This window comes from Vanellus vanellus (genome assembly GCF_965231255.1).
Source record: "Vanellus vanellus genome assembly, chromosome: 2".
Classification (NCBI taxonomy): domain Eukaryota; kingdom Metazoa; phylum Chordata; class Aves; order Charadriiformes; family Charadriidae; genus Vanellus; species Vanellus vanellus.
The window spans coordinates 131,167,775-131,311,953 of NC_138906.1; the positions used below are offsets into that span (position 1 = coordinate 131,167,775).

Consider the following 144,179-nt stretch of genomic DNA (forward strand, 5'->3'; position numbering starts at 1 on the left):
TACATACATTTTGCAATTCATTCGCACTTCCATTGCTAAGGGAAAGACGCATATTTTAGGCCAGCAGGAGTTATTATAGTCCTCCGCTATAATGCCTCATACTACCCAGGCCATAGTGTTCCACTTTGCAATACCCACTGCACCGCAATCAGTACTGCAGTCGGAGAGAAAACCTGCTAGTCCCTTCTTCCCCGCCTTCAAGGAACTGTCTGGTTTCTATTTCTAGTGCCATTAACTTTTCTGAAAAACAAGTACTTTCATCTTTTCTGTTGCCAAGCAGTTTCAGCTCCCTGTTCAAATCAACAAGGATGGGGACAGTTGGTCCTGTGTGATGCTGAGCACAGGCTTGTGCCCAGGAGGGGAGTACTGAAGAGCTGAGCGAGGCTCAGGGGCTCTGTGAGACTGTCCTCTTCCCTGACACGTGCTCATTTCCCCCTGGGAATGCATCCCAGGGATGGTAAAGGCATGGTAAGCAACAGGAACGCACCATGATGGCTACCTGCGGATGGAGTCTGCGGAGGACATGCTTTTCTCCACCTGGGCCGGTTGTTATTTCTTATGTTTACAAGTTTATTTTCCTCTCCTTTTCCCAAAAGAACTGCCATGGTCTCCAAAACTTCATAAAACTTTCAGAATGCACATTTTTTTTCTGGCGGTTTCTAAACTTTGTTCTGTGTTTTGCAGCTTTTTAATGCTCCTGTTTCCAGAAAGAAATACTATCCAGCAAAAGTTTATTTAGAGACTGGGCAGATTATGTTTTTCTTTCATCAACTATCTTAGAGGATTAATTAGAAATAGAGTGGCAAAATCAGAATTGAAGAAAAATAGGAAATGTGCTTATTAACAATGCTTTTGTTTGCTTTTCTAATTGCTTCCTTCAAATACTTTGTCTCCACTATTACAACCAGCAAGAGCCCTGGTGTAGCCCTGACTCCAGTGCATGGTGTGTTTAGCGCGGGGGGACACCCGGGAGCGTGGCATGTGGGGGGGTTCTGCAGGGAGGGGTGACACTGAGCTCTGCAAACATGCCGCATCAGCATAACGCCAGGCCTGCGCGTCTTGTACTGCAACGCCGACCCTTTCTCCTCCCTCCATCCCTCACTTCCATCTGATCACATTTTAACATCTAGAGAGGTGATGAATGATGAATTAAATATCCATCCCAGGACAATCCTGAACGCAGACACGTATGCCATTCACAATTTTTGGTTATTCAGGGTCAAGCTCCAAATACTAGGAAGAAAAATTTGCAGCGCAATATTAGTAGGGTGAAAAAAAAAAAAAAAAAAAAAAAACACAACAAAAAAACCCAGCCTGTCTCGTCTGCTGACGATCAGAAGATTGGCTGGCTAAATTCTCCAAAAGCAGCCTTCAATTTTTTATCTAGCTATTTATAGAAAACTGCAGAAATCAGCTGAGCTGAGTGAAGTGATGTCACTTTTGCTGGGAGGACGGCTCGCTTGGCGGCGTGCGCCGGGGCGGCGGAGCCCGCTGGAGGCTGGGGCCGCAGCCCCACGGTGCGAGGAGCTGTAAACACGGGCATTTTTCAGCTCCGCTGATCAATACGGCATTGATGGCTCTCGGCTGACCTTCAACCCCTCCGGAATAGCAATGGGCCAACTCTGCATCTTGCAGTCTGCCAGGGCCGCCGCGTGTTAGCTACCAATTTTACAATCGATCAAAAGTCATCTTTGTCAATAAAGCTCGAGATTTCAAGCAACGGCAAGCAATTTTGGAAAGGTCGGGGCTGGTTTTTTATTTGCGCGACCTCTGCTTTGAAGCAGCAGCGCCGTCCCTTATACCCATTAACAGTAGTAAGAAAATTTAAGAATTTTTTTTTCTCTCCCCCCCCCCCCCATGTATTTTTAGTAAGCCTTTGGGCATTTTCCCTGTCCCTAAAAGAATACGGTTGCGTGGCAACGTCCCCGGTTGCCATGGAGACTCGGTGTGTAAGCAGCTGCCGCAATCAGCATTAACTCCGGGCTCGCAGGTTTGTCATTCCAATGCATAGGGAGGGGGAGACAAATAGGACAGCAGCGCATTGCCGTAAAAGGGAAGTCACCTAGATAATGTCACTCACAAACATATGTTCCACAATTATTCTTTCCACTGTTTTATTGCCGCAATTATAGCTAAACTAAGATTACAAAATTATATGGTTTTAATTTGCCTCCGTCGACTATGTTTCACTTCCATTAAAATTGAGTCGAAACCCATTTAAGTAGCAAACTGTTGGCTTTGCAGGGGATGGGGGAATTTGGTTTACCGGTGAGTATTTCGAGGACTAGGTAAAAATAATACCTCCAGGAATCTTAATGTCTAGCCAAAACGAGGTGCGGTCCCGGGCACTGGAGTTTTATCCGCCTTTCTCTTTTGTGCTGCATTGAAGCCCACGGCACGGCCGCAGCCAGAGATGCTGACCAGGACCCTCCTCCTCCTCCTCCTCTTCCTCTCCCTGGCACCTCTCCCCTCCAAAAAAAAATTTGGGAATTGTACATTTGGCCATCTGAAAGTTTGGGGCTGGACTCAGCCCACCGGGTGCTGCAGCAGCCTCCGATGCATCGTTGTGCGGTGGCCCCGTTCGAAGACCCCTGCAAAAAACAGGCGTGATGGGGTTGACTTCAAAATGAAGTATCGCGGCATTAACCCTGAATTTCCTTACATCAGCAGTCTGCAGCCAATCCTTTCATGTTACTCGAACATATTTTCTTATCTTTGTTTTAGAAGTTGTTTCATTTTGCTCTGTTGCTGCCTGGCTGCTCCGGATGGTGTTAAAAACAAAAAGTAAAACACGTTAGGAAGTGTATGGCAGGTGATGAAATGCACCTCTACAGCTATTCTGCAAAACCCTACAGTTAGTGGTAGTAAGGGACTTTGGTTGGGATTTTTTAATGTATAGGTGGAAGTATTTAATCAGTGTTAAATACACACATTTGCACAGCTGTGCTGATTCAGTTGTGTAAGCGAGAATCTATTCACAATTTAAAATATTAGGCCACAGAGTGATGCTGACTCCCTGAGAAACAATTCCACGTTATGGGGAAAAGCGGTGTAAACGGGTATATAAAGATAAACTCGACGTTCGGATCCATATGATTTATTTACCAACCTTTTCAAACAACCAGTTTGTGACCCTGTTAAATCCTTCCTTTATATAAGGGTATTTATTAATGTGGATTCGCATAGTTAAAATATACATGCCCAGTCACCAGTGTTTATAACCTATGCTTACTCAGATTCTTATTAAGACTTGCATGAGAAATCCAGCTCCTTTAGATATCATTTTAATTAAAAGATAAACATAGCACGGTATCTTTTCCTTATGGAATCTACTATCGATACCAAACTGCAGCTGAAAATGTTTTCATTTTTCTCTCCTGCAGAAATGGCTGAACATGTATCTGTTGAGATTTGCAGGGTAAAAAACATGCTCCTTAGAAGAGACCTTGCATGCCACCATTTAGATAGAAGCTTCCTCCTATGGTCAAGTTACAGTCTATAAACCCCTGAAAATAGGGGTTTATAATGAAAATATGGCTAGACCCTTCGCTACAAAAATGCTAGCAGGTGCTGTTATAATATACAAATCCAGATAGCATACAGTGACCTATTTTCAAAACCAGGCCAGGCAAAATGACATCGAGAAATTGAATTCCTTGCCCTTACTTTAATAGTGTCTTGTCATGCAATCTTCAAATCAGGACGGGTGATCATTGCAAAACAATCCCTAACCCGAGGGACAACAGGAATGTTCTCAGCGCTAATACCTCGGGCCCATCACACTGCTTACCATAATTGGCTGATTGCAGAGGGCAGGTATAGACCCATTCAAATCAAAAATATCCTTGGACGAGGGGGGATTTTGCCCTTTTTAAAGTTAGAGGCCAAAATAAACCCTAAAACTATATTCTGCCCTATTTTGTTGTGTCATCAAAAATAGCTGGCGACTGGAACAACAAACTGCGCTGCTAAAAATACGCTGGTGGTTATGCAGGGATATTTAAAATAGATTAGCATATGGATTAACTCAAATCCAAAACTGGCTTTAACCCTTCCATGACCACAGTCCTCTCTTCAAATAGCGCAGTTCCGCAGCAGTAAAGACAAACTTAGCTCCGGAGTGTCAAAAAAGGTCTGTCTGGGAAAGCGAGCGTGGCCGCTGCTCTTTCCATATAGAGTGGGGACCCACTGGTATCTGAAGGCAGATCGAGTAGTTTATAAATTCTCTTGCCATGTTGTCGAGGTGGGGGGGTGGGGAGGGTTTGTAACAAGGCCCGTTTGAGAAGGTGAGAAATTTAATTTAGTGCTGAAGGTATATTCAGAATCTATAGAATAAGGCCCTGGAAATGACAGATGACTGCAAGGAAAATATGTCAGGCTTCAACTCTGTATGGCTGTACTAAATGTAGCAGTTAGATGCGAGCAAAATATTTGCGATGCAACGTAGAAAGACTCAAAATTGCAGGAATGACACTAGGTAACAGAAAATAAGTTTTGCTAAAGTAAATACATTTTTGAGCAACAAACAACAACTATTTACCTGCTGTAAATGCTTTATTTTTGTCAAAATAATCTAATTCTCTGAAATAAATTACCTTTGCAGCAGGCATTCAGAATTCATATTTTATTGCGTGTCACCTGCAAAATCTGGTATTTTGTTGAATTTGCTGAGAATTCAGTATTTAAACAAGGTCAGAAATCATGTGAAAAGAATAGCATATCTCCCAAGAAAGAAGTTCCGTACTAAAAATATCAGTTTTGCAAAATTCTTCTTCCAATTTCATTTTTTGCCAATTACAAGATAGCTATTTCTGATTTAAATAACTGTAATGCTTAAAATAAAGCATTTTTCAAAGTTTTCTGTTCCAGTAGCATACAACCATTTCCACTACATTGATCAACGCATTTTCCCCACAGTGGCCTTATTTTTAATCACCACGGACTGAAGCCAAAGTTTTCGTGTTTGTTTTTGTTTGTTTGTATTTACATATGGATTTCCCTAATTTATTGACTTAATTCTTTGAAAGTGCTGGGGTTTTATATCTCCTTTTTTGGGGGAAGTCTGTTGTTTACTGACTTGTAGAGTTTTAGGTGTTTGAAAGCTTTGACCAAAACGCTCATATTAAAACTTCTGCTGTAGTAATAAGGCTTTTAGGGTTTGTTTTAAAGCAAAATACCCTTTTATATATAGAACACAATCACTTCTTCTCATCTCTTCAAATAAAATATTTTGAAATAAAAAATTAATAAGTACCAATGCTAAGAATATTTGGGGGAAAAAAAGAGCATTTTCTAACATGAGAACCACAAGAAACGTCGCTTGGAAAATGTGCTGTGCACAGTGGCAAATAGCTCGGAATGAATATACCATGGGAAAAGCCTTCCTGAATGCTGTAAAGGTCCTACACAGGAACCTGGATTCCCTTCTGGGAGGTGGAAAGGGGAACGTGCCAGAGCCAAAGGAAGAAAGCTTGAAGGACAGTCCCCAGCAGGCATCTTCTTTCTGCTAACGTCTGCCTTACAAAACCAGAAAGAGTCCAATCCGAGACAAAATGCTCCAACAAAAAGCAACCACTAGGCAAGGAGAGGACTACGTACAACTCTCTACCAACAGCTCCTGCTGACATGTCAAGAAGGGGGAAAAGTTACTGCCAGAGCTAGTGGGCAACTGCCTTTACAAACACAGGGATGAAAACCCTCCTTGTTTCTACAGGAACATAGCTAACACCACTCATTTTTTTGTTCCTGCATAGAAACATGCCCAGCCAAACCCCTTCTGGAACAAGTGTTTTCCTGAGGTGAAATGCACATCAAAAGCACCAGGAAGAGCAGCGTTTCAAAAGCCTAATGCGGATGGCAGAACCTGGGTACTACTGCCCTGTACAAAGACACAAGAAGAAAAGATATCTTAAAAGTATGGCAATCACTAGCCCTGAACCTGGTTCTTAGGATGCTCTGTGAACTGAGGTTACCTCTCAAACTACTTAAAACGGGAGAGTGAATTGCCTGAAATCTTAGCGTGTAGATGCTGCCTGCACCAAGATGCTAACATAGGGAGGGAAGGAAAGTAAAATTAAAGAATATCTTTCTGGCAAAGAGATTTAATAGTTATAGTTTGTTCCCTAGGCTTCAATTTAAATGTATTTTATATTCTAGTATGTATCCTTTAAAAAAAAAGGTTTCTGTTCTCTAATGAAGCTTTTGGTCCATTTGGAAGGGAGAAAGCTCATAGATGTTATGGATTTCATTCTAAGTCAGTTAATAAAATCTCCTTTCTCCAATATCATTTTGGCATAATCAGACGACCTTGTGTTTCTATTATCAGATGAACCTGCTCCAATACAAGGTTTTTATTACCTGTACATAAGGTTTCAGGGAAAATATTTTGAGAGAGACAATGATTGTTTAAATAAATGTGAAACATAAAGCATCTGAATGTTGCTTCATGTAAAAGTCACTGGTATAAAAAATTATAATTAAAAAAATATATCTTCCACTTACATAGCAAAAGAGCTGTAACATTCTGACATTCTGAAGGCAGAATTCATATTTTCTGCTTTTAAAAGTCAAATGAAAACCACAGGAGTTTGTTCTCCAGTTATAAACCTGTGAAGCTCTTTGCCTTGTGCACGTGCATATCTATATATATGTATAGGCAGACATGCACACATGCATGCGCACACACAGGCTGGAAAGATGCTTTTGTCTCGAGGGCCATTTCTGCTCTTCAGAGATCATAAGATGCTTAGTTAATAAGAGGAATATACAGAATTGTTATAAAACTTAAAACTTCGATTTTCCATTTAAATATGTTTCATGGCCATTACAAAAAAAAAAAAAAAAGTGGGTTTTTTTGTAATTCAACTAATAACTTGAGTAAAACACATCACATATTTGGTTAATTCTTTCTCTGCAGAAAAAAAAAGAGTGTGCAGCTGGTGCTGAAATATCCACCAAATCCTATGCTGTGCTTAACCTGGCTGTTTGGAGATTAAATCATAAATAGACACACAAAATGATTAAAAACTAACATTTAGTATCTTTTCTTCTTTTTCCTTTCTATGCAGTCTGCCTCTTTTTCACTTGTTTATTATTTTCCTAGTTTTTGAAAGCAGTTGTCATAATATTCTCTTTTATGCTTTTATTGTATTTTTAGAATCTACTCTCCATTATCAAAGATGCTACCGAGGGAAGACACTTTAGGAGATTATTAGATTTCCAGAGTAGTCCAACATTGTTCAGAGCTAATAAAACAACAGGACAACTGCAACAGCAACAATACTTGGGCTTCACGTGAAAACGTTTTTTTGTTTGCGCCCTAAGCAACACCAGTCATTCATTCATTTAGTAATAAAGATTACATTTCAACATTGCCGCGCACTAAAGAAGAAAATTATTAAGAAAGGTTACAAACCTCTTGTGAGGGCAGAAACAAATCGCAGTTCCAGTTCAAGCTTATTTTTCAGCGCTACCCTGTTAAAATGCTTACATGTGTTATCGCAGCACCTTTGTAAATTGCTGCACAAATATCTCACACAGATACCTATCTGCTGGAGACAAATATTATACCCATTTCTATAAATGGGCAAGTGAGAGATGCTGATGCTGATGTCGAAAGAAGTCAACACCAGAGAATTTTTTCAGGAGCTGAACCTCCCTCACAAAACCCATTAGAAACAATTATTCTGTACCCATTTTACAGGTAGGTAGAGTAAGGTGGGGCATGGCTTGCCTTAATCGAGGGTAAATCAACAAGCAAGCTCAGGAAGTGCACCCATGGAGTAGCGTTTCACCGCTGGGAGGGAGAGATGTTGTCCCTCTGCACGGGAGGGAACACTCAGAGATAGACATCACCAGCAATGAGGACCTCAGGGGACAACTGTTCCCCCCATCAAGCAACAGCTCACTCCAGGTAAGGCTGGAAAACTGGTACCTGCCAGCAGTGAGCCCCAATTTCCAACAATTTGGTTTGGGGTTATAGTGATTGTTGCCCCTTGGAATTTCATAAATGAAATTTTGGGTAGCCCCTAATGACCGCAGGAGCCTCCCGTGTTCATGTACGGTGTCCTTAGTAAGCAACCCAGGCAAATTAAGGCAGCTGAATAGAGGGGTGATGCTGACCCAAATGTATCCCTATTTTTGTACTTTTTTACGGGAGAAGCTTAATCAGATTGAAAGCTGCTTTTGTAGGCTTTCATAGGAAATGCCTTTTAACAAAAAGGGGAGGGGGATATTCACAGAGTGATGGCAAGAACAGAAACTGGAGGTTTGAAAGACCCACCAGGAGAGGGAATTCAGCCCACTTATATTAAATCAGCTGTTATTTTTCCTCTCCTCCCCCTCCCCCCAAGTATTGGGTACCCAAAAAGAAAATGATGTGAATCCATTTTCAGTACTGATTCCTTTTAATCCCACAGATCAAAACCATCCTACAGTTTCCAAATGCTTTTTCATTCTAAAGGTAAAACATTTCACGGGAAGATGTGAGGGGTAAGTCTTTCCAATCACAGATTTTAAACTCAGTTGCTTGCAAAATATAATGAACTTAAAAAAAATCATAAAGGGCCTAAATCCTGAAGACAATGGGGGTTTTGCCATTAATACCTAAAGCAGCGGGATGGTGCACAGAGTAATCAATTGCCCAACAAGGCCCTAGGAACACAATCAAGGAAGGAGGCTACAGGAACATGCAATATTTCACATTTAATAAACGGTCTTTTGAGATTACAGCCGCACAGAGTAGCAATAGAGAGAAAGACTATAACGCTAAAGTAGGGATTATATACGTCTGTCTGTCTGTCTGTCTTTCTGTGGGGTGGAACCTTAAGCAATCATTTTCATATAACCTGTCAATAATAAGCATGCTTTGGCAGCTTCACGGTTTGCTTCAATTTAAATCCTTATTCCTTAAAAGCATAGTAAAGATTATTCTATCTTCAAGGGGGCGGAGGGTGGGGGAGAAGGAGGCAGCAATGTCTCTTTGATAGACTAATCAGACTGGCTCCTAACAATACCTGTCTTGTGAAAGCTAAAGAATTACGATAAAATATTTTACGTACATCTTTGCTGTCAAATACCGTATTCTTTCAGTATTTATTTTGCTAACAGTGTTATTTACAGCAATTTTAGTAAAATAAAATTAGACCGGTTTCATTGCTGCATGCTAATCAAGTTTTAGCCTTAAAATAATGCTGAAATATGTTGTTCCTTAATAAGCAGAAAAACTGCCAATTGGTGAGATAGCTACATCATACTCCCTTTCTCTTCCAAATTCAGGATACAACTATAATCTTTTTATAGTTACGATAGTCAAAGGATTGTGGGCTCAGGCAAATCATACTGGGAGTGATGACTGAAGGAAAAAGAGCTGATTTTGGTTGGGTTCTTCCCACCACCTCCACCGATTTTTTCTGTCAGATTCTGTCTTATCCTTCTCTCTTTCCCCTTCCTTCCTCCCTAAAAATCCACAAACCCTCTACTTCTCTCCCGTCACTCATTCCATCTTTAACTCAAAAACAGTTTCGGATCGCTCCCTCAACCTGGCCTCTGGGTGGATCTGCACAAGACGCCGGGCACAATATGTTCGTGTAAAAATTAGGGAGACTGTTCCTACTTTTTATACCACTTTTAGCACAATGTCTTAGGCTCTCCATCACAACCTGTATCCCCTTTTCATTTTTAACCCAGCAGCCCACTCATATTTCTGTTCTGTTCAAGAAATAAAATGATTGTTTCACCGTTCTCGATCCCAACAAATTATAATCATTAATGCTCAGCTTTGATTTTATTCTCATAAAGTACCTTATCAGTGAACTGCAGCTGCTTTCCTGAATTCAGAGAAAATACCAGTTATTAATTACAGTATCATATATCACCCATATATATGATCATATGTGTGTATATCAGTCTGCCTAGATTACAGTAACGTGCTGGTTCTCTGAGCCTATGGGGAGGGGGGAAATGTGCATGGGAAGGGGGAAAAGTATGCATCTAATTTGATTACAGTTCTGATTAGCATAGAAACTATGTTAAGCTCCTTCTACTACCTTTATAAAATCAAGATCTTCTGTTGTGGTTGCCTTTTCTACTTTCGCCTTTTCCTGCCAAATAACAAGTAACTTGAACGAGGACTGATTTTCAAATAACTTTTTTCAAGACAGAAAGGTTGCGGTTCTGCTTTCCAGTATCCCACACATACGCATTAGGTAGCTTTCTCCCCTGGAGTGCCAGAAAAAAAACATGCATTCCTTCTTGCTACAAATCTGTAAATCTGAAAAGAAGAGGCCACATGAATAGGAAAGCTCTTTATAGAATAAAAAGCATGGGGTGTTATTAAGTAGGACTGTAAGCCCTGTTCTATTCATAGTAATTAAAGGATCAGATCAGGTTAATGTGAGGACCTAGGTCAATAAAGTACTGTAGGTTCACCCTTTTTAATCCTTCTCAATCCTATAGGCTGGGTTTCTGACTGCTCCCTTTGACTCACAGAACTGGTATAGGTGGCAAAGATGCGCAGAGAATCGTTAAGAAAAGTTGAGATTTACATCGAACCCATACCTCATTTTTGAGCACAAGTCTCAGGAGGGGCTTGGGGTGAGGCAGATGGCAAACTTTAGGACTGGCTGCTTCAGTGCTGTACCTTTCTCACTCTGCCAGCTGGTACAGTAACTCTGTGAAAAAGTTCAGAGAATATTTTGGGTCTGAAGAATAAATCCATACTACACTAGATATTTAAAAAATAACTTGCTATCAATTTTTTTCATTGTTTTATATGTGCATTTCTACACTTCAGAAACCCCTCCCCATTTGCCACCCCCATGAGTGAGCAGGTAGAGCAGGGCACGCCTGTGCCCAAGCTCTGGGGCCACCAAGAGCCCGTGTTTCAGAGCAGAGGTGTGCAACCCAGGACAAGCTGTGCTCCTGCCTCCACATCGCTCAGCACAGCAAAGGAACCCACACGATTTCACTGCGCAAAGGAAGCAAATTTGGGGGGAGAGCATCGGACCAAGCTGCAACAAATTTGAGCCGGAGACATGAGGACAGCTCTGCCCTCCCTAAGTGTAGCTCTTGAAGAAAGCAGCTGGCCTACGGCAGCCAGCAGGCAAAAATATCTGTTTTGAAGCAATCTGGAGGATTCCCAGCCCTGCACGAGCGTGTGTCAATCACGCAGGTCAGCTGCTCTGGCCAGAGAAGGATTTGTCCCATAAAGCACCGGGTGGACTTTGCAACGTACAAGAGATTAAGCTGATGGCTCTATCTGTAGGTCCAACCCTGCATAACGAGCACGCCCCAAACTCCTCTCTGCAAAATCCCAGTACCTTTCAGGTTCACAGTAAAATCCCTACTGGCATCTGTCAAGGCAGGGCTTTGCCGTCTCTTGCTGTTTTTCTGACCAACATTTTGATCCAAATTTCTCCTGTTAATCAACGGGTAGTGCTGTCCATAAGGCATAAATCTCATCACTTTTTTCCCTCTCCTCTGACCCTCCAAACCCCTCATTATCTAAGGTATGAAATCAGTGAGGAATTGTGCTTTGCAAGTCACTTGGCCTAACAAAGAGGTGGTTCCTGACATTACTCTTAGAGTTATGGCTGGTTACCAACTGAAAAGAAAGACTCCTCTCACAAACATGGATGTTATTTTGCCAAAAGACTACTCTGCTTATATTTACCTCCTAGTACATACTCAGCTTTTTTTTCCTTCTACAAAACAATCAAAGTATTGTATTTTAAAGCAAAATTTAAAATGCATTTGAGAAGAACTTACTTTCTTTTATATTCCAACAGGCCTTGCATATGTGTAGAAAGGAATAAAACTATATATACTGCCACTTTCATAGAAAGGTACTACAGTAAAGTTTTACTGAAATGTCCCCACAACCCACAGAACTTAACAAGAAAACCCATGTTCATTAGGTCTTTTAAATCTTCCCCTAAAAAATACCTATTCTGAATTATAAGATGCATATGTGCACATTTGCACATCTTTATTATGTATTGTTTACTATAAATATCTATCAGACAGCTTAAAACAAATTGAAAGATTATTTTGTTCTATTACTTTCCATCAGTTTCTGTAGTAATTTCTGTGTAACTATTGATATCCTCCCCGTTAACTTTTAATGGAACATCTCCAGGAAAGTTAGAACATTAAGAATTTAAATTACTTGCTCTGTGATCCCAAAAATAATAGGTAAATTGAAACTGCAGAATTTTAAGAATTCATTTTAATACAAGATGTTGTATTTTCTATTCACGTGATAAATTAGTGCAAGAGAAAGCTAAACCTCTGGAGGAAAAAACATACCATAATGCATGTTTGCCTTCTGCATTTGTTTCTTTCCCTATCTCTGTGACCAGTCTATTAAAGCTTTTTAAAGACAAAAACAAAACAAAAAACAAACAAACAAACAAAAAACCAACCAAGCAAGCCTTTGGTAGGGAAAAGAGTGATTCCTTTAAAGACTGAGGCAGAAAAGAGAGAAGGGAGAACACATTATGAAAGCAGAGGTCATCCCAAGAAACCAACAAAAATAATAAAATAAATAAAAAGAGAAAGCACCAAAAATGTTAGTATTTGAATGATGTGAACTCTGGTAAACGCCAGCATGCAATATGGCAAAAACGAATCAATCAGTTCAGCTTAGTTCAGCCTCTGCAACTGGCCATCTGGCGCGAAATCAACCAAATGTAGCCCTGCATATTCATCTTCATTTTCACAAATACTCAGGAGAATGTCATTCTAGGGCAAAATAAAATTAAATCACCATAATTTTTAAGACATCTTTTCCTCTCGTGCTCTCTGGAGATTAGCGTGTTTATGTGAGACTACTCACTGCTATAGGGTTAGCAGGTAATTTCTAAGGGGGTCCTCCCTCTCATATTTAAAATCACATTTCACACGTTTGGGACACTTAAGCAGAGATTTTGTGGTAAACATTCCTAAGCAAAGATTGCTCGGGACGTTAGTGCGGCTACACGGGCAGATTTTTCCCCAGGGGTCACTAGAGAGGCATTCTGCATTTACCTTCCACAGTCGTCCCCACCACACACCTGTGTGACCTACTGACGTGGTGGGACTCTGCTGGGTAGATCTAAGGGGGAGTCTGGGCACTTAATCCTTAAAGCAGCTAACAAAAAGGGACAGAAGATGCCTGAAGAACGAGGCCAGAACCAAGTCTCAGCTGTGATTAAGACTGTTACTGATTTGGTACGCTTTTTGTCTATAGAAATCTCAGTGATGAGTGCAGGGTAGAATAGAATTCAATGTGAGATAGAACAGGAGAGAGAAAACGAGAACGGGTGATGGATGGAGCATGCATGCATCGCCATCGTGTTAAAGTTAGAAGCTACACAACACACAATTTGTTATTCAAGGTAATCCAAACCATTGCCGGTCAGGATAGATTATTTCGGGCTTTATCTTTTAAGAGCTTGAATTAAACTCTAATCATACTCCATCTAGAAGCCTCATCCTCAAGTTTATTTATTTACTTGACTGGGTTAGATGCTCCCAGAGTGGAGTTAGTTGGTTTGCTTCGGGTTGGGGGTGGGAGGGAGGAGTCTGATTTGGGTTTAAGGTTGTTTGTTGCATTTTTGATTTCTTGTAGCCTTTAAAGCTTATTACCTTTTAAGACAGCAAGTGGAAGTTACCCAAAGTTTGGCTAAGAAATGATTTCACGAGCATGTCTTCTGGTGCTATTTTCTTTGTTAAGTATCATCTTATATAAGAAAGAAAAAAAAAAAAAGGAGTCTTCAGGTACTTCTGCTGATACTGTCTATTTGCTCCTGTCCTAGAGCTGTCCCACCTCATTTGGCAAGGCATAAACAAATGCCCAGCCTCATTTGAATAAATATGTTAAGCAAATGTTAAACAAGATGCATCAAAAACCAGTAAATACATTACAACTTCAGGCTGCTAGGACACTCTAGCTCAGCATGGAAACATGTTTCCACTCAGACAGGGAACATAAAATAACTAAGGCCAGTTAATCTACTTCTATCTATCTGTCTTAAGGATTTAAACTAAAGCCCATCACCATAGTATCTGACAGAAATCCTTCCTCATCTATTTACTTATGGTATATACAAAACTATTAACCCTAAAAATGCCTCCTGTAAAATCTAAATACAGTACACACAAAGAAATATAGTTTTACTGACTGAATTTATTTTCTGACTGTTTTCAAAAAATTTGCTTTCATTTTGTTCTGTGGTTTTCAATTTTTTTTTTTTTCTTAACTAGAAAAAGCCAGAGTTACATTTGTTCTTTTTTCTTTTGAAAGCTTGATTATATTTAATCAATTAAAACAGGTTTCAGGCACCATGCAACAACATTTTTATTTTATTTTCACATCTGTCTGAACTTTTATAACCACAAAATGATCATGGTACACAAAACAGAGTACACAGCACACAAAAATAAAAAATAAAAAAAAAAAAAACACACAAAAATAAACAACCAAACCCCACACACACCCCTAAAAGACAAATTCTTGGCAAACATTAGACTTAAGAATCTCTTCCAGTCCTCATTTCTATTCAGATATCACTGTGCTCACAAAAATTGTTCTACTTATGATTGTTTATTTTAGTATGTCACCAAAAAAAAGAAGTATTTACAAGAAATAAAGTAAGCTGTTACAAAATGTTTTATATTCATTCTTCTATTTTTGCACATCATCATTTTGCTGTTTACATATTGGTATATTAGCAAGATGACAACTATGTTTTTAGACTAAAAACAGCCATTTATAAAGCATGCCACGTAGGATTCGGAATGCCTAATTCTGAAACTGCCTTTGCCAACTACGTGACACCAAATCTATGTTTTATCTTCAGGCATGGAGAGGTTTGGAATAAATATTTTGTGCTGTTTAGGGGGAAAGCTGATGCATCACTTCCTAACTTCACGGACAGCCCTTACGCAAACGGTCCTAACTTATCTAACTGGCTACAGCAATGCCTTCAGCAGCTATAAACTGCACTACCGATCTCATCTTAAGTATCTCAGATTTGACCTTCTACGAGCGAGACAGCTTTCTGCTAAGGATAACTTCCCCTACTAGCTTTTACTTGCTTAATGCTTCACGAAAATAAGAAAACCAGCTTGTGATTGCTGAAATAAAGCTTTATGTTACATGTTAAATGTGTGCGTCTTCTGCTGGCATGCAGCAAGTTTTGGCTTCTTCACGTTTTTTTTCTAGAAAGAAGGTTATAAGATATAGAAGAGTGTGTTCTTCCTTCAGGTTCATTTCAGCACAGTGAAAGCATCTATTTGCAGTTATATTTTTCTTGCTTTTTTCTACTGCCTGTAAGCCAGTAAGATCATGTGTAATATACAGCATACGATATTCTACAAGGTTGAATGCTAATGCTCTAAGAATACCAGAAATTCACTTAGTCATATATTATGAAGTATGACCAAAAAAAGCTGTAGAATAATTTTTACTGTAATAGTGCCAACATTTCAATATTTAGTAGCCTTTTCTCCTTTACTAAACATGCATTTTAATTTTCCCAACTTGGGAGAAATAGTAAAATTGTTATTCACTCAACAGGGTGATAGTAGCTTTCTTTCTTCATAAATATAGCAATTTCAGCTTTATAATTTGTCATCAATATAATATTGGTTAGGATTTCTAATTACTTACCTCATACACTTTTCAAGAAACTCTTTGAACAGGCTTAACTAAAGGAGCTCATTAAGAGGAAGAGTTTGCAAACCTAACAGAGGAAATTGTAATCCACGTTTTATTAATATTTGGCCTTCAAGTACAACCCTTACCTGTAAGATTCGGCCTTTTAAAATCTGAACATCGAACATGATGAATCAAACACGAAGCTGGATCATGTACTTTTTAACTCACGGTGGACCCTCATCAACTTTACCGAGAGTGCAGGACGAGAAAGGCCCTCGCCAGGCGCTATAATGCAGCAAGTGATGAACAGACACGGAGCGGTACCCAGAGGAACTGGGCCTGGTGTCTTTCATGTATTTTTGAGATTGGGATACCAGATAAGCCTATTGAATTTTTTGGCATTTACGTCAAAGACGGCATCACTGACAGACATTACTACCTAGGTGCTTTCCTAAAAGACCTTTTCTAAAAGTCTTTCCTAAAAAAACCTTCGTACAAGGGTCTATTTTTAGTGGTTACAGTAGGTAAGATAACCCCCGCCCGACCAAGTACCAGCACTCTTATAAAGTGTTCAAACCAAGGATATAGGCAGTACAGTGAGTTTACTCTTAGGTCTTTGCTACAGCAGCCTGTTAATACTATCACAGATTAGCAAGAGCCATGGAAAAACAAAGATAAATTTAAAATAAATCATAAATTACTTCAGTTCTACCGTTTCTGAAATTTAAAATGTTACCTTTTTCTTATGAGCCATGCCATTTAAAAAATAAATGTTAGTTAAAATAAATATAAAATCTTCACTGATTACACCAAAAGGTGACAAATATTCTGGGGTTCCACAGAGTCTTTATTTACCCAGAAGCAGGTGCAAGAAGAAAAAAGACATATAAAGGAATCAAATACTCTGAAGTTGGACAAATCAGACAAATTGGTTTGATCACAATACTACAGAAACATTTGAGACATTTTCCCTAAGAGCAACAAAATTTGAAAATTAGACAGAACAATTCCGCTTCATGCTGCCCACCACAAAAGCCTTAAGGATTCATTCCCGTATCACTTACACCGGTGTTATTGTGAAGTAACTCTGCTCAGATGAACAGAAACAATTCAGATTTACATTAGTGTGTTAATGAAGTAAGACTCTGGCCCTGAGATTTAGCTCTTTCATTAGTAATTTATACTCTCATTAGGGATTTATAGAAATGGGAATCTAGGCTCAAATGCTAATTGAGAATTGTCAGTTGTAAATAAGTGCTAACAAGATAAATCTGCTCCTGGTCACATTGAACAGAGACATGCCTTTTACAAAACGAAGCACTTCCTTTAATAGAAAAGAAAATCTCAGGTTAGGGTGCAAGTTGCTGCTCTGACACGTGGCCCCTCGTGAGCAGACCCATGGCTCCTCTCCACCCCTGCCAGCTCTCACAGCCAGGCCAGCATCCTCCAACCTCCACCCTCTGTCCTTCGTCCTCTGCAAGGGGTGGACCTGGTCAGGACTGCATGTGTGAGAAGTGAGCACTCTCTTTAGTCCCAGCGAAGCCCCTTTGTGCTCGTGCACTGGGAGCAAGCAGAGACAGAGACAGTCCTGGAAGAGCCCCCTGTGAGCATGTGGGACGTCGCGTGTGATCACATGGATGCTGTGCATGGTCATGTGGGATGTTGTGCATGGTCATGCAGGAGGAGGGCTCACAGCTTGGCCAGCCCGCTGATCACACCAGCCTGAACCCACAGAGAGGTCTTCTCCCTGAGGCAAGCGTAACCCACGCCAGCACTTCACACACCGAACCCCACCAGAAAGAAGCCCGAAGAGCGTCAGAGAGGAACCAGAACATACCTAGACAGGTTTCTCATTTGTATGGCCAGGAGACCAGACACAAGTCACCTCAAAACATGCAGCCACTGATCAGTCCAGGCTTAGGTTACGCCACATTACTGAGGAAGATTTCAGTCTCTCTATACCCAGTGGATGTGAGTTTCCAAGAGTAACTTGAAATCCACTCACTTGGTTTAGTTAAGCTTGGGCAGTATGGCTTACGTCACATTTCCAGCTGAATCCTATTTTCATTTTAACCCAAGGCAATATATAAAATACAAGAAAGACGTGTTAACTCCCGGATGAGGCATCTGACTTGTGTAAACCTGCCACAGTAAAACTGAAAATTGGCCTCAGCATCAGAAAGTAAAACTCAGTTTTACTCTCACTCTACCTTCCCTTGCCCTTCCAAAGAAAAATAAATCCTTCCTCACTTTGGGTATCTTTCACACTGAGATACGATCCCTCATGCAGCCAGAACAAAGTGAATTCCACACAAGAGTCTAGTCATCACTGGGAACCGTAACCAACACACAAATTTACAATGGTTGCATATTATTTTCTTTGAAAAGGAATTCAACTTAATCTAGTGAATTGCTGTAGGCAGCGATTAAGAGGGAAAAAAAGAAAACACAAAAAAACCCAAACAAAACAAAACAAACAAAGCTTTTTATGTATTTAAGGAAAAAAAAAAAAAAAAAAACAACCAAGGAATTGTCAGTTTTGCTTGTTTGTTTGTTTTTAAAGGAAACATCATTCAGTGTTTTCAAAACCCACTAACCAAAAGATAACAAGAGACAGAACATTCTCCAAAAAAAGTCTCCAGAAATCTCCTTTCAAAAAAGGCACTCCCTACCAGCTTTTCAGAGAAAAAAGAAAAAAAAAAAAAAAAAAAAAAAGAAGTTTTTCAAAGGGACATGACGAAGTTTGGTAGCAAGAGTCCGTAGTGATGGATGGGCTGTCCACTCAACATTACGTACCTGTCATCTGAGCTTTCAGATAATCTTCCCCAGTAGCCCCTGCCTTGGTGCAAGGACCCTCAGGCTCTCTTAGCATGCCCCGCCATGAGCCAAGGACAATTTCTGGTTTACATTTTACTGGGAGATCACTTGCCTGGTGACAAACTGGAACACCTCATGGTATAAACTTTCATAAAATAAACCTTTTGGTTTTTTCCAGGATGACAGTCTCTTACCATCCTTTTTTATGCCTTTGCAATATCTTAATGCATCTTTTTTTCAATTAACATCCTTTCCCTCAAAATAGTTTTCTATTATACTAGTGTGCTCCAAGGTCATAGCCTCAAGTATAAAGGAAAAGAAGGAGAAAAGAAGCAGAAAGCTGCACTATGCCCCTTCATTGAACACACTCCTCCAGGAGAAGTGCTCTTCTACCTTGGCACAGACACAGTGACACCAAGGCTTTTCTCAACCTGCCTCGACCAGACAGTAAAATGTTAATCTTGGGACATCTTATTTCAACCAAAGCCTAAAAGAAAGGGGTAAGAAAGAAAAAAAGAGAGTGAGACACCAACATTCCCTAGCTTAAGTCTGATAACTATTTATATAACCCTTCTGGGTCAACTAGGTACGCTGCTTGCCAGCTTCTCCTTGCTTCCTGAACTAGGGAGCCCTTAGGCTAACAGCTTTTAGACTTTACTATGTCCCAGAGAGGAAAACGTCTTAGAGACAAAAGCAATAGCCAGAGACACTGAACTTCAATCTCACCTCCCCACTGCACTTCTTGCGTGACCTTGACCAAGTTAGATGGGTTGAGGATCTCAAAGGAAGTCAGACAACCCAAACTTCACTGATTTCAAGGGGAATCAGATACATACTCTAATGAAGGCACTTTCATGAGTTTCCTAGGATTAACAGAATACTATTCCCATTTTACTCTCCAAGAACAGAGGATTGAAGCACAGGGACAAAAATTTGGGTGGGTTTTTTTGTTTCATTGGGGATGTATTAAAAAAAAAGACTAATTAAGCACTGAGCCTCTGTGGAAATCAAATCAATAAGAATGAGGCACGGTGAACATGTCTGGGTCTTTGCAAAGCTGATGAACCCATGCCTGCTGCTTGTAACCACCTTGGTACCAAAGTGTACACACCACCTCACTTAGTTCAGCCTTCTTTAAATGCTGCTTTTTCATAATCTTTAAAATGGGGGGGTGGGGGGAGTATTTTTACATGTCTAAATATTTATCTTATTTCATTCACTTTCCTAGTCGTCTTAATCTTCTTTTCTTTCCACTTACCCCCCAGTAGGGCACACCCTCCCTTTTCTCATGGTGGCTAGCCTCTACAGTCCCCTCTCCAGCTCTCCTGCCTCTCAGCCCCACACTTTGTATATCTACAATTCTCTCCTTTCTCACCTTATCTCTGCCAACTGAAAAATAATAGTCCTGGAAAACAGAAGGGCAATATTTTTAAATCAATTATTTTAAAACAGGCTTGTCTCATTTCTTTGTGCAATTCCACATATACCTGTGTTTATACATCACCTAAATTTTAAAAAAACACCACTAAGAAAAAAAAAGTCACTGCTACTGTGTGCGGTTCTGGGCCCAACATAAGAAGGGTGTGAAAGTCCTTGAATGCATCCAGAGGAGGGGAACAAAGGTGGTGAAAGGGCTGGAAGGAATGTCCTGTGAGGAGCAGCTGAGGACTTTGGGCTTGTCTAGTTTGGACAACAAGAGGCTGAGGGGTGACATCATGGCTCTCTACAGCTTCCTGAGGAGGGGAAGTGGAGAGGGAGGTGCTGAGCTCTTCTCCCTGGGATTCAGTGATAGGATGCATGGGAATGGTTCAAAGCTGCTCCAGGGGAGGTTTAGACTGGACATTAGGAAGCATATCTTTACCGAGAGAGTGATCAAACACTGGAACAGGCTTCCTAGAGAGGTGATCAATTCCCCAAGCCTGTCAGTGTTTGCAAGGCATTTGGACAATGCCCTTTATAACAAGCTTGAACTTTTGGCCAACCTTGAATTGAATTGGTCAGGCAGTTGGACTAGATGATTGTTGTAGGTCCCTTCCAACTGAAATAGGGTATTCTATGCCCTTAAAATCATTTAAGTACATTTCCAAGGGAAAGTCACATTCTAGAAGAGAAAAGTGAACAATGGTCAGGAATAAAATGACCATTTTATTACAATGCTAGTAATTTATTTCATTTTATTTTATTTTGAGCACCAGAAAAGAGGTTTCTACAAGCTTTTGACACAGTTTCCCCCAGCATTCTCCTGGAGAAACCAGCTGCTCATGGCTTGTATGGGTGCGTGCTTCACTGGGTGAAAAAATGGCTAGATGGCCAGAACTCAAGAGTGGTGATGAACAGAGTTAAATGCAGTTGGCGGCTGGTCACAAGTGGTGTTCCCCAGGGCTCAGTATTTGGGTCAGTTCTGTTTAATATCTTTATCAATGATCTGGAAGAGGAGATTGAGTGCACCCTCAGTAAGTTTGCAGCTGACACCAAATTGCGTGGGAGTGCTGATCTGCTTGAGGGCAGGATGGCTCTACAGAGGGATCTGGACAGGTTGGATCGATGGGCCGAGGCCAATGGTATGAGGTTCAACAAGGCCTAGTGCCGGGTCCTGCACTTGGGTCACAACAACGCCATGCAGTACGACAGGCTTGGGGAAGAGTGGCTGGAAAGCTGCCTGGTGGAAAAGGACCTGGGGGTGTTGGTGGACAGCCGGCTAAATATGAGCCAGCAGTGTGCCCAGGTGGCCAAGAAGGCCAACGGCATCCTGGCCTGTATTAGAAACAGTGTGGCCAACAGGACTAGGGAAGTGATTACACTCAGCACTGGTGAGGTCGCACCTCGAGTATGTGTTCAGTTTGGGGCCCTCACTGCAAGAAAGACATTGAGGTGCTGGAATGTGTCCAGAGAAGGGCAATGAAGCTGATTGAAGGGTCTAGAGCACAAGTCTTATGAGGAGCAGCTAAGGGAACTGGGGTTGCTTAGTCTGGAGAAAAGGAGGCTAAGGGGAGATCTTATTGCTCTCTACAACTACCTGAAAGGAGACTGTAGTGAGGTGAATATCAGTCTCTTCTCCCAAGTGACAGGCAATTGGAGAAGAGGAAATGGCCTTAAGTTGTGCTAGGGGAGGTTTAGATTGAATATTAGGATAAATTTCTTCACTGAAAGGGCTATCAAACATTGGAACAGGCTTCCCAGGGAAGTGGTTGAGTCACCTTCTCTGGAGGTATTTAAAAGACGTGTAGGTGTAGTGCTGAGAGACATGGTTTAGTGATAACTTGGCAGTGCTAGATTAACAGTTGGACTTGATGATCTTAAAGGTCTCTTCCAACCAAAATGATTTTATGATTCTAAGATAACCAGTTTTTATTACCATCCTCAGGTCAAATCGGGCAATCACAAAGATGTACCTGATATTACTGTTATATCATATACATTTTTAATAATGTAAACATAATCCTCTGTTCAGGATGGCTATTATTGACTTCAGTCTAAAAAGAGAGTGGTAAAGTTTTTGCAGACTCAGTCCAGATGTCAGGTGTGAAAGAAAACAACATCTCATCCTCTAAGTATAACAAAGTGTTAGAGGATGCATTGTTTGGAAATGGCATAAAGAAGCTATGGATGGTTTAGTTTTGTGCAATTGAAATGATGCAAAACCAGAGGAGATGAAAAGAACTTAGGGGTGGACCACTCTGAGAAGTCTTTCTGCCTTCAAGACAGCTTGTTTTTCATGGAAGAACATACTTTGATGATAATGCAAATTCTTTCTGCAGGTTTTCCATCAATTTGCTTTACAGGGAATGGAAGAGAAAGAAATGTTCACTTACTTCCATTTTTATATCCATGATCTATGTATATAACATATCCAGAACATCTAGATCTCAAAGATGTATTGGGTATAAGGGAGACCACGGATCTCTCAGAAATGAAAACATTTGCCAAATTCCACTGTGAAAAGAGATCAGTCTAACAGCTGAAAGACCAAGAGCTTCAGCCTCTGAGCAATCTCTTTATCATACCATCCCTTTCCCATTCTTTCCAACAATAGCAGCTTATGCTGTAATGTTACTCTGCTGTTGTGATTAGTCCTCCATGGAGCAGGATATGCCAATTTTTCATGTGCGAAGCTGGGGCAATTTTCTTCTGTGCACAATCCATATGCCAAAAGAGTTGTTTCATCTATGCTGGATTTGGTAAAACTCCCCAAATTATTTTAGTTAGGGGACAAATTTGAGGAAGTGAGAAAATGCAGGAAGAGAGCTACAAGAATGATAATCTCTTTTTAATTCCAATACAAACTCTAGTGGTACAGGCACCCTCCTGTGAGACTTGCATACAGACTTCCCTCTCCTACCTACCAGCACAGTGCCCTAACCATGATGCTATCAAAATTTGGCAAGGAATCAGAGAAAGACCTATTCTTCAGTGATGTTGTTCGACTTGGTATAAATAACTAAGCATTCAGTGCAGCAGAGGCTCACTTCTGAGGTGAGCATCCTCAGCTCCAGACTAGAACTATCCTCATCTGCTGGTCACAAATTCTCAATTGGGATTTCAATATTAGATGAAAAACAGAGCCAAGCTCAAGGCTTTTTTTCAAAGCCCTGTCACAACTCAGCAGAGAGTGCGTTGGAGCCTGTCACTTGTGTTTTCAGGAACCACTCAATCTTATGCTTTTGCACTGAAGCTGGACGCAAATTCTACATGTTGTCCCCTGAATTTGCTGCATTTGTTGGAAGGTCTGCGATACATTTAAATGAATATACACATGGAGAACTTGTGCAGTCAGGAAGTCATGACCCACAGTTTGGGAGTCTGGGATAAGTACAGTAGCTGGATAACAGCTTAAAAATAATAATAAAAAAATAAATAACCAATAGAAAAACTATGTTGGCAACTGAATTATCATCTTTAGGACTGTGTTAAATTCCTCTTAAAAAGGGAAAAAATTACATCTCTTAGAACTATTGCTTTAGAGGATTCTCAGAAAAGGCGATAAAGTTGCACCACTTTCTCTCAAGTCATGTTTTAAAAATCTCCCTACTGCCATAAGAGGACCTCCTGGTGCAGCTCAATTTGAGCTCTCAGTGTGACACAGTGACTGAAGGGATCCCTGGGTCTATAAGGAGGGGGAACGGCAGCAGAAGTAGACAAAGCATTAGTACGAGGCTTCTGGTGTACACTGTTAACCGAATCGTTACTGGTGTGCGAAAGGACATACTAGAGCAAACCTACTGCACAAAAGGAGGCTCGCACCATTGAGATTATCCGGTGACATGACAGAGGTAATTTAACCTACAAAGTCTATATATGGACTTATACAGCTGCTCAACTCCACATATGTCCACATACGGATACTCAATACTTGAAACTACCACTGTCTAAAAAATGGGCTCCATTCTGTAGGATGGATACAGGGATTTCAGGGTGAGAATCTGCACTGTGCCATTTGAGGTTCCAAAGCACGACCGTAGTGATGCCTTCTGCATGAAAGAGTATGATTTTTAATGCAACTCTGTGAAGCACCCAACCACAGGTTCAGGAATATAGGTAGCTCTCATGTTGTGTCAACCTGCATAGCAGGTGAATGCTGTTTGGTCCCTGGCACCTCCCGTCCTGCAGAAGCCATTTGCAAGCACACTGAGCTCAGTTCATGTTTTCTGGCCTTGGGAAGAAGCAGGAGATGCTGCTTCCTAAGAGATTTTCATCCCTGCGCTGCTTGGCAGATTTTAGGCTTGTACAACTCCCTTGGGCCCATACTAAAACCTGCAATCTCATAGTGTAGCTATTTCCAGAAGCGCCTTTCATTCAGTATCTAGTTTCCCTCCATCTTCAAACACTTCTCACCTTCCCATGATATTTCCCAGGATATGACAGAAGATGGTAAATTCCTTTCCTCAACCGTAGACCCTGCATTTAACCGTCCCTACAAGACCCCATTTCTACCAGTAGCTACACCTGCCAATCACCACCATTTCCATAGCAATACTCACTGGGGATGTATCAGTTGACCACAGTGAATACAGTCCCTTTGTTCAGAAGCTGGGATTAACCTCAATTAGTCAACAACACTGTATTTATCAATTCAGTGTTTGTCACTTTAAACCTCAACTTTTACCCACAGTTAACACCGGGCAGTCCTTGAGGTGAGAGTTGCCCCGGCTTGGTGTCATTCTGTTACCTACCACTGGACACTGTGGAGCCTTGACACTTTTTACATTGTCATATTAACTATCTTAAACCATACCAAGTTACCATAGCTGGATTATGAACGTCCTCTTTTTGATGTAGTATGATTACAATGAAGTTAAAAATATTATTACTGCAGAATGCAGTCATTAGCACTTACCTAGACCGTGCAACAAAATAGTACTTGGTATCTAGATCTTAACAGTGTAACGAAAATTATAACTAGAGATCACCTTAAAATAAGCTAGGTGTTTGAAAATACTGCAGGGACTATTCACTCTATTGGCTCCCATTTAAAGTCAGTATGACTTCTTGTATGAAATACAGCAAGTCCATTTGCCCAAGGTATCGTACAGGGATACATAACTGCGGGATGTTCAAAAATCAACCTTGTTAGTATCAATGTGGAGCCTTCATTTCTTTTTCTGATGCTGTCTCTTTTAGTTTCTCCTTTTGAGAAACCATTTCCCATTTAAATCAATAAAATTATTAATACAATTTATTCCACCATGAAGTATAATATGTACCTCAGGGAAAAGATAATTAGAGAAGAAACCTACCTCACAGAGTTTGTGGTCTACAATGGTTTCCTCTCATAAAAATATTAACGTCTTGTACACATCTACAGCCTGCTTCTGAGAGGTGTTGAATGGACATGTTAATGCAATGGCAAAGGGTTTTTAACTAAGGCAGAATCAGGGTAAAGCATCTTCCACCCTAGTTAGGCCAGACCTATCTCTTTGTCTGATATGGTCATCTTCAGGAAATGTATGAGCTTACATAAATAAACATTGTCTTCTTCTGCCTGTATTCAAACATCATCTGTCTATGTAATGGTCTATCTATAGATGATTACTTATGATTAGTCCTAACAGCACAACTGCACAAGCAAGACTATCAGGAAGGCACCTTCTTCACTGGCCTGTAATTTGTCCACTTCTTTCACGCAGAAGAGAGAGAATTTATCCAACTGATTTCAACTTTAACAAGTTTATCACAGTATCACAGTATCACAGTATGCTAGGGATTGGAAGGGACCTCAAAAGATCATCTAGTCCAATCCCCCTGTCGGAGCAGGAACACCTAGATGAGGTTGCACAGGAAGGCGTCCAGGCGAGTTTTGAATGTCTCCAGAGAAGGAGACTCCACAACCTCCCTGGGCAGCCTGTTCCAGTGCTCTGTCACCCTCACTGAGAAGAAGTTTCTTCTCAAATTTAAGTGGAACCTCTTATGTTCCAGCTTGAATCCATTACCCCTTGTCCTATCATTGGTTGCTAAATAACATGTCCAAATAACAAAAAAAAAAAAAAAAAGAAAAATTACAAGTTAGAGGTTTAGGAAAAAAGGAGTGTATTTTTGATCACAGGCCATTTACACACCACATGATGTATATTTTATACTAAGTGACTAGGTAAATATTATCACTTGAAGTAAGGTTTTCAGGCCCGTTTCTAATGTTATTTATTGAACTTGTTAAATAATATATCATCCCAGAAGAGAAGCAAAGAGCAAAGCCTTATTCTGGCAAATCTACATTTTAAGGCATATATAACACCTCAGCTAGATACAGCTCTTATACGTGAGGGTTGTAGCCTCTTCACTTTGTGCCTCATCGGACCAAACACCAGGCTGACCAATGCTAATTCCAGCTAAATGTCTCCTAGTAGGGCCAGTGGAGTGCAGACAGTCATGCTGAGATGAGGGCTGGCTCTCCAGCTTTCAACAGTCAGCACACAACCGCCGTGCAAGTCATTTTAGCAAGAACCCCCTAACTTTCAAAACAGCGTGAGAGATGGTTGCCCTGCTCACCATTGCTGGTGGGATACTTGTGCAGACCTCAGGCACGCGACACCAGAAACAGGGTCTTCTGTCATGCTGTAACTGGGCTTGGGCTTCCCTTTATCGAGCCCCTCTCAACCCTCCTGATGGTGTCTGTCGGCTCTCAGAACTGGGGGAAAGCTACAGCTCATACTACAGTTGAGGTCAAAGATTAAACCCTTCAGATAGCCACGCTCCCCTGTGATAGCTCACACAAACGATCCTGCTCCTGCCCTGTGACCTGACCTTCCCTGGCATCCCATGGTACCCCAGATGCGAAAGTCTGGGGAAATAGTGGCTTGTAGCATGCTCTATTTCTTCAAACTATAGAGAGTAGACCATGCAGCCCCTCTTTCTACCAAGCTTTCCCCTTGTCAGACTACCCACGTGGGTCAAGGATTTAAAAAAAAAAAGAACCTCAGAACCAAACATCCGAACCAAATTCTTCTCCTACCAGGCAGGTCTTCCAACCTCCCTCCCTTGGCTAAAAAAGGGACAATACTCACTTATCCATGTCAACTCAGCATCTGACTATTAGCTAATAAACCTTTGTATTTGTAAGATTCTAGAAAATTATAGAAGAGAATGCGTGGGAGGACAGAGGATAATTTGAAAGAAATAATTTATATAGGTAAAATAAATGTGACAGAGAATGATATTCAATGCAGTAAGGCAAGAACAGAGAAGAAAAAGTGGAATCAGATACAGGATATAGTCAAGGATGTTATCCCAGAGAGGGGTACTGAAGAATGGAAACCCTATTTTTCAGTAGGAGTAAATATCAGGAATTTATAGCAAGAACACAGGAAAAGCCCACATCATTATATAATAAAAGTTTATTAGGGATTTTCATAGTGATATCTTTTAAATGTAACAGTGGTAGTTTGGACCTTTGACAAAGAACTGGTTTGGAGCCTGACTAATCTGAAAGCAAAATTTAAGACTCATTCCAACCATTCACAGAAATGTTAAAAAAAGCCTCCCACTGTGGTCCTCTTGTCCGAAGTCAGGTTATCAACCCAAGGGATGAAAGAAGCACAACAGAGATATGAACTCTGAAACCAGTATTTTTAGAGGTGACTAAGTCTCTGGGGTTGATAAAATAAAGCTGGATGTCTTTGCAAAGACAAGGGAACTGATATTGTTATACTTACAAACTATTTCAAATCACAGCAGAGTATTAATTTTCTAACCTTGCATCTTCTGCTGTTTTCAGCTCGGCTGCTTCTCTGAATTGGCCTCTGGGAATTAAGACTACCGTCCTAAGCAGTGGTCCCAGGCCTCCTTACAGAAACTTGCTCTGCTGTAAAGTATGCACGTAGAGTTTTTTACCCAGAGATCAAAAATCTTTTGAGTAACTATCATTTGGCACAAAGTCCTGACTGGCTGCCTTTAAAAGGGAAGACAGGGGGAGGAAAGGTCCATAAAATTCAGAGGGTGTTGACTAGGCTGGCTATTACTAAAAAGCAGTTCCTTTCAAATTTCAGTCAACTTCATTAAATTAGATGTTTTGCAATAGCATTGCGTATCTTCTTTCATATATGCCATCATCACTCTTACCTAGTGTTTCCCCAAAAAGTATCTCAAGGCACCCAGTAAAGCCATTAATGGACATGCAATAGATCACATTGTCTCTCTCAATAGAAACACAAAAAATGATTCTTAGTGCATATAATAAATACTGATCCCCAATAAGCATAAAACCAATACAAAGTTCATCATACAAAGCACTAATTCCTAAAAGATACTTTATTCGCTCCTGTGAGTGATGGGATTCATCAATTCACAGAATTGTGTCCCACTAAAAAACATTAAATCTTGATTCAAATAAACTGAAGTCATTAAAATCAGCTTGTCCCTCAAAAAGTTCATGTTTTGACATAAAAATCATTTACTTTTCAAAAATATTTAAATAAAAAAAAAATACCAGTAAAAATTACAGATTATGAGAGAAGCACCAGACTGAAATTCTACACTGGAAACCTCAGCTCATATACTCCTACTAAATTCCACTAGTAAAAGGGCAAGTGAGTAATAAAAAATTAAAGTCTTGTTATTTAACCTTTCATCTAATATGGATACTTACATGCTTTATTTTAAATGGGGGGAACGTATACAACAGAGCAGAATTCAGCATCTTCCATTTCCATCCCATCATAGTGTACTGATACCTTACTTTGCTGGTAGACATCGAATACTCAGTTGTCAAGAAAATAAAATAGATGTGACCATTTAAATGTACTGAAATACAATATAAATTAATTGAGTTGTGTGTGTGCTTCATCTTCAAACTGTAATCTCATCTAAGAATCGCCACCACACACATAAAAGCAAGAAATCAAGAAGGAATGGCATGATGAAAAGGTTTTATTTGGTTTGGTTTAAATGGTGGTACTCTCACAAGAAACGGGCAACTTATGCAGGCTGCTGCACAAGAGCTTTAATTAAGACAGAACACTGTAGAAAGACAAGCAAGACATAGGATATACAAACCTAATAGGGAAAAAAAAGCCATCACAAGATATTTTATTTTATATTTGGAAGGCCTGTTTTTATGTCCTTCCACATATATAGTTGTGCAAATAACAAGCAGAACTGACAAACGGAAACCATGAGTTATAAATGCTAGCAAAACTTTCCAAAATATCTCTGCTAATCGACAAATCTGTTCTAACTGCAGAAGGAGAAAAATCTGCCTGTCTTGCTGTGCCGGAAGCGTAGGACTCCAGTGCATGCGGAATCCCGCTTCCACTACTGCAAAACAGTGGGTTAGAACCTACAACGATCTAGATTTTTGTATTTTCTAGCTTGGACCTCCATGAGCAGCAGTTTGTGTCAGATCTAGAAAGCCTATGAGCAGCACAGCGTATTCCTGAGCTTTGTCTGCTGGTCCTTTCTCTTGCAATCATTTGCATGGGCACAGTTGTGTCATGTCCTTGTTACAGAAATCACATCTCTGCCAATTTTGATGTACTTTCATGGTATTTCAGTAAACCACGGTAAACGGGTAAGCGCGGAAAACGAAGACAGTGTTTCTCAAGTTTTTTTAAGTCTGCATCTTCAAAGGTGTTTGGTCACTGTAAATGCTTGAACAAAGCTGGTTGGTAGGGGGCTTAAGCACTGACTCCCAGTTTTGGGTTTTTAAACGTATATCAGACTACTAACAAACTTCAGTTTTTCTTGTAGGTCATCTGAGACCCGTATCAGACTCTGTTTGATAACACTATATAATTTCTTTCTGTGGAGCAGGTGGGGAACACCTCCAACCTCAACACCATTCTTGGAGATCTACTGAGCAGGAGGCAGAGCATCACTAATGTGGTCAAAGATACTTATCACAATATTTTCATGCACACACTACAACAACTGCGATCATCTATAATTAAAAACAGTTTCAGCATCTTTTTATGTTAGAGTAAGAGATAGTGGCAGCAAATTCACATGATACTACTTTTACCTTTGCAGGTGGGCGGTGTCAACTGGCAGCTACCAAAAATCCACCATCATAAATGAAAATAATTCTTGATGATACTTTATATACATAAAAAAAAAAAAAAAAAAAAAACAACAGACAACTATTTTAAAGTGAACATTTCCAGTTCTGCAGGAAGATTACACAAGACTAAGCAGATCAACGTGCAATAATACTAACACGAACTAAAATTAGGAATGCCAAAGAGACACTAATCCCTGAACCCGTAACTTTCCAAAGCATTGACGTTTTCACATGAGGTATTCAATGCTTGATCGTTCCTGAGGGTGTTTTTTATTTGTAAATTTGAATAAGATGCAAAGAAACAAGCGCCCCTCTTTCTCTATGTTTTCCTCCGCAAGACAGAGTGAAAGTCTAACCACGTATTTTGGGCAGCATTACAAAAGAGGAGACTGTAGCATGAAGGCCGGGGAGGAAATGACCCTTGCTGAATTGTGCATGCTTTGACTGGGTTAAGAAAAAAGAAGCGACAGCAACTGAAAAGCTGTTTGTGAAAACAGATGAAGACTAGATTAAATTAATCTCACCCTTTTTTTCTTCCCTTACATGCACATCCTCCGTGCTCACCAAGGACCTCCTCATTAAACTCACTGTCTTCATACCCAAAGCCAGTTGCAATAATGACAAGAACTTGCATTTACCCAATAAAAACCATGAACAGTGCTGAATATTTTTGCACGCCATCTACCGGTAATTTTTCTTCCCCAAGCCATGACACCTTTCATTAAAAAAACACTTTTGTCATGAAAAACGTAGTTGAGCAATTTCAACCTAGCATGGAGTTCAAGTTTTTGCAGCCAAGCTGGAGCAGTTCTTGCCTGCAGCAGGCTGAATTTGGCTGTATAGATTGTCGATTTTGATGTCTTTAAGCATCCAGGTATAAGGTGCATGAGCAGCAGCTTCCCTCCCAAACCCCTGCTCCTGCCACTTGCAAGGAGTTACTGCCTCCATCCCTCCATTCCTCTGTGACGCTCAGCTGTCGATACACAACCTCGGTGCCAACACGTCAGCCACAAACTTTATTCTCACCGGCATCCTCTCCTCGGATTTCCACAGTCCTTTAGTGAGGATCTGTGAACAAACTCACGCCCCTACACAAACAACCCCCACACGCACAGAGAATTACGGAGGCTTTTTAAAGCCTTTTGAATAGTCATTTGATCTTTCCGAGCTAGAAGACTTCATAATAATTCCGGGCCCTTTCCTTAGCTCCTTAATGCTGCCAGCTCTCCCACTTCCATGAGCCACTGTTTCATAAAGCCCCAGCTGCTGCAATCAAGATATCTGCAAGGAAAGCTCAAATCTTGTTTTTAAAGTGAATTTCCAGCCTTTGCAAATGAAAAGTCTGAAAGCACTAGGCCCCCAGGCTCAAAAACAGGCAAACAAGCCCTAAACCTATTATGAAAAGAATAATCAAAGCCTTGGAAAGAATGACTCATTAGTTTCGAATTCTTTGGATACATAATATTAATCTTTGGTGAGCATTTCGCCATTCAAATTCCACCTTAAAAAAAAAAAAAAAAAAGTTATAAAAACATCTTTCAAACTGACCAAGAGATTTAGCCCTTTATTCCCTGCCTCTCCTCCTAGCAGGCCTTCAGCTCGCCAGCTGCTGAAGATTGCAGGTCCCAAACTCCTGGTCTACAAGGAGCTGAGACCTTCCAGCAGGCAGGCTGGCTTCAGCCTGCTCTTAAATGGAACCACATGGCGCAGGCCTTTGAGGTAAATGCCTTTATTAAAACATGGGACAAAATCTCCACGAAGGTCCAGTGTTGCTGTGCAGAACGGGGGGGGGAACTCACGGTGTGAGTAAGAGTGAAGGTGCGTTGAGCCTGTGTGCGTCAGGTTTTTTTGCATCCCACACGGCTCTGCATATTCTGCGCTCTCACCTAATTGAAAGTGCATTTACACCCGACAAAGCATGATATACCTCTGCCACGGTTTTAGCTGATTATTCTGTACCTGTCTTTGCCAAAAACACCTTCAGTCATGGTAAGACTACAATTTGTGGGGTGGACAAATAAATAAGTCCCTTAGGAGGTAAACTCACATGTTCTTTTTCTCTATATTCAAATATAGCACACTTCCTCCTCAATGAATATAACCTTTGTATTTAGGATCAAGGACCAGACTTACTAAACTAAACACACAGATGTTTATACGCATCCAAGTTGCAGACCCAAACCCCAACATATCTGTATGCAAGATCTTTTTTTCATCAGTCTATAGTGATACATATGTGCAAACAAATGTAAAAGGTGCGTATGTCAGACAGATTTTTACATGTGTACTAGGCTAAAATTTGGCTTTTCCCTGCCAGATTTTCATGAACTCGTTTCATAAAACCTCGATCTATATATTTCAAACTGTAATCAAGCCTTCCCTGAAGTAAGTTGGCTGGAAAACCTTTAGCAAGTGGAGTGCATACAATTCACGTATGAGTAAAGCAGTCTTCACTGGATCAGGGATAATTTCTGAGAAGAGCATCCAAATTCCCGTAGATAGCTAGAACAATTACTGTAAAATAAGCCATTTTTAACCTAGGATGTACTGTACAGACAAGGCAACATTTTATAAAACTTTCTGCCTTAAAATATCAACGTAAATAAATATGAAACTATTTTAAAACCACAAATGTTGTGTAAACACACAGGAAGAACATCATCTGTTTTCTGAGTACTTTAGAGTAGCTACCTCAAACTTCTATTACCTCTTAAACCCAACTCCAGCTCTATACTGGCCCTTCAGCCTGGCACATCTATTCCATGGACAGAGCGCTGGTGTCCTCTCCCTTCTGGTCTTCACCACCTTAACCCGTGCTCCCGCCTGCAATCGATACTTTCCGCTTCCCACCTTCGCCAGCCTCCCATGCCTTACTTATCCCCAGTGGCTTGTGTTTGCCTCTCTTGGCTGAAGCTACAAACTCACATGTGCAGAAACGACAGTGTTTTTAAAGCACGGTGTAAAGATGGTGCATTATACTAAAGATGGATTTGAGTATCCTTCCTCACTCTGAGTGCTATCTCATTCTTCCGATAGCCCCATTCAATTCTGTGGGCCAAATTTTGTTGCTCCCTTTGTCATGTAGAGTAGCATCTCAGCCTTTGAATAGTCCCACTGATTTAAATGGGACTTATTCACACAATCAGCCATTAGGAAGAATGGAAAAGAAAGCTGACATTACATAGTAACATTTCTAATATATGTCTTCTGATGGCACAGAACAACCTACTAATGATGAAACCTTTGCAAAAATGTAACTGCCACTGCTATTGCTTTTTTGACAAACTAGAAAAATCCTCATTCCTGTGAATGACATTAGTTTTAAAGGATATCATCCAACGTATATTATAGTGATGCAGCGAAAGCTCAGAATAGAAGAAACCTATGCATCTGTTTTTACATTACACTGTAGCAGAAATGGTGCATTATCTAAAAGAAGAAATGAATTATCTATAACTGTTTAACACCAACAATCCACCCATTCACAAAACAAAGCTATGATGAAGAAGAACACAAACAAATAAATATGCACGTAGCTCACCAAATCCACAAACAGGTGGAAGTAAAATTTAGCTGGCTGAAAATGCATTTCTGTACATTTTGTCCAACGTTCTAAGGTAATTATACGTTAGCATGATTAATTTTCAGGACACAGAAGCGTGAAGCCACTGAGCATCCTGAAGAGCAAGAAGTGAAGGGTAAGGCCTTGAAACATAAAGGAACTTAACATGTGAAATGGTCAGATTTGTTGAATTAATGCATGCTCTGTGTTGCAGACCAAAGCAAAGTCCTAAAATAAAAGAGCTCCTTTAAGCAAGCTCCGGTGAAAGGAATAAATCTGTTAAAAATAACATTGCAGGTGCCACAATATTATTGTGTATACGTTGCTGCTGTATTTTTAATAGTCACTCATTCCTTTGGAGAGCAACTTGTAAAAGAATTATTCATTCTCTCTGTGCATACATTTTGAGAATAATTCACTGTACTTTTCCAAATTATTTTCAAAGTGTACACACACAGGAAAGGATACAAAACTTTTCCCAGGCTACATTTGAAAGCTTGTCAGCACTCAGAGCTAAGGCCTTTAATCCCAGGCTTTAAATAATTTAGGTAACACTTGATTACTCCATTGCTGGAACGTCAAGCTCTGCAAAATCTGAGTAACACAATATTTGAGGGGAAAAGAGAGAATGCTCTCCTGCAAGCACTCAAATAAAATACATTTTCCTGCGAAACAAAACGTGAACTGCAGCCTGGTGTTTGCAATGCAAACCGTGGTAAAGCACCACCGAGGCTACTCCCCAAATAACACTTTATTCTGGTTTCCGCTAACAGAACCCTTTAGTGAGGAGTTCTGTGGTGTACTAGTCGCAGTTTACATGCTACGAAGTACGACATTCAGAGGGCTTAAGGAACAACTTTTCCTGAGGTTCATACTGTTTCGTGATATACCCTAGCTAAAATGCGCACAGCAACTTCAGACAAACAAAAAGGCCCCCCACCCCCCTGCCCCAACAGGCACGCACGCACGCACACGATTTAGTCAGCAAAAAAAAAAAAAATTAAAATAAGTTTTTACCTTTCTTGTGGACTAATTTTTTTTCTTGAGAGAACAATTTCATTTTCTCAGGTAATCCACAGGGGATTCAGTATTTGCTGCCTCTATGCATTTGTTAAATAAAAAAAAAAAAAAAAATAGTACAAACTGCTTTGTTCTCTGAGGTACATCTGTACCTGTACTGTTAACAAAGTCTGAACTACCTCGATTTTTTAGTCATGTTCTCCACTCAAAAAATAGTTCTAGCCAACAAACTAAACTTCTCTGTACAAAGTTATTTAGATAATTTTCAGGGGGTAAGAGGCATGAACATCATAATGTGGGCTGTGTGACAATCTATGCATATTTCATTACACAGGAGCACCAACTTAAGAATAATTAAACATCCTAAAAAATTATCAGAAAGCAACAGAAAAGAAAAAAAAAAAGCCTCCCCCTGCGAATTAAATTATCACTTATTAGTTCCTTTAAGATCCCTTTTCACCGCTGCCTTTGAATCCTTTTTTTGCACAGAGGAATACAAAGTTTTTTCTTAAATCTCTCAGTTCCTTTTCACTCCAAAACTCACCGTTTAGCCCTTTGCAATATACAGTGCTAGAAAATCAGGACTAACGACAACAAGCCCACGATTGCCCTCAGCAGAGTCAATAAATGGCACATTTGACTCCCTCTCATACCATTTTGAACCAAGTCCTCACACAACTCCTGCCCTGACACCTCATCCATCAGCTCTTAAAGCACAAGAGCAGCGCCCCACAAGCAAACCTCTTCTCTCCTACGCCATCTCCAGAGTTGAGGCCCAGATGAGAAACAGCCTTATCTTCCAATATAGCAAGGATACACACACCTCTAAGATCAAACCTTGGCAATTTGACCTAAAGCCATCCTTACTTGCAAAACAAAGTCCCCATCATCTTCAGAGCAAGAAGGAAAGAGAGTGAGAGGGAAAACAGGGGTGGGGGTAGGGGGGGGAAAGTCCAGTCCTCTCTGACCTGATTGGAAACTTTGTTGTGGCAAAAAGAAAAAAAAAAAAATCTCTTTGGCCAGTTGAGAAAGTGCCTATGGTTGCTCTTGTATTGGGAGGGTCTGTTCAGGGTTTCTCAATCTTCTTTTCTCTCTCTCTCCCCTCTCTTTCTCCCCTTCTCTTGTTTCAAAAGGGGCCTCTGGTCAGCGCTGATTAATAAGTGTTTTTTGTTGTGAAGTGTTGAATAATAGAAGATGGCCGGTGACCCAGGAAAGACTAAACCTTGTGCTACTTTATTGTGGCAAGCTGAGAAAGGGGCTTTAGGACAGAGACCCCAAGCACTGACCCGCACACATCCTGCGGATTCCCTATTCATTCTCACAGCCTTCCAGTCGCCCAGAGCTCCCATTGTTTGCCAAGCAACAATGGAGATTTTGCACAGAAAGTAAAGCTCTTTTCAGATTCCTCCCTGATGTTTTGCATTTGGGGAAACAACCATCCTTAACATTTTTTTTTCGCCTTAAACTGCATTTCATGAAAACTCCTAGGATTTGGGCTTTTTTTCTCATCGCTCAAGACTTTCTATATAAACCTAAGAAAACCAACATTTTCTCTTAATAAATACTTTTTTTTTTAATTACACAATACTTTTTTTCCTGGGGAACTGTTTCCCTAGCGATTTAAGAGGGAAAAAAATGAGGTTTCTTTTCTTTTATTTCTTAGCATATCACTGTGCTTTAATGCACACTACATATCACTGCAGTTCCTAAAAATAACAGTATTCAAGCATCCTCTTTTTTTGAGTGGGAGCCAACTGGAGAGTGCTGCTCCTTTCCAAAAAAAAAAAAAAAAAAGCAGAAGATTGAAATCTCTTGGTTTATTTCTGCCCTGATTAGGCAAGCCTGGCTTTTATCTCCTCGCAGGCTGGCCCCTTCCCCAAGCTCCGAACAAAGAGTTCATCTGCAGCCACCAAGGAGGGCAAATGCCACTCCATAGACTTGCTCTGATTTACCTGTAGGGCCCAAGCCACATTTCTCATTCTAACCTAGGCATTTATTTGCGCTCTAACTATGTGGATAAATAACTCTTGCAGCTGTCGAGCCTTTGGGTAGGAACACAGCTAGATGGATCAGAGGCCTCAGGATCGCAGTTTTGTTTAATTGTTTTCTCCGGCCTGTTATACACGGATTGCCATTCCTCTATGGCATCCACTTACACATGTCACCAAGCAGCCAGGAGGTTTGGGTGTTTGGTTGTGTCTTGTGTTTGCGGGTTTTGTGTCTTGTTGTGAATTTACTAGGCTTAAAAAAAAAAAAAAATTAAAAAAAAAAAAAAGAAAGAAAAAGAGCAGGAGGAGGTTGCAATCAATAGGACAAATTCCTGTTAAATTGCTAAGAATGGGATTTCTTCCCCCTCAGTTATTTGAATTTATAACTGACTGAACATTTTTATCAGGACCATTGCTTTCTCTCGGTGTTTACACCTGCACAGGGAGGTCTGGAAATCCACCCTTTGGAGGTGAGGGAGAAAAAGACCAGTCTGTCAGAGAAACCTTTAACAACTGAAGGGGGAACAACAGTCTTTATTAAGGATATTGGGTAGCAGAATTACCTTGGCGGGGGCGGGAGGCGTTGTAAAACATCCATTTGCAAAGGCTTTCAGGCTGAAACCCTTTCATCGGGTGGCGAGGGGAGGGGGAGGCAGGGCGGGGGCTCGCAAAACCCCCAGCTATCTCCATTTGTCAGCGCCACAGAGGAGGGGTCGTAAAGCCAGCGGTGCGGAGGGGTGGGCTGCCCGGTGGTCCGCCAGTCCCGCACGCCCACGGGCTCGGTTCCAAAGCGGGACGCGGCTACAAGTGCAATGAGCGCGGGCGGGCTCAGCCCCGGGCCGGGGCGGTGCAGCGCTGGGGTCCCCAGCCTTTCACTTTCATGCCCACCACATCCACTTAAAACGTTAGGAAGGGGGAAAAAAAAAAGGACTGGGGGGGGGGGGGGGGGGGGGGAGGCAAGCGCCCTGATGTATTGTTCCCCTGCCGAATTGATATGCTAATTCCCCTTGTGAGGCCATCACAAAGAACACCTTGCACTTCTGAAAGACTTTTGTGTCCTGGCCGGAGAAGTTTATTATCAACTAATTAGCAACAACTTCTAGCAATGAGTTGGGTTACATTTTCATAAGCTTTGAACAAACATCCTGAGCTGCGTTGTGTCAGGATGATGGGCTCGCTAAGGAAAATAGAGTCCTAAATCAGGGAATGAGCTTTAATAATTAGCGCCTGCTATATATGGAGCCTCTGTCGACGTAGGTCTTCTTCCGAGGCGTTTGATTCACGGTGCTTCCAGGCTTGCAAAGGACCATGACAAGCGTTCTACAAAACAAAATCTTGCTCAGGGATGACTAGCCATTTTTTCCCCTCATATTAAGGCTCTTCTCTTGCAACCGAAGAGCATTTTAGACTACCCCGATAATGCACCAAGGATAATCAGTATATGAAGCACCTCAGTACAATTAAGCACTTTCATATTAAAGATTATTTAGAGAGACTTGTTGTAGGCAGTCTAGCATTTCAAATGTAAGAGTCGTCTGGGAAAATGGAAAGTTATATTTGAAATGACAAAAAGAAAACACCTTCAAGTGTCACAGGGTTTGGGGTTTTGTTGGTTTATTTTTAATCCCGGGTTACTCGTGTTGCAGTCTTTCCAAAGAAGGGGGAACTGGTCTCAGGACCAGGTTAGCTCAGTCCTCTTTCTGTAGACTGCTTGTATCTTTGGAAGCAAAAGGGTATGCTCTTTCCTTGGTTTAAAGTGAAGCTAGGAAAAAACAAGAGGACTTTATTTTTATCACTGTAGTAAGCGTTAGTTATTTTCTTCTTGGCTTTATGCAGTCAGAATAGAGCATAAACAATCCTCTGAATCTAAGGGCGTTCTAAGATTTACTGATAATTCGTATTGACTGGAAACAGCATACTTACAGCTTCACATTATATTGTGGGCTTTTGGCTTTTGAGGTATGGGATGTGGCGGGGGGGGGGGGGGGGGGGGGGGAGGTGTCACATTGCAGCTCAAATTAGGACTGGATTGATTTTGCAGTTTATACGTGGATATTCAGCGTGGCCTTCCCGAACCTGCCCTGGTCCTGAGGAGAGCTCTGAGGAAGCTGCGAGCCTTGGGCCCGTTCAAATACAGTGGTTATTGGGATGCAGAAGAAAGCGGCTCAGCCGTGGCCGCTTTTGCAATTCACCTTATCCTTTGCTATTCAATTCATTTAATGGGTAAACACACTCTCCATCACTCGGTCTCTTTCTGTCCCTTTCTCCAAGCTATTTCATTTGTTTAAAATCCTAAAAGGTGGTATAAGGTCTTATTGAAACCCAGTAACGTAAGGGGTGGGAGTGGATTAGATTCCTTCATTTCCTTTCGGTAATCCTAAATGCAGCTATCTCTGGTTCCTTAATCTCCTCTAGAGTCGGATTACCACCCATTTGAGCGAGTGCAGCTGGAATTAGGAGATGACAAGGATGCAAAGAAAGTGCCAAGAACTCCTGAGGTGACTGAGATGTCGGGGTGGCCACGGCCCCCCGCAGCCCCCCTGGGGTCCCCCAAGGGCCCCCGTCCTCCCGGGCGGCGGAGCGGGGCGACGGGGGGCGGCCCTGGGCCGGGCGGTGCCCACCGGGCCCGGGCGGGGACGTGCCTTTCTACTCGCTGGAGCTCCACATCGGCGAGGGCCACCGCTGGGTCGCTTTGGCGCTTCATTTGCCTCATGACAGGCTGCTGCTAGCCCTGCGGATTGCAGCCTTTGACATGGCCAGGCTAGACACACTTTGTCATACACGAATACATGTATGTATATATATATAGATAGGTATATAAATAAATTTTGTATATACATATGTATACGTGTGTGCGTATATACACTCACATGGATGTTCCTGTAGCGGCTAGAAGAAAGAATCGACATAAAATAGCCGCTGAAACGTGGAGCGAGTACAACCGTGCTGACGCCTTTCTCTGTCCGCCTGGGAAAAGTAACCCCGCACGAAAACACATGTATGTGTGTGCGGTTACTTTTTAAAACAATCCCTCATATTTGATTGAAATGGAATATGCCACCGTGTATATTTAAGATTAAAGCTTTATTTTGAAAGGTCTGTAATCCTTTCAAGGAGATTTTGTTGATATAAGACTTCATTGGAAAGTAATTGTGGATTGTACAGCTCTGACCTTTGCAGGAAGCAGGCTGCGGGTCTGCACAGCTCGGAAATACTGTGCATCAATTTCTTGTGAAGCCCCTGCAGACCAGCTAAGTGTGCGTACAAGTTCAGGAATTTATTTAAAAGGTTACAATTAGTGGTTCGGTTGTCGACGTTGGGGACGTGGTATTTTTATATTGAGCGAAATACATGATTTAATTATACTTAAAAAAAGAAACAACCACAAAAAAACCCAAAAACAAAAAGCAAAAACAAAAATTAAGGACAGGCCTTCTACACAAATTGGAGGCAGCTAAATGGTCTTTTGTGCCTGCAGCTCTAAGGAGGCTGTGATGCATGCGAAGGAAAGTGACTGACTTAACTCATTGGGATTCAGGGAACGACCTGCCCTCTTTTGAAAAAAAAAAAAAAAAAAAAAAAAAAAAAGAAGAAAAGTAAGTGTGTATGTGTGTGTGTGCGTGTTCGTGTTCGTGTGTGTGTGTGTCTGTGTGTGTGTGTGAGAGAGAGAGAGAGGAGGGGGAGACTCACACAGAGTCCTGCTTTCCTGAGCTGAGAGCTGCTAGTTCCCAAGCAGAAAGTATTAGGAGAAACACAGCATCTTGTCTCTTTGCTGCTTTTACACAATGAAATCACTTCTATTTTTATTGCTGCCAACCGGCCGTTTTTGCTTGCATCCACTCCGAGCCATGGACGATGGGAACAAACAAGTACTTAAAAATAAACAGACAAAAAAAAAATAGAAAAGAAAGAAAAAAAAACAACAAACCCAACCACGCTGGGATGAGGATTACTCACTTTAGCGCTGGCTGTAAGTACGAAATCTCTTGCTGCATTTCAGAGGGATAGTGAGAGGCTGTTGTGGCTTAGGTTGGGGTTGTTCGGGTTTGGTTTGGTTCGGTTCTTTGTTGTTCCCTCTCTCTCTCTCTTTTTTTTTTTTTTTTCTTTAATATCATCCCCTGCTTATCAATCTTCTGCCGAGTTACTCAGATAAGAAAATAAAGCTACCGGGGGAGGGAGAGCGGCGGGCGGCGGAGCGGAGCGTGGCGCGGCGCGGAGATAGGGCAGCAGCCGGGGCTGCGGGACTCCCGCGGGCGCGGAGGAATGCCCGGTGCCGGCCGTGAGGGGGGCAGGGGGGTTATTTTCAATTCGTGGGCTTAGCTGGGCTGAAAATGCATTTTTCTGGCACGGGGGTGTGCTCGTCTGTGTGTGGACGTACACATCCTCAGGCAGCGTGGTCCTGCTCTTCGGTGCAACCTGAGTCCGCCCAGCTTGAAGGAATGCGGTGGTCAAACCAGCTTTCCAGCTGGTTTGGTTTTTTTGGGATTCCCCCCCCCCCCCCCCCCCTCCCCCCAGTGTACATGTGATAGTGGTACTTTTCCCTGGCAGGATTTAATTTAAATAAACTAAGATCAAAACTGTTTCTCTCTCGCCTAGGCTAGTCGCGCTTCTCCCCCTCCCCTTCCTCCTTCCTTTCTTTATTTCTGTGTGAGCGCTCCTGGGAAAGCGGATCGGTTAGAGGGGAAGGCTTTTGAAATCGTGGAGGGAAAGTGTAAGAGAATTCAGAGGGTCCGGGCTTTCTTTGTGTGGTGCTGAAGCCGCGGAGCTGCTTTGTGCTTTGGAAGGAGAAAATGGCGAGTCCTATTGTGTTTAGGCCATTTTCTTCCGGTACAAGGGTTTTCCCCCAAATCCTAAATACTTCAGGGCTCTTTTGAAAGAAGTCTTCCAGCCCACGAAGTGTGAATGGCTGCAGCTCTGCCTTTTCCCCAGCCGGTAGTACCTCACATTTGAGAAAGCCCACACATTTCTCCTCTCAGGGCTAGTGCACAATTTCTAAAGCTGCTGTCTTCAGAGCCTCTTGCTTCGGAGCCGCAATCTCAGCTAGTCTTAGCCCTCGTTATTCAACTCAGGGGATCAGGTTATGGGAAGAGAGGGGACCGAAGAAATAAAAATCCGAGAGCTGTCCTTGCTTTAAAATGCTAAGAAAGAGCAATGTTAGCCAGTTGGGGGGGCGGTTCGGGGGGGGGGGGGGGACCGGCGAGGGAGAAAACATCTGAGAAAAGACTCGCGAACCGTTGAGCGACAGTCTGACTTTTCCACTAAATTATTTAAACTTTATGTATATAAACGTGCGTGAATGCATGTATGTCAGTATGTATGTAGCCACATAGAAAGAAAGAACTTCAGGCTCGGAAAGAGGTTGTATACAGGTAACGTAAGATTTTAGAGCATATTTAACCATTGTGTGCAAGTTATTCCCGCTGTAACATGCAATGGAAAAAAAAAATAGTTTGCAGCACTGTCAGTTCTTTTCAGGTCAGCCGGTAGGTAGGTACCACTTACCGAAAACCGCGTCTGAATGTCCACGTTAATCCGTTTGAGGAAATAAATGAGAGTCCGAGGTTTAAAGACCGTTGTCCGATATTAACCGCTTTTCATTATAACGTGGGCTTGCCCAGGCGCCAGTGTTTAAAATCACTTTGAAACAGGCGAGCTATCAATTAAAACCCAAGAAAGGTAAATTCCCCCTCCTCCCCCGCACCTCCTTCCAAGTCCTGAATTAAATATATATATATTACTATTAATAATAATAATAATAATAAAGCACAGGCGTGTTTAGAAGCGGCCCGGGACACCCCGGCGGCTCCCCGGCCCCTCGGGGCGGCGGGGCGCGCAGTGCCGCCCGCACGGCCGCGGGGAGCAGCGCCGCGCTGCCGTCAGCACCATGGACAGGGACCGGGTGGGCGGCCGGGGCCGGGCCGGGTCGGGTCGGGCCGGGCCGTTGGTGGTCACCCCGGGAAAGAAAGGGGTGAATCGGGCTGCCTGCCCCCCCCCCCCCCCAAAACGGTGGGGAACCGAGCTGGTCTGCCTTTCTTGGTTTGCCTTCCGTGTGCCTGCTCAAGTTTCCACACAAAAGACTCGAGAAATGACATTTATAATACTCCTGCATGAGGGCGAGCCCGATTAAAATGCCATGCTTCGTGTTTTCTCTTCTTACTGCCCGCAAAAGAAGCAAAAGGATCTCTCCATTCTGCATACGATTGCTTTTTTTTTTTCCCCTTCAACTCCGGGCCAAAAATAAATCTCCTGCTCGGATCGGCTGAATGACAGTGGTGTAAATTAAATTGATTTTATCAGTGACCAAGTTCCACAATTGGAAAAATTAAATGCCACTTTGACAGACAAGGATAATATGGAACAGATCTATAAAACAGCTCCTTTGAACAACAACAACGTCAACCCAACAGGAGCTAGGTACTGGCGATTCCTTCTTCATCCGGCTCCGTTATGTCACATCATTTAGTTTGCCTTTCTGCGGTAGCGAAATGATTGAAACCATTGTTTGATGCAAAGGGACTAGTGATGATGAGTCATGGACTTTATGCCACAGCAAAGGCAACAGACATGGCTTTCAAGCAAATTTCTTTTTTTATTTTGATCACGCTTCTAATTAGACTCCCCTTTCAGATGCACTTTGCGGCACTTCCAACCCACCCCACAGCTCCAGAACAGCTATCAGCAAACTCAGGGCTGAGCTCCGAGAATGACAAGCCGCTCTGTCTCCACCTAAGAATTCCACAAACGCAACCTCGAAGTCCTTTAGCCAAGAAAAAAAAAAAAAAAAAAACCAACACCTACTTCTGTGCCTCCCGCCGGCCTCCCAAGGCGAGAGGAGGCCTTGAGCGACCTCCGCGCTCTCTGCCGGCCCGAGGCCCCGGCACGGTTCGACCCGGCTCGGCTTGCTGCCCGCCCGGAGGGGCCTGCCTGCCGCAGAGGCACGGCGGAGCCCCGGGGCCGCGGGAGGGGGCTGTCCCCGCACGGCCGGCGAGCCGCTTCTGCCCGCTGGACCCCCGAGACGGGCACAGCGGGAACAAAGCCCGGGAGGGGGCATCGGCCCGGCCCGGCCCGGCTCCGCTGCTCTCCCGGCCCGGTGCAGGGCTCCGGGGTGGGACCGGCCGGGGGCTGGGGCGACGCGGGGCCGGGGGGCGCGGCGGTGCCGCAGTGAGGGGGGGTCGGCTGCCGTGCGGGGAGGGTGGCCTCTGGGTGAGCCGCGGGCCAGGCTCCTCTTCCTCGCTATGACTGTACAGATTCATGTGACATTGGGGTTGGGGAGGTGGGAGGAAGGCGGGAGGGGGGATGGGGGTGAGAGGACCCGGAGGGAAGGGGGAGGGTTGAACTTTCTGCCGGGATCGGCTTTTCACACCTTTCTCTCCCCACGATGCAAGAGGGCGTTTTGGGAGAAAGAGGCTCGGCGGGGTCCCCTCCGAGCAGGTCCCCCTCGACCTTGCAGGGACCCGGCCGGGAGGCGCGGGGCTGGGATTGTGCCGGGTTTCAAGGACACGGGAGATGATCAGGACTTTGGGAGCCAACATCTGCCTGGCTGGTGACGTCAGCAGCCCCGTGTAATCCTCTTGTACTGAAGGCAGATGCCTTATTTGTTTGGCTGGAGAGGCATTAATCCCTAATTCTGGAGCAGCAAGCGAGGGGGAGAGACCGGACCGCTTCCTACCCCCCGAAAGCAGCTAGCGGGGCTCTCCTCTCCGCGCTTTGCAGCTCCGGCTGGGCGGAGGAGCCGCCAGCCCTCGGCAGGTTTGACTATTTCCTCTTTTATTACATTTTTTTTAATATTTGGAGTGGGATCATAATTCTTATTTTTATTTGGATGCTTGGATTTCTCTCCATGGATTTCACTCTCTGCTGTCGTACGCTCCTCAAGCCGAGAAAGAAGGGGGAACTGCTGTTTCCTCCCCCCTTCCATTTTATTATTTTTATTTTTATTTTTTAAAGCTTTTCCCTGTATTTACTGGCCGGGGATTTTTGCAGCGGTGGGCGAGGAGGTTGCTCTCTAGAGTTGCCCGCGGCTGGCCGGTTCCCATCGCGCTGCGGAGACCCAGGTGCCCGCTCGCCCCGGCGCTGCGGTGATGGGCGTTCCGCCTTATCCCTTCCTCGGCCGCGGAGCAAGCAGCCCCAGAGGCTCGGGTCTGGCTCCGTGTGGCCCCCCTTCCCTTCCTTTCCCTTCCCTTCGCTTCCTTTCCTCCCCTTCCCCTTCCCTCCCCGCCCTTCCCCTGCTCTGACTCCCCCCTCTCTCCCTTTTGTCATTGGCAACAGCGCGGCGTGCGGGCTCCCGGCCCCCTTCCCTCCCCGCCTGCCTTTCCTTCCCTCCCCGCCTGCCTTTCTAACGCTTTCGCTTTGTCTGTTTTCCAGGCGACCGCACGCAGGAGCTGCGGTGCCGAGGGGGGTCGGAGCCGCCTGCCCAGCTCGTCCCCCGAATGCCCCGGCAAGCTACGGGAAAGTCTCCGGGAAGCCCAGCTCGCCACCGGACCCCGGCCGCCGGCAGCCGCAGCGCAGCCCGCTTCGCCTCCTCTCTCTCTCCCGGGCCCTGGCGCCGAGGCAGCAGTCGAGGTCAGCCCGCCCGGTTCCCGGGGTCCGGCCGGGGGTCGAGCCCTCAGGGTGATGCACGGTGCCCGGCCGCCCCGCTCCTCCCCGCCGTGCCATCGGCACCGAAAAGGAATGGTCCCCGTCCCGAGCGGTGAAAGATGGCAATATGCGTAACAATATTATTAATAATAATTTTAAAAAGCTTAGGCCGTTTTTAAATTTTTTTTTGTTGTTACCGTAATGACTTCACCCCTCATTTCCTCACTCGCCCAGCGCAGTGTAGGCAGGCCAGATGGGCTGCCCGGACCCTCTCGGGAAAGGGGCAGGTGCGAGTGAGTTAATTTTTTTTTTTCCGCTTTACAAAGAAAGATGACACGTCCTGCCCTTTCATTTTTTCACCGCCGAAAGACCCCCTCTCCTCCCCCCGCCCCCGGCCGAGAGGAAGGGGGATGCTCTGGGGGTGCGGGCTCCCCTCGCCCGCGCCCAGCGGAGCCGCAGGACCAGGCGGATCGAGGCAGCTGGAGACACATGGTCCCTCCCAGCCAGGGATGCCAAATCACAGACGTCGGAGTCGCGGAGAGCCAACTCCTGCGTTTAAAATCACGCGAAGACGCTGGCGAAATTAAAGCTGTCGCCTTGGAGCGTGTAATAGGCACACGCTTATTTTTTTTTTTCTTTTGATCCATTAAATTCATATTTAACAGCTTTCTGGGCATTGCAAACAAGAGATGGGCTAGTAAGAAAACTCGAGTATGAATTACATCCAGCCCAGGCCAGGATGGGACTAGGACGGAGGGCAGTTACCTTTACCTTTTCCTTTTTTTTTTTTTTTTTTTTTCCCCGGGGATCAGTTGCTATTCTGTTTCCAGAGAGAGAGAGAGAGAGCGAGCGAGCGCTCCAAGGCTCTGACTCTCCGTGTTCACAGCGGACCTTGATTTAATGTCATACAATTAAGGCACGCGGTGAATGCCAAGAGCGGATCCTCAAAGCAGCACGAACATAACATAATAATGGCGCTAATAATAAAAATACTAGCAATAAGTGAAAAATCTCACACACGCACACACACATACAAAAAAAAAAAAAAAAAGGAGGCAAAGCAATAAAGAGCTCGACAGCCTGTACTCACCTACGGAAACCGAGATTAAATAGAACTGGCGGATTGGACGGCTCAGCCTGGTGGAGAGGAGATACCGCTGCTACGGGATGGGCGCCCGCTGGGGCAGCTGTCAGCAGCAGGTAACGGGGCCGGGGGGGGGGGGGGAGGGGAGTACTGGAGCGGTGCGGTAGCCGTGGTGGATTTTCAAAGTAGTGGTGACTCGACCTCTCGCTTTCCTGGGATAAACCATGTAAAGTCGATTAATGGGAAATAAATACATTTTCTAATAATATCACCGCGAGGATTGTTCTTTGCACATCACCCAGCCGGTAGCTAGGATTGCCCGATCGGTAATGGCTCCTCCTCTCGGGGGGCTCCTCTGGAAGACGAGGAATGTGGGTCCTGGGGCAGCGGAGCGGTGCGCAGGGGGCAGCGCAGCAGCGTCTGTGCCGCGGGACGGAGGAGCCATGTGCAGCGTTGATGCTCTCTGGGGGGGGGGGGGGGGGGATATTGGGGGGACGGAGAGTGCACTACAGCAGGGCAATGTACGGAGGGGCAGCGTGGATGCGCGAAGAAGAGGAGTGTGCGGAGGTTGCGCAGGGAGGCGGGGGAAGAGAGGCGCAGAGCGGTGCCGGAGGGCAGCGGTGCGGCGGGGAGGCAGCGGAGCGGCGTGCGGGCTTTGTGCGCGGCGGAGCCGGGCGCAAGGCGGCGGCTTAGGGGCGCAGAGAGGGGGGCGGCCAGCGGGGCAGGGTGTGCGGGGCAGCTTACGGGCGGGGGTGGGCGGCAGGGGGGCGGCGGCGGCGGCGGCGTAGCGTGCGCCGGGACAGGTGCATGCGCGACCGGGGCACCGGAGACGCGGCTCCGGTGGGAGGCGGCGCGGCGGTGGCGGGGCCACCTCGGCGGGGTGAGCGGAGGGTGCGGGGGCGGGGAGGGGAGAGGCCGGGGCCCCCGCGCCGTCGGCGGCGGAAGCCTTTGTTCCGTGGGGCCTCGTCGTCGTCGGGAACAAAGGAGCGGCGGGGACCGGCGGGCGGGGACCGGGCGGGGGCCGGGGCCGGGCGGGGACCGAGGCCGGTGCCTCTGCCGGCGCTGTCCCTGGTGCTGGCGGCGGCACCGAGCTCCCGCCGCGGCCCGCCGGGACCGCTGGTCCCCGGCCGGGCCGACAAGTCCCGGAGGCAGCGTTTGACCGGCGCGGCGGGAGCGTTCCCGGCGGAAGAAAAACGCAGCATCCCAACGGGACTGAGGCGGAGGGGAGGTAGCGGCGGGCAGGGCAGGGGTGCGGAGAGGGCAGGAAAGTGGCTCGGCCTGCGCCTCCGCCTGTGCGTGGTGCAGAGCCGCGGCCCCGACGGCGTCCCCGGTGGAGTCCCCCAGCGCATCCCTCCCGGCAAGTCCGCCTCCGCTCCCCATCTCAAAAAGCCGGGTTTGAAGCAGATCCTGCGGGGGCTCTGTCCCGCTCCCGTCCAGGCTCCATCCGCTTCCACCTGCCGCGGCCTAATTCTGCTCTGCTATCAAACGGCGGCCGCAGCCAGGAAGGGCAGGGGATGCTCTCAAACACTAAATAAGGCAAACGGACTAAGTAACAGTAATAACCACAAGAACAATAATGATAAGAATACTATCCGCCCAGAGGTCGGAGGGCTTTGCCCTCTTTCCTCTTGCGCTCAGCAGACAGAGCTGACGGCAGTGGGTTTTTTGCCAGAGAGCGGATTGCAGATCGGACTGGTCGCCCTTCTCTGCAAGGGGATAAAGGGTGCAATTCCTGCCCTTTCCCCAGCCTCCCGCCTCTTCATCCCCTTGTAATCGTCCTTGCGTGGTCCACTGGACAGATGAAGCACACAGGCTACTCCGTCATTTTCCTCCAGCTCAGCGACTTGGGGGCCGAGTGTCTCCCGATGTGTTGCCTGCTCCTGCCATGCCGCATAGCTGTTCCCAGTTCTTGCTCTGAGATGCCTGTACGCCTATATACATCTACCTACACATGCATATGCACATTTGTGTGTGTTTTTCTATGCAGCCTCAGAGTGTCGTAATTTCTATTCATCATTGCTTCTTGCTTATATTTCCTTTGTAAGACCCAGAGCTTCGCAGGATGTCAGGAGAGCCGCGCAGGGAACCGAGAAAAGCCCATCTTCGCCTGCTCGTGTGTGAGCCAGGATGAGCTGCAGCCGCGATTGACCCTTACACAGGTAGAGAGCGGGGAGGGCTTTTAAGTGCGATGTGTCCTGAGCGACCTGAAGCACTCAGTTAAACTGTTTGCAGGATTACAAACGTGAGCTGACCGCTTCTGCATCGAGGCATTACGTCCGCTACAACGCATTGCCTTTTTTCTTCTTGGAAATCGGTGCTAAAGATTCGCTATAAACATTATATCATTCCATAGAAAAAAAAACATAAATATGTAAGTGAACCTGCCACTGCCAATCTCTCAATCTAGCCTTTAAAATATTTCTTAACGCTTGGAAAGAAATGGAACTTTCTTTGGAATAGACAGAGCTTTCTTTTGGAGAGGAAAGAGCTTTCTTTTGGAAAGCTTCCAGAGACAGGGAACCATGCTGCCTTCTAAACTGCAGCAGCAATAATGACGGTGGTGATGATGATGTAGCACATTAAAAAAATGGATGTGAGCAAGGTCTGAAGACGCAGGTGATCGACCATGCCACCCAGAGCCATGCATTTCCCCTTCTGATGTCATATTGCTGCCGTAGGAGTATTGAGGGTCCTGGTGGCGGCGGCGTCTGAAAGTGACCTCCATTTAATATTCATCGCTTTCCTTCCTGCTCGGAAAACGCAAAGAAAACCCTGCTCTCAGCAATTCTTCCTCGGGGTAGCCTGATTTCCCAGCCTAACTCAATCACGGCTTCCCGGGGGGAGGCGAGGGGGAGCGCTGCCTGCCAGCCCCCACCGCGGTTAGAACCGTTAAAGACATCCCAACCCCCCTTTTTGGTTTTTTGTTTTTTTTTTTTTTTTTTTTTTTCCTTCCCTGAAGCGATACCCGCCCGGAGCTGCGGGGCTGGGCGCTACCCCGGGCGGGCTGCGGGGGCGCGGCGGGACGCTCCGCCTCGGACCGGCCGCCGCCTCCGCCTCTCCCTCCCTCCGCCTCGGACCGGTCGCCGCCGCCGCCGCCGCGCCCCCTGGCGGCCGCGTCCGGCGCTCTGCCCAGCCCGGCCCGGCCCGGCGCAGCACGGCACCGCGCCCCCTCCGCGCCTCCGCGGCGGAACTGGAGGAACTTCCGAGGGCGAAGAATTTAGGAGCGACATTCCCAATCAAAAATAGCCTTAAAGCGTTAAAGGCACGTCACGCGAAACGTTTGGCGACGTAGAGTGTGAAAAGTTATCTTTTCATGCCCGCCCGGTGGAAATCAAAGCTGTCCTTCTCGTGTAAATTGAGCGCCGTAGAGTACCAGCTGTGACACGAAAATGTGAAGGGAACTGGGTTACTACGTGCTCACTACAGCTGTTGGGGCAGTCTGGGCCATCAGTTTCACTCAAGGACAAACGGTCCTAACCATAGTGAGAGGCAAAGTCAGGGTATCGCCCAGTTACAGCGACAGGCCAGTCTTCTTCTGAAAGTTACACGAAGCCTTTAATTTAGCTTCTGGATCAGGCTGATTAAATGCCAGCGTTTCATTCTGTTTCACCTGGCCTCCCGCGTTCGAGGCCGTGGCAAAGAAAGGCATAGAGCACAGGTAAGTGAGGCGGTAGGCAAAGCGAGCCCTCCAGCAGAATAAGGTCTCTCCCACTGCCTCCACCCTGCAGAGCCTGCCCCAGGAGCAGGGGTCTCCCCCAATGCCTCCACGGAGAGATGCAGAGGAGAAGCAGCACGTCCAGCACTTCAAGGCCTGGTGCACGACTGCGGCTGCCCCAGTGCGGGAAAGCGGATGCGCCAGCTAGCGAGGTATGGCGTGAGATTCATTTTCACACTCTGTACGAACTCCCTTAGATTTCTTTTGTATTACTTAGCTCCACTGATACTGATAAATTACTGCAATAACTAAGGAGTAAGATAATAGAGATAGTAATTTTCAGTCTAATGTGAATTAATTCTCTCTTAATCAGGCACTGCTTTAATAGCATGGTGGGTATTAAGGGTAGAGAACTTCTTAATATTAAATATTTGTGTGTCTGAAGTAGTCTTAAAAAAATCTGACTAGAGAAATCTCACAATCGGAAAACAGGGAAGACATACAAAATTTGAAATACATTGTTACTACAAAATATTTGAAAATGTAACTTAAGGACAATTTTATTAGCACCAGGATACTACCAAATTAACTTCATGTACTGTTCGTGCTAAGGTTGGTTTATAATTTGCTGAGTTAAAGTAATTTCTGTTTATTCGGCGGTGAAAGTACAGGTCGCATATTAAATAACATTAACTTAAATACACACTTAATACTCGTGCAAAATTACTTCTAATCTAAGGTTGTTAACTCTGTCACATACAATTTTTGTGTGTTTTGTACAAGAAAATACAAGATGAAATATTCTATTCACAGCAACTAACTAGTGTACATTTAAACTGACCTTAATGAATGCAGCTGGTAAAGGAGTTAGTAAGCAAGGCAAGAGCATTAATTTCTTAGCGATTCTAGCAGAGAATTACTGAATTCTTTGAAGACATCTTTACAGTGCTTGGAGCGTGGAAAAACCTGACATACGTAGGTCTCCCCTACTTCAGAGGGTTATGACACACCACTGTGCTATGTCATTATTTGTGTAACCTGTGTAAAAAAACTGTTCAGTCTCTTCTGAACCTGAAACTTCCTCCATACACCATTCAGATCTCACAGAGTAGAGCTGTTACAGGTATTTAAAGTATTTTTTGTATCATTTAAAGATTTATGATTTGATTTACTGTATACATCCAGAGTATGAGGCAATCAACTGAGAAAACATTTTTTAGTCAGTGTACAGGTCACTGTAAAAAGCTCTTATCTTCATGCTGTTGTTTTTCAGTTTTTTGCTATTTGGTCTTTCTTTAGACCATATATGTTCAGTCTACTAATATTTGTGGATAAAATCAAAAGAGCAGCTGTGACAGCCTTTAAATTTTTTACCATGTACACTTCCAGGTAATCTGACAGGCTGGGTGAAGTCCAATAAAATTCAGGGGCACAACTTCTTTCAAATTAGTAAAATTGCGGTATCTCTTTCTCCTATTAAATTGAACAAAATAAAAAAATATTGATGTTGCTGCCACTAATTAAAGCAATAATTAGTGAGATGTTGACCTGTTTTAAAGATTTATAGTTCCTCGTCTGTTTTCTGTAGAGGATTCTAAAGGCCAATCAAAATAAATCTTGAAAAGAGTGACAAAACCCAAGAAGAAAACAGAAAAATCAGAGGGTTTTGCTTCCTTGCATTTCTTTTGCAATTCAAGCAATTTTGCATTTCAAGCAATTAGAATGTCAGATTCCCTGCCTTAGTCAAACCGATGAAACCAGGTATAGCATTTGGGTCTAAAGTATTTAAGAAATACTTAGAAATCCTGACTTTTTAACCTGCCAGGCAAGAAGAAGGAAGTGTTAATTTTACCATGGTCAATATAAAATCAAAACAACCTATGTGCCTGTTCAGATAGATCTTCTGCACTTACACGTTCACAAGCTTGATTTTAGTAAGCGTGACTTTCTAGCAAGATGTTGCGCTCTTCAGCAACATTTAAACACACAGGATGAAGACTGGAAGCACGTAGGATGCAATACACGTTCGGAAAAGAATTCCATCCTTCCCTACATGAAGCCTTGATTTAAGATGGCGCTGCAGCACATACTGCAGTCCCCAGCTGTGCTCAGGCCCCGCAGCTCCGTACGGGGCCAAGGGCCCCTACGTGCTCAGAGTCCCCCTGACTGCCAGGATGGGGCAGAGGCTTTGGGACATGTGAGCTGAAGGTTCATACCACTCACACGAGTATGACCAAGGCCAATGTTCACACTACACGCTTGGTGCGGTCAATTAAATGCATCCAGGGCCTTCCTAATACTGCATATGAGCAAACTAGAACACTAATTCTGCATGAAGAGAAGAAATGCATAATAATAGCAGAGATGGCCCAGAAACACTTTTTCCGATCTATGAAAAATGTAGGACTTTTGGAATATTATGTAAGGAAATAGAATGTCTTCAAGGACTGGGAATAATAGAAACAGCATTAAATGTCGCGTAAGAATGGGGATGATCACACTCTGGAATTAATGAAACTGTTTCATGTTATAAGTTAGGACTACAAATGGCTGGAGGCAGTTGGAGGAAAAAGATTTGGGGTATCATTTGGTTGCATAATATCTGTATGCCAGGTGTGTGATATACACCTGGAAAAAAAAATGCCTGTGGGATGCTATTAGAGGAATTTATTTTATGCTATAACCCTAGGTGCAGGCAAGCCTTCATTGGGAATATTATGTACAGTCGGATGGGTCATGGTCAGGCAAAGGGCTGCCAAGACAGCAAAGAGGATGAAGAACCTCCAGTCCGTAAGGTGATCGCAAGACCTTGGTTCGTCAGCTCAGCACAGTGAGGTCAGAGGGGAGGTATGACGGCTCTTGGCAAATACCCGAGAAGAAACAACACTGGGATAGGCAAAGGAGTACTACAGGATGCCAGCACTAATGTTATCTTGAAAAAAAGCCCAAACACACTAATCTAAGCATAAAGGGAAGTAAATTCATAAACAGCCTTCTCAGACGCTGGTGGAGGGGCAAAAAAACTGATTTTAAGAGTGAGTAGCCGAATTAATTTACGAGGAAGATTATTCCTATCCTTTTTCCTATCTCATAAAATCTCATAAAAAGTGAAGAAAAAAATAGAACAGATCTCAGCCTGGATCAAGTAAAATATTTCACGTGTATTTATGAGCTCTAAATCTATCACAATTGTAAAATAAAAGGTTGTTTTGAAAGAAGGAGTGAGAGAAAGAGAGAAAGTGAATGAGGGCAAGAGAGCAAAAACAAGAAAGAGGAAGAGGAAGAGAGGAAGAGACAAACAGGGAGAATCAAAGAGAAACAGGGAGAAACGGAGAAAGAGAAGGATAGAGAAATATTTTAAAATAAAAGGAAATGTTCATGACAAGGTGTTTTGATCCATTAATTCCAGGCATTTTTGAGTCGGTTAATTTATAAAAAGGTACTGTTTCACTGTTTGGTTTCAAAGAATCTGCATTTTTTTCTTTAAAAAAAAGTATTAAAAATCCTAAATGCACTGCTATACAAATAACCCTCTTTTCTTCTCTGAAGTGTTCCTTCAAAATTTGCATAATAAGATAGACTTCAATATGTCACTAATATTGTAAGCTTACAGGAACAGAAAATCAAGGTATGTTATGGCTTTGTTAACATTGCTGGAAATAAATTCTCCAAATCAAGGGATTCCAAAGCTTTTCTCTTTATTATTTTTTCTGATTTTAAGCAAAAGGATAAGGAAAATGCAAAGATAATTTGTTTATAGACTTTGTGGACTGAAAGCAGAACATTTAGCCAGGTTTATGTTCTACTAACTGCAGGCAATCAAAGAACATGTTTCCTGGATGTTTATGATTAAATGCATGTCGGAGCTCCGATATGTTGGTTTTGTCTGCATGGTGATTCGCACGCAGGCATATAGAGATTGCAAAATATGGATAAATAAATAAATACACAGGTAGCAACTATATTAACGTTAATCCATTTTCAAACAGTTACCAGTCCATAAAGGCGTGTTACATCACGTTACAAGCTTCAGCAACACATAAACTTCATGTAATAAAAATGTTTTTATTTTTTCTCAATTTTGGAGACAAAGCAAGCGTTGGAGAAAAGTCACCTAAGGATTCAAAAGTTTGAGGAAATCCTAAATACGGGAAGACAAGAGGTTAGAACTGAAAACGCCTGACTGTTTTTACCAACTTAAACTACAAACACTGCTGCGTGGCCAGATGTAATACATGAGGCTGCGAGATGAAGGCTGTTCTACGGCTCGTGTGTGGATGTGAAGGAGCAGAGATGAAAGACTACGCAAGCTCATCTGCATGGAAACTGCAGAAGTGCCTGGAATATTAGGGGAATACAGAAGCTGAGTATTTATTAGGAAGAATTGCAACTGGTCCAGAGTAGAAATGAGGACTGAGATGCCGTACAAAGCACTCATCCTCTCAAAAAGTAAGAACAATTCTGTCCAGCAAGCAAGAAGAACCACAGGCAGGTCTCCTGTGAATAAGGAATGCCTTTGAAGAGCGTTTTTCTGCTGAAAACCGAAATATTTGCTGAGTGTGCCAGAGGAAGCTGTGTCTGTTGGATTCCCGACCGCAACGTTATTTTTCCCATGAGCCACATGAAGTAGGAAGAAGGGCAGAGGAGATGGAGAGCGGGGATAAGCCTTGAGTGCTGGGACTGCGATTTCAGCCCAAAACCTGCCTTGAAGGAGGGGATACGAGAGGCTTCTAAGTAGCAGGAGGACAAATCCTTCCTTCTGCTTATGTACATCCAGAACTGGAATTTAGAAAGACCAGTAAAGGAGGAGAGCAGTAGCGGAATCCAGGCAGGAAAAGGCAATAACGACTTCTGTGCAGCAATTACAAATGTCAGAGATAAATCAGAACAGCCTTATCAATGAAAGAGAAAAATGGCTGATCTTTTGAAATGCCTCTGAAAAATCCCTTCAGAATGAGCAACAGGCAGTTGGCTTTGAATCTGCCGGAATTATACAGAAACATTAAATTATTGTGTTACACACTAATTAACGTAACACAAATCAATATAATGCACAACAGTATTGCGTATATTCCCCACCTGAAATTCTGCATTTGCCTATATATATTTGCATCCTATAGTACACAATTCCTACATTTTCCTTAATTTTAGAAACTGTCCTACTAGCAACCGCTGCTCTTCTGGCTGAGAACCACGGGGTGGGGTTTTAACAATCGACACTGCTCAGCGTCAGGAGTAAAGTTGGGTGAAATGAACCTTCTACCCCTAGGTGAGACAGATTGGAGCTGCAATGCCTGAGTTGCATGCAGAGTTGCCATGCCCTCCTATCTCTACTGAGAGACGGCACGTGTAGCAAGTGATTGCAATGGTAGGGAGGGTTTGGCAGACATCACAGTAATGGATCATGTTTTCTGAAGGTTCTGGAGAAGAAACCTGAGGAGAGCTGGAGATGTTCTGGAAGGCTTGTTTAGCAGAACTGAATTTCCTAGTTTTTCAATTTGCCCAACAGTGAGAGAAAACCTAATGAAATAGGTATTCTTACTGGGCTAAAATTGCCTGAGCTCTCCCAAACAAGCAGCTTCAGAACAATAAAACCCTCAAAAATACACAGTGAAGAACTTGAGAATGCGACCAAGATGAATAAGGGAAAGTGACTTGACACCCTTTTCCTAAAAGTGTTCTATATTCTGGCTTCTGACTATGAATTATTTAGAAAGTGTCTGGAAAACATCATTGCTTATGGGAAAAGCCCGCATTTCTAAAGAGATCACAGCTTTGTAGATAGGATCTTAATTTATTATTTCAACATACCATCTCAGGGGTGCCCAGTTACTGAAACAAGAAAAAGTCATTTTAAGAAATTTGTTTATCCACTTTTCTTTTTTTTTTTTTTTTTTTTTCCTATGAATAAGATCTAACAGGCTTGACCACCCTTCCTCCAGACAGCTCCTGGGAGGGCTTGAGAAGACAGCGCGGCACGGGAGGCCGGCAGAACCATACCAGCAGCTTCAGCCACAGCAATCACCAGACAGAAAACTGGCATCTAAGCTTAACAATATTTTTCATTTTCCATCTAAAGGCTGGTTCTTGCCATGGTGAACTCCAGGGATAGAAACTTGCTGGTAAGCCCACATTTCAGTACTGGTACTCAATCTAGGCTTCAGTGACTACCTATCTAAAGCTCTTGAAACCTGCCTACCCTGGGAGGGGTGGATAAGCATATGTATATATACATTGCACAGCCCTTCAGCAGGTGCACAGCCCTTCAGCAGGTTGTGTCCCTAGTGCCAGGGTTTGGGAAGCACTAGTACAGCTTATTTAAGTTCCATCTGAAGTTTCTCAGTTCCCAGCGTAAGAAAGCTGTGACCATGGCAGTACTGCTTGTTACGGAAGTTCTCTCATTGGAAGTGACTAAGAAGAAACCGGACCAAGTATTTCTGCAGGTCAAGCACTGCCAGGGCAGAGGAGCAGCATTACAAACATTACATTTTCAGGATCTAATTCGGGTGATTCTCTCCCCTGCTCTCTACTACTTACATGATGCAACTCTGTTTATAGCAAAGTAGGGACAGTAGGGACGGCTTAATCAGGACAGTCTAATGTATGGGCAATTATCCAAAGCCTCACGTTTTCTAAATTCTGTATGGGCAGAGATGGAGCTTAAGAGCTCTGCAGGGATCAGAGCTGCTAACGAACTTTTAAGGAGGGCTCTGGGGACTGGGATGTGCATAATGAGAAAATCTGGATATTTGGTGTGAAGAACTCTCCTAATCTATCTGCGGTCTATGTAAATTAAATTTGTATTTAATGCTTATCACTACGCAGTCTACTTTAGCACTAGGGTAAACTGGGTAGCCTGTGATTTTTCCCCGTTTTTGTTGTTAGTGTGGCTGAAAGTATTTCAGAAAGGGGAGATCTGGAAAACTTGGTCAAGCACGCTGTTGGGAAGTATTATTATATATACAGTTTTTCCTGTCAGCTCCCACCTCTTCAGGCTACAGTACCATGTCTGCAGGCTACATGCTTATTTATCCCCATATGTTACATTGGGACATCATATGCATATAGTGTGTATATATGTGTGCGTATATATATATACACACATACATTTATAACACATCTACTAAAACAAAGGGGCCTAGAAAAGCTTTAAAATATGGGATTTATAAAAGAAGAAGAGAAAAAAAATCTTCCAAAATATTTCATTCTATGTTTTCTTCTATTGTTCTTTCCACCTAACTAAACGTGCTTCCACTATATTTAACATACTAAAGTCTAAATATATCCTTGGTGTTTGCCTTTAGTTCTAATCCAGTTCCTTTGTTACTGAATCAGTTCAGAAAAACATCTCTGTTCAGGAAAGCACTTAAACATACACTTAGGTACATTCTTAAAGGTAAGTGACTTCTCGAATCAGCCTCATAATTTAAAGTAGTATTAATAAACATAGTATTAATAAACACAGTATTAATAAACAATTCCATTTCATATGTCTTCACAATGTAGTGCTGCTCTCATATTCTTTCACATGATTCTCCATTTTTACCACTAAGATGACAAATAGTATGATATGGAAAGATGGCTGCACATGTTCGACAGTGGAGGCTTAAGATGGCTTTGAAGAGACTCATTTTCAGAAGCACACTACTTCAGAAAATCAGGTTCACAATGAAAGAGTCATCCTGTGAGCACCCTACATCAGTAATTATTTTGCAAAACTTGACCTACTCTTCTACGCAAACCATTATATCCATAGCAACATAGAACTCAGCTTCCAGTTTGCAGCTGTGGTTCTGTAACCATTGATTGTATTGTGGATAGTTGTTGGAACCAATCAGAACTGGTATGTGCATAGGAGCCTGTGTGTGCGCACACATGCGTGTGTGTGGTACAAACTGGTGTTTGCCCATGCAAAGTGTCCTCCGTTTCCACAATGCTCAGACACACAAGGCTCCCTGAGTGTAAACAGAGATGTTCCTAAAACACTCTCCACCACTTACACTTCTTTCCTGCAAAAGGCATGTGTGTTAAACTCAAGAATGAGATAAATTCTGTGACCAAGCATTTCAGCAGTGGTACAGTGGAGGGGCTGTGGAAATGGTCCAGCCCACGGCCAGTGCAGGGTGGGAGGAGGACCATCGCCACCAGCCTCGCAGCCTGATCCTCGCCCTGATGGTCCCAGGTGTGCTCTAGCACAGTGCTAGATATTATTCTCTTCTTGGCAGTGGGAGGGTGAAGGCGTTTCCACGTTCTCCATCAACACTCCCAGCCGTGCGTTCCCTCTCTCCCACTGCTCTCTCAGCTCTGGAGCTGCAATGGGAATCTCCTGCTTGAGCGGTCACCCATAACTCGCAGGGCTCTTGTGAAACCCAGGCATTTTGCTCCTACAGTTCAGCAAACAGTACCTCAACAAGTTGTACTTCCACATGGACAAGGGCAAAAGCACAAGGAAGGAATAAGCAACAGGAACAGTGTAAGGGGATGGGGGAAAAGCAACAATGCCACTGAGAAAAGGCATATAGGACTTTATATTAAAGCTTGATAACTGGTCACACTTTAAAATGGCCCAGGAATTCTCTGTGAGCTCCTAAGTGACATAATTTAATAAATGCCCTGAAGGACAGGCTTAGTTCAGAAGTGCTCAGAAGAAAAAAAGAGATCTAAATGCACTCGATATTTAAATCTGACCAGCTCTACTTGCCACACAAAAGGGATTTATCCTCCTTTAGATTTTTAGCTTTATAATGGCAGCAGCGATCTTAGGGACATCCCTAGTCAGCTTCAGAACTCCCTGTTTGGTATAAATATGCTAGCTTAATAAAGTGGGTCAGGCCAGAAAGTTGTTTTTTTTTTTTTTTTAAAGAAGTGCCAAGATTTCCAAATTCACGCTTGTTTCATATCAGAGGAAAAAAATTACACTTCCCATACGTTACTGGGGGGAGCCACCATACACACATACATGCACCCAAGGGAGGACCTTGCTATTCCAAGTCTTGCTACTATTTTTCTCAAACCCAGCACAGCCTCTCTCCTCTCAGAAGTGAAAAAAGAAACATGCCATTGCAAGCCATGGCTAGTCCGACGTTATACCTATTCACATAGCCTCTTTCGCTACGTGGACAACATTTGGCAAATCCTTGTCTCTTGAGAAACCGCATTTAGTTTGTGGCACTGCCACAAAAGTAGACTGGAAACACAGCCCTTCTACTAACACACCAATAAAAATCCCAAGCTAAAAATGTTAAAGATGATGTCAATCCAATATTCCTCCTACACACATGAAACCTAAAATTGCCATAAGGACTGCTCCTCATTAAAGTTCCGTTAAATGGGTTGTTACAATAAATAAGCAAATTACTTTTTAGAATCACAGCACACAGTTCCAGTCAGAATAATGCAGAAGGCATGACTTACATCGGGCAGATTTTCAAGTCTGTTATCAAAACTATCAATCATGTTGTGCCTAACAAGAATCCTGCAACGTTATAATTTAAGCAAACACAGATATTGTTACGAGGAATTAAGATTGTTTTTAAATTGTCTTTGTTATGCAGAAGGAAGTTTGCATTTATGTACTTGTGGGCACCTCTGCTGACTGCAGGAAGGTATAAAGAAGATAAAGGCTGTCTGGAGCAACACAAGCTAACCAAAGCCCTGCCGGTAGACTATGGGTCTACTCCCTCATTTTTTTTTGTCTGAGACAGAGAGGAAAAATATTCCTCTCTCACCTTCATGAGAGGAGCCTCTGAGCTGGACTTAAGATCCCAAATCAAAATCAAAGACAGTTCTTGCCTTAGAGATGTTATTCAGCTTTACTGTGATGCTGGTAAACCTCCTCAGATGAAGACATCAAAGCCAGAGCTTTAGCTCTCTTACCAACGATGTCTAGATAATCTCATCCGAAAACACCAAGATCTGTCCATCAGCTACGGTGACAACATACAGGTTTATAGGCACTACAGATTTACAATGCTTTTGCACAGGGCCTACTTGTGTTCTCTGGAGCAGAGCTTTTGAAGAGAAAAAGTAAGACAGACTTAAGATAGCCTCCTGCTATGGTGCTCAGATCAGTTTCATGTACAAGCCGATAAGATTTGAGCAGCATTTGCAAGGTTATTCTTACTTTCCCCATATTGAGCCCTTGCTTTTGTGCATGGGCATGCACGCCTAGGTCTCGTTTGCGATCAGCATGTATAGACTGTTATGCCTTATAGAGCACCAGCTCCTCGCTGGCTACTGATGAGAAATGCTGCTTTCCAGACAACCCTCTGACAGTCCTGCAGTTTACCGTAGCACGTACCAATAGGATAATGATGTCAAATGTTTCCTATGAAAAAGTGGAAAATGAGTCATTAAACAGCCTGAGCACACACTGTAACTGTTCTTTTTTACCTCAACTGTAGAAGGTCCTCAAGGCCAAGGTCCCTCTCTGCTAGGCACTGCGCGCGTGGGCTACATTCAAGGGCCTCTTGGCTACTAACTTGAGATGAAAAAACAGAGACACACAAAAGTTGTGAGGAGCTGAAGGAAATTAGGGCAAGCATATAGCAATCACAACCCAGCACATTCAGAATCCTCATAAGGTTTCTTGGAGAAATCACAGACGGTGCATGCCCTCTTGCTCGCGCATCTGAGTAACAGCTCTTCTAGATCAGTGGGATTTCAGTGCAGGAGAGTGAGTGGAGCAAATAATGTCGTCTTGTACCGCTTGCTGACTCCCCATCCCTTCTTGATAAAACCAATTCACTTCCAGTCCTCCTCCCCTCCAAATTTCCCTGGCTTCTATGTGTTGACTTCTGATTCAAAGATGTACTTGGGCATGTAACTACATGCATGGGAAATTCCAGGGTGTAATATTCTCAGGATATGGCAGTTGCTATTTTTAAGACTAAAAGAGAAGCACAAACACGCTTTTTAAAAACAAAACAACAACAACAACAACAAAACCCCCACCAAAACAAACAGAAAAAGAAAACAAAACTCGGGACTCAATCCAGCACACTTCGGTTTCTATAGGATTACAGGGTCTCAGCTGAAGGAAACCAATGACAGTCAGGCAGGAACTGAACTTGCAACTCCTTTCCTTACACTCCAAAGCAGTTAGTCCATTTAATTTAGCTTGGCAAGCCCCACATTTGTTAACTTTAATGACACCTTGCATGCTTTATCCTTTCTCAGAAAGAAAAAGAAGGGTGAAGGAGTTGGAGCTGGCAGCAGAGTGGAGAGCCAGGAAGGCTTTCCTGGGTCAATACCCTAGGGTGAACCATCACATTGCAGAGAGACATGAGCTTCTAAGACACTTTACAAGGAACCTAGAGCTGAGGGAGATGCTTTCCTTCAAAGGGTGAAACAAAACCATTTCAGTATGGCACCTGTAAAATCAGAACAAATTAAAAATGCTCAGTGTCATAATTTGCAGGATTATTGTGAAACCATCATTTTCTGAGAGGTAAAGGGAACGCCCTCCACTCAATGCTGTAGTTTACCATCATTTGCATGAAAGGAGAGAGATATTCATCTTACTTAGACTTGGTACCCTACAAGAAGCAATTCATCCACCTACCTACCTCTTGGGGATGAACCTCCTCCCAGAGGTGCCTGTCTCTCTCTGCCCCCTCCAGAGGAGGTCCAGCTCAGGCAGAATGGTTTCCAGGCAGCTCAGGTTTGGCAAGGTGGATGCCCGGTTTTCCTAACGCCCATTCCCAGGGTCACAACCAGGTCTAAAAACTGTGAGATTCAGGGCCATTACACTAGGCACAAACATGGGAAGAAACACGTTTGATTCCAGGGCCAGAAGCTCAGTAGATCTTCTAGCGCAATTTCTAAGCTGACAGTGCCATCTTTGCTGCTTTAACGACTTTTATGGAGATGTGGTCTCTGCAGCTACTGATAGGACAAAAACAATTTTCTTGGTCTTGCATTCACAGCACTTCCTTTAGAGGAATTATGTCTTTTCCTGGTTTAAACAAATAAAATAGCATTTGGGCTATATGTTTCAGATGATTAAAACACATTCACTTGTGATACTGCTTATTCCCTGCAACAGGGAGTGAATTTTTCGGATTATGCACATAGCTAAAACCCCATAAATTTTGTCATTCATATCCATAAGCAGCATGGCAAGCTCGCAAAAGCTATTACGTTTCCGTTACACAAGTGTGTTAAATTAGTCAGTCAACTGACATCTGGCATGAACTATAAATTGCCCTCAAAATTCTTTTAGAAAGATTATTATATTATTATTAATTTGCTGTGTATGTCAAAGCATATCACACACCCAGCAATCCTGAAATTAATTAGCATTTTCAAGGATCACACTAAAAAGACCCACAAAGCCAGCAGAAATAATCTCCAAGATACTAGCAGGTTAAGCGGTGCTGGCACAACTTGCCTTCAACATATTTCCTTCGATCCATCTTTAAGAATAAAACACACGAACCTTTTTTTAAACAATCTCTTTGTCTCATACCCTTGACTATTACAAATTAGGCTCAGAGGCTATCATTTCATTTGCAATTTATATTCACTAAAAACAAAGCATTTAGAAAAATGACTGTATTTTTTACTCATTTTCTAGCAATTCAAAGCCACCCTGACAAGATACCCAGGTAAAGAAAGGAGCACAGAGAACAGCCTAACTATTTAACCATGATTTTGAACACAGGGCTCCTTTCTGGGTTTACTGTGGTCCTTCAAATTACCCAGATAGGAAAGCTGAGTAATGTTTCAATGAACCTATCATTCAATAAAATTTCAGGCAATATAATTTCAAATAAAAAATTATTCAGAGTGTAAAAAACAAGGTTAAATTCAACAATATTTTATGAACATGATTAATTTTCGGCACGGGTACTCCTGCTGAAATCTTGTTGAAACTTTTTTTTAACTGCTTCTTATAAATTTTCTTTTCTGTAAAAACAGAATGATGTTTCACCCAAAGCCCCTCAGTTAAAAGATCAAGAGCTACAGTAAAAAATCAGACACTAGAAGAAGTCTGAGTACACCAGAACCACAGTTGTCTGGGAAGCCTCATTGCATCCTCCTTGCAGCATTGGCAGCACAGTCATGGAAATATCACGCAAAATCCTGTTCCCACCCATGGCTGCAGCAGCCAGCTCAGACAGCAGCAGCAAAAGTAATACAGGAAACCCAAATTTGGTAGTTTCTTCTTCCAGGATTTTGGACTTTGCAAATTACCTCAAATGTATTTAGCAACGATCCTGGGATATGTTCTAGAAAGGAGGTGCTGGATGCCCACTCACCAAGTTGCTGGATGCTTCGTAGCATTTACCACCCATCTCTATGCACCACTGAGTACAATTTTTCATGAATATAAAAAAAGTAACCTTTAAATAAATAAAGGATTATTAACTCTCTTCTACCCTGCAACTAAAAATTTAATTTCCAGAAATATCATATTTGAGGGTTTACTGTAACAAAAATTATCAGCGTTAGTAAGCGACGTCAGCTTGCAGAATGAAAGCACCACCATTTTCAAGATGTCTGTACTTTGAGGCTGTTTTTCAAAGGAAGGGGCATGAGAACGAATTTCTCAATGGCACTCCAGAGTCTTTGCTTTGGATTTTAAAAAGTGATGAGCCTAAGACTGCAGTGAAAAAGGCCTTCAAAACTGGCATAACTCAGCATAACTCATAAGCAGCTGCCTGGGTGTGCAGAAAGCCTGAGGCCACACCATAAAAGTGAAACAACCAAGAAAAAGAAAAAAATCCTGAACCTCTTCTCTGAACAGCCAGTAGCGCAAAACACAAGTGGGACAGTCAACAAGATGTCCACTGCCTATGTGTGTATGGAAACCAGAAGCCTTTCATCACTACCAGGTTTATCCATGTCACTGACTTGAGGCAAGTGCAGGTACCTAATTTGGAGGCATCCAGTTTCCCCTGTGGGTCACTGTCTTTCGCAGCTGACACGTCAGTGAATTTAGACTATGTCGAGATTAGCACATATCACAGCCTGATAGGAGTGTATCTGTACAGTGAAACAGTTGGAAGCAAGAGTATCCATGCTGGAAGTTTTTTGGGGGGTTCTTCAGTCTAGTCTCTAATCTTGGCCTGGGGTCTGAATGCCTTAAGAGTTGTAGCAGATAATGCATGTTTGGCATGTGAGTGTGTCTTCTGTGCTTCTTGCATAAGGATTTCTTCATCTCACCCTAAAGAAAACCAGTTCGTGTGCTCTGAGACAACGCTGTGGTGTGCACCAAAACAGGCTAAGGTCGTAGTATCACTCGTGATCCAAACTAAAATGTTGGAACAGAGGCTCCCATCATGCAGACTGTCAGAAGTCCAGGAGCAAACAAGGAAACATTTTGACAATATGAACATCCTCTTTGGCTTCCAACCTCATATCCTCTCAATAATACGCAAATAAACTGGCTAATGCAGCCTAAACCAGACTGCAGTGCTGCGCCTGTCCTCACCTTTGCGGCGGATGTGTAAGGGAATGACGGCCCATTTCATTCTTCTGGAAGTTTTCTGACACTTTGCTCTCATACACTTTCGGCTTTTGGCCTGCCCGGTGAAAACGAGCTCACCCCAGGCAGGGTGGACTCCAGGACTCGCTCGCCCGGTGCCGCCGGTGCCGTTGCGGTCGGAGGCGGGAGGGCTGCAGCCGGCAGCCCCCGGACCGACCCGGCCGCGCTCCGTGCCCCGCTCCTCCCCGGGCCTGTCGGAGGAGGTGCGGCCCCGGCACGGCCAAGCCGGGCGGCAGGAGGGGAAACGGCAGAGCTCGCCGGCTCCGGCTGCTGCCCGCCTCCGTGTCACCGAGCAGGGGCTGCCGGCTTCCCCCCGTCCCCGCACCGCCGGCCCCGCTGCCAGCCCGGTCGCATGGTGCCATCTAGTGACCGGTGCGCGGATCGACACCGACCGGCACGGTACCCACCGGTACGGACCGACACCCACCGGACCGACACCACCGACCGGCACGGTCCGGCATGGCACCGACCGGCATGGACCGGCACCGACCGGCACGGACCGACACCGACCGGACCGACACCGACCAGCATGGACCGGCACCGACCGGACCGACACCGACCAGCATGGCACCGACCAGCATGGACCGGCACTGACCGGCACGGCACCGGCCGCACCACACCGGCTCAGCGGCCCGGCACAGCCAGGCGGCCCCCGCCGCGTCCGTCCCCCCCCCCCCCCCCCCCGCGCCCCGGCTCTCCGCACCCCCGCAGCTCCCGCTGGGTGCAAAACCCGTGCAATGGCACCCCAAAATCAGGCAGCGAACAAGACACGTAGGTAAAGCCACAAAAAGTAAAAGGCAGCCACCGGGTCTCCCTTTATCTCCCTAAAAACACAGATGCGAACATTCCCTAGAAAATAGGCGGCAAGGGAGGAAGGCAAAACAGCCCCATACCATAGTCAGCTGCTACATGATGCGATTAGTTAGCAGTCCCAGAAATGCCCTAGCATCAGAGCTAACCAGACTCCGAACAATTACAAATTAAAAATTATTACAAATTACAAATTGCAAATACTACGGCCCAGGATTGAAGCACGGGATACTTCAGACAGCCGTGTCAGTGCTGGCAAGGGCAACAGAGGGTTTATTTGCAAGGTTGCAATGATATATTTATATAGCTCTGGTTATACCAGTTAATTTCTCATAGAAACAAATTGTCCAAGATAAGTTGTTGGTTTTTTTTTTGCTGGAGTTCATGGACACTTTTGTTGTATGCTACGTGATACAGAAGCTGAAGCACATTCAGCCAAAATATCCAAAACTCGTGAGTAAGGTGCCTGATATTAGCCTAAAAGTAATGCGACATTAATCAAGTGGGAAGGTTTTTCTAGAAATTGTCTGGCTTTTTGTGCCTAGAGGCTTTATATTTTCAAGCCACGATTCAAATGTTTATTTACTTTTAAGTGAAGTGTTTGATTCTTATATATAAAAGTGATGTCAGGCGCTGTGGCTTTTTAGACAGGAAAAAAAATCCCTTCACAATCACAAAATCAGAGGAGTTTGTAATACTTAGTCTGACTTAAAAGATCAGGACTAGGGGAATCAAGTTAGTGTGCCCTTATATAGGAGTTTAAAATTATCCACCCGTGACCCCACACATTCAGGAAAGCCTTTCAACTTTCATCAAAATAGCCACACTTCACAGTAGTTTTCAATGAAGTTTACAGCATTTTTCTATTTGTCTGACTGTCAGCAGGCAGTACCCATCCAGCAGCAGGCAAATACATTAAGAGAAGAAGGCAAAATTAGAGTCATGGAGAATTGAGAACTCAGCAGCTGTTTCCCCTTGAATTATCTACTTAGTAGTCCCTTCTCTGCATGCTTGACATGGGAACAAAAGAGGCTGCCGTCCCTCCTCCCAGCCGTGGCTGACAGCCTATGACAGACTATCTGGCAAGCTGCAGATCCATTACTGGCTTACTGGGAAGGCTCAGGAGACATCTATGATGCCACTTTCAGGCAGGGCCCTACACCTGCTAAAAGGCTGGATAATTCCCATTCGGGCTTCTTGGTGAAACGCCCTCTTGGGGTTTTCTGTATGTTTTATTTAGTATTTTCACGTCAAGTTGCTCAAGTGACTGTACAAGGACATGAAGCATGTCTCTATCTCTTGAGGGACACATCTCCTGAGATCACCATTCAGGGCCCTTCAAGCTGTCCTGTCTTTCATATATAGCTCATATCTCAGCTGGTGATGAAGGGTAACCTCTTTTGGCACTTTCTTCATCTGATCTGGACAACCCTGGAGCACGCATGAGTTAACTTCCTGCAGCTCTACATCCTGATTGACACTTTGTTGCATCAACTGGATCCTCCCCTCGAGATATGAAAGCCTTGTCACATGTTGACAGACCCTATTGTTCCACAGAGTAACCTGAGTTTTATTCTGAAAAAGATGCTTTCTAGGCCAAGATAATTAACGTGAGCAATGGCCTTTCTGAGTAAAATCCTAATATTCAAAGTTTTTCCAAAGTTGCAAAGGCATCCAAAGTCATTTTCATTTCTTAGCTTTGAAATTGGAAGAACATCCCTTTATGTGAAGTTATTTTGTTGTTTGTAAGACCCGCTTTGCAAGAAAATAAACAAAAGTGGACCAAGCTCTAACCATTAAGGCTGCTCAGGTGTGACCATTCACTTGAGAAGATGAGGGGAACAACACAAAGTGTGAAAATATTCATCATTAGAAACCAGGGAGTATCACAGAGTTCATGGAAATTGCCAATTACTCAAAAAAAGAAGTCATACTAGGACCTTTTTTTTTTTTCACTTTTAACCATCTGATACGCATGCAGAAAAAGGCACATTTTGCACGGTATAGCACACTTGGTGGCCCAGTGATGGCGTTTGGCCTCTGCAGCAGAAATGACGTAGTTTGACTGGGAATGTAAGTAGAAGACATCTTCCCTGGCTGCCCACAGGACGGCTGTGCTCATCATGCAGATAGCCAAAATCCTGACAGTAAAACAACCTGCAAAGAGCCACTGCCTGGCAAAGTTGGGCTGCTGTCCTATTCGGAGCTGAATGGCAGATAGAATAGCAAGTCATGGGCCAGAAAATAAGAATTCTCCTTCTCCAGATATATGTACACCCTCAAGAGCACTGAAAAAGCAGACAAGAGCAAAGCAAACTAAGCAGACAGCCTACACTACCAATGGTCCGAGAGAGGTACGCTCAAGTGAGTGGCTTTAAGTGCAACCACATAGTTGCACAAAACAACTGCACATTCATATTAGTCCCTGAGCTTTTTCTTATTGCTATTTTAAAGGGTTCCAGCCTTGCCACCAGGAATTCAGAAAGATAAGTCAAGTATCTAGGCCTAAGTTTCCAAAAGTATTTCTGATTTTGGTTTGCTCAATTTTTAGATATTCCTGTATGAGAACCCGATAAGGTCTTAAGCACCTTTGGTCTCAACAGAAAAAAGACCCGAGTCAGAAAAATGACCGTGGATGTATATATACAGTCACCATCAGAGATGACCAGTTATTTGTGCTCACAATTACCTCAACACTAAAGTATGCTGAGAAGAATCAGCGGCAATGTTTAAACATCCTGAAATATACAGTCCCATCAAATGAGCCCACTTAAAATGTGTTCTACCCAGTTCAAGCCCAGGTGATAAATTATAAATAAAATCAAATAATCCCAATCTACCTAATTTCTAACAGCAAACAGTGAGGGCTGAAGGCCCCCTTCAGCTTATGCTCTGTACCATTCTCCTCCAACGGTTCACCCCAGAGACATCTTGCCTTCTTACTACCTTTCTTTTGTGTGTGTTCTTCATGTTCAGACAAAATGTCAGTCTCCTATTTTAAGCCGCAGTTTATGCAAGATGAACCTTTCCGTTAACTACACAACATTTGAAAAGGAAGACTTTAGGAGGATTCCAGGTTCTCATCCTAGATGGCCCTCCCCCTTCCCTTCCCCCCCCCCCGACTTATTTAATCAAGTCTGTAAAAAGAAAGTTCACAATGTGATAACTATGTTCATTTTGGTCACACCCCACCCAACCATATGCTGTTGTTTTTTAGCACACATGGAATTTTTGCACGCTAGCAATATGTTGGAGCTTTTGGGGTTTTAAGTGCTGAAATTAAATTACTTCTGGTGTGAAAACTGAAACCACCTCCAACAACATGCAAGAATTTCTGAAGTTGCTGCAGATTCCACAATATTTTGGGTGTGGAACAGAGGAGGTGTACCTCTTCTTTCCTGCTTTCTTGAATCAGTTTACAACACAGACGTACTTCAACTAACTCGCTTAGGACACATCTATACAGCATATTGCAGCGTGGCATGAGCACGGTGCAGCTTGGGGAATAATTAGTCCTGTTGAAGGCAAGCAGACAAAGACAAAGCAGTAACATAGCAACATTTTGCTCAAGATTGGTTGATTAAAACATACAAGCAGAAAACATGGACAGCTACAAGTTGTTTATTCGAATCTCCTGAATTCCTTGTTTGTTTTGCATGAATAAGGTAATGCATGATGAAAGCATCAAAAGAAAATCCGGGGTTTTCAGTGAATCAGCTAGAGTTTAAACACATCCTTATATAATTCCAAGAAGGAGGAAGCGGAACTAGTACTGCAGTTCACTCCTTTCTCAGATGCCAAGTTTTCAGTATCCAAAGACACTAATAAGTCATTGCTTATTGCAAAGCAGCTGCCATGTTTAGCTTAAAGATACTAATTTCTCTTTAAACCTGCAATCTATAAAATGACATTTAAGTAATTTTTTTTTTAATATATTTTGCATACTTCGATAACAGAAGAAGCCCTCTGAATTATGGAGCTGCTTCTACTGGACCAGGTATGTGTTTGCAACATATAAAATATATTTGACTGGTCCATTTAAAATTTTTAAACAGTCGGTTGTATCATATTCGGATAACTTGCTATTTATAGCTCCAATTACACATACCCAAGAACCTTATAATCTTTACTGTACTGATCCGCATGCCGCCATGGAGATGCATTTAACAAGTACTCTAGGACAGAAAAAGAAACAGAGCTTCCAGTTTCCTAAGCTGACAAAGTCTGGACCAGTTTTTCCTCCAGGTAAGAGACAAATTTCAGCAGGAGTCTGCCACAGAGCTTCTCTTCTAACATGCAGGGAAATAATATTTTGTCTCACAAGGCTGCAGCTCCTCGCCTTTGAGTCCACCCATCTTGAGTTGCACAGGAACAGCTCTTCTTCTGCCACCTCAACTCCTCCCTTTCTTCCTCCTCCATCTTTGATTCCCACCTCCACCAAAAAGAGCAGCTTGATACTGCCACCAAAAGAGACTTGAAACATTTTCCCAGCTGAAAGCCAGCTAACCTACTGATTAGATAATCCCACAGGACAAAAGAAGGCATGTTTCATTCTCCTTCTCTCAGAGTCCTCTCCGAAAAACGGGCTACTCTATGAAATACAGATTTCTACCTCAGTCAATGAAATGCGGATTTCTACCTCTTCCCTGCTGCTCTCCCTTGTTCTGCAGGATATACAAGACCCAATTTCTCTTCCTTCTGTCCCTTCACCATACAAGACCTGCAGCAAGCTAGGAGGCTGCTGCATTTCTCGTTTCCTTTGATTGTGATGCTCCCTCTCTTCCCTTCAGTTTATCTGTTTCTCCTACCTCGTTTTAGCTTCATACACCTAAAAGCTTCTGAGCTTTATTATAGCAGTACTCTTTACCCAGCCAAAACCTGGGATCCCGCTATAGCATCTTTCCAACATCCAGAGGCAGTCTTTCCAACATCAGCCATCACAGAGCTGACCCACGGGCCCGATGAAGAAGGTTGCCACTCTGCTCACAAAACCAACAGAGCTCCCTGCAAAGGCCAGATGGATTGCAAGGAGTCAGAAACAGTGTTTCTTCGTGAGTTTTTATGAATTCAAATTACTATATTGCTGTTCATTAAATAGGTTTGTCTTCTTGTTTGGTTGTTTTTTTCTGCCTTAATGATACACCATAACATAAAATAGAATAATTTGGAAGTCACAAATGGGAATTGCCTTGAAATCGTCCAAAGAGCAACAATGGAAAGAAGACATACGTTAAGACAATTGGAAAGCCTGTATGTAGAACAACGGTGCTTGGCTAAAGAAGGTTCAGTAACAGACATAGCACAAACCTAAATCTTTGGCACTGCTGATGTTGTACCATTTACAGAACCAGCAACAAGGGAAAATGTTTCAAGTGGACTTCTGGTTAGAATTCCAAACTGAATCTCATTTTCACTGTTTGGATCTCTTTTGTCTTTCTTTCTGTAATGATCAAGAACTGAAGCATTCCTTGACTGAACACTCTCAAAAAGTGTATTTTAAATTGGGAATATTTGCACTTCAGTGACAGTGGAATTAAGAGCTATTTCTAGTCAAATTTACAGTTGTCATACTGGGTCAAAAAAAGACAGAATCATTTGCTGTTCATAGACAAATCATGAACTGAAAAAATAAAAAAAAGGAAAAAAAGATATTTGTATCTTTTGGGAGCTATCCACTGGAAGTGCTTAGGGTAGGTGAGGGAAAGTGTCATCTTCACCAGCTCTGAAAAATGCAATATGTTCCAGGTAAAGCTTCCATCACCCTCTGTGGAGTGTGATTATTTTTTTTAAGAAGCTAAATAAACACTTTACTCCCCCAAAACAAACCTTAAATCAAAGCTTCCTCCCAGAAGCTCAGATATTGCTTGTATAAGCTTTAACCACACACAGTTGTGTAATTTTTAGCCCAAAGACTCTCACCGGCCTCTTTTAATATTCCTCCGGCGTCGTGAACCAGCAGGCATCAGTATGCGGCTCTGGGCAGGTTGGTAACACCTGCTTAGGAGGGTCAGGAAAATTGTGGCATCCTCTTCCACTTCCAGGAAAACCCAAGCATGGGTCTGAAGTGTTTTGCAGACCCTGAAACACTATTTTATTGGATTCTAAATATAAATGTTTATTATGATTTGTAGTTTCAAGCAAGCAGCATTCTGCATTGGCCTGTTACGGAGCCAAAGGGAGGCCTACTGACGATATGGCATGATATCTTTCCTCCATTTGAATGTTCAGAACTACCTTTGGACAATTAGACATAAGACTATATTTCCTAAATTTGCATAAAATGAGAATCACACAGATGGACAACACATGCTTCCCATAAGTCCAGTGTGAAAATTACTCTATCACTTGTCGTTGTACCCAATCTTTCCACATTTCTGGCAATTCACATCTTAAACAAACAAGAATTGTGACAAGCAAAACAGATGGTCTCTCCTCCTCCTTCCTAAAAAGTTCCAAAGGCACATTTCCCAAAATTCTTGCTTTATAATGGTGCTGTTCTACTTGTCACAGCAGTTTTGAAAGAACTTTCAGTAACACACAAATAGCAGGCCTAAGCCTCTTTTACAGCAAGGTCTCGGAAAACCTGCCTGTGAGAGCAAAGGATCCGCGCAGGGAATGAGCTAAAAAACCCCAGACCTTCTAGGTGAATTTAAGAAGGTGTCAGTCAAGCCATTTAAAGCAGGCTTGCTATTCAAAGGCTAAAAGGCAGATTTCTCCATTTCTCCATTTATAAACTAGACTATTAATTGGTGCTTGGCGTCAGCTCGTTACTCAGCATGTGGGAGCTTTATGAAACCTATATATTTGCTAAGGGAAAAACGTCCTGCAACAAAGGGCGCTCCTAATCAGCAGCACATGAGCCTCTTCATTGGGAGCGTTCAGAATGGATATACAGCCAAGAAGGCCTTTGCCTCCCATTGTGGCCTTACAGCATATCAACCTTCTCATTTCTCTTTTATCTCCACCCCACGTGGTCTTCTGCTCAAATAGGCCAACTATGGCTACAGGTATCCATCTCCGACATGGCAGGAGCTGTGCAGTGTTTAGAGCGATGGGACAGGCAAACGCACCTTGCGAGTGTTATGGACACATGGGCCCCTACATGGCAGCAACTTGGGAAGAAGCTGACCATGGGCAACCAATGTCAGGTGTGGAGAAATCTTCAAGGAACCCATGAACAAAGCCCTCAGAAGAAAATGAAAGGTAAGCAACAGCAGTACAAAAGAGGCTGCAAAAATATTACCAAGAGCATAACCCTGTTCTGTCTCTAAGCAGCACAGCCTGAAAAAGCAATCCCTCACTTCACAAGAAACAAGTATTAATAAACAATACAGCCATCATGCCAGTAACCTCCTTAGCCGTTGCAACACCATTTCATAAGCTTCTTTCAGTCTGTACAGCCACATGTGTATGTTTTGTAGGCACACAAATTAATCAGGCTTACAAGAGAAGCTGCATCCATATCTTTTCATTGCTCCACAGGAGCAACCAGGAGTGAGAAGTTCTCGGTTAAGGTGTTGCTGAAGGAATAGTAAGTACGCGTCCCATCAGAAAATGAGATATGAGCCTAGCTCTCCTCTGGCTGCATATGTTCTCACACCAAAGAAAAGGTGGGGCAGCATTACCTCTGTCTTAAAAGCAGGCAACTGTTGTCAGCTTTTTTTTGAGAGAAGTCTGATACTGTCCAGAGCATATCAGGTGGCATCTGAAAACACCTACTTAAGGAGCCCCTGAGCCAAGTTAGAGGTGGAAAATCTATTTGTTGAATACCATAAGGTGATAGGGAGGCAGCCCTTGCCACGCACAGAGAGGCAGCTCCAGGACCCGCTAGGTAGCAGGTCCACAGATGTTTTTTTCCAGGCTCAGTTTTAGGCTCATGTGCCTCGGGGGCTGTCTTAGGTGTCTCACGTTGTCTCTAAGCCTTGTTTAAAGGTGGGGTATTTAAATCGCCTGCCCAGGACACAAAGGGAGGGCTACATATTCTGTGTTACTCTGCAAGCTTGCACCCTGCCTATGTCAGACTTGGAAGTGTGCTTTTCTGAGTAAAAGTTTTACGTATAAATTCAGATGCTTCCGAGCATGAACAGCAAGCAGTAGAAACACATACTTATCAGGAAAGAGTTCTAGCGAAAGTTTTCTGGTATCTGTAGGCCACCTCAATCATCGACGTTAGCTCCATAATTAACTGACTGGATGGCACCTAAGGCTGATTTGCTGGTTGAAAAGAAAGAGAGAATACAGAGACTCTCACTAATGATCAGGATCTGCCACTCTCACTCACGCTGAATATCATTTCACTGCCCGAACTATCTCTTCAGTTTTAGTTGACCAAGTCAAGACATCATTAAATTAGGTTGAGCAGTAATTTATGCCAAAAATACTCCCACTGGTACTACTGGACTATTTCTGGAATAAATTACTGTTCATGTTTATCCCTGCTATTGTTCCCTTCCCCTAAACAAAAGAGAACAGAGCAGGAGTAAGGGTAATTTCGTATTAAAATGCATAACAAAGACAAGAAGTCTTTTCTGGTGCGTTTTTGAACTTATACCCAGAGATTGAAGTCTTCCATTGGACCATAAATTCAGTACATGTAATCACAAGTTTCCCCATTCCATCTACCCTGGCAATACCTTTTGATCGCAGTTTGAAGCAATGACTTCTGAAGCAAAAAGCTCATTCCCTTTCCATACCCTCAGCTTGTTGGAGGCTCTGCTTTACATGTAAAAACTACATCCACACTGTGGAGTCAGAACAAACTCTGCATTTAAAACTAGATGAGGCATCTCTGTAGCGCTTGAACCTAGAGAACAGTTATCTTCCAAGAAAGGCAATTAATCTAAATATGAACAATGATTATTTTTTTTTTCTGATGAGAAACCTCTTTCCAGTTTCAAAGCCAAAACACCGAATTCATTTTGCGTGTCACAAATGGACCCAGACTGCAAAGTGAGGGAACAATAAAAGGCCTGTTAGTAAATAGTATATATAATTTCCAGGCTGAGCATTTCCTTCCAAGGACATGTGTCCCTCTGTAATCATCAGCACAAGCAGAAGTGTAATTACTCCCCACAACCTCTGCCTCTTAACAAGCAAATAGTTCTGAAGTGGAAGATTGAAGGCGAAAAGCAAGGAGATTCCTGGGAACACCTGTGCCATTTGCCATGTTACCTTCTGGTGACCAAAACTGCTGATGCAAGAGCATCCTGCCTAACTTCAAAAGCTCCGTGTCCCTCCTGAGAAGCGTGCAGGAATCTGCCCAGCTTGAGGGACCCGAGGGCATTGCACAGAGAAGAAACAGCGTAGGCCAAGTTCTTTAAAACTAATCGCTGCAGTCTGGCAAATTTTTGGCGGGCAGCCACCCCCAGCAGCCATTCAAAAATGCCAGGTGGCTCCGTCTTGCCAGCGAGATGGTTTGGCAGAGATTTTGAAATGAAGCAATTCAAAGTGAAAATCATCTGCCCTTTCCAAACAGAACTGTCTCAAACACTTGATTAGATTTCAATCCAAAATAGATATTTTTCTGTTCATATTAACTGGCTGCAAAATAAGCCATTTTTGTCCTAGTCTGTCTGGCTGATCATGCCTCATAAAAACTTTGTGCTATTTCTGCAGGTTACCTTTGCTAAGGCGTGGGCTCTCTTACGTAAACTGGCAGGATATGTTGTAAAGAAGAATTATATTCTGGTAATCTTAGTAAGTAGGCACTTCATGTTAATAAAAACTCTTGTGAGCCACAACGCACATCTGCCCACAGCTTCTTGCCACATGATATCTCATCTTAAGCAGCAAGACTTAGTAGGAGCAAAAAAACGAATCCTGTCTGCTAAATGTAAGCAGAGGTAGTTGAGAGGCTGCTAACAGATTTATTTTTGTTTATAAAATATCAAATAGTCAAAACTGAACCTGAGCTAGTCGTATAAATTTTCTGATCTCAGAAAGGTTTCCAATCTTGAAACTGCTCTAAGATCTTATTTTTGTGGGTTTTAGCATCAGTTCATTTTATTCCCAAGTTGAAGACAACTTTTTGTTTGGAAATTTGATTTTATTTGCACCACAAAGAATTTAAATTTTTTTAAAATCAACATCCAAGCACTTTTTAATTGACCTAACATTAACTGCCTTTGTTTTTTCTGAGTTGGTTTGTTGACCAGCTGAGGAAGATTGAATGGGAGCAGTTGAAAGATTTCAAAGGTGCAACTTTTCATCCTGGTTTAAACTTTGAAAAAAACTTTGAGAAAACAATTTCCTAGGCTGTCTAGACAAGGACATTGTGAAGAGAAGCATAATTTCTTTTCTAAAGGAAATGGTCTTGGAGGGAAACCTAGCTCTGATCCATAAGTAATTCCTGAAACTCCTCTGCAAGAGGGAAGCTCAGCAGCAACTCAGAGCTCTTCAGGGTACCTGGTGTGGAGGGAAGGAAGGAGGGGAGAAGAAGGGGGAAGAGACTTAGGCTGGACATTTTTATATTTTATACGTTAATCCCCTCTCCTGGGACACTGGTGATGTGACTGAGACACAGTGTCCTGTGGCCAGAGTCTGATGACCCAAAATGTTATATCATTTGGCAGAAGACACAATTCTTGTTGTTTCCTGGATGTCAGCTACTTAGAAAAGATACTACTTCCAAAGATAAAAAGCCTGTCCAGAAAGCAGAAATTTTAACACTTCAAACTGCTGGTAAGTTAAATTTAAAAAGAGAAGCAAACCTAACGGTGTTCAAGAGGAGCAATGACAAGAATCTTTCTGTGTACTCTCCCCTGTAACTTATACTGTAAGGAAGATCTCTCAGGACCTTTAATATTACCACCATAGCTTGAGACCCTGTTAGATACCACATACCCCAAAATATCCTATTAAAAATACAGGAAGTCAAATTGTCATGGTTTCAGCTGGGATGGAGTTAACTATCTTGCTAGAAGCTGGTGTAGTGCTATGTTTTGGATTTGGGATGACAAATAGTGTTGATTGCGCAGTGGTGGTTTTGGTTGTTGCTAAGCACTAAGGCCTTTTCTGCTCCTCACACCACCCCACCAGCGAGCAGGCTGGGAGGGCACAAGAAGCTGGGAGGAGACACAGCCGGGACAGCTGACCCCAACTGACCAAAGGGATATTCCATGCCATATGGCATCATGCTCAGCATATAAAGTGAGGGAAGAAGGAAGGGGAGGATATTTGGAGTGACAGTGTTTGCCTTCGCAAGTAACCATTAGGCGTGATGGAGCCCTTCTTCCCTGGAGATGGCTGAACACCTGCCTGCTGATGGGTAGCAGTGAACGATTTCATTGTTTTGCTCTGCTTGTGTGCACAGCTTTTGCTGTCCCTATTAAACTCTCTTTATCTCAACCCATGAGTTTTTTCTCACTTTCACTCTTCCGATTCTCTCCCCCGTCCCAAATGGGGGGAGTGAGCGAGTGGCTGTGTGGTTCTAGCTGCCTGCTGGGGTTAAACCATGGCACAAATAAAACACATAAGAGAACATACTCAGGGTAAATCAGTCCTTCTTCCAGCAGATGGCTGCCCAGACAGTAAGAGGCTGGCTGCTCCCCTCCTATAGCCAGCCGGCATCAGCTGTGAGGTGCTAAATATCCCTTACCAGCACTGGTTGGGTGTTACAAGGCATGCAGCTTACCCCACAGTACAATACCCCTCTCAGTGCCTAAGCTAATGGGATTAGACGGAGGCTGCCACCCAACAGTGAGCAAGGTCACCCCATTGCCCTCCGGCTTGGTGCTTGGGCACCTCTGATGGGCTCCGCTGCCCATGGGATATGCTAGAAGAGCCTGGTGTGCACATGCAGTATTCAGAAAGAGGGCCACCAAAAATGGCAGGTAGGAGATATAAAATCCCCTCTGGAGATCCCCCAAGATGTCCAGCCACCAAGTTTATTTCAAAGATGGCACAGTGACCCTTCCTGTCTCCTCCTACCTTCACAGCCCACCCTGCAGGAGGCTTCTTGCAAGCCCTCAGGTCCGAGGTAGTTCATTTCTAGTCTTGGTCACTTTTTCTCGTCCCCAAGAAGAAGTATTCTGCACATATGTTGAACTCCACCTCTTGCTTTTACCTGAGAGCCCTGGGAGGAAAAATTGCAGGATTGTGATTGCAGGGCTCATCCTCCTGCCCGTTATGCTGGGTCACTCCTCCCTCCTTGGGACTCAGTCATTTACAACGTTATCACCTGCCTTCTTGCATCGCAGTTCAGTGATGTCACTCTGCATGCCTACATGAGGCAGTCACCCAACTAAGTTAGACACAGCATAAGTGTTATCCTTTTCTTCCTGCCTTTTCATATGCAGACACTTGAGAGCTGTAAGACAAGGCAGAGGGGCTGCAAGGCAGATTTCCTGCCTTTTCCTACACCACTAGCTGACCTTCTGTACAACCCCAGAAGAAGCCACTTCAGCTCCTCTACTCAGCTACCTACCTGTAAAACAGGGATAACCATACCTAGAGGATTCACTACAGGCTGAACATTATTAGGCATAATTCATGCTATTATCAGGAGCTTTTTGCAGTCCGTAGTACATAAGTATCAGAGTTTTACATGGCTTTTCCCATGCTACAAGGCAAAGAGTATAATTGGCTCAACATCTTCATCATGGTTTTCACAATTACTGAAAAAAAAAACATTTTCATAGCTATTTAAATGCCAGTAGAGAGGTCTCTAGGCTTGTACTCTTGCATAACAGTTTGTAAAGTTTTTTCCTAGCGACTCCTCCACCAAACTCACTCATCCATGGTTTAGATGTAGCGATTTTCATTCTTTTTGACTTGCGCTTTTCAAGGAGAGGCGTTAACTTCTGTCAAGCCTCCAGGCAATAAAGCTGCCTTTTTAAGCTCTCCTTTGAGATCTCTTAGAAATAGTCCATAGAGACCAACAGTCTCCCGATTAAATTGATTAGAGCTTATTGTGTTCACTGCTTCAACTATTTGCAATCCTGTCTCCAAAGAGCTATGTCTGCTCGCATAGACCCGGATAACCCCGGAGAGAGCAGCAGAACTTCTAACCAAATGTGATGTTTAAGGGAATGGGAGAGCTGGGGAAGGAGAGTTCCCCCACCACTGGTGTAAGTGTGCCACCCTCTGGACAATGGTCTGAATCTCCTTTTCCAGACCACCAATGCCCTGAGGTAAAGGTCAGCAGTGCCAGTGGGGTCCAATAGCTTGTGGACCCGAACCAAAAGCCAACGTCATCTGTGTAAAACTGGGTCCTGCTTAGCTCAAACAGGAGCTTTCTATTATTAGCTCTATAGCTCACTGCTGAAAACAGATCTGATCCTGTGACAGCAAGCACTGCAGTTCATTTTCAGATACTAAAAGTCTATGTAATGTTTCCACCCTTGGACCACTGCTTTCATTTTCATGCACCCGTTGCAACCAGCAGAGACCTGAACTGCAGCACCAGCCTTGTCAGGAGATGCACTGGTAGGCAAGGCTTTCTCCATTAAGGCCCTGTTCCTGCCTAATTAAATTTTCTACTTTTGAGTTAATTATTTTGTCCATTTTAAGATTTACATATTGCCTCAGCTCTGATCTCTGTCTTGAAGAGAAAGAAGCTAGCTAGTGCTGGGCAACAGAGGGTCAGTCTTTTTCGGGGGACTGCCCAGGGTATTTTGGACTCCACCTTGCCCTAAGCAGCAAGTCTTTTACAAAGAGCGCCAACACAAAATGCAAACTGTCTCATAGAGCAGGAGGCCACAAAACCACCCAAAGGAAGCGAGCACGCTGAGCGCCCAGATGGGTGGCAGACTACATGGAAAACTCTTCTCACCAGGGAGACAAACCTGTAGTCCAGCAGCATTTCTCTGTTCTCTCCTACTAGCTTGAAGCCTTACAACCCATAAACCCACTAGGTTGATATTGAGATTTAATATTTATTACAGCTTTCCCAGGCCAGGCCAGATTATTCCTTCTTGAGTGAAAACTCTAGGTTATGTTATTAGATCCTCATAATGGCATCTTACTCATACTTCTTGGAAGCAACGTGCCTCGGTGGGCAATTTTGCAAGTGATCAGATTACAATGGACTAAAATGATGACTAAAATGGGATGAAAGTGCTGCATAAACCAGGATAAATTGAAAGCTTGCATTTCTAAAAGCAACTTATCTAGCATTTGATTGATGGGGAAAAAAGGAAAGGAGGAAAGATCCCTACTGAAGAGACGATTGTCCAGAACATTTGTTCTCACTGGACAGTAAATTGATCAACAGCCCGTTTTCAGGAAAGCAGAAGCTGCCTTCTCACAATTGGGCTGTGAGATTAAAAATTGTGTTAAAAGAAAATTAAAATTAGAAAATCCAAGAACTCAGTGCTTTACAATAGGAAAAAAGATGCGTGTCCAAATTTCACCCAACTGTTTTGTCTGTAAGCATTTTGAGATGAAATACTCTATTGTGTGACATAGAGTACATACCGTGACATGGCCACAGCATCATATCCCAGGCTCATTCAGTGTGCAGAATAGCTGATGTGCAAACTCTTCTTCAACTTTTCTGTGTACCTTCTCTCAAAGGATGATTTGGGCATTATTTGCAGTGCCACAGCCCAATATTTTATCGAGTATGAAGTTATTCATTACCTTCTGGAAGTTTCTGTGACAACGTCACTTCACAACAACTTATCCACAGCCATTATGAATTTGTCTCTCTGGTATGCCCCAGAGATGAGAGAAAGGATGCTTCGCAGAAGGGAAGCTGAGGCGCAGGGATATTTGGGTCCAGTTTAGCTGATTGTCCTTCAGGTCATTTTCCAAAGTGTTTAACGTTTTACAACATCACGTGGCAGAGAAACGTAGAACAATTTTCATATGTATAACTTTAATATGTACATGCATAATGTCTTAGCTCTGTAGCAGAAAGATCCCACCTGGTTATCCAAGTGACATTCCTGAGATGATCTTACAGATTGTTACGGTTTCAATTGGAATAGAGTTAACTTTCTCGCTGGAAGCTGGTGTAGTGCTATGTTTTGGATTTGGGATGACAAACAGTGTTAATGGCATACTGGTGGTTTTGGTTGTTGCTAAGTGCTCAAGGCCTTTTCTGTTCCTCACAGCACCCCACCAGCGAGCAGGCTGGGGGTGCACGAGAAGCTGGGAGGGAAGACAGCCAGGACAACTGACCCCAACTGACCAAAGGGATATTCCATGCCATATGACATCATGCTCAGCACATAAAGTGGGGGAAGAAGAAGGAAGGGGGGCGATATTTGGAGTGACAGTGTTTGCCTTCCCAAGTAACCATTAAGCATGATGGAGCCCTGCTTCCCTGGAGATGGCTAAACACCTGCCTGCCCATGGGTAGCAGTGAATGAATTCCTTGGTTTGCTCTGCTTGCGTGCGTGGTTTTTTCCTCTCAACCGATGAGTTTTTTCTCACTTTTACTCTTCCGATTCTCTCCCTCATGTGAATTGCATGGAGTGAGTGAGCGGCTGGGTGGTCCTAGTTGCCCGCCTGGGTTAAACCACAACACAGACAAACCATTAAGTGGCCATTACTAGAGACTTCACATTCACTAGTGACTGACTTAGGGTTGCACAGGCAATGCTGATTTAGGTATTTCCCTACAGTAAGCTTAATTTCACAGAACTGTATTTCGAGTTGAAGAAAAGCTGAGGGGTTCACATCCACTATAGACACAGCTAACAATTGTGTCCCCCACCCCTGCACCCCTCATAGCTGCCCCGTGTCACCTGAGCTTCTCCCCCTGCTCCTAGCCACAGTCATGGTCATCCCTTTCCTGCAGGCTAGCTCAGATTTTCAGTGCCTACCAGCTCTTCCAAACAGTTTTTACCAGCCTCTGCCTTTCTACCATTTCTTCTGCAATCCAGTGTGACAGATCTGTTTATCATGCAGACACATTAAGGGGAAGCACCAAGAGAGCAAGATCGGGTGCATAAGTTCAGCAGCTATGACCAGCTGAAAGCCAGAGACTTATAACGAAAAGCATTCGAGAATCTGAAATAGACGGTATTGCTAGCCCCTCCATCTTTAACGGGTGCAGCCATGGTTGCCGCAAATATGTCTTTTCGTTTTAACACAAAGATGACAATTATTTCATTGTTACTAAGCATTTGCCTTAGTTCCATCTCATGACAATGGGTTCCCCAGGGTAGCAACAATAGTGCCGTAAGGTCTGGTCTATGCTTCCATGCTTTTTCTCTGTAGTTACAATAGTTAAAAGTGCAGAGAGAAAGGAAACTGAATATGCTAGCAAAGAAATTATTCCTTGTTTAAATTGTTTCTCCACCAAGAAAGCTCGCAAAGCTCCCCACAAGCCTTTCTAGCACAGATGCATACCCTTAGCGCGTTACAGAGACAGGCATCAAGCAGTGCAAGCTTGCCTCCTCTCCACGGTCCCAGAATAATAAACCCCAGAATAATCCTGAGGAGTAGTTCATGGTCATGTCTGTCCTCTGCTTTTGAGGAAGAACAAACAGCAAGTAACAGCTACACCGAGAACAGGATTAGAACAGCCTGTATAACTTCTTATCAATAAAACACAACTCTCTTCTATGCTGTGCCACCAGTAAATGACACAACAGGCACTCCTCTGTTTGTAGCATGTGTTGTAAAGCTTTCCTTTTAGCGAGCTCAAATTTCTTCTCTTTCAGTCCCAGTGATGGAATTTAATCTATTAAATAATCAGAACCTTTTCGAGGTTAAAGCAGGGCCAGGAAGATCTGCCATAACTTTTTCTTTTTAATGCTGTGCTGCAAAGGGGAAGAGATGAAGCGAAGAGGCTAAACTATGTCAAAAGATTATTCAGTGTCTGACACTCAGTGGTCAAAATCTGGTACTGCAGTTACAATCCGGCTACAGAAATCGGTACTGCCTCGAAAGTAACCCGGTTCAAGAGTGACCCCATTTGATACACCAATAGACATGTTAAAGGACACATCACCTGCCATTTTCATATTTTATTAGCGTGGTTTTTTAAGCTATGGGATCAACACAGAATTAAACCCAGGGTTTTAATTACAGGTAACTGAACCTGAATAGAGGGCACAAAATCCGAGCGCTGTAATTTAATTAATTTAATTAATTTAATTAATTGGAATTAATGAAATAATTTCTGTCTGATCATAAACTACTAAGAACAGATTTTTTTCCCCATGTTTTTTTGTCTTGAAAAACACTGGTCACTCTATTGGCATGTTTTAATAAAACTTAGTGATGGTTTAAGCCTACTACTTTGGAAAATTCTAGAAAAAAAAATACTAAAATGCTAATTTAATCCCTCAAAAAAAAATTATCTACATGCAATCACTAAAGTAATCTTAATTCAAAATGAGCCGTTAAATAAAAATAAATAGATACAACTAAGAATTACTAATAAGCTTCATAAAGATATTTAACTTGCTGCAAGAGAAATCAGAATGTCACAGCATATTACTGTAAGGTAGGCAGTGAAGTCTTTTATAGCATAACACAATGAAAAAGAATATTCTAAGACAGAATACAAATAAAGATGTCCTCAAAAGGCCTCTCATTGCATGGTATCAGACCCTTTTAGGCTTTCTTTTGCATTCACAGACCTACATTCAAGCCAGACTGCTGCTGAAGCCCAGCCAGTGGTAGCAGGGCTGAAAACACCATCTCCTAAAGAATATTAGCTACACTCCTGCCCTAGCTACAAAAAGTGGTGTGACCGAACCACTCTAGCCTAGTGTGCAGCCTTGGCTGATGCGGTGGGCATCAGAAATGCAGGTTTAATCCTGCAGATTCAAGGACTCTTATGAACTACTTCAAGAATACGGCACCACAAAACCCTAGTCCATACCCTCTTGTGGCACATTTTGTCCAGGTGATATATGTTATCCAAGAAAAAAAGATTTAAAAGAGTTTGTAACCGAATGCAGGAGATATAGGTAAATTCCTATAAAATCTCTTTGCATAGCAAGGAACAGGGTTTGGCCAGAGGTGTATAATGTTGTCCAGGAGAGACATTCCAATAAAGCCATAGGAAATGTCAAACAGATGCTCAAAGTCAGAGATAAATTTGGTCCTTTGCTCCTTGAGTATATGGACTAGAATATTCTGGATTACCTTCAGAGCACTGATGGCATGGTTTTGAATTCCAGCCGTATATGCCAGAAATAATTACATGTATCTTTTCAAAAGTTTCATTGCACACCAGGAACTTTTCTATCCCAGAAATCAAGTCCATCATGCATGGCATTTTTGGCAAAAACAAATATGCTATCTTGAAACCAAAACATTTTGCAGACATGTTTTGTTCTAAAAAAGAGAGACTGTGCCACCTGGCTGCTAGAGAGCACAGGATGTTCCTCTCTTCAGACAAGAAGCAGCCTCACATTCACAGGCCTTGGTCCTCCTGGGAGAGACTTTAATCACCCCATTGTCTGTTGGAAGGGCAACACAGCCAGGCTCAAGCAATCCAGGAGGTTTCTGGAAGGCATTGGTGATAACTTCCTAAAACAGGTGCTCAAAGAGACAACAAGGGGACATGCTCTGTTGCACCTCATACGCACAAACAAGAAAGAGCTTGTCAGGGATGTGAAGACTGGGAGCAGCCTTGGCTGCAGTGATCATGGAGATGGTGGAGTTCAGGATCCTGAGAGGAGGGAAGAAAGCAAATAGCAGGATCTCCAGCTCTGGACCTCAGGAGAGCAGGCTTAGATACCTTCAGGGAACTGCTTGGAAGAATTCCATGGGATAAAGCTCTGGACAGAAGAGGGGTGCAGGAGAGCTTGATGGTTTTCAGGGACCACCACCAACAAGATCAGAAACAGTTCATTCCCACATTCAGGAAGTCAAGCAGAGGTGGCAGAAGTCCTGCATGGATAAACAAGGAGTTCCTGATTAAATTTGGACTTAAAAGGAAGCATACAAGAGGTGGAAGCAGGGTCAGGTCACACGGGAGGAGTGTAGAGCCACTGTCAGAGCACACGATGGCATTAGGAAAGCCAATGATGAACTGGAGTTGAATCTGCTGAGGGATGTGAAGGTCACCAGGAAATGTTTCTACAAGTACAAAAACAGCAAAAGGAAGACTGGGGACAATGTGGGCCTGCTGCTGAATGAGGCAGGAGACCTAGCGACAAAGGACATGGAAAAAGCAAAGGTACCAAATGCCTTCTTTGCCTTAGTCTTTACCAGTAAGACTGGTCTTCAGGAATCCCAGGCCTCTGACACTAGAGTGAAAGTCTGGAGCAAGGAAGACCTACTCTTGGTGGAGAAGGACCAGGTTAGGGAATATTTAGACAAACTGTAATTTACGTAATGGTTGCATGGGACTTGTCAGGATGCACCCACAAGTGCTGAGGGAGCTGGCTGATGTCATTGCGAGGCCACTCTCAATTATCTTTAAAAGGTCAAGGTGGTCAGGGAGGTTCTGGAGGACTGTACATTGCTCCTGTCTTCAAGAAGGGCAAGGAGGATCTGAGGAATCACAGGCCAGTCAGCCTCACCTCAACCCTAGGAAGGTAACAGCACCACTAATCTTGGAAGTAATTTCCAAACACAAGAAGGACAAGAAAGTGATTTGGACTAGCCAGCATGGATTTATGAAGGAGGAATCATGCCTAACCAACCTGCTAAACTTCTACAATGCAATGACTCACTTGGTGGATGAAGGGAGAGCAGTGGATGGTGTTTATCTTGACTTTAGTAAGGCTTTTGACACAACATCTCCCATAACATCCATATTGACAAACTGATGAAGTACAAACTAGGTAAGTTGATAGTGAGGTAGATATTGAAAACTGGCTGAACTGCCAGGCTGAAAGGGTTGTGATCTGCAGCACAAAGTCCAGCTGGAGGCCCATGACCAGTGGTGTACCCCAGGGGTCAATACTGGGTCCAGTCCTATAACATCCTCATTAATGACCTGGACAATGAGACAGAGTGAAACTTCAGCAAATTTACAGATGATAGAAAACTGGAAGTAGAGGCTCTGCATTAGGACTAGTGTTGCCAGAAGGTCAAGGGAAGTGATCCTTTCCCTCTACTCAGCCCTGGCTGGACTGTGGTTTTGGGACTAGGTTTTGGGTCCCCTGCACAAGAGTCTGGGGAAGGGCCATAAAGATGATTCAGGGACTGGAGTATCTGAGTATGTGGGGAGAGAGCTGGGCCTGTTCAGCCGGGATAAAAGAAGGCCAAGGGAGATCTTATCAATGTGTATAAGTACCACTAGGTATTTATACACATTGATAAGATACTGTCCTGGTTCCGGCAAGGATGGGGTTAATTTCCCCAAGGAGCCGGCAGGGGAGGCAAGTATTCCATACCACGTGACCCACGCCCAGCTATAAGAGGTGCTAGCCGGGGAGAAGGAGTCAGTTGCCACTTGGGGGTGGGCTGCGGTGGTGCGGGTCCGGTCGCTGCGGTACTGTAGTCGCGTTCTTATATTCCTTTACCGGTGTTATTGTTTTTCTTTCTTCTTCTTCCCTTTGTCTGTTCTGTTAAATTATAATATTTCAACCCACGGGTTTTGCCCTTTTCTGCTGATTTTTCCCACGGCTGTGGAGTCGAGCGAGCGGCTGCGTGGTTCTCTGTTGCTGGCTGAGGCCAAACCACGACAGATACACAGCACTTACCTGTTGTGATAAGTGCTGCGTATCGTAAGCTCTGACTGGTAAACTCTTGTACTATTCTGCAATGGGCTGTATGTAGGGAACTGATGTAACAAAAGAATTCACAAGGAAAACTTTACGAATATTTTAAAGAATTTTCAAATGTATTCTGAGGACTATTTGTCATAATTTTTTGTATGTGAAGTCAGTTTCTTACCTTTAGAAATCTCTCCAAGCATAGTAACAAATTTTTTTTAAAAAGGGGTCAAAGTCTATTCCTTAAAAACAACAACGTGTTGTAAAAAACATAACCTAAAATGTCATTAGGTAGGATTGGTTGGACTTTTTCTGTGCAAACTTTGTTGATAAATCAGAGGTGCTCATGAAAAGTGTCTGCTTGCCTCAGAACAGGTCAGGAGAAAATGCAATCAAGCAAAGTGCAAGCAAACAAAATTCATTCACCAGCCAAAACAGAACATAAAATTTTTTTTAACTTTTTTTTCTTCAACTTTTATCTCAGATCTCTCTGAGGGCAAAAACTTGATACTAGGCATCCTGTGATAACACTAAGATATCTTTTTGCCCATGATATAGCATTGTGTAGTCTGTTGGGTCTCAGGCCTATGGATGAATACAGGCCTCTCTTAAGTCCTGGGGAGTATAATTTTGAAAATTTCATATATTGAGGAAAGAAATAAAATCTGTAATTATTTGAATAGGCATCTTTCTGTACTCTTACCAAGGCAGTTAGATTATTGGCTAGAGAAAAGTGAGATGATGAAAGAGAATATAATTTTGCAGCATATCTTGTCGCCATACTTATATGTTAAAATCAGACATACTTGCATGCCTTAACACATTCATATATATGTATTATATTCCATGTATCTGACAGTACAAAACCAACCTTCCTCTGCATTAGGAGTGTAGATGCACTCTACAAATCAGGCTACAGTCTTTTGAGCAACTGTTTGAAAATAATATGACTGAAGCTACATCTAGAACCTTTAGTTACCAACTTCCGTGTCAAGAAAATCAAGGCTGCTAAAGTCTGCCATGGGAATATGTTTGGAGGATGCTGTTTCACCAGTAGCTTTTCAGCTTGAACTGACATTTCTCACTATTCATACCCGTCAATGTCAAAAACTGTATCGGGTTTTACAGCAAAGTTTCTACATTTGCCTTAAAGGGTGTCAGTCAGCCTGTGCTCTCCGCAGTTAAACGGGCTCGTCGGGCAGCAGGACTCCCAGCTGCGCTGAAATGCAGCCTCCACAAATGCTCGTGCTAGACACCTAACCATCCTGACAGCAGCTATGCTCAGAGGAGGGCATACTTTTCCCCACACAGCTGATGCTTTCCCTCCCCGTAACCGCAATAGATTTTCACTGCAAGTGGGAGTTAGTGTTACTATGGTAGAGTGTTTTCGCTTGTGTTTGTTGAAAGGTGTTTAATAGTAAGCACCGGGTTGAGTGAATGTGTCATCTGCCAGACTCTGTACACATTGAGTAGAAGAGAGGGAAGCTGAACATTCAAGCTGTTTTCAAAGTGTGTCCCCTGATAATTATGGGGGGGGTTGACTGGCTGCTTCTCATCTCATCTCATCTCATCACCTTGTTTTGAATTCAGTCCTTTGGAAGATAGATGTTGAAGACAGGAGACCTAATATTAAAATTAAGATCTCAAACAGTTTTCAGATTGGGTCCTACAAATAAAAGAGCATCCTTGTTTTACACTCTAAAAGGAATACTCATTTAAAACAGCTCATGACAGAAAGGATTTCAGAACATTTCTGTTCTATGGCTGAGAGAGTTGGGGTTGTTCAGCCTGGAGAAGAGGAGGCTCCAGGGAGACCTTATAACAGCCTTCCAGTACCTAAAAGGGGCCTACAGGAAAGATGGAGAGGGACTTTTTACAAGGACAAGTAGCGATAGGATGAGGGGGAATGGCTTCAAACTGGAAGAAGTTAGATTTAGATTAGATATTAGGAAGAAAATTATCATTTTGAGGGAGGTAGGGCACTGGAACAAGTTGCCCAGAGAAGTTGTGGAAGCTCCAACCCTGGAGGTGTTGAAGGCCAGGCTGGATGGGGCTTTGAGCAACCTGGTCTAGTGAGAGGCATCCCTGCCTATGACAGGGGGGTTGAAACACAGTGATCTTCAAGGCCCCTTCCAACCTAAACCGTTCTATGATTCTACGTTCTAATGTTTTTGTAAGTATCTTCCTGTTTCATCTCTACTTGGACAATGACAGATGCTTTACCTTTTTATTAGCATCTTTTCTAAGTATATCATTGTCCACCACAATCTGATAATGAAAACACTGTGTAGATCCCAAAAGGGAAGGTGTTTTGAGCTTGCACCTTTAAGTGGGAATAATTAGGATGATAACCATTCCAAGATTACAAAGTGAAACTTTAGTAGTGATGTCATTAAACCTCAAAATCCTGAAAAACTACCTACAAAGTTCGAGTTGATTTCCAGATAATGAAAAGCAACAACTAACTCCAGCATGAATTCTTTATAACAAAACACAGTTCCGTCATGTTAATGCCATCCAGAGGGACCCAGACAGACTTGAGAGGTGCTTTCATGCAAACCTTATGAAGTTCAGCCAGGCCAAGTGCAAGGACCTGCATCTGGGTCATGGCAATCCAAAGCACAAATACAGGCTGGGCAGAGAATGGATCGAGAACAGCCCTGCAGAGAGGGACTTGGGGGTGTTGGCTGATGAAAAGCTCAACATGAGCCAGCAACATACGCTTGTACCCCAGAAAGCCAACCACATCCTGGGCTGCATGAAAAGAAGCGTGGCCAGTAGATTGAGGGAGGTGATTCTGACCCTTTACTCCACTCATGAGACCCAACCTGGAGTACTGTGTCCAGTTTGGGAGTCCTCAGCGCAAGAAGGACATGGACCTGTTGGAGAGGGTCCAGAGGAGGGCCACGAAGATGATCAGAGGGCTGGAGCACCTCTCCTATGAAGACAGGCTGAGGGGGCTCAGGTTGTTCAGCCTGGAAAAGAGAAGGCTCCAGGGAGACCTTATAGCAGCCTTCCAAGGTGGCCTAAAAGAAAGCTGGAGAGGGAAGTTTTACAAGGACATGTAGTGATAGGATGAGGGGTAATGGCTTCAAACTGGAAGAGGTTAGATTTATATTAGATCTCAGGAGGAAATTCTTTACTGTGAGGGTGGTGAGACCCTGGAACAGGTTGCCCAGAGAAGTTGTGGATAGCCCATCCTTGGAGGTGTTCAAGATCAGGCTAGTTGGGGCTTTAAGCAACCTGGTCTAATGGGAGGTATCCCTGCCCATGGCGGGGGGGTTAGAACTAGGTGATCTTTAAGGTCCCTTCCAACCTAAACCATTCTATGATTCTATGATCACTCCTAAGGCTCACATTTGACCATTTGTGCATCTGAGGATGCTTAAATGAGATACCAACCCAGAGATGTACTTCTAACACTGCTCCAGACAGAAACTTAGATTTCATCTCCATGCATGAAATTTCCAGTGAGTTAAGTCCTGTAGCCTCCCACTCGTTCCACACAGGTACGCCAGTTAGATAACCACCAGACCTTTCCCCGATACAGAGAAGAATAAAGTATATAAAGCCTCTACCATGGCTAATTAGAGGAAGAGAATAAACAGCTTTCATCCTATAGTTAGAAGTAAATGAACTAAAAAAAATTAGCAAAAGGGATCAATTAATGTGATAAACAAGCAAGATCAGTCCGTTTAGATGTTATCCATATAGTCCCCATGTAACAGGAAATTAATTTTCAACATTTTTTCGTGTAAAAGTTATCTGAGGCGAACAAATAGAAAAGAGGAAGGTCCTACTATCAGTTTGGAAATTTTTTGGAAAAGATACCTTTTTCGCTCCTTCACCTCCTTCAGGAATAAAAAGACAAGGAATGTACTCAAGATGAAGGAATACGTCCAACTATACTCAATCCAAGGCTGCTGAGGAGTAGATCTACTCAAACTGCAACTGAAACACAAATTTCAACACAGCTTCTTTGACAAGTTTTATTCAAATTGGGGAGCGTTCACAGTATATAGTACAATCATTAAAAATCACAGCATGGTCTTCAAGGACTAGTTGATTGTGCAAGTTCCACAATTTCTCTGGTGTTCGCACTGGTGGTGTTGATCTCCACCATCCAAAGAACCCAACAGAAAGCCACAGAACACACAAGCTTGAGGGCTTCAGAGCATGTCCTGCAGGCACAGGACAGTGTACACAGTATGGCTGGAAAAGGAAATTCAGTGTTTTTTCTTCCATCTTATTTTTGTGATTTCAGCATGAGGGGAGCAAGATTTTCATTCAGGAAGCATTAGGGGGTTAAAGTGATATCTTCCATCTTTATTTGTACTATTTGTAGCATATTTATCTCTTTCCACTCCTTCCTAATGCTACAGATTTACAGTGCCAACAAAAGTAATGAATGACCTGAATTCACCTTTAAATCCCAGGAAACTTGAACAGCCTGTATCCACTGAAATAACACTGTTATTGCAACAGCTTTGGATAATAAACTCCTAACTGGACTGACAGAAGTCTAGTCTTTGTTGAATACCTCCTCTAATCATCTCAATACAGAACAAGCTGTTTACTTTAATGTTTATTTTCTTGAAACACAACAAGACTTCATTGTTGGAATTACTGCATAAATATGGAGCTAAGAAATAGTCACTGGCGAACATTATTCATGGATGTAGAGGTCTTAAATGATTCAGACTCTGATTCACTCACATCCTCAATAATTATCACCACAAAAGGGAACACATTTTAAAGAACAGGATGTGAAATTAATGTTCTGAAGAATCTGTAAAACAAAACCCCTACAGATTTTTTTTCAAGTTCACTATGAATTGTTACTGACTTCTAATAGCTCAATCAGTAGTCTTTCATTTTTAAACAACCACGGTACATGGATATTTTTTTTCATGATAAAACCAAAAGAGAATGGTTAGGTAACTGGAAACTTTTAGAATTACTTTAGGTCACTTTACACCTATTAGTGTTGTGCTTCCGCTTTCATGAGAATATATGGGGTTTAAGTCACTGGATTATTTTGTAGAAAGATGAGCAACTCTGTCAACATCCATAAGTCTTCACTCAGCACTGAGCCAAACCCTTTGGGAGATTTACTGTAACATTCTTTGAGACATCTATTTGAAAATTAGGAGTAGGTTCTTCCTTTTATTCTCAGTTTTAGTCAGATCTATAAGAGAAATTTAAAACATCTTTAAAAACTCCATCACAGAATCACAGAATGGTAGGGGTTGGAAAGGACCTCTAGAGATCATTTAGTCCAACCTCCCCCTGCCAAAGCAGGTTCACCCGGAGCAGGTTGCACAGGATTACATCCAGGTGGGTTTTGAATATCTACAGAGGAGGAGACATGCAACCTAGAGAGTGGCAAACCTGAGATTTGGGTTAGGTAACTGACAGACATTTCTGTCCTTAGACACAGCAAAGATGTTCTACAAAGATTAGCTCAAGAGCCCTTTGGATGTCTTAAATGTTTAAACAAATATTGTGTGTTGCAGTCTTGTCTCAGAATTCCTGACTTTGTTAATTGACTGTACCATGTGGCATTATGTTTTCTTTGCTCTCAGGCGTTTTTCTACCTTTGGTTTTCAGTCGTGCAATCAAGAGTGTTTGCAATACCAGCTGATGTAAATCAATCACACAGCAAAAAGTCATTTAAGAGAATTGTTTGTATGAACTATTTGATGAATATTCCTGAATAAGAACTATGGTTGTACAGGTGAAAATGAGATCACAAATCATTCAATGGCAGAGAAAGGGGATAAAATTTTGACAAACACTATCACGTAATATTTATTCAGTTTTAACTTTGATATTAATTTGAACCTTTGAATGCCTATAAAATCTGAAGAAGTTTAATTAATCTAAATAACTAAGTAACTATCTAGCATTTTTTGATATGGCTTGAGAGGTAGGCCTGTGTGAAACTCATGAAGTTCAACAAGGACAAGTGCCAGGTCCTGCATGTGGGTTGGGGCAATCCCATGCACAAATACAGGCTGGGTGGAGAATCGACTGAGAGTAGCCCTGAGGAGAAGGACTTGAAGGTGTTGGTTGATGAGAAGTTCAATATGACTCCTCGATGTGCGCTCGCAGCCCAGAAAGCCAACCATATCCTGAGCTGCATCAAAAGAGGTGTGGCCAGCAGGTCGAGGGAGATGATTCTCCTTCTCTACTCTGCTCTCGTAACACCCAGCCTGGAGTACTGTGCCCAGCTCTGGGGCCCCCAGCATAAGAAGGACATACACCTGTTGGAGTGAGTCTAGAGGAGGGCCATGAAAATGGTCAGAGAGGTAGAGAACCTCTCATGAAAACAGGCTGAGAGAGTTGTGGCTGGAGAAGAGAAGGCTCCAGGGAGACCTTATAGCAGCCTTCCAGTACTTAAAGGGGGCCTACAGAAAAGACAGGGAGGGACTCTTTATCAGGGAGTGTAGTCATAGGATGAGGGGTAAATGGTTTTAAACTGAAAGAGGGTAGAGGGCAGATTTACACTAGCTATTAGGAAGAAATTCTTTGCTGTGAGGGTGGTGAGACACTGGAACAAGTTGCCCAGGGAAGTTGTGGAGGTCCCATCCCTGGAAGTGTTCAAGGCCAGTTTGAATGGGGCTTTGAGCAACCTGGTCTAGTGGAATGCGTCCCTGTCTATTGCAGGGGGGTTGGAACTAGATGATCTTTAAGGTCCCTCCAACACAAACTATTCTGTGAATCTATGTTTCTATATTTGTTTGGATCACCAGGATCATTTTATTTACTTCTTGTAAAATGCTTTGAGCAGCAGGTTAGACTAGATGACCTCCAGGTGTCCTTTCCAACCTGCATGATACTTTGATTCTATTTCCAGAGAAATCACAAGATATGTTGTAATAGCATAAATCTTACACCTGGATCAACATTTGCATAGAAACCTTGTCTTCTTCCCTAGGTTTAATAATGTTCTACCTGATTTGCACAGGTTGTATAATCATAGAAAATAAGGCTAAAAGAAGAAGGTGCATGTAGTCTGTCTCCCTTGTCTGGGTCCATCTAGTCCATGATAATCATTTCATTATAAGGCTGGCATCTATAACAATTCAATAATGCAAGTTCTATTAATGCCATAGGACTCCAAATCGGCAATTAAAGAGAAAGTTTATTCCATGTAGAAAATATATCCATTTAATTTCATACATTTAGCAGCATGCATCTTGATTATGAAAAGCTCGGGATGATACAAGATTCATTTATTCCCTAAAGATTATTCCGTAGGAACTGTCCTATCACCATTCAAGAGCAATAACAGTACAGCTACTTTCATTGAGCAGAAACTTCTGATGGGTAAAAAGGTGCTGGGTTTGGCTGGGTTTGGTTTCTTTTTTTTTTTTTGGCTTTGAGAATGTAGTCAAAACAGAGGACAGAGAATACATGTCATGATAAACAGTGAGGCAAGAGAGCAAGAATATGTAAGGCTGGAGTGCAAGAAATAGAAAACAGTTGCAATAGTTCAGGGGAGAAAAATGGTGAGAGAAAACAAGTGTGATAATGGAGCCCAGATGAAAAAGGGTTGTGAAACACTTTAATCAATAGATGAAAAAAAGATTGTGCTAAATCTTCGGCAAGGCATTTAGTCTTTCCAGCATGTCTAACCATCAGACAAAAAAATTAATAAATTGTCTTGTACAGATATATGATTTCTATAACTTAAGATATTCCAGTAAAAAAATTTTGGTTTCAGCTCCCGGGTTTGGGGTTGTTTTTGTTGTTTTTTTTTTTTAAGTTTTCAAGGGCTGGCACATCACTGGGACAGTGCATCCTTCCTGAGTGCATCTGCGTGTTTTAACATTGTGTTCAGATGCAGGCAGATGTCATCTGTCATCCTGCTATCTATCAAGGCAGACAACACACAGGAAGATGTGATAAACTAAAAAATTACAGAGTCAATAGCGTTGCTCAGCTTCAGTTCTTCACTAAAAACATAAGCTATCCCTTTCTCCTATTTTAACTCCCTCTTACTGGTCCAAGGACTCTTTGTTTTGTATGAAGCATACAAATGTGTTGAATTTGAAAGCTATTCTAGATAGCCATTCTGCTTCTAAATTTCTTGGTCTCATCACATTTTGAAAATAAAATATATGTAGACTGCAGCCACTCTTCCAGGGATTAGAGAAAGGATAAACATACAGAGAACATGAGACTTCTCTGAAAATCATGTCAAGTTGTTCATGGATATTTTTAAATTCAGTTCAGATTCATTGTTTTGAAAAACCTTAATTTTTTTGTTTGCACATAACTGTTGCCTTTATGTATACTTCTATTTTAAACAAAACTGCAATGGATCAATAGCCATAAGGTTTAACAGATTCTTAACAAGAGTTACACGTTCTGTATTTTTATCCAAAATTCCCAATCTGAGTACATCCAGAAAAGAGGCACATTTGCCAAGTTTCCCAAACCAGAATTGTAGACCTGAACACTATCTAAAGTTAAATCATCACGCTATATTCACTACCCCAGATCTTGTCATCTTCTTCCCTCTCTTCCTACTCTGAGGTAGTGAAACAGTAATTCCAAATTGAAACTGCTAGTAAGGAAGGTATGGAATTTACATCCAATACCGCAGTTCAATTCTTCTTTGTGTACCATCAGAAATTTACACCTAGAAAATGTGAACTTAGAAAAATGTGAAGATTTTAGCTGTGAAGGATCTTCAGCTTAAAGTGTTGATCCTTAACTGAGTTAGATGCCCATCCCTGTAAAGATCATGGAAGAACACTGGAATTGTACTGTCTGCTCAGTTGATGTAAATTGGAGTATTTTATTCAATTTGTTTGAAATCAGTCTTACCGAGGTGAAATGTGCCACAAAGTGATAAAAAAGGAAGTCAGATGATGAAAAGAGAAATTGACTGAAAAGCACACTAATCTGAGTTCTCCTATGAAAAGTATATTTAAAATACACCTATTATAATCATACAACCATTTCTGTTGTTACTGAACATTCACACATCCCGTTTTGTCAGTAAAATAGCAGCAAATAGGACATTTCCCTGGTTTTCACCTCTCTCTCATACCTAGCAAGTTTTATGGTTGCTTTTCCCATCCCACTGCTGCCCAGGACCGTTCTCCACACAAGCAGGTTGTTCTGCCTCTCTAAGTAGGTACAAAAAACTTGGGCTGTCAAGTTTTCTTCCACCAGTTTCTTCAGTTGACGGTCTTTCAGCTACAATTCAGCCTCCAGCAGATGAACTCAGATTTGCCTGGAACCCACCTCCCAATTTATACTGTCTGTTGTGGTTTTTTACAAAAAAAAAAATGACAGAATTTGAGGCAAAGTTTTCAGAAGGGAGCTGTACGGCGGGACAGCTGATGCTACCGATGTTACGCTCCGTGTGACAGTTTGTGCCTCACTCAGCCTTAGATCATTTTCTTCCACAAAGCTGCACCTAACAATTACTTTTGGTGTCTGTTGCAGAGCTGTCAGCCCCTCATCAGCTGTCAGGAGGCTGAATTTCACTCCGTCTGTGCCTCATCCCCATGGCCCTGACTGACAGGCGTCCTGCGGTGTGCGCATCTGACTGCCCCGGCACGCCGCCAGCCCACTTCTCCCCCCGGATCAGGCTTAAACCCTGGAGGGGTTAAGCTGTGCTCCCTCACAGGACCGCCTGGTAATGGGAAAATGCAGGTTTGCAGTGAGGGTCAGCAGCGTGGAGAAGGATGGAGCCGCACAAGGCACCGAGGGAGGATCTTCTTCCACTCCTAGACCCCTCGGTACCAAGCTTCTCCATTCCTCCCCATGTGACTTCTTCCCAGGATTAAACCCACCGGCTATCTCAGCTGTGCTAATCAGCAGCATTTCGTAACAGCAATGCTCGCCCCAAAAGCAGCCCTGCCTCCGGGGCACACGGAGCAGAGGGATGCGGGTGCTGCTTCAGTTCAGCACACATCAATGAACTGAAATGATGTTGCTGCAAGGCGAGGGAAGCCCCAGCCGTCTGCAGCACAGGCAGCCCAAAACTTCAGAGCAGAAACAGCCGTTCCATCCGTTACACGTTCCTTTTCAAGCTGGGCCCTTCCTGCTCTGAGCCCTGGCACCTTTTCACAGCTCTCAGAGTTGGTTCGCTCTCACTTGCTTTTGTTCCCCTTTTGCTTTTTCACCGCAGGAACGCGTGCTGCTGCACCGCGATGTCTGGGCGCTTCAGATCCACCCCTCAAGCTGTGGAAAGGAGGTAACGCAAGGTGTGCTCCCCCCAAGCCTGTGGGTGACGGTCACCACCCAGGCACGCACAGTGCCGGCTTCGTGGGCCGTATCCACACCCCAGATGTTTTCTTAGGGAAAGAAGTCACCCACCCCCTCACCCCCCGGCGTGGGGCCGCTGCTGCCCTGCCTGAGCAGCTCTTGCACCCAAGGGAGGGCATCCAGCTCGTGTGAGAGATGCCACAGGTCGAACCAGAGGTGCACAGTGCCCGCCTTTGCCCCTCTCTCCCACTGGCAAGCTAGCACTGCGAGGACAAAGCACCTGGCCATGCCTTCCTCTCCGCGCTATCCTGAAGCTGTATATCACAGCAACATGACTGACTATATTTTTTTTAGAAATCATTTCAGCTTTTAAAAAGATACAGTATTGACTGTGCAATGATAACACGATGAAGACAATACTCTAAATAAATTTATAGTGTTAACATTAGAGTTAAATATTTCCCCGTAACCATTTCTGCTATACTCCAGTTCTTTGAAAAACACTAACTACTTTGGCCTGTGAGATTAAAGAACATTCTTTTGCAACTCTACAGAAAATACCTGTGGACTCGAAGTCCTTCTTTGCACATAAAATCTTCAGTATCAAGTCCAGCTACGTGTATAAAAAGCCACCATGTATTATTGGCTTCTTGTGCAGATGACGGACCAAAATGACCCGGCTGAGCCATGCTACCTGCGTGACTCAAGTGACTCCTGACTGCCTCAAGAAATGGGTCTTGCTCTCTATTGTTCACAAGCAGGTTTCCTTTGGCAGCTAACCAGCCACAAAGTGAGATATTAAAAAAAAAAAAAACATACAAAACGACATAATGATGCCACCAGCTTCTTCTCTTTTGCTTATATTTACTATAATCTGAAGCCAAGATGCAAAGGTTATTTTTTCTTTCTTTTTGTGTATATATACACACATACGCAGATACACACAGATACAGACACTCCAATTTCTTTGAAGATTGTAAAATATCAGATTATTTCTGCAAGTTGATCATTTAGTACTTAAAAAGAAAAAAATAGTAGGAGAGTAAATTTGTCTTCCACAGCACAGCTGAATTAAAAGACATGGGCAGGTCCGTCTCTAACCCCCTAAGCCTCCTTGCCTTATTCTACACTAACCTTGGAATTATTGTTTCCCAAAAGCAGCTCAGCTGTTATAAGAAAAGTAATAATTCTGTATTTCCAGATGTAATTTTGATGCAATTATTTCTGTAGTTGTTTGAAATAACAGGAGGGGGACCATTTTCAGCATTTAGTTACATTTGCTCATGATTTTCCTAAGAAAAGAATGACAGCAGCAATAAAAAAAATCATACTGGTGTTAAACGCTTTCATTGTTTGGGTTTTTTTATCCCTTTCAACTGAGAAAAATAAAGCTAAAGTTGGGAAAAACATTGAAGAAAGCAAGGTGTTTTCTCTTAGTTTCTTTTTCTAGTGTGTGTGAGTGGGTGTGCAAATTACCTCCCACTCTTCCTTAAATCACATTTTTTCCTCTCCTCTAAACGCAATGGGAAAAACATCCCTTCCCTGATGGAAGGGAAGACATCAGATTACTTCTTTTTCAAAGTTAAACAAGATTCACATTTGACTTCACATCACAAAATCTACAGTGCAGTAGGGATGGAGACAGTTCATGCATGGGACGGGAGTGGGACAAGCCAGGGCTGGGCAGGTGTGATCAGATCGTGTAAAACAAAGTGATTTTCCCACCCTGGGTCATGACACCTCCTGGGGACAGGTCCACCATGCAAACTCACAGCTAGATAAAAAGGCCCGGACTCTCCAGCTGCAGTACTCTGACTCTGGTACAAGAGGGTGAGAAGCAGAGAAGTCACAGCAGTACCCTGGTGGGACAGCAAGAGAAGGACCTAAAGCTGCTGAGAAATCCACACTTGATCTGCAGGTGAAGGGGTTTCTGATTATTTTTACCTTAAAAGAAAGCAGCCACAGTGGAAAATGCTCTGGGGTCTCCAGATTTTTGGGGAAACAAAACAAACCAAACAAACATGCAACCTGTTTGCAGCAGCCCTTTTGGTGAATGAACATTCTCGGTGTGTGCTGGTGCTCGTCCGGGCAGCTGAGCTACTCCTTTAGGTTGCGATGGAGTTATTTTTCTTATTAATTTTCCTAGCAGCTGGTACAGTGCTGTGTTTAGTCTTTTAGTATGGGAAAGATGTTGATATCACACTGATGTTTTGGTAGTGTTTTTCCCAAGTCTGGGACTCTTCAGAGGATAAGGAGGTTCCAAACCGTGGCTGAAATGGCAAATCAACAAGATAAGAGCCTGCCTCCTTGGACACAGAAAAAGAATCTGATAAGATGTTAGAAGACCCCAGACCGAAAAACACCGTTGGACTAAAAGATGCGTGGACAGGGCATGAAGGGTGAGTGAGGGGCAGGTGTATGGATCACAAGGGTATAATTGCCCAGGAGTTTCTTTGTTTGGGGTTCCTCTCCTTGGAGGCACCCAGCCCAGGCTGTCCTTGCTGCTGTACCTTTCAATTAAATTATTTATTTTATAACATCCGATGACTGAGACTCTGCTGTGCAAAACCTAGGGTTGAGCCTGAAGAAGGAATGAAGTGCGCCTGAGAGTAAGTGCGTGTGTCTGTGTGCGACACCATGAATGGTGTGCATTGGCTTTTGGTCCTTTAGACTTGTTAAAGGAGAAGCCGCTGCCTGAGCGCTCGCACAATGGCCAACCTAGAGCATCCAGTTGCTTCCAATAGTAGATTCCCTGGGGCCAAGTCAGGGCATCTGTGCAAAGTTACCTCTCCCCATAGCCTCTGTGCACCAGAATAATAGAGATGGTGGTAAGGATGGAAAAAAAAAAAAAAAAAAAAAAAAAAACAAAGCAGAGGGTTTGGAGAAAAGTGATAGAAATGACAAATAGTTCCTAATGCCTTACGTGAATTGAGTCTGGTTTGCTTGTCTGCAGACAGGCTTGCAAGACCAAAACACTTACCTGTGTTTTCAAGCTATGCTAACCTGGGCCCTTGCAGCTCACTTTTCCACCCTTACCAGTTTAACACAACAAAAAATACTTTAAACTTCTGAGGTAGTGGTGCCCACAGCAGCTGTGTCAGATGGATCCAGAGCAGAACTGGACAGAACAGAAAAAAGGGCAGAACAAGCTGCATAGATAAAAGGATATATTTTTCTGAAACAAAACAAAACAAAACAAAAAACTTCACACAAACTTGCATGACCTTACTTTTAAGCTGCCCAAATTGAAAAAAAAAAAAAACAACAAAAACCCAACCATTAACTTACAGTTTATTAAACAGCTCTAGGCTAAAATTATAGCACCGAAAGCTGCAGTCCTGTTTTGACATGTTAGGAAGAGAAGCAGTACCTCCAGATCTTTCTAATATCTCCTCTCTGGACATATAGGAGACTTCATGCAAAGTGGAGGTGAAAGGGTCCACAGCACAAAGCTCTGGCTGAAAGATGTGACTTCTAATGAAGGTCTTCTGAGGGCAAGCCTGCAACAGCAGCGCTTTTCTGGGGCTCTGCAGCTGCCCTCCCACTTGGTCGCCCTGACCACCACGCCCTGTGGGGCCACTAACCCACAGCCCCAGGAAGCCAGGGCACCAGGCATCCCGAGCCACAGCTGCAGCAGGGCCACCATGCACCATCAAGAACCACCGAGAGGTAGGGCAAGCCTGAAGAAAACAAAACAGGAGCTAGGAACATGTGTCTCAGTAGCAACGTGCAAGATCTGACAAGTCTGTAAATTAATCAGCATAACTTACCATCTGGGTGAGGTCTCAACTTTGCTAGGTATTTCGCTGGTTATTAGAGGAGGTAAGAAAAGGAGGGGAGCATTGCAGCAGGAGTGACTTGCATTTAGGAACTGCCATTAGGTTTTTGCCTCAATTAAGAGCAAGCCAAGTCCATGGAGACACTAAATCAAGACTAGGTGTTCTTTTAAAAAGGGCCAACCAGCTTCATCGTGGGTCAGCACAGAAACTGCTAGGTGAAATTCTGGATCAGAGAAGCCGATCCTGAAGATCCCCTGGCGCTCCTGGCCATCACCTTCTTGACCTTGGCCTCTGGAGTTACTCTCTGGTTCTCTCCCAGTACAGAAAAAGAAGGACTTCTATCCAGCAGCTTCCAGAGGCAAGGATTTGTTCATTCCTCCAACTGAAGAGATGGGCCTGAACCATCTCTGAACCATCCAGCTCACCTCCAGTCAGTGAAAAGCCTTTGAATATGGAGCAGAGACAGTTCTGAAGGGAAACAAGGGTGGGAACAGTGCGGCTCTGTAACCTCTCAGCCCAACCCGCACCTGAGCCACAGAAGAGGACAGCGCCCTTCCCTTTGCTCCCAGAGGACTGAGACAGGAAAATTACTCTCAGAAGCTCTGATCTGTGCTTTTCATGTGGTGTGCTCCATGCTGGATAGCTTAAATTCTTTGTTATAAACAGTAAAGGAAAAGGATTTCAAACAGCGACTCAGGAATCAAACTTGTATTTCTTTTCTGCCATCAACCTGCCAAGGACCTTTGCTAATTATAATTTTGGCTGGAGTTTCAGGCAACTCTTTTCCAGAGTCCATTCCCTCCCCATTTCACCTTCTCACCAAGCCATGGCCATTAGAGAGTAAATGCAGAGGTTTTCAATAGAGAATGGAAAGAATGAGGCTACAACTTTGTGTAAGCATCAGGAACACTTTGTAATTCCTGCATAGCTTTAAAATGGCATGAAAAAGAGAATGCAGGAAGATAATTTAGAAAATCAGCTAACTATCCTCCAAACACCTCATAAGGTTGTTTAGTTAACATGCACTGGAAGAGGTAATCTACAGCATATGCCAGAATTTCCTAGTCTGGGTCTAGCTCCACAATATTATTCCTATTTATAGACTGCAAAATGAGAATAGACCGCAGTGATTGTTTAGTCTGATATTCTATGTAAGAGAGACTTTAAAATTCCCCTACATTAATTTTTGATCCAAGTCCAAAAGTCAATTTAGCTAGTCCATTAGTTTTCAACCTTTTACAATTTGCATACCCTTAAACTTTCCAATAGGTTTGAAGATGCTGTATGGAGATTTCAGGCTCACTGCCAATCAACTCGCGCTTCGTAGTTACCTTTCTTAGATGCCTTCAGAGTGACCCCTGGACCACCAGGTGTTCACAAACACATAAAAAAAGCACATATACCTTTCAAAAAGCATCCAGCCTTAATTTTAAAGAAATAAAATTAATTTTTTAAATTGAAGAAGAAGGAGCCCCTGACGGATAAAAGCTCACCATTTCTCACCTGAATTTCTCTGACTTCAGCTTCCAGACAGTGTATGCTGTGTCTGCCAGCCAGGCTGAAAAGCTCTCCATTACCGTGCTCCTCTCCTGATGTGGACTCTCAGAGCGTGATCACGCTGCCCTTTTGCCTTCCCTTTGATGAGTTAAATGGATTAAGCTTCCCCCAGCCACACTGCAGGGTGTATTTCCCCACCCATTCATCATTACCCATTATAATGTAAACAAACCCAAAAGGTATTAAATACATTCTTTGTATTTCTCTGTTCCTACTTATGTTACTGCCTGGTTTAAAAGACAATTTTATCTAACTAAGTTATAGATCATTAAGCTGAAAAAAAGTTTGCCCGTTACTGCTGTTTTACCATCTTGCCCCATCTTGTCTCATTAGCAGGAACTGATTGAGCATGAAGGTGTTCTCTGGCTGTCAGTAGATAAAGTAGGTGCTCTTGGCTTTCATCTGTTCTGAATTCTCCTTGTCTCATTATCTTCACAAGGTCAGATTCTTTGACACCGGGACTGCTTGCTTAGCACTCCATTCTGGTAATTACTTGCCTGGCAACCTTAACCATAAGTAGATTGCATGTATATGGCAGCAATGAAAGTATCAGCGTACAGGCCAACAGCCATATATCCATATAACACAAATACCATTAGAAATGTGTTCATTCTACTGATGTAATTGTTGTGCTTCCGTATTATCGTACTGCTGCAAGCACGATGTACACATTAAAATGCACAGTTTATATTACAGCACTGAAACTGAAGTTGTAATTCAGCTCTCTTTTAGGGCCAATCCCATAGCCTTTTTTTCCACAAAACTCATGAATGGCTTATTCGGAAAAGGCTAAACTGCACTTCTCTGAATCTTCTTTTACCCCATGTTACAAAGTCGCACTCAACTCCTGAAATTATAAAGTTGGTAGAAGAGTTTGGGAAATTCTGGAGGGTGACATCCACTGCTGGTGCAAAGACTATCCTCAAATCAGCACACAGTCTTCTGCAAAATAAATGCTTCCTCTTCAATCTGTTTATTGTAAGAAAGCAAAAAAAGAAAAGGCAGCCTATGATCGATGCCTCACACATCTCTCTGTTTTTTTCCATTTTACGTTCACAAAATTACTTCCTCTACGACAAATCTCTTCTACGCAATTCATCAACAATAGTCAAATTGTATTTGAGTCACTTTTACTTTTGCAAAGTTGTAACAATAATATACGTGTTGTTTATGTTCCAAGAAAATCCATTAAAAGGATAAAAATGTGAATGCCTCACATTTTGGCAGAATGTCTAAACAAAAATACCTTCATATCACTGCAGTTCAAACTCATTTATACCAGATTTAAACATACTTCTTCTGCTAATGCAGTTCATCCTCTGATCACCTCATTCTTCTTAATGTGTCAGCTATATTCAGATTTACGACAAAGCTTTTAAATCACCTATTCAATGAGATTTCAAAGGTGGTGGAGGATCTAAATAAAAATCTGTCCATTAGGCACTGGGGCTAGGTATCGCGTTGCACTTATATTGTGCAATTTATTGATGGTGGCCACATCATCCACATTTCACAGATGGAAAAACTGACGCCCTGAGAAATTAGATGAGTTGGCAGTAATCGTACAGCAAGTTAGAAATAAAAATTAGACCTGCTGCTTCCCAGTTTCATAATCTACTCAGTCTAGCTTGTTCTAATTTGACCCCTCTAAAAGCCACAGCCTCACACTTGGGTAACAAGCCCACATACCCACCTTTTCTATGAGGAAGCCCTTGATTTGCTTCTGATCCTCTCCGCAGCTCACAGCCCTCAGAGCTTTTCCTACCACCCTCTTCCTTTATCACCACTGGCAGTCACAGAAAATCCATCCTCAGCTCGTAACTGTCTTCAGTAACGGGGATTTTTCCCCAAACAGAAGTCATGCCCTCTTTCCACCCAATACAAAAGCCCGTCTAAAGGCAGCTGAGGACACCCTCCCAAATTACCCCACAGAAATCCAGGTTTCCTCCCTTGTGGCCCTTTAGCTGCACCAACACTCTCCAAATGAGACTCTGCTTTATTTAGAAATATAGAGGTACCTATACGAGCCGAGTCTTTTGCTTCTGTATATATAGGCTGTAGCTTTTTGTCATACCTCTGCCTTTCTGTCTGGAAATCTCTCCCAATTCCCTTTAGCACAATGGGGATCAGGATCAGCTTTAGCACCTGAAGCCCCAGCAGCATTTTGGCAGAACAACCTTCTTACCAGCTGTAAGGTGGCATTCAATGGAACGCAGTCTATCTAGGGGCAGCATGTGTCCTGACATCCCCACTATCTCGTCCACCCTTTAATGCTTTTTACTGGATGCACTGGTGCCGCAGAGCACAGGCTGCATATCTGTGACACAGAACACTGCCTCCTGTCTTGGACCGAAAATAGGTAAGTGCCCATTACATATTCATAGGGACACTAACATATTTAAGGAAATTTTTTGCCTTCTGACCTTTTGTGCAGCTTTTAATATCTAAATAGGGAGGTTTGAATTTCATCAGACAGAGGAGAATTTACTACTATCATCTTCACCTCTTAATACTGAAAGGATGAAAATCGTTACACATGAATGTTTGGCAAACAAGTGAATTGTGGTGGGGGAAAACTGTCTGTCTTTCATTTCACCAGGAAAAGCAGCTCATTGTATTCACTGATAGGTTTCACTGAGTGCAGTAGTCTCAATCCACCCGTTGGTTGAAGACGGCCAAAGAGCCAGGGCATGAGCACTGAGTCCCAGGTACTCGCTCAGCCTCTCACCGTCTATAGTTTACAGAAGCTGATAAACAAGCAAGTCTGCATTTCTCTTAGCTCTAAAGGTGACCTCTGTGGCACAGCTGACAGGGTGCAACATGTTCAGTCTCTTAGCAGATCATCCACTTTCACTCTGCTCTTTCCCATGGATCCTGAGGACCTTGCTTCCTTCTGTCCTCCACTTCCTTTGCAGACTAACTAGTTTCAAGCCTTCCTCTTCCCCACATCCTTCAACTCTGAAGGATTTCTTAGTCCTTAATTCAGTCAGGAACGAGTTTCAGTCTTGCTTACAGCAGATTATCTCCTCCCCTCTCCTGCCTTGGAAAACTGGTGCCCTGGGCATGTGCTTTTGGGGCTTTTTTGCCTCTGGGTAAACAAATTCAAGTAGTTACTGCTTGGCAATGCCTTAGGCAGTCTGTTATCACAGGTTTCCCATCAGTCTAGACAGCAGCCAAATCTCAGTGTGAATTTTTTTTCTCATTCTGAACTTTATCATAATATATACCTTGCTCACATATGACAGCCACAAGAGGGACTTCACTGAGATGATGTGGGATGGTCACCCTTGAGGAGACCCAAAGGCTGAGAGAAGGGGCCAGGATGTAACCAGAACGTATTAAAAAAGCAGTGAGTGACTTATATTAGGAAGAGGAATTTGTCAGGGACAAAAGAAAAACTCAGGGTGACAGACAAAAAATGGTGCTTTAAAAGCTGCAGTTTGGCTGAAGAGCAATCATGGGAAAAAGCAAGGGAAGATTTACAGTGAATGAAGACAGAAAATGAAAAAAATAATGGGTCAGCATCTTAGATGCTAAAACCAAGATGAAACCATGAGATTTCAGACAGTTTGGGCTTAAAAACTGTGATCTTCATTTTGAGCATAGGAAGCAATATCCCATGAAATTGACCCTAAGCCTGCAGCTGCTGTGAGGATGACTGTGGCAGACCAATTCAAGCAGGCTGTTTTACCAGTGTTCCAGGACCTTTTTCCCAAATACCAGGGTGTAGGGTGGGGCCTTTAGATTGTGCTCTGCATACCTTTCAGCCTGCACCCAATGCCTTCCTTAAAACACAAGCAAGGTAATGAAAATACTTATCCTGACAAAAAAAATAATCAGGATCTCCATGATCACTTAAGAGTATGTTTAAATGGGAATTCTGTCTTCTGAGTCACTGAGGTTTCACATTTCTTTCATTATAGAGCATAGAATACAATAATGGAATCGTGGAATCATAGAATGGTTTGGGTCAGAAGAGGCCTTTAAAGATCATCTAGTTCAACCCTTCTGTCTTGGGCAAGGACATCTTTCACTACCTCAGTTTACTCAAAGACCCATCAAACTTGACCTTGAATACTTGCAATGATGGGACATCCACAACTCCTCTGGGCAAGCTGTTCCAGTGTCCCACCACCCTCACAGCAAAGAATTTCTTCCTAATATCTAATCTAAATCTACCTTCTTTCAGTTTAAAACTATTATCCCTTGTTCTGTCACTACAGGCTTTGGTAAAAAGTCTCTCACCATCTTTCTTATAAGCCTCAATTAAGTATTGAAAGGCTGCACGTGATTTCCCTGCAGCCTTCTCTTCTCCAGGCTGAACAACCCCAACTCTCTCAGCCTGTCCTCATAGGAGAGGTTCTCCAGCCCTCTGATCATTCTTGTCACCCTCCTCTGGAACCACTCTAGCAGGTTCATGTCTTTCCTGTGCTGGGGACCCCAAAGCTGCATGCAGTACTCCAGTTGGGGTCTCACGAAAGTGAAGTAGAAGGGAGAATCGCCTCCCTCAACCTGCTGGCCGCCATTCTTTTGGTGCAGCCCAAGATACAATTGTTTTTCTGGGCTGCAAGTGCACATTGCCTACTCATATCTAATTTTTCATCTGCCAGGATCCCCAAGTCCTTCTCTGTAGGGCTGCTCTCAATTCCTTCATCCCCCAGCTTGTATTGATATTGGGGCTTTCCCCAACCCAGGTGCAGGACCTTTCACTTGGCCTTGCTGAACTTCATGAGGTTTACAAGGCCCACTCCTCTAGCCTGTCAAGGTCCCTTTGGATCACATCCCTTCCCTCAAGCATAGCAGCTTCATCACTCAGTTTGGTGTCATCAGCAAACGTGCTGAGGGTGCACTCAATCCCACTGCCTATGTCATTAAGTTATTGAACAGTACGCCTGGACTGTTCGATATGGACCCCTGAAGTACACCATTTGTAACTGATCGCTGATCGTCATTTGGACATTGAGCCATTGACTGTAACTCTTTGGAAGTGGCCATCAGGCCAATTCCTTATCCATCAAATGGTCCATTCACCAAACTCATTTCTCTCTAATTTAGTGACAAGTACGTTGTACAGGACCACGTCAAAGGCCTTGCAGAAGTCAAGGTCACAGAATCACAGAATCACAGAATTATCAGAGTTGGAAGGGACCTCTAGAGATCATCTAGTCCAACTCTCCTGCTAAAGCAGGATTGCCTAGAGCACATTACTCAGGACTGCATCCAGGCGGGTCTTGAAAATCTCCAGGGAAGGGGACTCCACAACCTCCCTGGGCAGCCTGTGCCAGTGCTCTGTCACCCTCACCGTAAAGAACTGTTTCCGTGTATTTGAACGGAACTTCCTGTGTTCTAACTTGTGCCCATTGCCCCTCGTCCTGTCACTTGGAACCAATGAAAAGAGCCTGGCTCCATCCTTCTTCAACCCACCCTTTAGATACTTGTATGCCATAATAAGGTCTCCCCTCAGCCTTCTCTTCTCCAGGCTAAAGAGTCCCAGCTCTCTCAGCCTTTCCTCATAAGGGAGGTGCTCCAAGCCCTTAATCATCTTAGTTGCCCTTCGCTGGACTCGCTCCAGCAGTTCCCTGTCCCTCTTGAACTGGGGAGCCCAAAACTGGACACAGTATTCCAGTTGTGGCCTCACCAGTGCCGAGTAGAGGGGGAGAATGACCTCCCTCGACCTACTGGCCACACTCTTCCCTATGCAGCCCAGGATTCCATTGGCCTTTTTGGCGACAAGGGCACATTGCTGGGCCATGGATAATTTACTGTCTACCACAACCCCCAGATCCTTCTCCTCCAAGCTATCTCCCAGCAGGTCAGCCCCTAACCTGTACTGGTGCCTAGCGTAAGGTGTTCATATTTAATTTAGAGCTGTGCAAGATTCGCTGTTGATAGCTAATGAGGTAACAAAATCTGCTACTTTGTGCCTGTCAGTTCTTTTAGTCCAGGCCCTGCTTCGACACTTTTCCTGAATTACAGTCTCTGCAGCAGTACTGCTCTCTGCTCACTTTGAGACGTTCATAGTATCTCTCCAAACACATACACTTTACAGATTGAGAAAGTATAAACAAATTCAAAGAACAGGTATTGTCTGACAACGACATCTATGCAGCTTTCTCCTCATGTCTTAACCCAGTTTTAGGAAAGAAATAGCCAAGCCCATGCTCTAGTCCAGCTCCTATTTCGAAGGCAGGCCAAAAAAAAAAGAAGCTAGCTCTGATGTAGATACTTGTCCATCAGCAAGTAATGGAATATCAACAACTGAGATCTTTGATCCCCCCCCAAAAAAAATGTTTTTCACCTGTGTGTGTTTGGAATTAGTTCATACTAAAATTATTGTCACAGACAATGGAGTTATAGATTTACAGAAGAAGAAATATGTGATTAGGCTTCATGCTGGGGACTTTTACATCTCCTGAGCTCACTGATTAGCCTTTGTCTCCCATTTTCCTTTGGGAAGTTGGGATCATTCATATTTGTATCGAAGTATTGAGATTGAATGGCTTATTGGCCATTCAAGAAGAGGGAGACAAGTGTTGATGAACCTCAGTGCTGTAGTCCTAAATACCATCACAAGCTTTTCTATAAGAAAAATCTCTATGATCAAATTGAGGTTTTTTTCCCCAATCGGATATGAAAACTGTAAATGTTGATACTGTGAGGGAAAATTGTAAAAATAATTAATTTCAGAAAAATATACATATTTCAGTGAGATATTTTTTCTTTGAGATAAAGGAAGAGTACTCTTTCATAAGCTGAACTCTTGGCTATTTCTAGGAAAGTCAAACATCCCAATAAGTCAGCAGGGGGCTGACCTGCTGGAGAGTAGCTCTGTAGAAAGAGACCTGGGAGTCCTGGTGGACAACAGGATGACCATGAGCCAGCAATGTGCCCTTGTGGCCAAGAAGGCCAATGGCATCCTGGGGTGCATCAAGAAGAGTGTGGCCAGCAGGTCAAGGGAGGTCATCCTCCCCCTCTACTCTGCCCTGGTGAGGCTGCACCTGGAGTACTGTGTCCAGTTCTGGGCTCCACAGCTCAAGAAGGAGAGGGAACTTTTGGAGAGGGTGCAGCATAGGGCTACCAAGATGATTAGGGGACTGGAACACCTCTCTTATGAAGAAAGACTGAGGGAATTGGGTCTCTTTAGTCTGGAAAAAAGACGGTTGAGGGGGAACCTGATCAATGCTTATAAATACTTAAAGAGTGGGTGCCAGGAGGGTGGGGCCAGGCTCTTTTCGGTGGTGCCCAGTGACAAGACAAGAGGTAACGGGCACAAACTTGAGTATAGGAAGTTCCACCTAAACATGAGGAGGAACTTCTTTACCTTGAGGGTGGCAGAGCACTGGAACAGGCTGCCCAGGGAGGTGGTGGAGTCTTGATCTCTGGAGACATTCAAATACGCATTCCTGTGCAACCTGCTCTAAGGTGGCCCTGCTCTGGCAGAGGGGTTGGACTAGATGATCTCCAGAGGTCCCTTCCAACCCTATGATTCTATGATTCTATGATTCTATGATTCTAAGTTCTTCAGTGTCCAGGTAATACCCAACCCCAAACCAGAGCATTAAGAATTAAAGTGCACGCAGGCCTTCTTCACCACTGCATCACAGGAAGGCTGGACCTGTGAAGACTGTGATTTGCTCTCAGTCCAGTGACAGAAACACCAGAATCCCTGAAGCTCTGGCTTAGGTGAAAATTGTGTCCCAGAATCCAGCTGCAGAGACAAAATATGAGCCCTGGCTAGAGGGGCAGATCCCAGGATGCCTCAGTGCTATGCTCCCTCACCAGCTGTAGAAAGGTTAGGTAACTGGGCTGCTCTAATGTTGCAAACCCTGGAAGCCCTGGACTTGTCAACTCCATGGTAATCTGAGCAGTAAGGTTGCCATAAAAATTCAGTTCCTGGGAAGCCCAGGCTTCCACGCAGTCTGAGCAAAAACCACTGACATCACCAAAAGTAAATTGTTTCCATGAAATGCTTCATGGAGGCAGGATTTGGAAATCTGCAGCCAGCTCTGCCCTGGAACTGCCGAAGTCAGTGGGGTTTGTGCAACACACCCAATATCACGTTGAGTTTGGTGGAAGTTTGTCTCAATAAAAACAAAGTGTATACAAAGAGAGGGATTGTATTAACCTTACTTAGCTTAGCTCCTGCGAAGAGTATCCACATTAGCCTCGTACAGCACCAAAGTCCCACCTAGGACGCTCTGTCAGACATAAGTGATGCATGAGTCCTCTGGTGGCACTCTGCACAAGGGTCAGTTCATCCCACATAACGTTGATAAAGTGTGGCCCTGTATCCCTAAGTTTAACCTAGAACTGCAGATCCAGCAATCTCAGCAGATTCCTTAGATGCTGCCTCTGCAGCACATTAAGGGTTTCCCACCAGTATTAAAACCATTGACCCAGCCCAGGTTGTTTTATTTCCTCATTTACTCAGGGAGAAAGACTCTGATATTTTTTTATTTTTTGTGAAGGACAATGTGTGACAAGTCTTACTGGGTCTTCTTCAATGTAAACAGGCAATAATTCTTAAGGTCAAACAAGTACAGCTTCTCAAGAATGAATAATTAATAGGGATATACAAAATGTCAGAACTCAAGTTTCTAGGTTTTGCTAAAATGCAGACAAATTGGAATCTGACAAAAACAAATTGTGTTTAATAACCCTTAAAGACGTGATCCCTGAAGCATCCTGCAGTACTCAAGTCTCCCCTTGTCCAACTTCTTTCATCTTCATTTACACCAGACAAAGACTAGTGAAAATAATGTTTGAACTTTAAGTAATAAAATCAGTTATAAAATCACTTACTTTGTCACACATTAAATGTTTTTCCCCACTCCTGCTTCTTTTAACCTTCCTGACTATTTTTAGTGGCTGCAGTTTCCAGCTGGGTAGAACCACTCTCTGCCAAAGTAGCCCAGTGCCACGGGGGTGGTGCCTTGCAGGCACAAAAAGAAGCATGTCTTTTGCCCTCTGCTCTCCATGGTGATGCCAAAACTTGTGACTGTAGATGACACAACATTGAGCACCAGCTGCCAAGCCAGAGATGTGAGATAATATATAGGCTCTGGCTAATTCAGTCAGGTGGGCTATAGTTGACTCGGATCAAGGGCACAGCGGGGTCACATATAGATAGACCTTATGGGAGAAATCACAAACCAGTGTATAACTCTTGGTTTATGCCTCTTATGTCCATCTTTAAACCTGTGATGTCAGTCTGACATTGGCAGCAGTCCAACTTTATCATCAGTCCGTAAAAGCTGAACTACTTCTGAATTATGTCAGTGCCGAATTAGTCTCACTGAAAGTGCAGAATCAGGCCATCTACTGATAACAAAATAAAAAGAGAACATTAAATTGTTGCTATGTATTCCACACTGGCCTTCTGGAGACTTCTTAGTCAGATTTATAGATCAACCCTTCAACTTAGAGCTCTAAAAACAGAAGATGTCATGGAATTACACAGTTGCAGGCGTGGGCAGACCATCTCGATAGGTCCAAAGTGAAACCAAGAAATAATGAGGCAGGACTGTTCAGAAGAGGAACCATACATGTGAGGTCCTCTGCTTTCAGGAGGAGGAAAAAAAACACACCACAAGGATGTCAAGTGCTGCAAGAAATTTTTTTGAGTTTTCATTTACTCCTCAATGTCTGCAATTTATCCTGGCAGCGCATTTAGGCACCTCTGTTGTACACATTACATTCAAGGAAAAGACATTTTCTCATGAACATCACTTAGCATACGCATGGGAAATATTTGCAGTACACATCAGTATTAACAAAAAGAATGAATAATTACCTCAACACAGAATCATTTGCAGTACAGAAATGTACAGAAGATTCAGAATATCTGAATTCAAAGATGTTTCTCAGCACATGACATTGTTGGTTGATTAGTTGGGCAAATTCTACAGAACTTACCCCATATTTTTATCGAAGTGACATAAGTGACAGAGAGGATTCAAGCAGCACCCTGGATACCAAAATCTCCTCTTGCTGTGAACAGACACAGTTGGTCAGCCAAACAGCCACCCAGACAGTGGATCACATATACAACCTATTCATATATATAGACAGGAGCAGCCTTAGACCTTGAACTGCAAAATTGGAGGCTCCCAGGCAGAAAGCTGAATGAAATCCTTGGGGACTGAACAAGGCATGGAGCAGTAGCGGCTGGTCCTTGCTGTCCAATGCCCCACTTCCAAAATGGGGACTATAACTGCCGCCAAAAATGTCCCCAGCACAATTTATTTCAGTTCAAAGATTAACTAGAAGTTGAGGAGAAGCATAAAGAAGATATGAGAGGTGAGGTGAGTGGGCAGAGTATTAACACCTGAGGAGAACATGTTTAAGAGACACAGTGCTTCTCCATCAGGCTCTCTCAGGCAGCATCTAGACTAACAAACAAAGCAAATCTCAGGGCAAAGGCTGAAGCCCATGATCACTCACTGTGTCAGCACACTCCCTGGACCAGTTTTGGTCTGTGCCAAGCTACCCCAGACATGGCACACGCCAGAGCGCATGCCCAGGCGGTGGGTTGGATAGAGCGACCCCCCTGTTTCAAGGGGGACAAGAGTGGCATGTGGAAGTGAATGTATCACATTGCTTGGCCTCACTGCCAGAAGCCTGTCCTGGACTCTTTTTCAGTAGTAGCAAAGGCATGGCTTAGTCAAGCTTTTGCCAAAAGATGTGGGATTTTTTTCCACATCCTCCTATTTGCCTTCGCATGTCAAATTGGCATGAGCTCCCATGCTCTGCAGCAGCCGTATGTGCAGTGACAAGCCAGCTGTACCCCTCAGAGACCTCTCTGTACCTAATCTGGAGCCCCAGCAGGATCTTTATCCTCAAGTTGCACCAGGCAGTTCTAGCAGTTTCTCATTAGCTCCTCTTGGATAGGTGAGACTTTAGACCCATATTTAGCAGTTTCACATTTTTGAAACAAGAAATTCTCCTCCCTTTTCTTGTTCAAGGGATAGTTGCATACCTTCTACACTTCTGACTGAAAACAAGGAATACAATATTTCCTCTTCTTCTGGGCATTCAAAATTATATAGAAACTTGTGCTCCAAACTGAAAAATATTAATATTTCATATAAATAAATAAAACTTTTACTTTGCATCATAGATTGAATGATTTTATCTTTTTAACTAACTCAGGTAATACTTTTCTGTGTTGTACTCTTGATTCATTATCTTGACAACCATATAAAGGGAACAAACATATTGGAATAACACAACAGTAAACTTTTTCCAGTCTGATTCTAGTCAATGCTCTTTGATGCAGTTACACTGGTCAGAGATCTTGCAAGGCTGCTAAATTTCAGATACGGACAAAACTTTGTTTCCAGATGTGTGTGCAATATAAGGAAACAGACTAAGTTTAACTTCACCAAGTGACAAAAAGTCTAAAGAAAATCATCTCCCACCAAAATTTTGTATTTTTAACTATTTATAAGTCTGGATATTGTTACTTCTATAAACGTCCAAGCCTAGTTAAGTTCCTAGTCTTAACAACATCCCATTATGAGGAATTCTACCATCTGTTACCTTTTATTACTGTTGAACATTTCACTTCTCAGATCTACAGAAAAAAAAACTGATTTCTAAATCCATCTTTACCTTTGTAAACTGATTGTCACCACATTTATCATGGAAACTGTCAATATCAAGGTTGGGAGCAGTCACATTATCACCCCAAAGGCAGTTGTGGTTTATGTGCACTCTCCCAAGATATGTGAAGGTTTAAAGAATGCTTAGAGATGCAGAATATGGGATGAATCTGGGATTTGAACCTTTCTCAACCTGAGCCACAGGCTAACAATCTGTTTAGGGATTAGCCAATTTCCAGTTTAGAGGCTGGGCTAGTCCTAATCACCACCAACCATGCCCAGGGGACATTAGCATTTCCAAGGCAGAGGCAGCCCTGGCCTCCTGGGAGGAAGCTCAGCACTCTTCCCTGCTAGAGCTAAGGATTAGGAATCCCTAGGGGAAGAGCTAGAGAGAAGATTTGAATCTGAATGGGACCCCTGGAAGCCCCAAGGAGGGGTTAGCATCTGAAAATCGTCTTATTTGTCCAAGTCAGGGCTCTTCTCTCTATGCTACCTGGAGGCAGAGGTATGCACAGTACCACACGGGTTTAGGAAAACATCCACAGTTTTAATGCTGAATAGAGCGAAGGAGAAAGATCTTTTGTATCTGACCCTGCAGACTGAATACAACTTGTTTTGCTGACTTTACAATGGTCTGTTACATAATTTTATTTCAGTTTTTGCAAGCCTTTTAACCTCACTTGATTTTCAGCATAGCTAGCAAAGCACCAAGGCCTAGCGAGCCTACAGGAGTAGCAAACCTTAAACCCAAGCTAAAATCCTCTCTAAGTACAGTTTATCTAGATTAACTGATTATTATAGCAGAAAACACCTCTGCTTAGTTACTTAAAGCCCTTCGAGAGCTGGGGATGCCTGATTCTTTATGGAAGAATTGTCTTCTGATCACTAGCAGCAGGCTGGAAAGCTTCCAGACAGTAGCAAGAATTAGTGAGGGGGAAACGTGTTATAAGAATGGGCCACAGATGTGAACGCTCACTCCCCCACTTTGGTGTGCTGATCAATTAAAGGTAGTTAGCAGTTTCCTGACTGGTGTTGTCTTGAACATCTGCAGACCACAAGTGCAGCTGCTTCCTATCTTCTCTGTCCCTTAGAACAACCGAGCTGCTGCCGCCGTCTCAGACAAAAATCTGTCATCACGATGGGCATAACATTAACCACCTTAGTTTGAACCAAGTTTTTAAGGCTCAGTAACCTCCTGTATGTTGAAAAGATATTTGCCAAAAGCAGCTTTTAAATGGAATGTTTTGACAGTTACGTTTTATATTGAAGTCACTCATTCACCGTTGATATACTAAACCAGAAGGAACATCATCACCTGTAAAGGTGCAAGCAGACCGATGACCCAGGAGTGTTGTGCTTTTGGGAGGCCGACGAACCACTTTTTAAGGCACTATTGGAACTAAATTACCAATAAGTAGAAAAGCATCTGAGTCACGCAGACAGTTTTCACAGTTGCTGGAAGGCATTATATTACTGCCGCCTGTCTTTGTAGTAATGTCAGTCCTATGTGTAAAGCGGGTAGTGAGAGATCTGTTCCCTGGCTCAAAGCGCATACAGTGCAATACCATATGCTCCCATCAGAAGGAACCGTGGGTGCTCACAACCAATCAAGATCAGTCTCTCAATTAGGCAGATCATAGGGTTCAAACACAAAGGAGAAGTGGTAACTCCCAGTGATGCGCTTATTCTCTTAGCCGTCTTGTTTCTGCGTTGAATTGTTGCTGAAAGGCTTTGAGGGAAAAAAAAAATGTGTTTCAAGGAGGAGGTGTCACAATATGTCATTTATAAACAGTGAATTATATTGCATCATACACATTTATAATACATCCACGTGGACAGGTGGAGATACATGCAGGCTGCTTGGTCGGTGCTCTCAGATGGCTGGATACAAGCCAGCTCTAGTCTAGAAGCTGTTTAGACACAAACCGGTAATATGCACAGCCTGTCACCAGGCCTTATTGACTTGAACGCAGTGCAATGTTAACACAGTTATATAGACCAGAAATGGCTCGCGTCTGGCCAGCTCAGAGGATGGGGAGACAAACCTCACAGCTATGTCTGCCCTCAGGAGGGTGCACCCATAGATTCCCCTGAACTCCCCTGACTCGTTAAGGAAGATGCCAACATCTGAGATACAGCCAGTGAGAAGGACCGTTTTCGGAGAGAATTTAAAATAAAGTCTTTGCTGTGGGACTAAATATCTATATGGGCCTTATCTCCCTCTGAGGTTCGTGGGCATAAATACCTATATAGGTCTTATCTGCCTTTGAGGTTTGTGGGCATAAATATCTATATGGGTATTATCTCCTTTTGAGGTTTGTCTTGAATTTTTACAATGTTCATAGATATGCTGATAGGAAAAAAAAAAATATCAGTGTTGCTTGTCTTTCAAGCATATGGCTCTCCTTAGAGCCAACAAGGCTTTTGTATGAAAAAGGAATATGAAATCAGGGCAAGATTTTAGTATACCAAAGTAAATTCCTTCTAAGACTATGTACAACAAATAAAGAGAGGAAAGAAAAGGTGGGAAATCCCTAAGGTGATCAAGGTACCAGGGAGCTTAACTCAGGTCCACAGGCTACCGCAAAGAAAAGATACAAAACAAATGAACAAACAAACAAAAATCCTCCTTAGAGATAGCACCAGTCAGCTGGCCAGAAAAAAATGCCAAAGCAACAGTGTACTGGTGCCATCTGGCTACTTCTCCTCCTTCCAATGGCTCCCTGCCATATTCCTGACCAGGATATTGGAAGAACCAGATACAGGCCACATCCAAAAAAATCCTCACAGGTTTTATACTGGGCCCAGTGGATGCTGGAACAGGTTGCTGGGAGTCAATGTTATATAAATGTCATGCAGTATGAACATGCCTGAAAAGACTAATAGCTGAATACGAAAACTTACTATCTTAAAGGCATACTGGGACTTTATAGAAGTAAAAGCAGCCTTACATTCAAGAAAATTCAGGTTAACGGGATGCAGCACATAGAAACAGACCGGGTTTTCCTCTGTGGCTACTTTTCATTTCAAACTTCCCTTTCAAATCTGAAATGGGACTGTTGCCTTGAAGAAGACGAGATTTGGGGTCACTTTGCCAGAAACTAATCTTTACCTAAGTTGACGAAAGCCAGGTTGTGATTATCAGACAGTTGTATTTATTTTGCTTGATATAAATGTAATCTAGGGATTGAAAGCAAAACACTACATATTCAGAAGATAATTCACAGTTTTAGATATCAACTGAAAATCAAAATATGCACCATTTGCAGTCAGCAACATTCGCGAACCACATGTATGGGGTATGTACAGCTGGTGTAGAATTTAATTTGAATGCTATTTATGTGCTATGCATGCTGCATATAAAGCAGACTGTCAACTGTTCACTTCCAAAGAAGGAAATAAAAGATACAAAAATTAAACCTACAAACCCTAGAAACCTCATGTTTTCAAAACACAAACAATGGTCAGAATAAGGTTTATATCTGCTTTCAATTTCATAATCTTTTGTCACTTTAACAGAACATTTCACTCATTTGGTGTATTTCTCTAAGTCATAGTGCAGTTTGTAATTGTTTATGTGTGGTTATAAAATTCATATCTCTCTCAGGCACAGGAATGACCCCTGCTTAGTGAATATATATTCTTTGGATTTTTTCAGCTTCTAATCTTTTAATACAAATAATTTATAACTGAAATAATTTTAGTGCTTTTAAAAAGTGTGAGATTGCTAGATTTTTAGGACAGAAATGTTGTTTATTCATACAACATATACAGTACAGGCCTTTGCAGTGCAAGTATCCTGACACTGCCCTAATAAATAAGCAAACACAGGACCTCTGGTTGGAGACTTGCAAACTTTACTTCATTTTCATTTAATCTCAGTTAACACCACAGAAAACTGCACCACACTGTTTTACAAGATAGCTCAGAATGACCTGGGAAGAATTCATGCAATTCACTTTGACTTTCAAAAAAAAGATAAAAATAAAACCATAACCTTTGCTTCCTCCCATCTCTTTCCCTTTTACCTTCTCTACAAGTATGGATGAAATTTAGCCCTATGCAGAGCCAATACCAGGGTCACCACTACTGAAAGTAGTGATATGGGCAGTAACAAAAAGATGTGGAAAGGCTTCTGTTTAATCTAAAAGATATTGGGTTATCTCCTTTAGAGACCTATACAGAGCTTGATAATAATACAGAGCTACGCAATAATACATTTGACTAGTGTCGGATGTGCTACCTCTGTGCCAGTAAACAGAATAAATCATGGCCATTTGATGACCCTGAGAGCAAATGGAATAGTACAGTTTACATCTATGTGCCCAAACTTTTCTCCGTCCAGACTGAGGTGGCCCACCCACACTGCCTGTTGAGAGTCCTTGCCACCTGCCAAGTGATGCTAGACATTCACTGGAAGAAATCATGTGTCCCATGTAATGACCTCAAGGTGAGAAGGATGTCTGAAGCAATCTGATTCCTCCATTGTCCCATGGTATTCAAGGAAGTGAGCCTTCCACCACCACTGATGGCAGATATCTAATAAAGTAACAAAGGTATGGGATTAATTGAAGCTGGAATAACAAGGAACCCAGCTACACTTTAGTTGTCAAACAAACAGCCCTGTCCTACTTTGAAGATAATTCTAAACCAATACATTTTATGTCTAAAACAGCCCATCTGGAAAAATGGGTCTTTTGTCCTTCATTTGCAAAAAGCATTTTATGATCTGAAAAGGAAAAATTCTTAAGTTGATTTTATGGAAATTGCACGTTGGCGTAACCACAAATAAAATATGCTTTTGTACCCCAGAAACTGAAGTTACCTCCTTAAGCAATTATTGAATCCTGGCCTTTCTCTCCCCTCTAAAAAATATACATGAGCTTGGTAAATCGCCATAGGAATTCACACTCATTGGAGAAGATAAGTAGAAGAGTAAAAAACAGTCTGCGGGAGAGCAGACTTCACCTTACTTAGGGATCTTATAGGTAGGATCCTATGGGAGGCAGCTCTGAAAGTTAAAGGAGCTCAGGAAAGCTGGCAGGTCTTTAAAGACAGCATCCTCCAAGCACAAGAATGGTCTATCCCAATACTCAGGAAAAAAAAAGATGTATTAGGGTACGGGCTTGGCTAAACAGTCAACATACAACAGAGCTCCAATGCAAACAGGCAGTATATGAGAGGTGGAATATGGGCTAGGCTACAAAGGAGAAATGTATAAATGTTGCCTGGGCATCTAGGGATGATGTTAGGAAAGACAAAGTTCACCTGAAGTTGACCTTGACAAGGGATGTCAAGGGCAACAAGAAGAGCTCCTACCACTGTGTTGGTAGTAGTAAAAGGTTGAACAAGGAAAATGTGAGTCAATTTCTGAATGGAGCAGGTGATCTAGTGACAGTGAACACATAAAAGACTGAGGTAATCAATGCCTTTTCTGATTTGGCCTTCCCCAACAAACACAGTCTTCCAAGCCTCTTTGCTTAGAAAGTTTGAGAAGAACTACCAGCAGTGGTTGAGTATCCAGTCAGGGATTATTTAAAACTACTTGACCCATACATGTCCACGGAACTAATCAAGATGCATCCAAGGTGCTGAGAGACCTGGTCAATGTCCTTGCAAGGTGACTATCATTTTTTCTAAAGTTGTAGAGACTGGAAGAGATCCATGACTTCTGGAGAAAGGCAAGTGTTGTACCCATCTTCAGAAAAGGCTGAAATGGCCATTCAGGAAACTACAGGCTAGTCTGCTGCACTTTGGTCCTTGGGAAAATCGTGGAGCAAGTCATCTTCGAAGACATTTCTGGGCACATGAAGAAGATGATTGGGAACAGTCATCATGGATTTACTAAAGTCCTTATGCCCAACAGAACTGATCACCTTTTACTATGAAATGACTGGTGTGGTGATCAATGTGGGAGCAGCGCATGTCATTTATCTCTATTTTAGCATTTGAAACTGCTTCCCGCAATATTCTTATGTCCAAGTTAGGATGTTTTGGTCTGGGCAACAGACAAGTAGATGCGTGAAAAGCTGATTAATGTTTGGGCTGGTTAAGGGGTTGAACTCCACCTGGAGGCCAGTTACAAGTTGAATACTGCAGGTTCTGTACCAAGACCTGTCCTGTTTAACAACTTTATCAATGGTCTGGAGGAGGCAACGTAATGCACTCTCATCTTGTTTGCAGATGATACTAAACTGATGCCTGTCCACATGCCCGGGAGCAAGGCCAGCATCCAAAGGGACCTAGACAGGCTGGAGGAATAGGCCAACAAGAACTTCATGAAATTTAATAAGGACAAATGCCAAGTCCTGCACCTGGGAAGGAAGAACTCATTGCAGTGATACAGGCTGGAAATGCACTGGCTGTAGAGCAGCTCTGCTGGAAAGGACACTGGGGTTTTGGTAGACAGCAAGCCTGCAGTGTGCCCTGGCAGACAAAAAGGCCAACAGCATCCAGGGCAGTATCAATAGCAGCAAGGCTAATACATCAAGGCGAGCAATTATCCCCCTTTGCCCAGCACTCCTTAAATGGTATGTAGAGCACTGTCTCCAGTTTGGCCCCTCCTGGTACAAGGAAGACATTGATCAAATGGAGCGAGTTCAGCAGAAGGCCAGAAACGTGATCAGCAGCTGGAGCAATTGCCCTGTGAAGGGAAGCCAAGGGACTTGTGCTTGCTCAGCCTGGAGAAGAGGGCATTTCACAGCAGCCTTCCAGTACCTACAAGGAGCTTCTCAAGATGATCCAGGCCTTTACACATGTGTGTGACTTCAGAGCTTGAGCAGGAGTTTAGGCTGCAAATTTAAATGATTCTGTGATACTGTTTTGCCATCAATATTGATTTAAGATGTAAACATTATTATTTAATTTTAACATATGTATTTGTAGGACAAAATTATCCCTGCAGGGTGAACAGAAAACTTGGCAACCCTATGAATTTGCGTCTTATAATTTCTTTCCACTGAAGGACTTACCCTTACAGAGTACAATGGGCTTCCTTCTCACTTCTCCTGGGCTAAAAGTATTTCCCGGCTTCTCCAGCCTTTTTCACAACAACCTTCGCAGGCTAGGCTTCAGAAGTTTATACGCAGGTGTGTTTTGTCTGCACTGTCGTTGCACATTTGCTGATGTCTCAACAGATTGCACTGAGCAAATGGGGGATTGTCCCAGCACCCAAAGGGAGCACTCTCAATCTTTTAAAGCTTTGGAGGTTTAGGGATGGAGAGGGATCACTGAACAAACACAAAGCATGTGTTTCTCTCTGTTGTGCATTTTTTTTCCGAACTTCCTCACTTATAAAGTTTAAGTCCTTGCAACAATAAACAAAGAACAGTAGGAATAGTAAGGACACATTATTATTCACACAGTACACAGGATTAGGGAGACCACATCTGGATAGCTGCACCCAGCACTGAGATCTATACTTGGAAAAGGATGCTGATTAGGACACAGATTGAAAAAGGTTCAGGAAATAGTTACAATTTATGGTCTGGAAAACCTGCTTTGCAATGAGAAATTAACACAGCTCAATTTGGTTTCCCTAAGAAGAAGATACCAGAGCTCTAAGAGCCAGGGAAAGATTTCTATTAGTAACAAATCTGTTCTGTTGAGTAGACAAAGGCATAACAAAGAGGAGGAGTTAGAAGTGCAGTTACAGAGCTATGACCTCTGGGATCACAGAGACGTTGTGGGATGGTTCACACAGGCAGAGTGCTGCAAAGAAGAGATACAGGCTGTTCAGATGGACAGCCCAGGAAGGCAGGGAGGGGGAGTTACCCTTTATGTGAAAGAGCAGCTGGAGTGTGCAGAGCTCAACCCTGGGACAGGTCAGAGCCAGCTGAGACCAAATTGAGTCAAGATTAGCAGGCAGGCCAACATGGGTGATGTTGGTATCTGCTACAGGGCACATGGTGATAGAGGACATGAAAAAGGCCAAGGTACTCAATGCTGTCTTTGGTTCAGTCTTTACCAGTAAGACCAGTCTTCAGGAATCCCAGGCCTCTGCAACAAGAGTAAAAATCCGGACCAAGGAAGACTTACTCCTCACGGAGGAGGACCAGGTTAGGGAGTGCTTAAACAAATTGAACATACGCAATGAGTCCTGGGAGAACTGGTTGATGTCATCACAAGGTCACTCTTGATTATCTTTGTGAGGTCTTGGTGACTGGGGAAAGTTCCTGAAGAATGAAAGCAAACAAATGTCACTCCTGTCTTCAAGAAGGAAGAGCTGGGGAACTACAGGCCAGTCAACCTCACTTCAGTCACTGGGAAGATGATGATGAAAATTCACCTGGAAACCCTTTCTAAATAAGAAAGCAATTCGGAGTAGTAAGCATAAGTTTATGAAGGTGAAATCGGTTTAACCAGCCTGATAGCCTTCTACAATGAGGTGACTGGCTTGGTAGATGAGGGGAGAGCAGTTGATGTCATTTATTATGACTTTATAAGGCTTTTGACACTGTCTCCTATAATATCATAGACAAACTGAGAAAGTACAAGTTAGATAAGTGGACACTGAGATAGATTGAAAACTGAGTGAACAACTGGGCCCAGAGGGTTGTTATCAGCAGCACAAAGTTCATTTGAAATCAAATCATTAGTGGTATACCACAAGGTTCAACACTGGTGCCAATACTGTTTAGCCTCTTCGTTAGTGAGCTGGGCAGTGGGACAGAGCACACCTCAGCAAGTTCACAGATGATACAAAACTGGGAGGAGTGTCTGATAGATCAGCACGCTACCATTTAGAGGGACCTAGACAGGCTGGAGAGTTGGACAGAGAGGAACTTTGTGAAGTTCAACAAGGGGAACTGCCAATTCTTGCACCTAGGGAGGAATAACCCTACGCACCTGTTGGTTGCTGAGGTGCAACCAGCAGAAAAGCAGCGCTGCAGAGAAGGTCCTCGGTGTCCTGGTGGACAACAAGCTGACTATGAGCCATTAATGCAGCAAAAAGAAATCCAATAGTATCCTGGGCTGCATTAGGAAGAGGGTTGCTAGTGGGTTGAGGGTGATATCTTTCCCCGCTACTAAGCATCAGTGAGGCACATGTGTGGTAATATGTGCAGTTCTGGGTTTCCCAATATAAGAGAGAGAGACAGACTTACTGAAGTGAGTCCAGTGCAGGGCTACGAAGATGATTAAGGGACTAGAGCATCTCTTGTGGGAGGACTGGCTGAAAGAGCTAGGACTGCTCAGCCTGGAGAAGAGAAGGCTCAGGGGGGATCTTATCAACATGTATAAATATCTGATGGAAAGAAATGAAGAAGAGGGAGACAGACTCTTAGTAGTGCCCACAGACAGGGCAAGAGGCAATGGGCATAAACTAAAACCAGGAAATTCCGTCTGAACACAAACCCCCACTGTGAGGCTGGCCAAACATTGGAATAGCTTGCCCAGAGAGGTCATAGAGTCTCCATCTGTGGAACTATTCAAAAGGCAACTGGAAATGGTCCTGGATAACCTGCTATAACATACCCTGCTTGAGCAGGAGGTTTCAACCCAATGACCTCCACAGGTCCCTTCCAACCTCATTCTGTGATTCTGTGAAGTTCCAATAGCCGGCAACTGACGCTATATATATGCATTTAGAACTTGTGTAAAATGTTAATGGTGAGGGTAATTAGACTTTGATGAAATTTTCCAGTCACTCTGGTAGCTTCTCATCAGCTGAAGCCTCTGAATCAAGAGAAAATGTCTGCTTGAAAAAGCTGCTCCAGCTCACGCAGGAATTAAACGTTATTTCTAACAAGTACAGAAAAAAAATCTGCAGTCTAAGTCAGGCAAAAGTTAGATCAAAAGTACAACTTCAGTTTTCAATTTCAGGCTGCTTCTCTTTGTTTCTTGCATTAAGCCTGCTCCAGAGTCCTCACAGACAGACCTATATAAAATTATTATAAAGGTGTTTCCTGATTTTAAAATCTGTGAGTAGCTGAGCATGAGTTCTCTGATCTGCAATACATATTTAAATATAAGTTTTAGCATATTTGAAGTGCATGTACAAATTCATGGAGATATAGCAGGTGCATTTAAATGAATGTGAATTCCGTTTCAAAATGCAGATGAGGGTTACCTTGTAAGAAATTTTGTATACAAGAATTTCAGAAGAGTCGACAAAGAAACTCTCTCTTTTCTATAATCTGTGAAATACTGGAAAAGTTAGAGACGATTAAATGTAAGGTAATATCATGCCCACATCTTAAACAAAATTCCTGAGCTGATTGTAAATCTATCAGCTTGACAAAGAAAGTAGGTTGGTTTTATTAAGGGAAAAACTGGCAAATGAGCTGAACACCATTCCAAGTGCAATTCCAGGGCTACTGAAATCTTTGGATAAGTAAACAGGGAATATTAAATAAGGGAAAAGAGCCTGATGCTCAGGCTCAGCCTTCAAAAGCAGTCAGCCACTCACCCCCTGATCGAGTGTTGTTGGAGCATGGTGACCCGTTCTGCTGCCCACCCCTCAGGAAGGCAGCTAAGAATACAAGCAGGGTTCAGAAATAAACCAGAAAGAGTCACTAAGGGGTGTTTTATAATCATAAACTTAAAGAACTAACTTTAACAAGTGTGAAGATGACGGCTCAGTTACATCAGTAAAAGTGATCTTCAGCCCGGCTGAGGAAGGTGTAACAATGCGATGCCAAAGCTGAAACTAGCCACGGGCAAATCAGGAGAAAGCTGCATGTTTTAAACAGTGAGAACAGCTATCATTGGTACAATTTCTCTAAGGTCATGGTGCATTAGCATAGGAAACTGAAACATTAAGTTTTTCTTTTCTGTAGGCATGATCTAGTTTAAACAAATTAATTCAGTGCAGTCTTATGCACTGCACGGGAGGTCTGATTAGATGTTCGATGTGGTTCCTTCGGGCCTTTTAACCGTAATCTGCACTTTATGACTCTCCCACCCTCCTCTAGACTGGCACGTGCATGTAAACGCTGCTCACACAAGTGCATATGCCTGCAACAGTTACAGGAGGATGAATTGCGCACTCCCTCCATGGCACTGTAACCCACATGTTTTATGCTGCAGCGTTTGACTTTGGCCCAAAGGAAGAGAGAACAGCTGTTGTTTAGACTCATTAAGAGCCAAGGAGCCCGGCAGAGCTCTGCTCCACGCATTGCCTGTGCGCGAGCCGATCGGTACGGCACTACAGGAGCTCAATTCAACAGTCGTTTCCAAAAGGCATGTGCCAGCGCCGTCTCACAACACGCTTCCCCACACCTTCCCTTACCAGGCACACACCATCACCACCTTCATCGCTTTCCTAGGCTTAACACAGCAAAGACCTTCAAATACTTGTAAACGAGCTATTAACTTAATTAACAGAATCGATGCTGAATTAGAGTCTACCCTGACACAACCTTTTCCTGACCGTGCCATATTTTGGGACTCAGTCAACTCTACCTGCTGGTTGTTGCCTGAAAATGTCTTGTGCAAAACAATTGACTTAATGCCTCTTGTCTGCTCTCCTCTTGGCAGAGCATGTGTCCATCTGGAGTTACAACCTCCTATGACCACCAGGCTACCTCTCATGACACAACCGATATCCTCACAGATACACAAACTGTTTTTATCAAGTGGTGGCAGCTCCTAGGGCCTTCTGGTCCTGCCTCATCTCCCTGGTTTTGCAAGTATTCAATCTCTCTGGGTTTATAACAGGTTTTTTTTGTATCGTTCTCACAAGCAAGACCTAAGATCGCGTTAACCCTGTTTCATTGGCACCATTCTGTAACAGAAGTACTAAACATAGTCAGAAGTTGACTCTGCAGCCCTTTTCTTTTCAATAGGTAAGTTATTATTTCAGTGTCAGTTTACAACAAATGGACTGAAGAAAATGGGAACTAAAGGGTGCTCACCTAAGCCTGCAACTAACTGCTAAAGCCATGTCCACGTAGCTGAGACTGTGTGACTCTAAACTGTGCCTGCTGTTTCAGACAGACCAGCAAAATTTACCTGAAATATCAAAATCTCCTGTTTAGTTGCAGCAAGGCTGTCTCAGGGATGTGAGAACAGGGAAGGCAGTGAGGTTTCTCAAACACTTCAGTGAATAATCTATGTCAAGTTTGATCTAAAAGGATAAATCTTCCCTGCACCACCTGTGTCACCTATGGAGATAGTTAGTCTTTATGTCCTTTCGCTTTAGTCGATCTGTATGTTTTATATAAGTGATAATCCTTAACAGTGTTTGAACACTCACAATTTCTTTGCAGCCATTATAACATCCTTTTTACAATTCTCTTGGATATTCCAGTTCCAAGGTTATTGTTTTTTTTAATAAACCTTTTCTGTAACTGCTTAAGAATCACAATACAGGCTGAAATAAAATCCAATGAAATTTTGAAACAAATATTGTGAAATAAAATCCCGCCTGTTCCAGTCCCTTACTGAGACAATAATTTTTGGAAATAAGCTGTTCAGTCTACACTATGCTAATACCTTTCTTTTTTTCTTCCAGGGTTTCATTCCAGCAGCAGTTCTGGCAGCTCTTGTCCACCTTTCATTTGAAATTGGACGGATTTCTGTTTTCCTCACAACACAGCATAAACATGACCTAGCACTAGACTTCGTTACACTGCATTTCTATTAACTACCAAACCTCAGTCAGGTTTGTATTCAATCTACAACATCACTGATTTGGAGCTGAAAGAAAAATTTCTATGATCCTGAGGTGGAAGCTGCCAGGTCCTTCTTAGTGATGGCAGTAAGTGATGCGGGGTCAGTCCCTGAGTGTAAATGTCTTTACCATTGATTGGTAAAGTACAAACATTTAAATCCAAGGGCTGAAACAAATGACATTGAGTCTCTGTTTGTCCCTAAAATTTGCTCTGTACTGCCTGGATTGGCCAGTTCAGCAGGACAAACTTTCATTCATCATTTGACATTCCAGGGAAATTTTGCAACTTTCACTTGTCAGCTGAAATTGTCCAGTGATGAAGGTTCCAGCTTTTAGGCTGTCTCTGCACTCTTAAGTAAAGGGGGTGGGGAGCAGTCCCTAGTCCCCAAGGCAAAGTGGCACAGACTGATGGATAACCACATCGCTAAGGCCAGACCCTCTTCAGCAGACTGGCTTCACCCAGAGCCCAGAGCATCTGGCCTGTGTCTCCTCAAGCCCCTGGTGGCCCTAAGATGTCATTATTAGTTTGCGTTTCTTTCGTCAGAGATGTGGTATAGGCAGCCCACACAGCCTGTGCACTATCAAAATAAGAAAAAACAGAGAATGCTGATAGATTGGGCATCTGGAAACACAAAGCCTTTCAGGATGGTCTAAGAGGACTATGTAGCATGAAGGGAACCAAACCTGGTGCAGTCCATATTGCCCTTTGGACATGAACTGGCATGAACTTCTTTCAGACTCTTAGAATCAAAGAACAGTTTGGGACAGAAGAGTCCTTTAAAAATTATCTAGTCCAACCCCTCTGTCATGGGCAAGGACATCTTTCACTAGATCAGGTTGCTCAAAGGCCCATCAAACCTGGCCTTGAACACTTCCAATGATAGGATATCTACAACTTCTCTGGGCAACCTGTTCCAGGGTCTTAGCACCCTCAGGGTAAAAAATTTCTTCCTCGTGTCCAAACTAAATCTACCCTGCATTGTGCTCAGAGATTTTTGAAAAAGATAGCTCACAGGACCTGAAGAGCTTTCACATAGAAGACCTAACATTACTGTAAAGGTAAATAAGGTGCAAATATTTTTCTTTTGTAAGGGAAAGACATTAATACAGTCAGAGGTAGAAGTAAGAGATATTCGCTAGAGATTCAGGTCCTGTGATCTATCATTTTCAAAATATCTTCGAGCACGATGCAGTCGGTGCCCCCCAGGCTGACTGCAGCCACCAAGATGCTCCCATCTGGCCTGCCATCTATTCTGTAGCAGACGGGGACCAGATGTTCAAGGAATTAAATTCACCGGGACAGCTGAACTCCTTCTCATGCCTTCAGAGCCCGGCACAGAGAGAAGCACACCACTACTGTGTCCATCAAAGCTGGGGTGAAGACAGGAGGGCTGACAGTATTGTTTCTGTCCATGCTCTGGTTTGTTTGTTAGTGTCCATTCTAAAATCTTAAATGTTCCCCTTGCTTTCTGATCGAGCTTCTGGACACACAAGCAAGTTACCATGAGGTAGAGCGCAAGCCACAATAACTCCTTGTGTGCCCACTTGCCCCTCGCTGAAGTTCTTCATCCCACAAAGGCATAAGGAGTAATTTACCCAAACCCACATTTAGCATAGCATGAGGGTCTGTAGCCACAGCATGTCAATGCAGAACTGACAGGTTCCAAATGTGTATGTGGTCCTTCGCTACGATTTATTCTTATTTTTTTACCTTTGCAGTCTATTTGGCTCCTGCTAAGGAGTTGCCCATTACCCCATAGGATTTTTGCAGCTGCTATTGCTGCTGCCGTTCTCCTTGTCAAAATATCTTTGAGCACGATCCCCATCCCTCTTCTGACCTGTTTGCGGTGTGGTCTGACTTAACCCCAAAGGAAGGATCTTAGTCAGGCTCCTCTCTCCATTAACTAAAAAACAGTAACACATATCAATGTTTCAAAAGCAAGCACTGTCATTTACAAGGCTCGCTGCTCTCAGCCTTCCTTTCTCCTGCCACCCACTGTCTGCAAACACAGAGCTTAACCTTCTGCAGCTGCCTTGGGAAGAGTTTCAGTTCTGCTGGGGGTTCTAACCAGTCTTCTCTCTGACTCAAGGTCCTGGGTTTGCCATAGCTGCTGTATCTCCTTTTGTAACCATGTTGTAGGGGGCCGGCATAGCTCTGCTCCTCTTGGGGCTTAGGTCCAACTGCTCCATGTACCGCACCAGGAACCGCTGTGCAGGACAGCCATCGGCTACCATGGGCTTGTGCCAGAGCCTTTAGATACATGTTCCTTCTGAGAAAAGGCACAGATTTTGAACAGATTGCTTTGTGTGCAGGCAGCAGGGTAGGGCAAAACAGGTAAAAGGGCACAGAAATATTCAGAAACAAAGAATGAGGCAGGTTCTGGGTGCGTCTAATAGCCATTTCTAAACGTGCCTTACCCGGGGTGAATCTCTTGATGAGTAAATCTAGAAAATGCAGGGCACAGTTTCTCAGACTCCTGGCCCGCGTGCCCTACCCACAGAGCAAAGTGCAGCCATCTCTCCTCGCTGAAGACCCTCGGATCAGGAGTTTGAGTGTGGGCACCAGAGGGAAAGATCCTCCCTTGGCCTGTCCTAGAACCAATTTGATAATGGACAGGTCACAGATGCAATAAAGTACACTTTTTCTGAAGGAAATGCTGTCAGAGCTTTAACTGAATGGCATTGAGACCAGCAAAGCTTATTAGAAAGGCTCAGGGAATGTACTATTTCAAGAGTGAAAAGTAAAGTGGCGTAGGGACAGTTGCTGATGTGGTTCCCCCAGAGCGATTTGCACATCCCACAGTCTTACCCTGGGATTGCACCAGTACCACCAAGATCAGCCACTGGCGCCAGCTGAACAAGCACCATTTGTGCCAGTTTCCTGGTGGGAATGATTGATTAGAGCTGGTTGAGCTTGCTCTGTCCAGAGCAGGTGTGGAGCAAATTTGCCCTGACTCAGTCAATTAACTTTATCAGAGAATCAGAATCAACAGCGTGAATATGATAACAATGTGTTGCGGGCTCCGTGCTTCTCACTGTGCCTGGTCTCACACTGCCGGTATAATCCTGAAGTTATTGCTGAAAAAGGTTCCCAAATCTTGTAATGTGTGGGCACCTGGGTCCAGATTCATCCCATGCCTGAGCAGAAGGTTAGTGAGCACACTGAAGCTACACTCCTCTGCACCATGGGCTTCATCCGATACGCAGGAGTAATTATCATTGCTGAAAGCTTTGCATTTGAAGCTTTGTTTTAGCTTTGGGTGGAGTTGTTTTTGTTTGTTTTTTTACTTCAGGTGAACAATACAGAGAACTTACGCTAAGAAGTAGGGGAATCCTGAAGGAAACCATATGGTACGGTACAGAAAAGGGAGGCCAAATTTAGAAAAACAAAACTTGGACCAAGAAGCCAGATGCCCTGATGCCCAAAGGTCAAATGTGACTTGTAGCATGGGACATGGAACATGTGTCTCCAGGGTGACTGGGGTTTATCAAAGCGAATGTCTGTGTTGGAGCCTCCATCTCCCATCCTTCTGCCATTACACTGGGAAATTCCTGAATAATTTCCTATAGCCACAGTTAAGAGAGGGAGGCAGGGAAATACCCATGCCCTGTTTGGGAAGTCTAAAAAGTGTGACTCAGGGAGCCTCTGGCACTTCAGGCAAGCATCCCTCCAAGTCTGATGGCTGGTCGGACTAGTATAAAGTTGACGTCGGTGAACTCACCTCAGAAAACAGCATGTCGTTCTTCACTAAACTCTTAATTCGGGATTATTGATGAGCCATAGGTAACCAACCAGCACATTAAACAGGGCATCTTTCCTGTATTAACCCGCTCTGATGCTATAAGTAGGTGTGTACAGGGCCAGGGATGTGAAAAGGCTGCCTATGCCCTTTTCCTGAGAGCACCCCTCAGCTCACAAGTGCTCAGACGCATGTTTTGTATCTCAGACGCACCAAGCCTTGCCTCAAGACACACAACGTTTGTTTTCATGCCCATTTAAACTCAAATAAATCAAACCGTTGTCCAGGCGGATGGCCAGTGAGAGAAATGGGAGAGTAATGAAGTAAATCGGTTTGAAATATGTTCAGCTCTCCCTGCAAACTTGCCCCTTCAAAGGTGACTGTCACCTTGGTGGATTCAGCCTGCAGGTGCATGGAGCCCCTTGCCTCCAGCAGTCCTCTCCTGGAATAATCAAATCACTCTGCAAAGGAAACATCCGTAAGTCTCTGTGACAGCCTAAGACAGGACTAAGGACGCTAAAAGCTTTTGTTAGCCCTCAAGCATTCTCTGGTCACTCGGTCTTACCCTCAGAAAGGAAGTTGTGTGTAAGCTTTGTGGAACCTGGACTGTTCCTGGTAACTGAGGCTGTGTCACAAAATACTCTGAAAGCCGAAGTTCCTCACAAAACTGGACTGTAGGGTGGTTTTTTTTCCCCATGGATAGCATTTGGCCTCTGCTCTTACCCCGCGTTGATTCTGGCTGAGGTCTGGCAGTTGGTGTGCTGATTCTGGGTTTGAAAGAAGGACTAACTGAGCTACCAGCACAATGCAGAGTAACCCCAAGGCTGTTGTAGGCACCCTCAGGTGTCAGAGCTCAGCAGTCGGACCTCTCAGGAGCACAGCAGGGTCCCTGCCTCACGTGCTCCTGCCTCCCTGCTTTTCCTTCCCCTGCCAGCGTGGCTGGGGTGAACTCCTTTAGTTTGCACCAGCAAGCCTCTGCCCACGCAGAATCAATGGCAGGACTGGGACCGTAGCTGGCAGCATCCTCCTCTCTGGATGGAAAAGCAGGTTCAAATCCCACTGCAACAGTTTGGCTCAAAAATATCGTGAGTGAATGTCACAGCGCTAATCAGAGCGAGGCACTCTTACAAGGAGCTTTCCTTTTGGTTGTGATCTCTGCTGTTATTAGAGGATCCTGTCACTTTTAAAATGATGCAAGGCCATATGGTGTATGAAGCAAGAAAGTAAGCAAGCAAGCAAGAAAGCAAAAGCAAGCAAGGGAGAGAAAGAGGTAAAAAAGAGAAAGACAGGAAGGAAGGAAGGGAGAGAGAGAGGAAAGAAGAAAGGGAGAGAGGAAAGAAGTAAGGGAGAGAGGAAGAGAGGAAGAAAGAAGGAAGAAAGGAGGAAGGAAGGAAGGAAGGAAGGAAGGAAGGAAGGAAGGAAGGAAGGAAGGAAGGAAGGAAGGAAGGAAGGGAGGGAGGGAGGGAGGGAGGGAGGAAGAAAAAGAAAGAAAGAAAGAAAGAAAGAAAGAAAGAAAGAAAGAAAGAAAGAAAGAAAGAAAGAAAGCAGGAAAAAAGAAAGAGAAAGAAAGAAAGAAAGAAAGAAAGAAAGAAAGAAAGAAAGAAAGAAAGAAAGAAAGAAAGAAGGAAAAAAGAAAAAGAAAGAAAGAAAGAAAGAAAGAAAGAAAGAAGGAAAAAAGAAAGAGAAAGAAAGAAAGAAAGAAAGAAAGAAAGAAAGAAAGAAAGAAAGAAAGAAAGAAAGAAAGAAAGAAGGAAAAAAGAAAAAGAAAGAAAGAAAGAAAGAAAGAAAGAAAGAAAGAAAGAAAGAAAGAAAGAAAGAAAGAAAGAAAGAAAGAAAGAAAGAGGAAGAGGAAGGATACAGTCGCATACCAATGAGCTATGTTACTTCCCCTTTTATTGATACATGTCATTTCGCCAGACCCAGCCTGTAGCCAGAATCACTGTATTGTACTACAGTGAAGGCAAATAGAAATAATAGCCAGGAGAAAAAATGTGGTCTAAAAAAAGGAGCAGTTCTCCTGCCTTGTATTATGTGCAATTCCAGGCACTGTAACAGTGAAACATGAGCTGATATCTCTGTTTCTGTGAAGACGCTATGTTTTAGAGGATGTTACTCTCAGAGCTTCTAAACTTTGTGACATAAACAGCAAACCTAATTCTGAAAAAAGCACCTACCACACCAGATTACCATAACCAGGAGCACACACCTTTAAATCAAAAGTCAGTTGAGTTGGAAAAGGTTTAAGTTTTTTCAATAAATTACTTTTTATAATGACTATAAAAGTTATATAGTACACAGAGACTTGCTAGAGGTAGATACTTTACTGTACCTGAATTGCTGGGAATACTTCCTGAGACATAAAGCTGACAATCAGACATCTGAGTGTGTTTGAAAAACATCGTCTACCAAAAGATTAAAGTATGAATTTAGCAAAGTAATCCAGGAAGGCAATTCTTTGTTCTTTCGTGTTACTTATCGTGGCAACGGAAGGGATGTAATGGGAAATGAGCTTATACTTTAATTCAAAAATAGTTGAAATATAGGAAGAATCTGAGAACAAAATTATTTTTCACTGTTAAATATATGGATTTTGACTCTTACTGAGCTGTATTTCAACACATTTCTATATTTTATGCCCATGATAAGTTATTAAACATATAAAATTGCCTTATTTATAGAGTATAACAGCATTGCTAGTGACAGTGCCTCCATTTTTCAATGTAGCAACTACTTTGATGTGCATAGATTCTAGATGATCTTTTAATTACAAGGGGAAGAAGGGAATAGCTGGGAATAAAAGGTTTGTTGTTCTACAAAGAATGGGGGAAAAGGAGCGATGATTCTAAATTTGCAAAAGCATTGAATTGCATTTTTTAAGAAAAATAAAGTACAATTAGGAAAAATGACCTTGTAGTTAGAATTTTTGAGAGAAGGTCATAAGGAAGGTTGAGTGGGGGGAAACTAAGGATGTGAAACTGAGCATATCTCTGTGATGTGCGGCATGGGGAGGACAGGGAATTAACTAATGAACTTATCCAAACTACTAACAATTATTTTAAAGTGTTCTAGAGAATTAGTGAGCTCTAAGAGGCCTGAAAAGAAAGGGGAGCATGTTACTGGTCTTTAAAAATGACAGGGGAAGAGGAAGAGAAAGAGTGAACCTGTCATCTACCATCTGGTAAGCCTAACTTCAGTCTGCAATAATATAGTGGAAAAAATATTAAAAGGTAAAAATCCTAAGCACTTAGGGGACAACAGATCCACAACCAATAAACAGCATGGATTTATAAAGAAGGGAAGAAAGGCACACGCTAGCATTTTTTTCTTCCTATAATTGCAAAGTGGTGACTGAAGGGAATACAGTAGGTGTAATATACGTGCCGACTAACATATAGATTTGGATGTATGGGCTTCAGTAAATTAAATAGGATCTAGCAGTGTGACAAAAAAAAAAATTCCAATATAATTTTTGGGCTTCTAACACAGAGGCATCGTGTCATGTACCTGGAAATGATAGATGTCTCTCTCGGTATACAATACTGATGAGATAGCACCTCGACTACTGCTTTCAGATTTAAGTACTTTCAGTACCAATAAAGGTGAACTGGAAGGAGTTCAAAAAGCATGGAAGGAAAAGGAAAGGCCTGTAGAAACTGTTAGGTGATGAAATATTAACTGAAAATAAACATCTGTAGCCTGGCCAAACAAGGGTGTGAAGGATCAGATCAGCACCACATTCCTTTCACTGGAAAGCTTCCAGTATAAACAAAATAGGGTCAAGTGTGAGAATTAAAGCTGAGCAGGAAGTAAGTATTAATTGTATTAATATTAATTAATAAATATTAATTGTACACAGGCAGAGCTCTGCCCTCTGCTCCTGCTGAGACCCACACGAACATTTGCTGGGGAGTATTTGAAAGGAGCAGAGAGAACGAGGACCTACTCTGAGAGCTGGAAACAAGAGGGGAGAAGTTGTTTAGAGGGAGCTGCATGAGCAGAATTCAGACTGAAGTAGATTAATAAGCATAACAAGTAGCTCTGTCAATCCAGGGAATGTTTTGCTAAGGGGACCTATGCCAATAACCCTGGTTTGACCAAAGCAGAAGTGCACAAGGATGGAGAACCATGTGCATGAGGAGGGGAATGGCTTGGAGGGCATAAAGGGGCTTCTCTGAGGAAAGGAATGAAAGGAAGGGAGAGAAAAGAGGGAGAAGGAGAGGGAAAAAGGGGAGGACAGAGAAGAAGGAAGGACAGAAAGAAGGAAGGAAGGAAGGAAGGAAGGAAGGAAGAAAAAAGAAAGAAGGAAAGAAGAAAGAAGGAAAGAAGAAAGAAGGAAAGAAGAAAGAAGGAAAGAAGGAAAGAAGGAAAGAAAGAAAGAAAGAAACAAACAAAAGAAAGAAAGAAAGAAAGAAAGAAAGAAAGAAAGAAAGAAAGAAAGAAAGAAAGAAAGAAAGAAAGAAAGAAAGAAAGAAAGAAAGAATCTTAAACTTCCCCAAACCAAAACATAGCACAATGACTTGTGATGTGATCTTCCAGTCTTTCTCCGCAAACCTGAACGTAATGCCTCGCTGGGCTTACCATTGCATATACATCCAGTGTTGTCCCTGAAACTGGGATACCATGAGGCTTTTCCAGCCATAATCTATTTGAAGTACATATATTTCCTGGTGTGTGTCTATGTAAATGAATACATAATACCTCCTGAGAGCCCCTTGATTTCTTTCCAAGGATGGCCCTCAGCCCATAGGTCTCACCTTCAAAAGCAGACCAGAAGAATAATTATTTCTTTTCCCATACCAAAACACGCTGTAGCGTTATTTTACAATTCCATGTAATTTTTCTTTCCCCCCACATTTCCATGTAATTTTTTATGTCTCCAGCCCCACGTCGTTCCTTCCTTCCACCGCCGACATCAAACCCTGTCGCCTCTGAGGCGGGCCATGCATTTCTCCCGCTGCCCAGGAGATGGTGCTGTGGATTTTGGATCGGGAGAGCAGCGACCGGGACCGGGTGGCCGGTAGGTCCCCTCCGGGATCTGCGGGGAAGCGCGGCGGTCGCCGCGCTTCCCCGCAGATCCCCGAGGGGACCTACCGGCCACCCGGCGGGTCTCAGAGGGGAGCCTCAGGTGCCGTTGATCCCTCTGCAGCCCTCCAGACTTTCTTTTCCATCTTCAGCGGTCCCCTTCCGATGTGCACAAGGCCGCCCGTCTGCGGGTGGCATCCCTCATCCCAAGATGCCTCATCTCTGCTGCGCTGTCGGGTCAAGTCCATCAATGCCGTTTTTCTCCTCCTGCAAAGGGCCGGGGATGGGAGGAAAGCTTTCCTCCCTTTATCAGCCCCTCGCCACACAAATTTCCCCCACGTCCAGCTGCACACAGGCACCCTCCACGTCCCACCGCCCCACCCGCCCCCCGACCCTCCCGGCCCCGGGGAGCAGGATGCCGCCCCGGGGGGCTGAGAGCATCGCCCCCTTCTCCTCCCCTACACGCGGCCGCGAGACCCCGGTGTGCTGCTGAGCCCTTTTTGCTGCTGGAAACACTTCCCAAACTGGGAATTAACCGGCCTCCTGGGGCTGCCTCTGGAGAGACACCTCTGAGGAGGTTTGTGCTAGGAGCGAATGCAAGGGCGGGAGGGGTCATCTTCTTTCTTTTTACTGTCTTTTCTTCACCCTGAACTTAAGTAAAGTTTGCCTGAGAGTGAAGGCAGCACAAAAGCAGCTGCGGAGAACGAAAGCGCTCTCCGACATCTGAGTTAGGGCTGGAAAAGCCGGGCAGATTCTGCAGCTGGGGCTGCCCCCCGCTGCATGGGGAGCTCGGCGCCCGGCTCTGCTCTCTCCCAGGCCCGGCGCGCCGGAGGCAGGGGGGAGTCGGGGCTGAGCCGCTGGAAGAAGGACCGGGAACTTGAAGGTGATGCCCAAGCCCTCAGCTTGCCGCGGGGGCCGCCCTGTCTCAGCGGCAACACTGTGCCCCTGCCCAGAGCGGGCAGGGAGAAGCTGCCTTCATCTGCCTGAAATCTGCCTCTCTAGCATTCAGCTCCTGAGCGCCTTCAGGGAGAATTTGGAAAGCATCCTTCCTCCTGGAGGCTTTTTAGCAAAAGGGAAGCCCAGCCTTGAGGAGAGGGAAGGGTTTTTTAACTTCTCTCCCAGGTGGGGAGCAGAGCAAAATGACTCTCAAGTAGGTCTTCCAAGAGAGGCCCCGGAAAATTAGCAATCGCTGTGCTGTCCGTTCTCATCCGTGTCTGGGAACCCCCCCAGAGCCTCCTTGCACCCCTCATCCCTGCCTCCCGCCCCGCCCGGGACGGGCCGAGCCCGGCCGCTCACGGTGGAGGCCGGTGATGCTCCAGGGCAGCCGACGCACTGCCCTTCTGCAGCTCGGCTCCGGGGCTGCTCGTTTCCCGAAATAACGACCCGAGTGGAGTGGAGCCGGTGGCAGAGGGCTGCGGTACAATTAAACCAGGTAACGAGACGCTGGGCAGATGTGTTTTCATTGCGCTGTAAGATAAACGCAGTGTTAAATGCCTGACAACTTCCCAGAAGCAATCAGCAAAAGTTTACGAGTGCATAAACCTCAAAGACCATTCCTCGGTATTTTTATAAGCCCCGCATTTAAAGCTTCTATAAATTCTTCTGCCTGCTTCCAAACTAAAGTTCCCGTAGACTATTAAACAGCCGCTTCTTCGGGAGGGGGGAAGAGACAGATCGTAACGGGTGGGTCCGGGGAAGGCGAGAGGGGCTCTCTTTTTGTCCCCTCCACTTTCCTCTGCCTACCACCCACTCCCTGCCCCCAGGCTAAAGTTTGGAAGAAAGTTGGCATCGTTAAAGCACGGCAAATCACACGTGAACGCATCGGCAAGACGACTGGGACACCTCAAAGTCTCAAGAGCAGGGAGCAGACCCAGAAAGAAAGGGAAAGGAAAGGATGAAGAGAAATAAAAGCAAAAGCGAAGTGGATGAATGGACGGGCAGAAGCGGGGACAAGCGCATAAACAGATCCCCAGACAGATCAGCAGCAGACAGGCTGGGGGGTGGACGGGGATGAGCTGAAAGCTTAGACGAAAAGAGACAAATTTCAGAGGCAGAGCGCAAACCTGAGGGAACACAGTCTAGGGCAAGAAGAGGCGGCCGGGACCTCCTAGAGGTCGCCGCGATGCCCCCGTCACCCCTCCCCGACGGCGCGGCCCGGCAGCACCGGCCGCCCCTCCGGGCAAGCACGGGGGTCTCGGGGCAACCAGCCCCGCCGGCGGCGGAGCGGGAGCGTACGCCGTCCCCAAAGTTGCAGGCAAAAAGACGGGGGGTAGCACTAGTGAACCCACGGAGCAGCGGGAGAGATCGAGCCGGAGACCTCCGTATTCGAAGAAACAAGCTGCGAGGGATTAAATGTTCCCCGTAACCATCAAATTATAACGACAGTATCCGTCATCCTTAAATGACCACATGAGTTTTACAAGTTGGATATTAAACAGATAAAATTTAAAAAAAAAAAAAAAGAAAAAAGAAAAAAGAAAAATCCCTGTTGCGATTATAAAGCCCTTTGTTTATCATCCCGGGGACAATGAAGCTGCTAATTGGAAAACAATAAACCTAAAATGCCTTTGGATTAATAATGATAGAGGTTAACGGTGGCATCCCTTGGAAGGGGGGAGGGGAGCGAGGCGCTCAGTAACTGTGCGCTTGGACGGCGACCAGGGACAAACGCAGCAGCCAAACGGGGCTGGGGGGGGCCGGGGGGTGAGACCCCCCCCCCTCTCTTCTGAGGGCTCGGCTTGTATGTTCGCCTCTGATCCGGAGACACGAGGTGAGGAAGGTCTGTATTGTAGTCATGTCCTCGCTAGATGAAATCTCAGTCAATTACTTTGAAATCTGCAGCTTGGCTTCTTTTCATTCTTTCCAGGTGAAAATTCAAACGTTTTCTGTTGTCGCCTGGTCCTTTCTTTCCCGAAACAAGGCACCCAACTGTTCTGATATTACCATTCAAAAACAGGTTCTGTGGCAAACCTCATTTGTGAATCTATTACAGAGATTAATAGATTATTTCTCCTTTTTCAACTAATTCTCAGTGGGGAAATTTAACCATATGGTAAGGAGAGAATTAGAATTTCATCACATTAGAGCAAAATGTAATGAAAAGAGTCCAACACCTGGGGCCAACTCTGAAAGACACAATTAAAAGGTTTTTAATGAAACCAGAGAAACCAAAAAATTTCATAGCCTTCAGTAATTCTGCCACATAAGAATGATTTACTGGAAGTGTTGGGAAATATTGTTTTTACTGATGTCATAAGAATGAAAACCTGCCACTAAATACTCTGAGCGCTTACAGCAAAGCGAGAGCGAGCTGCTCGCCTCCAGCATCAGAGGAGCAGTGGGACAAAATTCAGACCAACCCTCGGGTTGCCACTTCAGCTTTTGGGAGAGCGCAGAAGAGCGTGTGCCCGGCTCCGAGGAGAAGCCCCGAGAGGAGAGCGGGGGGCCGGCATGCCCGGGATAACCGGGGCTCTGGGGCCGCTCTCGCCCTGACACCGCCGGCGGCGTCCCCCGGGGTTTGGGAGCGGAGCGGGGTGCTCCCGGCCCCGCCGGGCTCGCTGGAGGGAGGGAGCTGCAAAGAGTTGGTCAATCCCAATAAAAAAAAAAAAAAAAAAGTTTGGTGGGTTTTGCCCTTTCTCGTCCCTCCCTCCCTTCTCCCCAGATCGGTTCATTTTCAAGGTAACTGATGGGGCTTTATATTTTTTATAGGGACACAGGGGATAATCACTCGAAAGCGGCAATCTGCTACTTGAAAACGGCTAAGGGGAGGAGGAGGGGAACCTCCCCGTAGTTTGGTCTCCGTTTGCTGAAGGGGGGGTGGGGGGTGGGAGAGGGGGCTGAGGACCATTCGCCTCCCAGGGAAGCAAAGGGGACTTTGGCGGTGGGCAGGAGTGGGCACGGCCGTTCGGGTTGGTCCGGGTTTTTTAATGTGGGTTTTTTTTTTCTTCTTCTTCTTTCCCAGGCGATGCTTTTCGGGAAGACGGGTGGGGGTGGGAGGGGGCTATAAGTTAATGTAAATGCAGGGGGTGGGGGGGAGAGGGTGTCACTCCTGACTCCACGGCTAAGTTAGCAGAACTCTGCTGGCATCACTCGGAAGGGGAAGTGTTGAAGCGGGCTTTTCTGCAGTGCAGGGCTGTAATTTGCTGAAGGAGGCAAAGAACATCCTTCGATCTAAGTAGGGCTTTTAGTGTGCTCATTGATGAGTGAAAGTCGCCACACATGTCAAGCTAAAGGCAGTTGTTGGGTTACTAACAGGACACAACGTCTTGCAAACATATGCGTTAAGCTGTGTATACAGATGGCAGGGAGAATAATGGAGCAGGCGCCTCTTATAAAGCTCTAGCTGCTGCCTGTCTTCAGACCTGGGAAATGAAACTATTCAGACTCAGGGCCAGATAGCGCCTGGGATTGTTTGTTACCGTTTTAATCCTATTAATTAAAACGTTAACCTGATTGGGTAGAAAGCTCTGTCCCAACAGGCGAGTCTTCTTCATAATAACCTACTCTCAGAGATAATGATGTAAAAGACTCCCCCGTCTGCGGCGGCTGCTGGTTGATGGGTCCGGAAATCTCTTGAAGGTGAATCCAAGCAAGATAAACGGTGGAAGCGGCTCCGCTGGCAGCGCACAATGCCCCAGCGCGGCGCCTGCTGAGGGCGAGCCGGAGCCGGAGCCGGAGCCACAGCTACAGCCCGAGCCCGAGCCGGAGCCGCAGCCCGAGCCGCCGCCGGAGCCGGAGCCGCAGCCGGAGCCGCCGCCGGAGCAGGGACAACCGCGGCGCCGGGGAAGGCGCAGCCCCGGCGGGAGCCGGGAGGCGATTTCTGCCAGCGGGACGCCGGGGAGCCGCCCGCCGCGGCGCGGAGCCTTGGAGGAGCGGGCCGGGAGCTGAGGGGGGCGGAGGAGGCGGAGGCGGAGGCGAGCGGGGCGCCGATGGAGCGGGCGCTGGGGCTGCCCGCAGAAGAGGACCTCTTCCACAAGAGCCTCGCCGCCTCGGCCAAGCGCATGGAGTCCGCCTTCCGCTCGCCCCCGGGGCTCGACCTCTCCCACCCCCGCGACCGCCAGCCCTCGCCGCTCGCCTGCTACGAGGCGGCGGAGCCCGAGGCGCTGCTGCAGCCCGGCGTCGGCGGCGACCCGCTGGCGCTGCCGCCGGGCTCCGTCTGCGTCAAGTACGGCGAGAGCGCCAGCCGCAGCTCGGTGGCGGAGAGCAGCGGCGGCGAACAGAGCCCCGACGACGACAGCGACGGCCGCTGCGAGCTGGTGCTGCGCGGCGCCGGGGGGGACCCGCGCGTCGCCTCGCCGGCGGCGGGCGGCGGCGGCGGCGGTGGCGGGGGGGGCGGGGGGCTGAAGGCGGCCGAGGGCGGCTGCTCCAACAGCCACGGGCACGGCGGCAGCAAGAAGTCGAAGGAGCAGAAGGCGCTGCGCCTCAACATCAACGCGCGGGAGCGGCGGCGGATGCACGACCTGAACGACGCGCTGGACGAGCTGCGGGCGGTCATCCCCTACGCGCACAGCCCCTCGGTGCGGAAGCTCTCCAAGATCGCCACGCTCCTCCTGGCCAAGAACTACATCCTGATGCAGGCGCAGGCCCTGGAGGAGATGCGGCGCCTGGTGGCTTATCTCAACCAGGGCCAGGCCATCTCGGCCGCCTCCCTGCCCAGCTCCGCCGCGGCGGCGGCGGCGGCGGCGGCGGCGCTGCACCCCGCCCTCGGCGCCTACGAGCAGGCGGCCGGCTACCCCTTCAGCGCCGGGCTGCCCCCCGCCACCTCCTGCCCGGAGAAATGTGCCATTTTCAACAGCGTCTCCTCCAGCCTCTGCAAACAGTGCACGGAGAAGCCTTAAGCGCCGCCGCCGTTGCCGCCCCCCACCGCCGCCGCCGCGGCCCCGGGGAGCGGCGACAGCCGGCGGCCCGCACACGGCACCGGCCGCGGCTCGGGGGCCGCGGGGGCGGCGGAGGGACTGACCGCTGCCCGGCCCCCGCCGCCCTCCGCCCGGCTTCGCTTCGCCTCCCTCTTCTCCTCGGGGTTTGCCGAGACGGGACGGCGGCGGGAGCCGGCCTGCGTGCGGCGCCGGGGAGGGGGCGCGGGGCCGGGGGTGCCGCGGGGAGGAAGCCCCGGCCCGGGGGGTGCTGGGGAGGGGGGGTGTTGGGGGAGGGGGAATGTCGCTGTCGCCGGGCGACCGCTACGCGTCCGGACAAAGGAGAGGCCGGGAAAGAGCAGGCCGGGCTGGGAGCCGGGGGGTAGCGGCGGGGAGAGGGACGGAGAGCGGCCCCGGTCCCGGTCCCGGTCCCGGCGAGGGGAAGGGGCCGCGGCGACCCGGGCACGGAGGTGGACGGGACAAATCAGAGAGGGCACTTGAACATAGAATTTTTTTTTTTTTAATTATTATTAGCAGTATTATTATTATTATTCTGAGCCAGGAAACAAACAAACTTGAAATGTAAACTTATTATTTAAGCGACTCGCAGAAACAAAGAGACTGGACCATTGCTATGGAAGACTTTGTATTTTTTATCGTCTCTAAACTTTGATCCTGTGAAAATGCGCAAAGTTTGGTGAGAGTGATTTAAAAAAAAAAATCGAGAGAGTTAAAAAAAAAAAAGACAAAAAATAACTGATTAAACCCCCTATTCCGTATGGCTGAAAGTATCGCATTTTTAAAAGAAATATTTATGTGCACCTTGTTTCTTTCCACTTTGCAATGATGTATAAACAAGACATGCTATTTATTTGTTATTCTTTAAATGACCCTTCCACGCCAACAATATTTATCATGTGTTAAGGTCACGGGTCTTATGTGCAGTTACTTTAAATGCTTCTAAAATTCTGTTTATGGATTAACTTAAACTGTGTGCCAAGTGTTTAAAACATTTATTTGCCAACAACGTATAACCAGAAATGTTTATGTATCTGAGCTGCTTAGGTTTATGAAAGGTCATCTGGATTTTAAGTTGCATCATCCCTGTATTTAAATTGAGCTTTAATAAATTGCTTCAGTCCAAAAATTACAGGAAAGGTGTATTCTTAATTGCTCTACCAACTGATTTTTGAAAGGGTATTCTTTGCATTATAACAGGTAATAGCTAATTACTTTTACAAGGCATCAGAGCAATAGCTGCTACAAGAACACTTGCCAAGCCAATGTTTTCCCAGGCGCTGTGTTTTCAAAGGTATAATTTAAACCGCTTTTAATGTGTATGTAAATTATTCTGACTGTGGATGATTATTTAAGTTGAAATACTTTAAAATACTTTAGGCTGATTTACAGAACGCGTGGAATTCTTCTCTCTCTTTTTTTTTTTTTTTTTTCTGGTGGGGGTGGGGGAGAGGGTGGGTTTTTTGGAAGAAAAATGAGAGATGAAAAGCAAGAAGTAGCTATTTACCCAAAGTGAGCCTTCAGTTTGAGTTTGCATGGCTGGGTGGCTGTCTCTCTGCCATTTGTAAATTATTTTTTTTTTCCTTTTCTCTTCTTTCTTTTTTTTTTTTTTTTTCTTTTCAAAAACGAGTCCTGCTATTTTCCACTACTTGCAGATAATACAAATTCGGACTGTCAGGTTGGATGGCAAAATAGGAGCCATGATGGATCTGTTGGCAGGTCACGGATGTGTAAAGAGTGATATATATTAAATAGGTCAATCAGATTATGACAGCAATGTACGATCGTTTGTATGTGTATCTATGTCGGAAAGAATCTTTATTAAAATATTTTGAACAAACGCTTGTATTATGCTGTGCTTTATTAAGCATGTATCTCCATATTTAAGGAGGGAGGGGGAAGCAGGTAGTTTCTTTTCCTTTGCCTTGCCCTGAATGCTCCCTGGCACCCCCCCCCCGCCCGGCACCCCACTCCCGGTTTTAGGGTGTCTCAGGGAGGGGGGCGAGAAGTTCTTCCCCACTCTGCTTTTGCCCCGCGCCCGTGGCGGGCAGCCGTGGGGTAGCGCCGGGCCCCTGCCCTCCCCTCCCGCGGCTCCACGCACGCCCCTCGTCGCCCCACCCGTGGGGCTGCCTGCGCCCTGGGGTGAGCTGCGGGACCGCCCCCCTCGCCTCCTCCCTACTCCCCAAGTTTTGGAGCCGCCTGTCCCCTCGTGGACCTTCCGCCCTGCCCCAAACCCGAGGGCAGGGGGAGCAGGCGGCTCCCCAAATCTGTTCTCCCTGCGCCGGGCCCGGGCCGGGGGTCCCCGCCCCGCCGGGTACCCCGTCCCCTCGGGCGGCCCAGACAGGCGCCGGGAGTCCGCGGAGCCGCCTCTCCCAACGGCGGCAGCAGTACAGGCGGGGGAAGGGGATAAATATTTTCTGCTCCACTTCCCATCAAAAAAGATTAATCAGAACCTGTAACTTTTCAGGAAACATAACTGTAAAGTGCCACGGAGCTGTGGGAAGGCAGCCCAGAGAGGGTGGGCAGATCAGCCCCCAGGCGCAAGGAGAAGCGTCTCTCAGCATTTACTAGACAAAGGCTGGGTGCGTCTAATTATGATTATTAAAACAATTTCCATGACGATGTCTAATATTATGTTAATTTGAAAACAACTGTGTATGAAAACTGTCGACTATAATACCTAAATTCATTTAATGAAACACATCGTTAAGGCAATTAAACCTCCTGGATGTGATTAAGGAACATAATTACGACACTGTTCTGCGCCATAATTGGGTGTCTTTAATCAAGGGGTAAAGTGATCAGCAACACAGCCATTAGTTTGTATTGTTCTGTCTCTGCTGTCCATCATTCTGATTAGGAATTAACCACCGCCACCAGCTTGGCGTGGTGCGTGTCTGTGTGTGTGTGTGTGTGTGTGTGTGTGAGTGAGTGTGTGTTCGTGCATATAACATCGCAGGACACATTTGCTGCAAGATTTACCGCTTGATACCTCTGGCTACCCAACAGGCTGCCCGGAGAGGTTCCCCTCGGAAGGCGCGGGCGCTGCGCGGCTCTGCCCGGGCATGGGACGGGGAAAGGCACACGAGGTCCCGGCAAACTCCTGGAGCGGCCGGGACCTGGGCTGGGGGGAAGGCAAAAGGGCTCTGGGGAGGCCCACGCTCTGCCTCCCGTGGTGGGAAGGGGCTGAGGCGCGGACGGCGTGTGCGGGGCCGGGGGTTGCTCCCCGCCGGCTCGGAGGAGCGAGAGCGGCCGCTGCCGTCTGTGGCACATCGGGCGGTTTCGCCGTTCGCCCCTCTCTCGTCTGCCTCTGCCTCGGAGCGACGCGAGAGAGGAATGAAAACGCTTTTCGTTCCCGGCTACCGCTGCCCCCCGACTTTGGGCTCGCTTGCTACCTCCTTGCTTGCTTCGGGGAGGGGAGAGAGGGGTGTCTGGCGGGTGGAGAGGTGCTGTCGCTCCCGGCCCCTCAGCCCTGTCCCTCCGCACCGAGCAGCCCCGCTGGGAAGCGGCACGAAGCCGCCGGGCCAGTCCCTGGGCAGGTCTCGCCGATGCGAGTGCCGTGTGTGTCGGGGGTGGGGGGAGGAGAGAGGCTCCCCCGCCCCTCTTAACGCTTGATAGATCACTTAACCAGAAATGAAGGTGTCCCCCCTTCAAAGGAGCCTTCTTCCCCGTTTCCAACCGCCCCACCGAGCCGGGATGTCCCCCAGCCTCCTCCGAAGGCTCCCTCTGCCCCCGCCGCTCCGCCCGGCTCCCTTCCCCCGGCCCCTTACCCCGGCCCTGAGCCTGGAATTGTCCCAGCATGAGTGACATTGGCTTTCCTAATGTAATGACTTATGAAAGATATAATCATGTGTTAAATTGAATCCTCCGCTTAACTGTTAATGGTGTGCTCTGGGCACATTTACGTATTAGATGCTATGGTAACTAATTACCACTAGAAGAAGGGATAATACACTTTCCAGACTTTGACAAATAATTATGAGTGTTCACATCCCTGCTAGCAGCAGTTGCAGCGGATCTGCTGGAATGAGTAAGTGAATAAATGAATGGGTAAGTGAAC

At 44.1% G+C, this 144,179-nt stretch overlaps 1 protein-coding gene across 1 annotated transcript; it reads left to right on the forward strand.

Annotated features, from left to right (window-relative positions):
• Positions 1-139,177: 139,177 nt before the first annotated feature.
• Positions 139,178-140,086, forward strand: BHLHE22 (basic helix-loop-helix family member e22; the record flags this gene model as incomplete). The annotated part of the gene is made up of 1 exon (XM_082499051.1): positions 139,178-140,086. One exon carries the CDS (start codon positions 139,178-139,180, stop codon positions 140,084-140,086), a length of 909 nt encoding a protein of 302 aa, XP_082355177.1.
• Between the last annotated feature and the right edge of the window lie 4,093 nt (positions 140,087-144,179).